The following is a 108,438-nucleotide window of genomic DNA, read 5'->3' on the forward strand; positions in this document are numbered from 1 at the left end:
AGAATTCAGTTATTTTAAGTAGGTCTATACAGGGTTTTTCAGTTATGCCTATTCTTTCTTCTTCCAATATGTTGGTGCTTATATGGCCAGCTGCCATACAGCTGATTTGGCAGCAATATTTGAGAAGACCTAAGACAACCTTCTGAAGGGAAGGCACTTGAGCAGCCTGTTTGCTTTGATAAAAGCTTCTAGCATCTTACCCAAATTTCTTGTAATCACTCACCAGGCAGCTGCACAGGCCACCTTTCACTTCTGAAGGTCTGTTACATGCCCACAATCACGTAATAAGATGACAAGAAGGGGTTGTAGACAGATGTAGAGACAATGCTGTTACGCTCAAGCACTGGTACCCTTTTCCCACCCACTATTCCATATCTTTAACTACCAAATCCACTCAGACTACAAAGGCAGCAATCTTTATTTTCTGACACATTAAATTCTCACACTTTATGGACTTTTTAAAAAACCTCAAAGCATAAAAGTATTTTAAAGATTTTCAAATGTAAGATCCTGATAAACAGAAAAAAGAGGGCAAATGACAAGAAAGATGATGTTCAAATCCCCATGCAGAAAATACTCTTCCCACCTTCCTTTGGCCTCTAACCTTTACTTTCTTGTAATAATCATGGTCTTCTGGGCCCTTCTGCACTGTAGCCTTGAATCCAGGCCACAGTGATTGTGCAAGCCAGAAGGGAAGTCCTGAAAAATGCTCACTGGAAAAAGCTGCCACTCATGTACATGGGAGTGGCTCATCAAGTCTCATCCAACCCTCAATTAAGTGACACTAATTTGCTTTGCACACAAACATAGCTTCCTGTAACAAGGCTCTTCTCACTGGAACCCTTTGGGGAGGGAATGGAAACATGGAAATCAGGCCCTGCACTACCTCAGTGGCTGTTTACCACATGGGGTAAGCGTATCTCACAGCCCACTACTCCATTTCCCAAACATGCACTACCACTATTCAATTCATACTAGCTGTAGGCTCAACCCACTGCTCCTCAAACTAGTTAACCCACCTAAGAGAGGGCAAAGTATTTGGGGGAATATTTTCTACCAGATGCAAAGCAGCACCTAAGTAAGGAGGCAGTCACACAACTGAGTGAATGCAAGCCCACTCCTCAGCAGCAGTAGGCCATTATACTGTCAGTTCCTCATGAAATGTCAGTCTAGGCTGCAAGTTTCTCAACTTGTTTGTGGCTCCCCATACTGAACATGTAGTTAGTACTTCAAACCTTACAGCACCAGGGTTTATTTGCCTTAGTGCTAACGGGAAAGTGGCATTTATTTCTCAAGAGGGATTTAACAGATGGAAAACAGCTCCAAGACCAAGAGATCCAAGTCAGAATTTAAGGCATTTATGATACATTCATCTAGACTCTAACAAGCTGCAGCTCACATTGCTGGCAGTAAGCGTAAGCTGGCACATTTTACGTTCAGACAGAACAAGGAGTAATGCCACACTGCAGCCAGAGCCTCTGAAACAAAAACACTGCTTATTCACCTCTGCCTTTTGCTAAGAGGCCTCTATCTCCTCGGTCTCCTTTTTTCTTCCCACCAAGTGAAACTTCACAACCCCTATGCAGGCAAGTTTCTGTACAACTCCACTCCCCAGCTACACTAATGGAAGTGTTTATCAAGAGTGCCACAGCAATACTATAGACCTTGGCCTTTCTGACAATAGCCCCCACCTTGCAACTGCAATCAATACTGTTACTCAACTACTAAGACATATTTAGAGACTGCTTCTCCAAGTAGTCTGGTTAGTGGCCTCCACAGGAGTGCAAGAAAGAAGTAGGTATTTATTGCAAGGTGAAACCACGAAAGAAAACAGAAGAGGAACCCTGACACACTACAAGGATAAACTTGAAATGTCAGGTGGGGTTGGGGATTACAGCCAGAGTGCTCAAATCAGTTGTTATTCTCATAGTAACTAGTGAGAGGCAAGTTAACAATACTTGCCTTTTCACAGGTATTAGAGTTAAACTGGCTGACAAAGAAATGGGAAGTTAAAATACAGGACAATGATTTCTCTTTCTTCTACTAGATGGGCAGGAAACCAGAAGTAAAAATCACTGCCAGCCTTTTAAAATAAGACTGTAGAAAATGTAAGTCTTGGAGGTCACCCTAGTGGTGCCATTAACACCAGCTTAAGGATGGTTTCAAATTAGGAGACTAAAACAAAATTAGAAATAAAAGGGGGAAACATCCAACCATTCTCCCACATCCCTACACTGGAGCTGCCTGCCCCACAAGGGGCTAGGGGAGGTAGCATTCCAGGCAGGCTTGACATCCATAATGTCCATATGCCCATCCAAGATGTTCTGGTGAGCAGATGGTTTATGAATTCCAAAGGAAACATTCTCAGTCACTTTCAAACTTGACGGAATTGACTTGGGTCGATATAGTGCCCCCACGGTAGCTGCCTCGTTTTTTCTTTGTTTTCTCATGGCGGAAAGATTTGCCTTTAGTGTATTTCAGGATATTGTTAGCTTTCTCACCCCAGTCACCAGCTGCTCCTTTCTGTGAGGGATGGAGGGGGAGAAAAAGAAATTCAAGTCAGTACCCAAGAGAGTGAAGGCAATGCTTTGCACTTGACTGCACCCAGCAAACCCCAGTACATTCACACTGGAGCTGATACCGCTCTCCCATGCGCCTCCTGGTGGAAAAAGTTCTCACCAAAACCACTCCCCAGAAGCACACCGAGGCAGCTCTGCAGACATGTACTTGCAGAGACCAAACGTTACCACTCTGGCACTACCTAGCCCTACCTTTGCTTCAAACGAGTTATCCGCCACACGGGCATCCACCTCAATCTCTTCTTCCCTTACGCGGCGGAATGGAGAGGACGGCTGTTGAGAAAGAAAACAAGACACAGTAGGCACATACAAACACACAATATTTCTTTAGCAACAACCTCCTTCCTTGCCCTGCAAATATGGAGCCCTCTTCACATCACCTCAATCTTTAAGTGTTTTTCAGATTCATGATTCTTTCCCTGCTTCAGATCAGGCAGCTCAGGACTGCTCCCGTGCAAGTATATCCAAACAGCTTTGGCCAGAATAATATTATGTTCTTATGTGCACTCCCTAGGGTTCTCTGGACAAAGTTTTAAGTGCTTGAGGAATAAAAATACAAATAATCCTGTGGGCCCAACCACCAAGAAAAACCCCAAACCAGCCTACTTGTTCAGAAGGCAGGGATGCCTCTTCAGCCAGTTGCTATAGTCCACCCTCACTCACCCGTTTCACCTTGGGAACTGTGTGTGGTGTTTTGGCTTTGATCTTTGCTTTTTTACTGTGTGGTGTCTCTGGCTCTGGAACATCCTCCCTCTTCTGTTTCTTCCCAATTGTGCCTGTCAGATGCACAGCAGTAAAACTTTAAAGGCATTGTTGGGAAAAGTAATGGCTTCTGTTCCCCAGAAAGCAAACCCAATGTTGACACAGGTGTGAGAACTGGTGTCTGCATTACTTCACCCAGAAAACAGACTGCTGTACCAGACACCAACAGAAATTCTGAGTCAGCAAGGATCTTCCCATCCTATTCTAATGGATAAAATTTTATGGAATAGGGTAGCTCTATATTAATGATTTTTTGATTTTTGAGAGAGTTCTGGTCAAAATTTGCCAGATTTTGGATCCATGCCACATGCACTTGCACATATCGCTAGTGCATCACTAGTTGTTTTCCTCCTGGAGGGTTAAAGATCGAGGTTGTGCACTGGGGCATCAACTGTGGTGTCCCACTCCACACAGACAAGGTCCTCCAGCAGTCTGCTTTGCTGTCACTGTATCTTGTGCATGCACAGATGGCAACTGGCAACAACTACACAGAAAAGTACTTCACATTACCACAAATTTCACTGCCAGCAGCTATGCAATACAGACAAAAAGGATGCCACCAAATTCAAAACTAGCCCTTCCGTCTTATTACTGCAGCAGATGGCATAATCTAGTAACACACAGAGATTAGACTAAGTACTGTTTCAGGAAGTCTTCCACTCATGCTTAGCTTAGTAACACTGCCTGACACACCCACTTCCCAATCTGACACACACAGACTCCCCAGACCGTCAGTAGTACCTCCATTGACTTTTCCAGTCTCTTCTTCAGAGCTGCTTTCACTGCTACTACTGCTGCCACCAGCTGGCTTAGACTTCATGTTGTTAGCAGCTGCTGCAGATGCTTTTGCTTTGGCCTTAGAACCATTCTGCACCCCTTTCACTGCCTTTTTAGGCTTCCCACCCTCTTCACTGGAACTATCTGATGAGCTGCTGCTACTACTAGAAGCAGCTGCCTTCTTCCCCACAGTTGCTTTTGCTGCTCCTGTAGATTTGGTGGCTGGTTTCCCTGCTGGCTTTTCTTCTTCACTACTTGAGCTATCAGAGTCAGATGTGTCTGCTTTGGGAGCTGGGGTAGAAGGTTTGGACAGTGGCTTAGCCACTTTGCCAGCTGGTTTAGCTGGAGGGCCTTTCTTCTTCTTCTCATCCTCAGAACTGCTGGAGCTGCTATCTGAATCAGAGCTACTTTGTGCTTTCTTTGTGGCAGCTGGTGACTTTTTTGCCGCAGGGGTTGCCGCTTTAGTTGAGGGCTTCACAGGAGCTGCCTTCTTGTCAGAACTATCAGAATCTAGAATGGAAAGAAAAAGCATTCAAGACTAAGTCCCATTCCTTCAATACAAGGCTAACATACAGCTTTAGTGTTGATACACAGTGCACTTCATTATCTGCTTGAAACAACACTGCAATGGGTATTCCTGTTCAACTGCAACCTCAGACCCTGCCTAGAAACACAGAGGTCTGAACAAGAACAACATGCACGTAGAAATTCTCCTTCTCTCCCACCCCAATACCTGAGCTGTCTGAGGAAGAACTGGAGTCTTTCTTTGCTTGTCCAGGCTTGACAACCACTTTTGCTGGTTTGGAAGCATTCTTTATCACAGGTTGTTTAGCTGGGAGCTTATTCCCTACCTTCTTTTTATCATCTTCAGAGCTAGAATCTAAAAAAAAAAATTCTTCAAGTTAATAGGCTTCATGTGCAAGTTACTTTAGTGGTAACATATATGTAACTTATGGGTAAGTGAAAAGCAAAATGGCTTGTGGCTCAAGGCTGAGCCATTAGGTAACTGGCAAGCATTCGATGAACACTTGAATGGTCGGGGACAGCATTTATCTTTCCATGCATCTTCTTTGTTGGGAGAAAGTGGAAACAAACAGTTTAAGTTCTTCACTAATGCATGCATGAGGAAGTAGATACTTGGAGAATAATGTAGGAGAAGAAGTACTGAATAAAGAACTGGAGAAAGTACCAGTATCATGAAACTTGGGAAGAAGAAACATTGAAAAAGAATCTATGTGGTAAGGATCAAAAAAACCATACCAAAAATTAAGAGATAAAGTTGACAAAGCATACAAAGTGAGGCGGCAGCAGCACAGTATCTCATTTTAGCTACTTTCTGCATCAGATGAGAAAGCAGCAGTTTGAAAACGGAGACTCTTGAGTACAAATACACCTTTGTATTGTGTTACATCAATTTGGAATACTGAACCTGATCTATTCCAGTATTTCTGAGCACTTTAGTAACGTCAGTCAAAAACTTGACAATTCTGAGAGAAACTACACAACAAAACCAGAAAACACAGAACTGCTGACACTCACTGGAGTATCACACAACCTAGTGCTAGGGCTAGCTGTCTGCAGACTGGCAGCTGCCACCCAGTCCCTGCCATGGCACCAGAGATGCTGAGGTATGCCACAGGAGCATCTTGAACTCAGAGGGAAATGTAGCACATAGGGAACTTACATGGGAAATACCAGGCCTCAAACCTGGTTGACAGGAGAGACAAAGCACACCGCCCCCATTTCTAGGGTCACATTAGGAGAAGGCAGGCATCTTCTAAGTCTATTTTCAACTTCATATGATGATTACATTTTTATTTCAGAAACTTCTCCAAACACAATGGAATAACAAACCCCAAAAATCTCAAGACATGGATGCTGAAGAAGAGTTTAACCATTAAACTCCTGGGAGAAACTTGATACACAGTTCCCCCCCCCTTCCCCTTTCCATCCAGCAATATGGGGACCTTTCTGCACTTGCCAATGGTCTTGTCTCATGGTCACACTCCATCCTGCATAGCAGGCTGCTGGTTCTCAATTTCACATCTTGCTAGTCAGGGAGACTCTGAAGCTTTTAAGCTCATACGCTAAGGCTCTTAGATGCACCACTACAGAGCAACTTGGCCAGTAAAAACATTAACACAAAAGAATCAGAACTTGATTTCTTGAATTACCTGAGTCACTGTCAGAACTGGATTCAGCCTTCTTGCTAGTCACAGCTTTCTTCTGGGGGACAGGGATTGTTTTAGCTACTACTGCTTTGCCTGCAAAAGCAAGTTTAAAACTAATAGGCCACATCAACACCAAACCTTTGTCCCAAGATCCAAACCTTTCCAGATGTGAAAAAGCTCCATTCTCAGTACACCACTCAGCCAGCCCACTGAAAGCCACACAAGAACTTATTCCCACTAAACTAGATTCTGATGACTTTTCAAACCAGCATGTGCAAATCCAACCTGACCACAGTTCAGATCCTCAAGTTGTACACAGTGTTGTTTGGGATGCCCTTCAAATTAATCAGAAGCTTCCAGAAGAGCAAACAGCAACACAGAACAAAGACTTCCTTTTTCAAGGAAGCCAAGACCTTGCAAAAACCTTGTTGGCACAATGTAGTACTTCCCTTGCAGCCTCTCCTCCTCACAACATACCTGCTTCTGCCTTTGAGGGCACCTGCTCTGCCTCATCACTACTGTCTGAAGAATCACTGCTCTCAGCCTTTTTTGCAGGAGCCTTAGCAAGGCCCTTCTTTGTCTGTGTTCCTTGAGGAGGTGGTACAGCACTGTACGGACCTATGTGAAGAGAAACACAGCATTCAGATGCCTGCATGATAATGTCAGCAGCACAAGATGTTTGCTGTAGTTAGAATAAAGCACTTCTGCTATTCACTTATTCGCCTTCTGTAGCTACCGTCCAATACTAGCTTATAATTTGAACCATTATACCCACCCCACTGCTACCCCCGTTTCTACTCTGTGTTTAACTCTCCTCTTCGCGTTCAGTTGACTCAACCATCTCTGCAGAACTTTTCTCTGCACTTTTAGAAGAACAGGAGCTTGTCAGAACAGGAGCTTTCTCAGAAAAAAAACATGTATGTCAATTTTTCATTGTTTTCATTTACTGCCTTCTCAAATCCTCTGGTTAGAGAGTCAGACTGACCTTGGCTGATTGACCCTCTACTCAGACCAGCTCTCTCCTGGAATCCTAAAGACAATATACTATACTGAACAGAGGCCCATTTAGCCCATCAGCTGGACTGCAACTGAATGGCCCTGGATACTTCACAAAAAACCCCAAATTAGTATTTTTTATTTACCAGACTTTGGCTTTTGTTTTGCAGGTGGCTTTTCATCATCTGAGCTGTCAGATGAGTCCTCACTACTGGAACTTTTCTTGGCACGTTTGGTTTTCCCTGGACATGCTTGAGCAGCTGCAGCTTTTGGCAGAGGTAATTTCTTCGGAACAGCCTTATCAAAATAAATACACATTAAAAAAGGAAATTGCAGAAATCTTGTGGGGACAACTAGATGTGGACCTTGTTTAGCTCCATACCTCACTGAAGAGCAAATTCTGAAGACAAAGGGAAAAAGATTAACAGAGATTCTCAAATGCAAATTTTAAGAAACACATGAGCGTCATTGTCTTTCTAGCTCCTCTGCTATTGTTTTCTGCCCCATGAGCCCCTAATGATGAGCTCCTCTGGACAAAGGGGCAGAGGACTGACTGAAATTTAGCAACTGCCATGTGATTAAAACCAACTATGATTATTTTTGTGTTGCAGGAAACGTTTTTAAACACTCACTAGTGGAAAACTCAAAGTTACAGATAGCTACACATGAAAGAGTCAGGCCAAAGCAACTTTATATAATGGAGACACAATATGGTTATGACACAAGATATTTTCCTGTAAAGGAAGGAGCAGAGAAAGTAGTAAGGAGGTATTAGGGAAGAAAGCAGTACACGGAGAGATGCTGGAACACATAATCCCACTGTATGAAGGAGAAGGAGATATAGGAGTTATGTTGAGCACAGCATCTGTGTAGTCTGTGCCTGCAAGACGGTAACACCCAGTCTTACTATACCTCTACACTGTTCATGAACCTTTTCATGATCTAATTTACCTTTTTTGGTGCAGCCTTTTCCTCATCCGAATCTTCACTGCTGCTGCTACTGCTTTCTGCTTTTCCATTGACAGCTTTGACAGCAGCCTGGGCAGATTTACTTCCTTTTGAGAGAATTAAAAAGGGACATTGCAAAACATGCTAAGGTAGACGACAGATAATTACATTGAGCAGTAAGTATCTTAGAGAAAAAAGAACCATGAAGCCTATAGGGCAGATTAAGGTAGTACAGCAAAACTGTGGGTTTATCCTACTGCAACCTTAGAGAAAGTTTCTGAAAACTGTCTCTTGTAGCTCAGGGGAAGTTCCAAAACCAAAGGCTATGTAAAGATCTTCCCTGCTTTTTGAGGGGAAGACAATGGTAAAAACAAAACTTAAACAGTTAAGATTGCTGACTACAGCTACCTATTCAAACAACACAGTGTTCAGAATCAGATGTTTTATTTGCACTCACTTCTACACCTCTATGTCAGAAGAGACTGGACTGGAGTGCAAATGGCAGTGAAAGCAGATTTTCAGACTATGTTAATACACATGTCTTTGCAGGTAGGTACAGTCCCTGGCACCCCTCCCCTGCTTTTTTGATTTTGCACTTTGCTCATGATATGCAATAAGCAGTACCTGACTTAGGTGTTGCTGGTTTTGGTGGTTGCTTCTTTGGTGCTCCTTCATCTGAGCTGCTTGAGTCAGAGCTGGAACTCTCTGCTTTCTTCTGAGGCTGGATTTTGGTTCCAGCTGGCTTCACCACAGGTTTTGCACCTTTCTAAACAACAGGAGGAAAAATTGATTAACTCTCATAGTTGTGAAAAGGTAACAAGGCTAGTAAGACGGACACGTACACAGAGTATAGAAACAGCTGTCTTTCACAGAGGTTACCATTTTGATTTGAAAACACTACTCTGCTTAGTGGTCAGAGTCTGAAAATCCTAGGATAAGAGTTTTGCTCTAGAAAACCTCCCAGAAATGCATTGGAACCCTCCTTTACACATCGGTCTTCAGTTCTGCCTCCTCAAAATGGGGCAGCTCTGAGGCCGGCACTGTTCTCTTCCTTCTACAATCACACTACCTTGAAGACTGAAAATACTGACTGGGCAACTCTAGCTGGTCTCCTCTAGTGTACAATGTTATCACTCTTCCTCCCCTGTCATCATTCTTCCTCCCCTGCACTTCAAGACCATGACTGCAGCAAGAAAAAGGAAAGAGAAGATTCTCTTTTTACATAAACACACATATATAAAGATCCAACTTACAGTAGCAACTGTAACTAAATCTTTCTTTGCAAAGGAAGTAAGCCCTGGCAGTCTTAGAATAAAAGCAAGGAACAGATTTGGATATGAAACAAAGTAGGTGCTGGACAGACTTATTTTTACGGGGACCAGTCCAAATGGCACTACAGAAATGTCTTTTTGCATTGTATCTGCAGCAGCCAGGGCACTTCATAGTTCAGGACAAGTGAGCCCAATTTCACACACAATTCTGTTGGTCAAATTTGCTATTATTTGTCACTGTCAAACGTGCATTAAAGAGGCTGGAAAGAAAAGCCAACCTTTGCTGGCTTCTTCTCCTCCTCTGAGTCTGAATCATCACTGGAGTCCTCACTGCTGCTCTCTGCCATCTTGGCTGCAGGAACTGCTTTTGCTTTGGGCACAGCTGGTGCTTTAGCTGCAAATAAGGGACAGCATACATTAATGACAAGTTAATTCTCAATTTTCATGTACCTATATCCTGCACTAGTGGGTATCAGGGCAAAATTATATATTAAGGTCATTAAACCACGACTGAAGTTCAAAACACTGACTTTGTTTCTTGAGCACTGTGTGGCAGACTGCTCCAAAATGGGTAAGCAGAAAGATAAAACCAATTCTAGACTTTATCTTTGTCACTCACAAATTTAAGAGCAGATGTTTATCACCAAAAGGGACAGCCCACAAAGAACACCCCCCCAAACTGAGACAGTATTAGCTGCCTCTGCACACCTTCCAGCTTAAAGAAACCTGCTAAACAAGTACAGACCAGTGCTTGCAAAGAGAACCCCTGCAATACCATGCTAAGGTTCCAAGCACCTACATGTGTTTTAGCCAAATCCACTTCCAAGTTACTGATTGCTTTTTAATAATGTGGAGCAAAAGAATTAATTTTGTCTCATGTTATATTTACAACTGTCCTTATCAAATAAAAATCAGATTTAAGTTCAAATTCAGCTTTAGGATGGCTCAAGTCGAAGACATATTTTCTTTCTGTGTCTCTCCCTCTCCCCATTTATTCCTTCCCTCCCACAAATCTACTGCTAGACACACACACAGTCTTGTGTACAGCGATTAAGGAAAGATATAAGAACAATTTCAGATAAAAGGGAAAAATACAGCTCACCACATAGCAAAGTGCAGTGGAGGGATGTATTTTATGAGAGCACAGTACAGGAGCTTGAGAGAAAAAAGTGTGGCAACCTCACACAAGCAGCAGGTGAGTACGGATGCCTGGCGTTTCTCTGGAATGGCTAAAACCTTGTATGGGACACAAACTCTGCTGTGCCTGAATTATAACAAGATAAAGAGATTACCCTTAGCTAGAATGAACATAACTTACAAGTCATGGGCGAAAGACCTGCAAAAACCCAGATCAATCAATACAAACCTAGTCCCTGAGCTGCTGCAAGACCTCAAAAGAGCTGCTGAAGTTGAGCTCTAAATGCACGTGAGAAGCCAATGCCAAACACAACCCCGGTCTGCACCAGGGCCGCTCACAAACCAACCTGGCTTCTTAGCGGGGGGTTTCTCATCCTCCTCGCTGGAGCTGTCACTGCTGCTGGCGGACGGCTTCCTCTTCGCCTGGCCACCGTTCGGGACCAGCTTTCTCTTCTGGGCCGCGGGAGACCTGCGGGCAGAGAGGCTGAGCGGGGCCCTGCGCGGCGCGGAACGGGCGGAGGGGCACCCGCGGCGGAGGGGACTTACCGCAGCCAGTAGGTGAAGATGTCCAGGAGGGAGGCCGAGTTGGGGTCCTGCTCCTTCTAAAGCGAAAGAGGCCGCGTCAGCCAGGGTCAGTCGGTCAATCGGTCAATCAGCCCCGTCCCCGCCCCGTCCCGTCCCGCTCCCCGCTCACCGCCGCCGCCTCCCTGGCGAAGGCGCGCGCGGCGCCCTGGCAGCCGCTCTCGCGCAGGAACGCGAGCACGAGGGGGAACAGGTCGCTGGGCACCGCGCGCCGCTCCGCCATGATGCCCACGCCGACACGTGCCGCGCGCGCGCACGCGCCAACGGCTGCGTGCCTGCGTACGTGCGTGCGTACGTGCGTGCGTGCGCGCGCGCGCGCGCCGCTGCCGCCCCCGTACCGCTGCCGCAGTGCCCGTGCCACGCCGCCTCGGAGCCCGGTGGTGGCGCGGGCGGGCTTCGGGACAGGGACACTCCCGTAGTGAGGGGATGGGGAAGGGCCCCCTCAGTGTCAGCGCCTGCATCAAGGCAACACGCAGTGCCGAACGGCTGCCTATGGTGCGAAGGCAGAAGGGGGGCTGGGAACCCGAGAGTGCCCACACGACTCTGGAAGAGGGAAGCCTTAGACTTAAATCCACTTAAGCCCCGCCAGTTTACTCCTACTTATAATCCGTTTTAAATCACTGAAAGGAGAATGCTGGGGAGCAGGAGTAAGGAGCTAGGGGAGTGCTGGGCAGCAGCAGTAAGGCTGCTCCAGGGAGGAGAACCAGCTGGGGGCTGTGGGCAGTCTCAGTGCTGCCGGAGCCCTCAGCAGCACAGCACAGCCCCACAGGGCAGGCAGGGCTAGGTGCTGATAACAGGATTCGCCGGTAGTCTCAGGAAAGACGAGCTAAGAAGCAGCTGAACTCATGGAGGAACGTACTGAATACTCAAATCTATACAGGAACAAATTGAGTTGGTAAAAGTAACACCGTCATCCTACAGCGACAAGCTGTAAGAGAGAGACAGAAAGGGAATTTGAGATAAGGCCACCTGCAATATAGACTTGAAGGGTTTCAAGGCTGGAGATAGGGCATGAAACACGTATAGCTCAAGTAAATGCTGAAGACCCAGGCCTGAGCTTAAGTGGAGTTTCTGGACCTATAGAAAAGGGGGGATGTGGAAGCCCTAGATGAGGCTGAGCATGACAAGCTTAGCTTAGAACCCTGATAAGGATGAGATTTTATTCACCTGTTGTATATTGCTGTGGCTTTAGCCACTTTTCCAGGAAAGTTTTTTTCTTGCAAAACTGAAGGGTTTGCTCTGATGGATGTAACTTTCTATTTCTGCCTTTGTTATGGATGGCACTTTCCTTGATTTTCTGCTATAAAGGTTGCTGAGGGCCAAGGAAGAAGAGAGTCCTGTGTTTAGTGTCTAGAATTAGGGCTGCCAGGGTCAACAAAGCAGTGGTAGGTAGGCAGTGTTTTGCTTTTTACATTCCCCCTACCTAGCCCTCTGCACTTAACTGTTTCCAAATATTGCTGTTCTGTGCTGTGTGGGTGTTCCGTCCCTCAGTGCCTAATGAGCACACGCAGTTGGGTGGGCTCTGTTCTCAGCAAAGCATGCCTGTTGCTGGTGTTTCTGGAAGGCCCCATGTTTGCACTCATGGGGAAGTAAAAGTCAGCTCTTGTGATATTTTGTAACATTCATTTTGTACAGGTGCTGTAGCCTGTGTTGCAGAAAAGAGGTGTTCAACTGAGGCTTGGTTAAATATGTTTACTTGTTTTTGAGATGCCTCTGACCTGCCCTGCCCCTGTTATGTATGGAATAGCATAGGGCTGTGTTGCAGAAAGAGAACTGTTTGTAGGAACTAATATTGCTTAGTTTTTGTAGTTTCCCTCTACAGTAACCTACAGCTGCAAGCTTCATCTGCAAAGCTCAGCAAACTTTTGTGCTTTTGCCTGCATTAGAAAGGAAGAGATGCAGCTTTCGCTGGTAAACTACTGTTACTTTAGTCCTGCTGTCTGAAGTAACTGTTGTGGGGAACCAGGGAAATTACTGACTGTGTTTGCTTCACTGGCTCATTCTGCTTCCTCTGGTTAATAAGTATCTCCCCCTCCTGCCTGGCCTTTGCCAGTTATGTCCATTCCCTGTGCTGCGTGGCAGCTTCTCTTCAAAGGTGTGTGGCTCTCTAGGTGTGTTCCCCTGTGTTGTGCCTGCAGCTGTCCAGATGACATGGCAGGGAAAGCCATTTTGCTTTTGTATTCCCCAAGGCAGTAGTAGGAAATCCCAGGATCTAAAAAGCAGGCAAATTCAACTGATTTATGTTGCTGCTTGTGAATTCCTTTGTTCCCGTCACCTACTCCCCTAAGTCTTTTCAGTCCTCTCCTTGGCTGCCATATCTCTTTTGCTAAGGCTGCAGGGAGAGTTATGCAAAGGATCTTTTTAATATTACGGTGACTAAACTGCCCCCAGGACTCGAGGTGAGGCTGCCCCAGTGCAGAGCAGAGCGGGACAATCCCCTCATTGCCTGGCTGGTGATGCTGTGCCTGATGCACCCCAGGACATGGTTGGCCCTCCTGGCTGCCAGGGCACTGCTGACTCACGTTCGACTTGCCATCAACCAGGACCAGCGGGTCCATTTCTGCAGCACTGCTTTCCAGCCTCTTATTCCCCAGCTCATCTCAGAAGAGAACATTTCCATGAGAGGTCTCTAGCCTTTCCACTCTTCGTGACCAAGAAAAAGTGAGGAGAGAGAGCATGGCTATTCAAACACTTACCGAATCCTTTCCTTGTTACCCCTTGTAAGTACCTAGCAAAAAAAAGTAGTGGCTCCAGAAAGAACAATTTAGTCCCTTTTGGACAGGGATAAGACAGACCCTTGAGAATAATGCTGCAAATGCAGCTGTGTTCATATGCTGCAGTGAACTGAAGTGAGGAAAGACTTGAACAGTCAATTTTGGGCAAGGTAAGATGAAATGTTCCCTCTATTTCCCTTTTTTTTTCTTAATTATTTCTTTAGGAGATTTCTAAGTGTTTCTTAGCCTAGTGTTCTAGGGTGTGAAGAGGCCTTTGCCTCGATTTGTCATCTGAGTTTTTAATTGGAGATTGCTGAAACAACATGCTAGCAGTTATTTTATTTAAGCTCATTTGTGGAGGCACATTAATTTCACTTTAGAGCCTTGGGAAGTTTAAATGCTAAAGTGGTTTCCTGTGGGCTCTGCATCGATTAAATAAAATGCAGAGTATCCTAAGTGGCACTGACAGACATGGAGAAGTCCTGTGGGTTCCCACAAAGCTGGAAGCTGACTCTGCTAACCCTCTCTGTGATACTGCCAGGCTTTAAAGAGAGAATTTAAAAGCTTATTTCATAAGAGCATGTTGAAATTCTCATCTAACATCAGAGAGATGATTTTGTTTTTAACTTTTTATATTGGAAGTTAGAAGATACACAGCTTAACAAGGGAAATAATGTGGAACAGTCATAAAGTCATACGTGTGCTGATCCATCTGTTTTAATAGTTCTTAATATATACTTGCTGTTCCATAATAGTAAAAGAATTTGCCTAGAGACTCTAGTTTTCAACTGGTTAACTTTTGTCTTTCACATAAATCCCAAATAAGTTCTGTATTTGCACACTTCTCCAGTGCCCGTGTGTTCTTTATTCTAGTGTGTATTTTGGGATGATTCCAACAGGAAAGTTACGGTTTCTTCTTTGCATACGGGGAATTTCTCATAAGGCTCTATCATCAGGAAGTGCTTTTTGTCCTAGTACTTCCCTATTGTGAGAGCAAAGACTTTGGTTTTGGAGGACAGGCAGTGGCAGAGTTTGTAAGCTTAAAGTAGGTTTTGAGTAAAGAAAGATTTGGAGGTAACAAGAGAATTTGGGGAACTTCTAAGATAGAGTTGATTAGTGTAAAATAGTTGGTTCCTTTCTGCTTGTAACCACCTCTCTTCTAACATTAGTGGTGACATTAAGCTGCATACAGAATGTCCACTGACTGCTTGGGAATGACTGCCTTGACTGGGAAGCCAGGTCGTAAGGGGTCTGCTTGTGCTGTGCTGAAGTGCATCAGTGAAAGATCTCGCCGGTACAAGCGTTTTTCTAAGTTTGCAAAGGAATAAGCTGAATAATTTAGGCAGAATCTGTTGCTTTGTCTTCAGTGACAAAATTACTAAGTTGAGTCCTACTCTCTGAACAATAACAGTGTCCTTCCACTGCTTATTGTCTCTGTACTCAAACGTGGGCATAGTCTTACGGAAACTGGTAAACCTCATTTGAAAGACAGCATCTTCTAGATGAAAACACAGAACATCAAGCTACTTCATTCTGTACTTGGCTTCCCCGTAGGAATTTTCCTTGCTCATAGAAGACACGACAAAACCTAAGTTAGGGATGAGTATAAAGCAGGTATCAGTTCTTTTCCAAAACTATTGCTCCAGGTTTCTCGAGACCACTGTATCACTGTAACACAACTTTTCCTCGTTATAGCGCTGTTTCCTCGGCCACCTATGGAAGACGTGATTGGGGCCAGCTGGAAAAGGCAGTTTCCCTGCTCGGAGAAGAGTTCCTCCGAGTACCGGGAAGGCGCCGCACGGCCGGGCAGGAGCAGCCCCGTGTCCGGCTCTGCAGGGGGCGCCGCGGGCGGGAGGCGGGGCCGGGAGGAGCCCGGAGCCGTGTCCTGTGCCGTGCCGGGGGCGAGGGAGCGGCCGCGGGGGGATGGACCGCGTTGCTGCGCCGCCGATGTGAGGGAAGGGGAGCGGCCCCTTCCCCGCCAGCCCCGGGCCATGGCGGCCCCCGGTAGGTGCCGCGGCTGTCGTCCCGGGAGCCGCGGGGAAGCGGCGGGGCTTCTCCGCCCGGTCGTGCTGCGCGGCGGCGGCGCCGGGGTGCGCTGCCCGCGCTCTGCCCCGCTGTGCTCCGGCGGGCCGGGGCTCTCCGCAGCTGCCCCGCGCCGAGGTGCCGGTAAGCGGAGCGTAGCGGAGCCCTGCCCGCTCCTCCTGCGGGGCGGTGCCGCGGCGCGGCTGTGCGCGCCCCTGGCGCTCCGCTGCTGGGGAAAGGGGAAGGGGGATCCGCTCTCCGAGTTTAGGGAACCCTGGCGCTCTTCAGAGCAACGGTGGCTCCTTTGTTCGTAGCCGGGCTGCAGCGCTTTCCAGCTTGCCTTGCCTCACTTGTTTGGAGCTCAGGGCAGCTGCTGGCAGAGCTCTCCTGCGTCTTAAATGCACTTCGGCTTGGCAGATCAGCGAGCTCTGAGGGAGGGTGTTCTGTAGAGTAATTTGCCCATATCCGCCTTAACTACTTGCATGTTTTTCTGTGATGTTTTATAAAGAAGTCAGTTCTTCCTAAATACGACTTTATACTTCAGCACCACTTCCTTTTGGGGGTATGACTTGGTGCCCCTTGCCAGAGTGGCACAAGATCACAAGTTGAGCTAGTTTGCCGTAACTGAAAATGTTTTAGCTAACATATGTGCAGGTTAAACTACCTAGACTAGAGCTGCAAATCAAGGGGAGAGAGGTTGAGACTGTATTGTGTAAGTCTTCCTAATGACCAATTTTCAAGTTCCTCTACTTGCAGAGAAGTGTATGGGTTTTATCTAAAAAAGGAAAAAACGTGCCATTCTCAGGGTGTGAAGTAACATTTGCGTTTCATTGACGCGTATCTCCTTGTGATGTAAAAATAAGCTAAACGGAGGCCTCGGGAGACTTGTGGGCAAAACTACTTTTCTCCTTATAAACAGAAGGTGATTTCACAGAGACCCTTAAAAATAGAACAACTTTACATTAATGTATCGTAATGCAAATCTCTTGTTCCTCTCTGTGAAGTTTGGTTTGCAGAAATTTTATCTACTTTGATTCTGCTATTTCCTCTTGCTTCTTTGCAGCATTTTATTTAAAGTGAAGGTTTTCTATTCCAGTCGAGGTAAGAAGTCTCACTAGAATGTTAATAATTATTGCATGTGATCACTATTACTTTGCATCCCATGAATGTAGAGAATGTGTTTATTTCATCATACATCACTTAAATACGTACACTTCAGATACTGAAATGTGGAAGGTGCTGAGGACTTCTCTTAGTGGCCCACCAGCAGTTTCTATCACCTTCTGGAAGTGCTCTCTCTTTTAAGAATTTATTAAGACACATTGAGTTGGGTTTCCTTTATACTATAGACAGTTGTCTTTCATGAAGTGTGAATTCCCATCTACCAAGGATTGGTTTTTTTGGACAGCAATATTTCTGTATCCTCCATAGATATGAATCCCAAAACACACTGGAACAGGTTATGTAATGTCTTTCTTATGAAGTCAGAATTGGAGGTGGATTTTTTCTAGCAGATGAAAATAAATTGCTTGCCACTGTGTATGATCATCTGAGTGGGAGTAAAGGATTTAGTCTCAGTTTTTCACCTGGTCTGTGGACAATGAGGAGTCATGATCTACTTATGAGAGGTATGTGAAAGGTGACACAGAAAAGCTGTGTATTATTAGAGGCCCTGAATATTCCTTATGGGACCCACAAGTATAATGGAAAACTTCATGATCTGTAAATTGAAAAAGGGTCAAACCTTTTGGCTTATGGAATGAAATAATAGATAATAACAGTTGATAATGTAAGATGTAGTCTTACCCGGAGCTAACATGCCAACTTCCCACAGTATTCTTTAGCTATTTTAGTGCTAATCAGAACCTTATGATCGGCCATAAACCACTATTGCGTGTTTGCTCTGAACTTGAAGATCATCACCTTATTACTTGCAGACGTAGTTTGGAGATGAGCCTGATTTGTTTGCTTCTTAGAGAGGGACTGTGAAGACATGACATGGTCATGCATACTTCTATTCTCTTGCCATGAGCGTAGGTGATTTTTATTGAATTGTTTCATCCTCTTCCATTCTGTGTGCAGTTTGTAAGCTAGGGAAAGCTTTGTATCATGTTGTTTGTGCTGTTTAATCTGTGGGGCTTGCACTTCAATTGTAGGTCTTGCCATTTCTGCGGTACTGGTTTGTAATCTCATCAGTTTGTTATCGTTCCTGTATAACGAAGTGTGCAGCTAAACACTGAAGAGGCAGTTACAGCTGTAAAGCAGTCCAAAGGTTATGGTTTATCAATGCAAACTGCAACAGAATTGCACCTTCATGATTTTCCATGAAATAAATAAACATGCCCTGCATTACTGTTAGTGCTGACATTTTGTAAACAGAGGCAAAAGTATTTTTAATACTCTAAGGAATCCAGTTACAAGGTATTGTTAAAATTTAAACTAGATCCCACCTGAAAGTGGGAAAGATAGTCTTGTGCCAGCCAACCATTTTTCTTCATCTTGCTATTGTATATAGTGTTCATATATTTCTTCCTTTAATTGAAGACTTCATTGTGTTTATTTTTCCAAAATGAACCTGTCAAAAGCATTGTTAAAGTGTTCATCTAAGGGCAGGGTTTAAGGAAATAAAATATTTGGTGTTCACCAAAGGATTTCCCTGTATGTATACAACAGGCAGAGTATACATCGTGTTTTGAACTGTGCTCTGTGAGTTTTTCTGATGTGTGAAGAATTGTGAAAAACCTCCCTGAAATGTTCTGTATTCCATTTATTACACTTTTCCCTGAGGACTGGGCAGTAGTTGGTGCTGCAAAAGGAGCTATTTGGTTAGACAAATAATAGCGTCATCCAGGAAGGATAGTCCTGTGTCATCCTTCTTTTAAAAGAGAATGTTGCAATTGAAGTTGTTTCTAGATTTTTCTGGGTTTTTTTGGAAATGGTCCTAATGCTGACTTAAGCTTATTTAGCTCTGCAAGACCCACTTCCAGTATTTTTGCTTATGAACATAGAGCATTACTTTAGCTCTACAAGTGGAGTCAGTAGTTTTATTTCCCGGTTCTCGTTTTAGGGGCATTGTTCCTTGGTTTCTTGTATACGTGTAAAAGGCTGTAGGAGCTGAGGTAAGAAGGCCTGAGGAGAGCTGGCACAGCTCTGTTAAGGGGAATGGTGCTCTTGTAGAGCAGTGCTAGCTAGGAAATCAATACCTTTCCTAAACACTAGTTGAAGTTTCTTCCTGCTGGATGCAAAGGTTGCATTGCTCTGGCAGGGAACTTGGAGTAAGTCTGTCAAGTTTGCATCCTTTATCTACATATTGGAGAAGGAAGGGATTCCTGGATACTTAGTGCCCCTGCAGTGCAGTGCATGTTTAAATTCAATGGGTCTTCCACCCTGTCTCTGAGCACAGCTGCTTCCTTTAATTGAAAGGCTGGAGAAGGGCCTGTTGTCTCACAGGTATAGCTGTGGAAGCTCTGTGCTTCTTAAAAGTGAATGATAGGATTAGGTGTTCCATTTTACAGAATGTTAAAATGCCCAGGAGGCCACTACTGATTTTTTCCAGAGGCTGGAGGTGGGACTGCTGCCAGAGAGCGCCAGGGTAGGACTTCAGGAGCTTTGGGCACACCTCAGAGAGTCATTGTGTGGTCTCCCCATCTGTTGAGGTTGGGCTCAGTGGGCCATGGTGCAGTGCATGGGCTCCATTCTCAGCAGACAATTGTGCTGTCCTTTCCCACTGTACTGCATGTAAATCAGTACAGGGCAGTGGAAGCAGAAGTCTGTGGTACATCTTTTCTAGAATAAAACTTGAATTCTGCTGTGTTTTCATGTTTTTGCTCATGTGATTCTGTTGTCTTTGCCAGGTGGTGGTCAGCCACCATCAGTGATATTTTGGCAATAGTGGTGTGCTCGCTGGTGTGAAAGCCATCATCTTTCACAGCAGTTCTGCACTCTCAGGATTTGAGTCCTGAGGACTCTGCTTTATGAATTTGTTGGACCGTCTCCTTTGGGAACGCTGTCTCCTACAAGCCTCCATCTGGGGTTCAGGAGCTGTATTCCCTCACAAATATGCAGCTGTCCTAGTGAATATGTCAGCACTGTACTGTCCGTGTTCTCCATAGCTAGGATATCATCCTTTCACTGCTAGAGACTTCCTTGTTTATGCAGGTAACTAACACTACTGGTCGAGCACCGAGAACATCTCCATTCTTTACTTCTCTACTGTATCACTTCTGCTAAACTATAGTTTAATGCTGCTAACTGTATAGTTTAGGGCTGCGGTCCCTCAGCCTAGACATTGTTTCAGCCTTAATTTCTTAATGAAGGTTCTGATGAAGGTGGTAGAACAAAGTCTTTAGAGGCCGTGCAATTTTGGTTGAATTTTTCTAAGGTGACTGCAAAACTGTCATCTTCAGTTCTGCTAAATTGACTCTGCAGATCCTCCTTTTGGATGCCAAATTTTAGGTATTGTTCTCTGCTTTAATTGGAAAAATTTGCCTTTGCTTGCTTCATGATGGAGATGGGTTGAAAATGTTGACATTTCTAAAGAGTCAAACTGGAATTAGAAGAAGACAATTTGTTAACAAGATTTGAAATGCTCAGCTCTGAAATTTAGCATGGGACCTGAGCTGTAAACCTCAATTTTGGGTAAACTTCTTCACAGGTAAATGGAAAAAATAAATTTAGACTTAAAAGTTTCCTTGAGATTGGTGGGAGAGCACTGCATCATGTCATACTGGTTAAATTTGCATCTGCTCTTCTTAGCAAGCTGGTAACATTTCTAAGTGCTTTTGCTCCAGAGCGCAGAAATGCATGAATCTGTAAGTAGAAGCTGTCTCTAGAGAATTACAGAAGAGGTCAACTTTGATGAGCATATTTTGGTCTGTGTTATGGCCACCACTATTGTATTAGTTCTTTCCCTCTGAAGAGTGTTTGTCATTCCAAAATTGTTGGGAAAACTTTCTGTGACAGTTTTGAGGAAGGACTCTAGCATGGCTTTGCGAAATGTCTGAAGCCTGAAAGACAGAGTGGCTGTGCTGTGAGCACTGGGGCTGATGTTCCCTTAGTTGCATGCATACTTTGCAGGCAGTTTGCTTTCTGCTGCAATGAGAGCAAATACCTAACACCACGGGGGGCCATAGTGACTTCCTGTAAGTATTGTGTGACCTCATTTAAATAAAGGACTTTGTTATTTTTGGTGTGCTGTTTGGTGTATGCTCCACTTGGGCATGTAATGATCTGCAGTTGTGTTGCAGAGATCTTATAATTGCCTAAAATTATTGTAACTTTGTGTGAAGGTGAACTCCCCTTTTCAAGCTAGTTTGCTTTGAAGGTCTGGTTTTTGTGGCTTTTTTTTTTCCTATCAGAATGTTTTAAATCTGTAAATCTATGTATAGTTTGTTTCACTTGAAACTACATAGGAAGTGCTCTTCTTTGTATAAAGCGTTTCTCTTTATATATAAAGAATGAAAAAACTACTTAAATTTAGTGGAGTAGATGCAAGTAGGAGTTCATTCACCCTTAGAATTGCTTTGTGGCTCAAAACAAACACCTCTCTTTGGATAGAACTACTGTTCTTTTGAAATGCTTTGTAGTTTCTGACAGGAATTATAGGGACAGTGCTCTGGGGTTTTTTGTTGCAAAGCTGTGGGTCAGTTCATGGTTTAAATTTAATCCTTTTCCCTGTGATCATCTTGCACCTGTACAGGAACCCCTGGAGAATATGATGTACTGATTGTGTATGCAAGTGACGCCACTGAATGGTGTCAGTACCTCCAGAACCTCTTCCTCTTTACTCGGCACATTCGAAAGCATCGGATTCTGAGCTACCAGCTGGAAGACAACTCCACCATCTCCCACGAGGAGCTGGACCTGTTCAGCCGAAGTCGGAGTATCATCCTTTTGCTTTCTGCTGAGCTGGTGCAGAGTTTTTATGTCCCTCACATCCTGCAGAGCCTTCAGGAAGCTTTATGGCCCCCGTGCAAAGTAGTCAAGCTGTTCTGTGGTGTTACAGACTGTGACGACTATTTGACCTTTTTCAAGGACTGGTCTCAGTGGCAAGAACTCACAAATGATGATGAGCCTGATGCTTACCTTGCAGCTGTCGAGAAGGCTATTTCAGAAGGTAAGACCATAGCGAGGAGTTTCTGGTTGGAGGAGGGAGATACATGATACTGTTTATTCTTATTTTAACACTGGTAATGTGCTTTACTTAAAGAGCAAACTAAAGCAAATTGTCCAAACCTTGTAAACTATAAAGTTACATAGGCAAATTTTTCTATGCCTGGTCAGTTGGTCCCTAATTCAGGAGAGATTACCAGCGACTCACAGAGAACTTCTGAATTTGAGGTTGTCTTGGATGCCGGGTTTTGACAGCAAATTGAAAATGAAAACTTTTTACATTTAAAATTCTGCCTGTAAATATTGTACTCTGCAGTTTATTGACCCCAATCAATGGAAAATTGTCTTTTAATTATTTAGTTTAAGGAAAAGAATTATCTTTTTCTTCAGACTTGTTTCTGTCATATCAGAACCAAAATAAGGTCTAATATGTATTCTCTAGCACTGGACCTAAAATCAAGGATGCAACCATACTGGCAACAGATCACTTTTCTACCTATGATGAAAAGGCAGAGATTAATTAAAGAATTGCACTGATGGCCTTAAAAATAACCTAACCAGTCTGAAAGTGATACCTTGTAATCGCAGAGGACTTACTAGCACAGAAGTATTAATGGCTGGAGACTACACAAGCCCAGTGTCCTGAGTTTTAATTGATTCCAAACTTCCCTAAACTTCAGAAGAGTGTGTAGAATTCCTTTTGTATAGTTTCTGTTGAAATGAAGGTGGAGAGCTCTGGGCAGTCATGCTGGTCCAGGTATTTTTATGACATTGCCATAGGTAGGGTTATAGTATTCTTTGTCAGCCTCAGCAAGACTGAAATCCTGTGTTTGCAACTTGGTTTAAGATTTATCTCTATTCTGTGGCATAAATGAGGCAGTGTGTCTAGTGTTGTGTGCATAAAGATGCCTTATACCAGGATAACAACTTCAGTAATCATGATGACAAATTTGTCACAGGAAAAATAAATTTTAAAAGTCATGATCTTGGCTGAAACAATTTCCCTGAAAAAGATTATGTAGGGATTATGCTGAAGGTGTCATTCTGAGGTAACCAGGTCACAAAAGGTATTTGTTAGTATGTTTTAAAAATCTTCATAAGCTGAAGTTTGCATCTCCCTTTCATGTACCTCTAAAGCATCTTGTTTTCCCAATGCTAGAGCTAAACCAAACCTAGAGCTAAAGTAGTCTGGCTCCTTTGCTTTCAGTCTGGAAGAAGACAGAAAACAGTGGCTGAACTTTTATACTCTGAAAAATAAAACTGAACGGAGACTAAATTAGCCTGTCTGACACTTTCTGTCAAAAGCAGAATTTAGTTACTGTTTTCCTCCAAACTTGGGTCTAGAACACGGAACCAATATTTTATTGATTTTTAGTATGCTGTTCAAAATTGGGGAGATTTAATAGTGTTAGTGGCGTTACTAAACGTACCTGAGGACTGTCAGAGTTATTTTAGGCCAGACTAGGGTAAATTCTAGTGTAGTTGGAGAGTATGTGAGAATACAAAGGAAAGTTGATTCTGATGTCTTTCCCCAGAGGCAGCTCTTGCCACTCATGCCTTCAGTCTTGCTGCATTCTGAGCAGCAATTTAGTGGGCTGCCTGGCTCTTTAGTTGGCTTGCTGCCAGACATCTACTGCAAAACTTCTTAGGGTAAGGCTCTAGAGTCTGACTTCTCACAGCTGGATGTAAAGTCCTTTTCCATCTGTGCTGCAAGTTAGCATGTGCTGAAACAAACTGTGCTTTGGCTTTATGTAGATGGTGTTTTGAAAGGAGTTTGTGCTTTGGATTTTTGTTGCTGTTTCTACATTACAAAAAAAATCAACTTATTTTCTGTTTTCTCACTTTAATAAGCATAAATTGATCTCAAACTCCATTGTATCTAGAAAACACTTGACTGAAAGAAAAAATTTAAAAACTAAGCTCATTTGCTGTGGAGTCTGCTGTAGCATGTTCCAGATAGTTTGGTATGCAAAGATGCAGAATTTCTGGACTTCTGTTACTGTAATGGCAGTCATAGCTGATGTGGCTGTCACCTGCATGCCATGTCAGGCTTTTGGTTTGTGCACATCAGAGCAGTTGCAAAGATGAGCCATGTGCTGTCACTCTGATTCTTGTGAAGGAAGAACCTGTTTAAGATGGGCTGCTTTCATGGCCAAAGTATTTGGATGAATGTATCAGATCCTACTTCTGCATGGGGAAAAAATGACTCTGTGACCTCTATTGTGTGATTCTACACAAGTTTTGTGAATGGCCTCAAATGCAAATGTTCTGATTTTTCCCCTGAAGACAGCCCCAGGTGCACGTAGTTCCTCTTTTGGGTGAAACTGTGAAAACTTTCTTCTTGACTGGTAAAAAAAAACCCTGCTGTATGGTTTGGTTGCAGCATGAGTGACTTAAAGTATTTGTGACAACAGACCTCTCCCACTGAGAAATACAGCCTCTGCTCTGGTCTTAGTTAAGTCAGAAGTTAAGTTTTCCTGATTAAGGCAGCCCTTAATTTTTACAGCACTTAGCAGAGAAAGTTCGTGACCATATTTGAGTTGGTTTGGGTCTGGGTGTCTTCCTCTGGGAAGTAATTGTCTTCGCATGCACTCACCTGTACTTCTAACAGCAGTGTCAGTACACACTGAAAAACTAGGCCTGATGCTAAAATGACTCAGCTTCAGTTCCTAATTGCTGAATCCTGAGCTAGTGAGGCAAATGGTACAGGATGCAGTCAGGGCAAATTCTTCTCCAGAGGCTGCACACTGGCCCTGTGCAGGCTGTGCTGTTCCCTCTAGCACAGCTGTTGGCTGCGGTTTGGTTAGGGCATCATGGGAACATGACATCCCCAGACATCACATGCTGAAACCTATTTTAATTTTTATTAGTTTAGTATGAATTCAGAAATGAGAAACACTCAGCCTTCTTGAAAACTGTGTGCTGATGCTAACTCTTGCTCTCTTGTAGATGGGGTATTTTTACTTCTTAAGTTTCTCAACTCTGGCAAACTACAGAGCACATAAAGGTTTGCGTTTGCAGGTACTCCTGTTATCTGTGGGGAAATTTTTCAGACTATGCAATAACTGTGCTAAGGGGATGGAAATCACAGAATTATTAAGGCTGGAAAAGATCTTCAAGATGGAGTCCACCTACTAACCTAACACTGCTAAGCCTACCACTAAACCATGTCCTTCAATACCACATCTACATGTTTTTTTGAACAGTTGCAGGGATGGTGATCCCACCACTTGCCTGGGCAGCCTGTTCTGATGCTTGACCACCCTTTCAGTGAAGAAATTTGTCATAGTATCCAATCTAAGCCTCCCCTGAAGCAACTTGAGGCTCTTTCATCTTGTCCCATTGCATGTTGCCTGGGAGATCAACCCCCACTAGTCTGCAGCCTCTCTCAGGTAGTTGTAGGAAGCAGTAAGTTCCCCCCTGAGTCTCATATTCTCTACATTAAACAGTCTTGCTCAGGATGTCTCTGTACACACCAGCTCAGGTTCAGCAGAGTATAGTCACTAGTCAGGGTGCAGTGACTAGCCTGCTACTTAACCTGCCTTGCCTGGCTTGTGATAGCTCTGCTGTGAGCATTGAGCAGCTGGGAGTCTGAGCCACACAGTCGGAGTCAGTGACCTTTCCTCATGTGTTCTCAAAAGCTCAGTTGACATTTCAACTGCTCCAGTTTATTTGTCCCTATCTATGTTGTTTTGAAGCATTTCAAATTTCCCTCTTTAAAAGTTGGCATTTCCGAAGCATTTACTAATTAATCAGTGGCTTTGATCTTTCTGTCCAAGCCGTCTCTTGTGGTTAAAAGCACAGGGAAGTCCACATCTGCCAGAGAAGTGCTAAGGAGATAACTGAATATGACAGCAGCTGTGAACTGTGCTGCTGAAGGACAAGTGCAACCTTGGCTGAGCAGAGCTCTTGTGCACTGGAACACACAAGAATGAAAGATGAGTAATGTCGGGGTCTCCTCCCCCTGCCATGTAGCCCTGGGAGAGGGGCCCTGAGGGCACAGACACCAGGGGCTCGCCCCGCTGTAGCAGAGTACCAACAAACTTTTTGTGAAATAAGAGGGTCAGAAGTCGGTGTAAAGAATTATATGGTGAAGGTGGAGTGCTGTGGACAGTTGGAAGGAAGATGAGAATTTTTTTTGAGCTTTGTAGATCAGGAAGAGCTGAAATGTTACTCCACCTACTGAGGGGCTCATTGAGAGATGCCAGAGACAAAGGCAATAAGCTTTTTTGAGAGGGAAATGGCATAAGAAGAACCACATAAGCTGTATAAGTCTTCCTCCTGTTCATGTCAGAGAATTTAATTAAATTCCTGGCTTTCTTCTGTTGCACTGATGAAACCACAAATGAAACTTGGGAGCATATCACAGAATCATTCAAGTTTGAAGGGACCTCTTGAGATCATCTAGTCTAAACTTTCTGCTCAAGCATGGTTGGATAAAGCAGGTTGCCCAAGACCATCTCCAGTTGGGTTTTGAATGTCTCTGCGGGTGGAGGCTCTGCAGGACTTCACAGCCTCTCTGAGCAATCTGTTGCAGTGTTTGACCACCCTCAAGACTAACAAAATGTTTTCTTGTATTCAGATGGAACTTCATGAATTTTAGTTTGTGGGCGTTGCCTCTTTTCCTGTCACTGGGCACTAAGGAAGAGTCTGGCTCCCTCTTTTTCATTTCCTCCTATCTTAGCAATATAAGATTCCCCTGAGTCTTCTTTTCTCCAGGCTGAAGAGTTCCAGCTCTTGCAGCCTTTCCTCTTATGAAAGATGCTGTGGTTCCTTAATCATCTTTATGGTCCTGTGCTGGGCTCAAGCTGTAAAGATAAAGCAACCTTGGAATAAGCTACTCAGAATTTAAGGTCATGTTGGACAGATGTTCTCAAGTGTTTCTCTACCCAGGTAGATGAAGTTGTAGTATGTGGGAGATTCCTTTCAGCTTTATGCTTCTGTAATTATTTGATTGCTTAGTTTTGCTAATAGCTGCCATTTAGGGCTAGGGACCTAAATTCACAATGTATTTTTAACTTTGGCAAGAACTGCCATGTGTTGTTTACTTTTGGGTCTCAGTGCTCTGTGGAGGAATATGTTCTGAGTAGTCCTATCTCCATTGCATCCAACATTTATTTCTGCCAGCTTACTGGAGTGGCCTTGAAGACATGAGGTGGTAGCATGCAGTTTTCTCTCTCTCCTCTCTGAAGGGGTAAAATTAAGTGAATTCTTAAAACTTGGATCAAGCAGTTAAAATAGTCTTTCCAGCTGCAGGATTGATGACTTGTTTGTCATCAAGGTGTTCCATGAAGTCCCAGTTTATTTACATAAAAAGCAATACTTCATGGGTTTTCTTTCATGGCAGTATAAAATTCAAGCATTGCTAGCATAGGTGCCTACTAGTTTTCTAAACAGAAACAATGAAATGATAGCCCAGAAATAGTAAAGGACAGAAACTGTTGTGGTTAAGAAGCTCCAGGCTATAATAGTCTTTATGCACCTTGTAAATACTAATCATATTTCTCTGTGGCTTGTGGTTCTGACAATCTCCTCACAGGTTGCTTTATGGTGATGTCTAAGACTAATTCTAGGTATCTGCTAATGAGAACTGCAAGGCTTTAAGACACTTACTTAAAGTAAGAGCCCCGTGGCCATCACTGATCACATTCAAGTCTGGAGCAGCTGAAGTAATTTCTGAAAAATCTTGGCAGAATTATGTGGTCATGCCAGAGATGCTTTACAGAGCAGGTCTGAAAAGATGTATGAAACAGAATTTAGGTTATTTCACAGACCTTTCTTGTGTGCTTAGTTGTTTTGCTTCCAGGGTTGTAAGATTTTCATGGCTGTTTGTTATTACCTCAGGAAACTTTTGCCATGTTTTTCAAAAGTGACTTGAGAATAACAGTGTAGCTTGAGTTTCTCAGGGGGAATTTCATCAGTGGCATAGGCTGACCTTAGCATGGAGTGCTGCAGAAGAGTGTCTGCCTCATTCTCCACCTTTCATCTGTCTGGATGATCGGGTGTGGCATTGAACTGCAAGGGTGATATTCCAAGAGAAATGATTTGAAGGAGAGGGAACGCGTGACTGCCCTTTCAGTAGTAATGTGGCCTTAGATCTACTGAAACCACTCATAGAACCACACCTTCAGTCAAACAGTGATGATCTGGTGGGGTGTTTCCAAACAGCTGCCCAACTCTTTGAGGTGGAGTTCTGCAGGATCCCCACTGCAACAGAGTTCCAGGTTTTTAGGCTTTTGTGGGGACCGTCTTTTCTGTCATGCAAGCGTTACGCATTGTGTTTAAATTGAAGCAAGGATGTACTGAATGAATCAGCAAGTTGGATGTCCATGTTTCTTACCTGTGGCTTCTCAGGAAGACTCGAATCAGTGATGAATATGTGATTCTTGGCACCCTTGAAAGTCATAAGAGGCATGTGTATGCCTTGTCAGTATGTGTTGTCTCTTTCTGCCAGTGGAAGTGAACTATTCCAGCCTCTCTTGCTTGAGATTTTGGTCATGTGCACAATGTCTGTTGTCTGGGTGGCTAGAACCCTGCTTCTTCCTCAATGTCTTCCCTGTCTCTGTCCTGTTCCGTGCACCCGAGCTGGTTTTTTAGGTTTATACACTTGATCCAGTCACAGATTGACCACTAGACCTGCAAGGCACTTAGCAAAACTTGACATAGTGAAATACACCTTGTTTCCTTGATGGAGGATGAGAAATAGTTCCTTGTGGTTTCAAGCTTTGCATGACATATGAAACATGACTATGCTCTTTGTAGAATTGAAAATCTGTTTGTAGGTGCTGTGCTGGTAGATGAGCTGCTTGGGGTGAGGAGTTTGGAGAGAAGGGGGAGATGTCCCATACGTTATTTGTTCTGTATGGACAATTTTACAAAGTCTTACATTTTCATGTGTTTTGTTCTCTCTTGCTGTTTTTCTGCACGCTTCTCTCCACTCAGTTGAAACGGGAAGTGTTGCTACAGTATAACCCAGTTCTGAGGGTTTATCACAAGATGTTTCCCTGATCAGCATTTATCTCGTTGGTAAAGCAGGGGCTCTAATGTTAGCATGATGAAAGATAACATTCCCTGCTTTCCCTGTACTTGTCAGTACTTTGTCTGCTTCTTGAAAGTGTAGCTGGAATTGCTCTGGGAGACTTAATGTCCTTGTTAGCACTTGGGAAAGGATACTGGCAAATTGCAAGCTTCAGGTAAAAGCAGCTCTCCTTGACGGTCTTCCCTCTTATTCCAGGCATAGTGAGATGAAAGTCTGAGGCCTTGTGAGAGCTAATTGTCTCAACTGGTTGATGGACAGAATGGGAGGTGTTTACAGATGTCAGCGAGGGGCTGGTCTGCACATGGAGAACTTGAGACAAGCTGTTGCCCAGTTGTGCCATTAGCATTAATATCCGTGTGACAGAGTGATCTGGACAGACTGCTGACTTCTTCCAGGCATTCACATGTCTTGTGGTGTAAGAGCTGACTTGTAAGAAACCGCAGCTGTCGGCTCCATGCCGATAGCCCACCAGCTTTGCCAGGAGGAAATGGATGACGGGGTGGAGCTGTGTGTGCTCTACAGCAGCAGGTCAAAATAACTGGCTGCTTCATATGAGTTTCTAAAGCTGCTAAAAGGCTCTTGAAGCACATGTCCATGCCTATATTTTCACTGGGCTTTTCCCTGGGGTGAGTTTCTGCAGGACAGCTGTGCAGGGAGCTCAGCAGGGCAGGCAAGAAGGGTGTGGGGCTGCTCTCTGCAGCTCAGCTGCTGGTGCATCCTGGAGGGGGGCATGTTCTTCAAGGGGAAATGTGGTTGGGTTTCTTGGACCACATCTCCTCCCCTTGCTGCTATTCTCACAAGTGTTTCGCAGGCTGTCAAGTGAGGCCTGAAGTAGCCTCTGTTTGAAGGGGAACAGAAAGGGAGAGCCTTTTATGACCACACGCTGTTGACCTACGGCACATGCTCATGGAGAAGCTTAATTCAGGTATTCACTTAACTTTAATGAGTCTGTTAATCTCCTCAGTGATGGCCTCTCTAGCCTGGGTATTATTGCAATGTTATAACTGCTGAATCTGTATATGCAAATGGATTGTCATTACTCAAGTATCTTAGTGAGTGGGAAACCTGATCTAACAATGCTTTAGAGCATGGATATTATCAAATGTAATGGGACGGTTTCCTCTTCCAGTGCTTGCATGTTCATGAGTCAGTCACTGGCACATGATTGGAACTTGCAAGATGAATCATAGGATCACTTCACCGCTTATGTGGGAATTTGGTACTTCGCAATTTCAGTATTTTCTGAATGAAGAAACAGATGAATAATTCATACCTGAAACTCTGAGTGCCTGTTCCTTCAGCTATTAATCCAATTACTGATTAATACTGCGTACTTCTTCCTGTATTACCTAACAGCTCTGTGCTCACATGACCTCCGGGCAGTCAACTCTGTTACAAGAATGCAGAAGTGCAATGCCAGAACTTCTTAAAAGCTCTAGTTATTCTTTATTTGCTAAATTGTTTCTAGTATCAAATAACACCATTAAAGCAGAGGGGCTGGGGGCTTGTTCTCTCCTTGCCTCCCTTCTTATCCTTGCTTACTTGTGTATGTTGTAGCTGAGATCCACAGCTTTGGTTTGATTTTTCTCTGAAGAGGACCACATGTTGGCCAAGTGAGGTAAAAATTACCACACTAATCGTTCCAAATTGCGTTGGGAATGAAGTCCTGATATTGGAAGTCAGGATATTGGCAAGTGTCCATTTGTGCGTATGTTGCAGGAACATCAGTGTGTTGCTGTGTTTTGGTCATCATTGGCTCTCTCATCTGCTGGGATCTTAGTCTTTCTGATTTAGTCATATTGGAAGTAACCAACAGAGGTTACAGAGACACTATTCTAGTAACAATTGCCTCTTCTCCCTAAAAGACAGGGCGTCTTGCTCTGCATATGCTGAATACTTGATGCAATAGCTATCATATAAGCGAAGGATGTGGGACCAGTGCTTTTTCTTCTGTATGCAGCAGGGCAGCCTGGCACTCCGAGGTGGGAGTAGTCCATGTTTCTCTACAAGAAGGGTTCCCAAAATGTGTCTGGTTCTTGCAGTTGATGACTTTGAACAGTATGAATTGAAATACTGAGTTAAGGACAATAATGTTAATTTTTTCTAATACTTGGTACTAGCCTGAAAATCCAGAAGACCACCTTCAGCCTTGTGTCAAAGCAGTTGCTTAGTTAAATCTTCAGATTTGGTGCAGTATTAAAATCTGTTTGCTAAATTACATGTACTGTTCTAGGTTTGTTTAAGAAATGTTGATATTAGTGGTCATGCCTTACTTGAACTTCAGAGCTGCAAAGTTTTGGCTCTCTTCTTTCCACAGCAAACATTGAAGCAGCAATCTGCTTGTACTCCTGTGAGTAGGCTTATTTGCTATGTGGAGAGATTCACATACTTAGTTAAGTGTGTGTGCACCACAATTTGTGGAAAAAAAATTCAGCTGAATGATTTGCTAAAGTTCTGTGGCTTAAAACTTGTCTCCTGAAAGCAAGGTTGATTTAATATAATTCCTAAAATCTCATTTATATTTATAGAAAATACTTTTTTAAAAAGTGTGTAACAAAGCACTACAAATATCCTAAGTTTAAGTCTTTGGTGGTAATAATAATAACACTGAAGAAGCCTAGATTAAAATTCCTGACTGACTTCTAGCTTCAGTTTGAAACTAGGAGGACATGAACCCCTAATGGTGGCCCACTTATAGTAACTTTGGCTCTCTTGATTTGTGGAAAATTGATGTACTTGGAGATTGGGGCATTCTGAGTGAAATCTGAATTCTTGGCAGCTTCACTGTAAGGGTGCCACAGGTTTGACAGCACAATTCATCACTTAGGTCTTTCTCATCAGGACTGAGGATTTTAAATAGAGTATTTCTTACTAATACAAGAACAATGACAGTCCAAGTCTAAGATTTTATCTGGAGAATAATTTGTAATACTCTTTAGAGATGTGTTTTATACTAAGTAGTAAACAACACATAAGTTTCAAAATGTTGTCTTAAATCCTTGACTGCTCCACAGTCTTACAAGGTTTGGAAAATTCTGGCCATGGGAGATAGTTTTAAGAAATCATGGTAGTCTTCTGACAAAATGGAGTCGGTGACTTTCACCCTATATTCTGGGAGATGGGGGGGGGGGGGGGGGGGGGTGGGTGGGTGTGTGGGAATGATGTAAACCATGTGAATCAAGAAGTAGAAACTAGCTAAAAAAGGGTTCTGTATTAAGTAGATACATAATTGTCTTTTGTTTCCTTTCTCTAGATAAGAACAGTATTTCCTGGCAGGGATAGGTAATCTGTTTTCATTCTGGCTAGGTTTTTTTTTTTCAGCCAGTGATATCAATTCAGTTTGTTTTCACTTCTATCAATATCCGTGCTGGTTTGGGGAAATGGGAGTGAGAATGTTGTTTTGTACACATGTATTGTAGGCTTACATGTCTTTATTCTGCTTTTGATTATGTTTAGGTAAAATGCTGTTACTTTTCAATGCAAAGGTTCTGGTACTTTTCAATTTCACTCTTGTATAGATACTGGAGCTTATGGTTCTTGCTCCAGGAACTGAACCCCTTCAGACTACTGCTTCATGTTTTATTGTTTGATGCAGTAATGAACTTGGAAGCTGGGGTAAGCAGGATTGAGAAAACTAAAGATGCTACTGAAGTGACAGAAAAATTGGTTTTCGTCTTTTACTTTAGGAAAGTAAGACTAAAGGCTGCTGTCCATCCTACAGTGTATCAAAGTGCTGCTTGAGTCAGATGAGTTCAGATGCTGATCATTCTTATATTACACATTCACATGCTAATTTTCCTATCTAACATCAGAGGGGACTATTCAGCTCAGCAAAGAGTGCCATTGTTGTTTATTCCATAAGCATATTCAGTGCTACTCTACTACTTCTATGTCTTTGTGAATTTCCCCCTCAAATCCTCCTAAGGGAAAAAAAGAGGAAACTAGTTTCCCTTTCTTCAACTAGATCCCCATTTCTGAGCATTACTTTGAGAGGAGTAGCAAGTTCCACCCCACTGCCTTCATGGCTGTTTTTCAGGATGGATAGACATTTTCAGCAAAGGGGAGTGATGTAACAGGACTCTGTATATTTTATTTTAGACTCAGGCTGTGACTCTGTGACTGATACAGAAACAGAAGACGAGAAGAATCCAGTTGACTCCCACAGACTTGCCATGAGTGAAGAACATGAATCATCCAGGAGCGCTGGGAACTGTCCAGTGGTGCAGCCCAACCGCATACAATGTGGGGTACTGTATGTCCACTCCTTGGGCTATGTTCTTACTGCTGGTGCAACCCATTGTGCTGCTTTATAACAGTCAGCTTTACAGGCCTGGAAATTAGTCCTGAATTCTTCTGTCACCTTCCTGCTCAGTCCCCTGTCCTCCATGTCTCTGTTTCATGGGCTTGGCTCCCTAGGCCCAGGAGTAGCTTGGTAACATGCAGTGCTTAGTGCTGTCTAGGCTGTGGTGTTACTTAATGACTGTCTCATTAACACAGCTGCTTGGCGTGGGTGCTGTGAGACGGGTTCACACTCTTCCCTTCCTCTGTTTTGGTAGCAAGTGGAGTAAGGTGACTGCAATGAACTGACTATCTCCACAGTCAGGATCCAGTCTAATATGACAGTTCTGGTGTATGCCTTGCAAGTGACTCTGAAAAGCTTGGATCATGGCTTCTTGTCTGAAAAACACCACTTTTTAGTATAGCATATCCTCAGATGGAAAGAGTCTAAGTTTCTTCCTTTTGTTTCTGTTTAGAATGTGACTGTGCTGCTTAAGGGAAGAGATGGATAGAGTTGAAACTGAGTAATTTTATAAATCTAGCCTTAATCGGTTTATAAATCTATCTAATAAATCTGGAGTTTTATCAGTTTAATACCTGTATTTATACTGGTGCAAGCTGTAACAGAAGCCACCTGCCCAGTTAGTCTGTGACTAGAAGATGCTCCTGAAAACAATTCAAAACTGTGAAAATTATAGATGGTAATTGATGTGTTAGTTGCAATGAGAACAAAATCCCTAGAAAATGGACTTAACCAAGTAAGTGTTTTTATGTTGTGAATCTGTGTGTTGTAATGCCTTTTGTCTTAGGTGCAGACAACGGTTTATATTATCATGAAATGTAAACTAGATGGTGAAATGAAAACGGAAGTTAAGTTTTCTCCAGAGAATGCATCCTCTGTGTGTGTGGTGGCTGAGATGGAGAATGAGTACACAATCTCTGTGAAGGCTCCAAGTAAGCTGGACTGAGATTTTTTTTGTTCCCCCCTTCTCCTTCCCCATTGCTTCCTTTCTGTCTCAACCTGCCTGTCCTGAGAAGTGCCAGAGGGATAAGGGTAAAGGTTGCAATGCAGAAAAACCTGAGTCTGGAAAATCTTGAACTTGCATTCTTACCCGCGATACTTTTGTGATGAGGAACTGAGGGAGACTGCTGCTTGTGGGCTCTGTTTTTCCCTCAGCAGCAGTAGGGTTGCAGGGTGGAAACACCTTGCTGGGAATTCTGAGAACAGATTGCACTTCGAACTTAGCTGTATGTTATGACCACCACCACATTAGCATTGCCAGGGCACCAAGAGAGAAGGTAAGTGCCAGTAAATAATTACATGACTATAATGGCATGTGCTTAATGTGTAATGATCTCTGTGATCAGAGCTGAAACTATTTATTCTGGCTTGCCTTTTAATTTAGATATGTTCTGTCACTCTAAATATTTACATTTACAAAACTGAAGGTTGTCTAAACTTTAGGTTCACTAAACTTTAAAAGCATGATTTCAGAGCCTTAAAGATTGATATTATTTTCCCAGCATTATTTTGTTTCATCTACTTTGGTCTGTCCACTTGAAGAGTCACTGTGCCATTCTCTCTGAGAATAGAGACTAATAGTCATTATAGCAACTCCCATAAAGTCAGTGAAGTGGGTTGATTTAAAGAAGGTGACCTCACCAACACATAAAGGCTTAATTTAATCTGCCTTAAGTCAAGACTTATGATATAAACACTGACCTGGAAACTAACTTGTAGTTTGAATTATAAACATGACCTTCACATTGATGGAGTGTACAATGTAAGCTCTGAAGTTTCTAAGAGTAAGAGAAATAATGTTTAATTCCTTTGTGTTATTAACTGTTTCATCATCTCCTGAGTAGTTAACAGGGAAAGACTAATTTCAGTGGGATTCAGAATATCTGTTTCAAAGAGAAAGTTCAGACTTACAAATGCACACTAGACATAACATCAAGAAGCTCCAAGGTGCAGGTAGAAGATAATCCTGTGCATGGGTAGAGTTGCAAAGCTCGAATTCCTTTTAATTGATTTTATTCAGAAACTAGTGAGGCTGACAGAGGTTGCAAAATCCCTAGTGACTTTGCTGATTTCTCTCCCCTTCTTCCCCAGTTCTTTGTATTTATGGTACTGCTGTATAGACAGCTCCAGAGAAGCCAGGGGTGGAGAGATGAGAGAGGCTTTCTAGTTTGAGGTGGAATACTTTTAACTGGTCCAGTCTACTGTTAGCAGAGAACCTAGCAGGTTATGTGCGTTGACATAGCTATAAAGAAGGTAGTTCCAAAGTACTTTCCTACCTAGTGTTCCAAGATCATGACTCTTTTCATGACTCTTCATGAATTCAATATAGCAGAAACTGTTTTGGTATTCATCTGGCGGTATATCCAAACTCCTCCTGTTCTCACAGTATGTCATGCAAACTTATGCCCATTGTTGGTTCTAATGATGATTTTTGCTTTTTCTTTTCAAAGATTTAACCTCTGGGATAGTGCCTCTGCAGATATATTCGGGGGACTTGGTGGTGGGAGAAGCAAGTGTCACTTACCATACTGACATGGAGGAAATCAGCAATCTGTTGGCTAATGCAGCCAACCCCGTACAGTTCATGTGCCAGGTAAGGACTTTAGCAAACAGCTGCTTTGGAAACCAGCTCTTTCAGAGGCTAGACAAGTGGGCATAATCAAAAGTGCTTGCCATGAAGTAGCTCTTCTGAAATGAAGAAATGCAAGGTTATTTAGGGATTTTCCCCTAACTCTAATATCCCCTTTTATTGAAAGCATGGATTTCTTTTCTGTCGCTGGAGCACATAGCTGGCTAAGGTGAGTCAAGTTATCAAACTAAGAAGAAAAAATGCAGTCAATCAACACTCACCTTGATGACTTCAAAAGATTGGAATGACAGAATTTGATATAACAGAAAGTACCATAAAAAAAATTGTTTTGGAATTTGTACCTAGGCATTATTAAAAAAGATGTAAATAGTAGCAAAGATTCATATTGTCTGGAGGAAGCAGAGTAACAAAATGATTAGTTGATTCTTAGCACTTACTTTTTCAATACAGCCACTCAGTTTTCCTATTCTGTTTTGCCCAAGTGGGGTACCTGAACCCTATTAGAGGGGTAAAGCTTGCACGAGGAAGTTTTCCGCTATGTTGCCCTGTTGCCTGCCTGCATGTTCCTGATCTGCCATGTAGTGGAGGCCTGCAGAGTAGCCTTGTTAGTCACCAGTATACCTGGGGAAGGGGAGACTGTGTTTCCCTCACTTTTTAGTTCAAGTTTTGGAGCAGTTGGTACTGGTTGATGCCTCTGCTTAGGGAACGTGCATGCTTCCCTGTGGCAAAGAACCAGTTCAAAAGCCAAACCCAGAGAGTGTACCAGAACAATTCAAAATGGACTAGTGCATACTTAAAGCAGGAGTGACATTTCATTGGAACAGTTTCAGAAGTGTATACCTGCCAAGAAAGCAGGAAGCAAGTTTTCTGTGCTTCCAGTTGCATGAGTGACTTTCTCATTGTGCTCTGTCTTGTGGAGTGTACGGTTCTCATCTGTTGAGCTTGATGATACTCTCTTTCTGCACCAGGAAGCTATCCAAGTTCTTTGCTTGACCTGAACATTTCTACCTTCTGTATTTATACCTACTGTTTTCTGACTGTGTTAAATAATAAGAACACCATGTAAATCTCACCTTAACTGAATCCCCAGACGCTACCAAACAAAATCACTTTCCATTTATCTGTAGGCCTTTAAAATTGTGCCATACAGCATAGAAGCCCTGGACAAACTGTTAACTGAGTCACTCAAGAAGAACATTCCTGCCAGTGGTCTACACCTGTTTGGAATCAACCAGCTGGAAGAAGAAGATATGACAGCAAGTAAGTTTAAAGACTTCTGGTTTATTTTTAAGTTTTGTTTGGATCAGTGGTTTTACCTTGAAGCACCTTAACACTGCAGTGTGTAGTACCTGCATAGGCTGTCTCAAAAATCTTGGATCTCAGCCAGAAAGTGAAATTCCTGATGATGTCTATAGAAAGGGGATTGCCATTTGAGTCAGGTGACCTTATTTTATTGCATCCATCATTCTTACTTCCCTGCACTGTGGCAGATGCTGCTATGTAGACAGCTTCAAACCAGAGTGAAGAGATGATGCTCCCCAAAAGTCTCCTAGGTTTTCTGCTTTGTTCTTCTGTCCCATGTTCCATTTCTCCATAGCCCAGTCCTTTCCCCCAAACCCCATAACTCTAAGGTACACAGTGGGCACTGAGCAGTTGGGTTGGTATGCAGTCTTTTTGTAATGATGATCTACGAAGTCCTTGCAAACCTGTGATCCTACATACATTTAAGCTATTACAGCACCATATTCCCCACTAAAGGTTATAGGACTTAAGTCTGGAGATGCACTAGATAATTCGTGCAGTTAGCTCAATTTTGAAGCCATATATATACATTTCAGGGTTTTCACAAGTGCTTTGGTCTGCGTGTTTGCCATGTCTGTTTCTCACCTACTGGCTCTGTTGCTACTAGAGAAAAACTTAGGTCCTAATGGGCTCCTGTTCTCACAGATCAGAGGGATGAGGAGTTGCCAACCCTGCTTCACTTCTCTGCAAGATACGGGCTGAAGAACCTTACTGCCTTGCTGCTTACGTGCCCTGGAGCGCTGCAGGCCTACAGTGTAGCCAACAAGTATGGCCACTATCCAAACACCATAGCAGAAAAGCATGGCTTTAAGGATCTCCGCCAATTCATTGATGAATATGTGGTAAGAGGAAGCAGAGCAGCATTTCTGCCTTGTTCCACACTGGGTGCAGGCTCTGGCGCTGAGCTTGGCACTCAGTGTTACTTCAGCAGGAGTGACGCGGTGATAAAGCGTGCAGTTTGTTGTGGTAGGGTGTAGACCACAGACGTCCAGCCACACTGAAAGCTTTCAGCTGGAGGGTTAGGTGTTTCTCTGGAGCCAGGGATGTTCCTGGAGCTTTTGCACACAGCAGAGTCTACCATGCTGGCTTCCTTTCATCCATCCATCTAATGAAGTTTCTGCAGGGATGTGGTTGGTGCCTCGTGTACTCTTCTAATTCTGAGATCCTGGGAAAACAGCCCCTTCATCCGGCTTACTTTAGGGAGTAATATGGGAACAGAATATGTTTGGGAAGATACAATCTGAGGTGCTCTCTTATTAGTTGTAGTACAGTCAGGATTCCTTACTAGGTCATTCACAGCTGATCTGTGTAGTCTGCCTGTTCCACTTGATACCTATTTCTCCCTGCATTGGTGTAGCTGTCCATTCCCTATTTGTTCTATCAGTGATCCCAAGTTGCAATTCATTTTCCTTTGAGCTAACCCCACCCCCAGAAAACAGCACTCTGACTTTTACACATTATGACATGGACCTGACTCCAGCTGCACCAAGCAATTGTTTCTGTACAGTACTTGTGTATGCATGGAGTTCATCCTTCTGTTTCAATTTGAGCTGTTTCTGGCCTGTATGCTTCAAAATAATAAGGAGCTCCTTGACTCAGATCACATGAATTCTATTTGCCTTTGATTTAGGTTGAAAAGTTGTGTTTAATTGTCCCTAACATTGTCTGAATGCTGGGTGATGGATCTGCCGGCTTTAGTGTGGTTCTAATGCCAGCTAATTATAGTAGTGTTTAAGCCTATTTAGGAGGCATGGGTAGTTCTTGTACTTGGGCCTTGCTTCTTGACATTATACATTAGAGCTAAATAAAAGTCATTCCATATTCTGAGATCAGGAGGGCTGCAGAAGGTGTAAATTGTGTGATCAAAATCTTTGCAAGTAAAGTAAGTCAGAGATGTGCAAGAAGTCCTTCCAACCTCTCACTGTTGTACACTGTAGTACTGTGCTCCTCCCATATTCTCTCCACCAGCACAGTGACAGAGCTGTGTTGAGTAGGTCCTCCTTCCTGACCGTCAAGTTGTCTGTGCAGCACAGTACCAAGCACACAAATCATCTGCACCAGTGTGACCACTGCAAGGTAGTGACCAGTATCACTAGTAGTATGGATATCTGAAAATCCCAGTAAACCCCTTTACTCACCTGATTTGCTTTCTGGCAAAGGTTCCTCTGCACATCTGTAAAGCATTGTATGAGCTACTGGCCTGACCCATTTTGACTGTGGAGGGGAGCATGTGTAGACAGCTTTGACACACATGCCCTGTGGATTGAGGGCCCATGAGTTGGCATTTGTGGATGGAAGAATATCTTGTGGTATTGCAACTGCTAAGACAGCTGTGCTTGTGACATAATTGGAACTTGGGAAGGAGGATGGGATGAAGCTTTACATTTTGCTCCCTTGTATGTGATTTGGTGGAGATCTGCCTTCCCCCCCTGCTTTTTGTTGCAAATATGTAAGAAAGGGTTCTGCTCTCCTGTGAATCAGAAGTTGCCTATATTACATGAGCTGCTGCCTGCTGTGAGGTTTCCTGTCAATGTCACAGAAAAGGGTCTGTGTACTCCCACTCTGAGTGTTACATGCTGCTGCTAATGCCAAGAAACTGAAACTGAGTCTACATCAAAGATAAAACTTTGCTATTTTGCAGGTGCTCTGCATGTGATAAGCTTTCTCCCTTATGGTTAGCTATGCTTGCCCCAAAATAGCCTTTGACAAGCATTTGTATTTTTAGAATGAGCTATGCTTATGTTCTGGAGGTTTGCAGACATTGGGTCGGACATGAAAGTGATGGGGTGAGAGGCTTTATTGGCTACTCAGAATGTGTCAGCACCCCTTGTTTGGCCTTTTTAACCTTTTATTACAACATAGATCTCGAACGTTTGTCCTAGACTGCTGTAGTGGGGATTTAAGTCATTTGAGAAACCTTAATTTCTGGGAATGAGCTGTCTTCAGCAGTTTTTTCCATCACTGATGAAAAAGTGAGGTATCTTTTGCTTGCTTTTATTCTCCAGGTTCTTTATTTAAATGAGACTTGAACTTTTTTTTTCTTGTCCTCCTTCCTCTTCAGGAAACTGCAGATATGCTAAAGAGTCACATTAAGGAAGAGCTGATGCAAGGCGAGGAGGATGAGTCTGTTTATGAGTCCATGGCTCATCTGTCCACTGATCTGTTAATGAAGTGTTCCTTGAATCCGGGCTCCGATGAAGAGCTTTATGAATCCATGGCTGGATTTGTCCCGGGTGCCGCAGAGGATCTTTGTATGTATATTCATAGAATTACAGAATCATAGGAAGGTTTCGGTCAGAAGGTACCTCTAAAGCTCACCTAGTCCAAGCCCTCTGCAATGGGCAGAGACATCTTTAGATTGGATTGCTCAGACCCCTGTCACTCTTACACACAGTAGCACCTCAGTTACAGCTTTTCTCCTCTCTCCACAAGGAAACTGTGCTGCAGTTCTAACATTGGCTGACTGATAAAGTTGCTGTATACCTTTTTTCAATTGCTAGTGTACAAGATCAAGAGCTGTTTCTTCAGTGTTTTGAGGACTCCCTGAACCCTGGGCAAATAAATTAACATATAGAAATGAGACTGGATTTTCTATCATGTCCCACTTTTTTCCTCCTGAGGACTGAGTACCTAGGAACATTGACACTGACAGAAAAGAACACTATGTAAGATGTGATTTTACTGACAACTGGGAAACTGAAAAACAAGAGCTGAGCTTTTAGCTCAACAACTTGAGAACAAAAGAAAGTGAACGTGTAGAAATATGTGTACCGAAAAGATTATACCTGAAAAACCATTATTTTAATCTGCTTGGTTTATTGCTAAAAATAAAGAGCTAATTCTGATAAATATACATATGTTTAACTTTTTCATTATTCCATTAATATTTAGTGAGGCCAATTGAAAATACCAAATTAAGTACCTATGTTAAGCAGTTGCTGTTCTTACTCACCTGTCTGTTTGGTCTGACTTCATCCCACTGATCTATTTTATGATTCCCATAGTGAGCAGAGAATCTAGCTTCTTATATTTTTAAGCTTCTTATATTTCATCCCACTGATCTATTTTATGATTCCCATAGTGAGCAGAGAATCTAGCTTCTTATATTTTAAGTACCTCCTTAAGGTACTTGAGAACTTCTACTGTTTCTGCAGTTTTTAAGTGTGCTGCCTCAGGGGAAAAGCTTTCTTTCTGAAACACTTGTGCTTATGGGCTATATTGGTCGTGAGCTGTTCTTCTCTTCTTTTAGATTAAATGGTACTATAACACACATTTTTGTTGGTTATGGAGTCCAGAAGACTGTGTTGGTTCTTTCCTTGAAATCATAAACTCTTTTCTGCTAAGGGTTGTTGGCCACTGCAGGGATAGTTTTGCTACCAAAACCGGGATTATTCTGCCTTCAGGTCGAGATAAGTGGTAAATCGGGTTGGACTTGTAAGGAACAAAGCTGATCTTGTTTGCAGTAATGAGAGTTTCTAAATGTTCGGTAGGTCTGCTTGTAATCAGTGCACCTCTGAATGGGCTTGACTGACTAAGTCTGTGGAGGGTTAAAAAACAAGCTCAACATCACTAAGCCAAACTTACCTTCTTCCAGGCCTGAAAATCCCAGATCTCCCAGAAACTATGCATGGAATTTTCTTTCGTGTATGCAAATTGAGCTCCCTGTAACTTAGCAGTTTTGAAGTGGACTCACAAAAGCCTCTCTTTCCTGCTTCTTCTGGAGTTCTAGTGTGTTGCTTATGCACACAAAGCTCTGCTGCCTTCCATTCAGGACTCTTTTATTGAAATTCTGTTTTCCTTACATGGTCTGTTAGTCTTTGCCTGAAGAATATTAACAGCTTGTCTGAACAGTGCTTAAAATTTACCTGTATCGTGACAGATAATTGGCACAGTTCTCGACACTTAGATTGGTTCTCTCAAAGTGAAGGTGTTTTGATATCATTTAGAATACCAGCCCACAGGCAGACCCCCACTGAAATTAGTGAGTGTGCTGGCTGGTTTACAGCTGCCATCACAAATAAAGGATTCAAGCTTTTGTACTGACTTGGAGGTTTGTGAGGCTGGCTCACTAGGAAATCATAATTAACTTCTATTGAGGTACTTTTTCTAGGAATTACCCCTATGTAGGTAGATATGGCTGTGGTGTAGAGGATAATACTGGGGCTATTTTAGGTGTAGCCATACTGTGGCAGTGTGCCCATTTATTGTGATCAAGATGTGCTTCCACCACGGTTTTTCAGAGACTGATCAAAGGAAGATTAGATATCATAGGGTCAATTTTTCTGGCAGGAACTTGTTTGAGAATAAGGTAACAGAGAACTGGAGCCACTGTAATGAGTTAAAAGTATTTTGTATTCTCAGATGTAACCCAAACCATCTAGTTTACATAGCAGTAATCTATGACATAGTAATAGATATGCCTCAACAATTCAGTTATATCAATAAGCGTCAACAATCCATTTATATCACTCTTGCTTTAATATCATTAGGAACACGGTTACCTAACATTTTATTTTAGTCTTAAGATTAGTTTTAGCATTACAATGAGGTTGATTTTCTTCTTCAAAATCAGAATTCTTCATGTCAAAACACTGAATTAAGAAAGTATCTTACTGTTTTTTGTCAGTCCTTTCTCAATCCTGAATTATCATCTGACCCTCTAAACACCTTCCAGATCCAAGTAATTAACTCAGCCAACTGTTTTGACTTTATTTCAATAAATAAAGCAAGCACTATCTTATGTGTCATGGGAAAATTGCCTTTAATGTCTTGTTTTGCCAAGTCACACGGTTTCCTCTCAGGAGCACTGTACAGAGGCCAAAACTTTCACCTGGCCAACACATTCTCAGTAATAGCCAAAACTCAGTGCCTGCTTGAAGCCTTGTCAGAACTTCAATAGCATTGTTAGGCACTCTCAAGTGTAAGCATCAGGCAGCTGGAAAAGATTTGTGCAGATTAGACTGAACATAGCAACTTAGAAGCCTTTTTTGAAGAAAATGTCTGGTCATTTGCCCAGCTTTTTTGATTGTCACCATAAACCAAAGGTCCAGTCAGAAATACCACACCAATGTATTATATCACATTATATCGTTCCATGTATTTCAGGATATAATTAACAGATTAATCTTTCTGGTTTTTTGTTTTTTTCAGATGTAGAGATGCTTCAGTCCAAACCAGATACTCCAGTTGCTGGAGATGAAGTTTCTGTAACTACAAAAGACTCAATGCTCCGCAAGTTTTTAGAAGGTGAGACCTATTTTGAGGGAAGGATGGCAGTAGCACATTTAAAACAATTAAATAGAACCTGAGATTTCTCCATGAACTCTTAAGGGTAGGAGATAGTCCACACTGTTTGCTTGTTTCAGACAAAGGACTAATTCTCTGTAGTACTTTGTAGACCATCACATATAGCTTTTGGAAACCATTGGTCTGTTTGATTTGTTCACTATTGAAGTATGTTAATTAACTGAAATTAATTAAATTAACTGTTCCTCAAGTTCTTAAAGAGAGTTAGGAGATTTTTCACTATTTCTTCAAAACAGATAGTACAGGCATAGTGGCAAACAGTTACATGCTACTAGATGTTAATGACTAGATAAAGTCCTGTTGTGAAGGTTTTTGGCACATGTAAGTCACTGTAACACTGGATGATTTTCGCTGTGAAATGGCCAGCTTGGTAAGAATGTGGTACATAATACATCTGGAGGGATCCAGTGTTCTGTGAAGTGGCCAGGTTGTTATTCTTACAAACTCTGCTCCACTGTAGGCGGTAGCATGGATGTGCCAGATTCTGAGGAAGGTGGTCATGAGCAGTATGGTGAAGATGTGTACTACTCGGTGGAACAAGACCCTTTTCCACAGGAAATGGCTAACAGACCTCCAGTTCCTGTTCCAAGACCAGAATCTAGCTCTCCACAGCCAGACAATGAGCTGTACATCTCCAAAAGTGAGTTGGTTACCAGTGAAAATGCAGACCAGTAAACTGTAGAATGGCATTGACATGGGCTGCAGTTGCCAAATAAATGCCAGGATCCCTGGATTATTTGACCCTGGAGTTAGTTACCTTTGGGATCCAATTCCATATCTGTTTTTCATCTTTTGCCTACTCTGAAAATGTGAGGATGTTATATCCCAAGATCTTGGCCTAAGCTTGCTCTTCATGAAAGCAGTACGATGACAGATGACCTCCAAATGGTATAAACAAATCCAACTAAATAGGAAAGACCCTGATATTATGAGGACACAATTAATCTAATACATTGAGACATTGCTGATATGTAATGATATCATTGATTCAACTGCATTTGTATAGGACATGATTTTATACCTCAATACCTCCCTCTGAGGTGGGGTTTTATTGAAACTGAAGAAGATTATTCCTCTTAGCTTATTAGGGAGCTTTGGAAATCTTGGTCATACATCACAAACATTCTCACAAGAACCACGATGACATGTGAGAGAGTAATTTAAGTGACTTCTCCTTCCCTCTGTGACAAGACTATGGGGAATTCATGTCCAGATTTCTGTTAGAGGTGGCTGAGCTAAATTCTTAGAGGTCAATAGAAGGGGAACTCTACCATACAAATCTTTGTTTTTTTCAATGGACTTAGAAGTGTAACAGAAGCTGTAATGCAGTGCAGAATTCTATATGCTTGCCATATTCATCCTTGCTATTTCTGTCTTCATGAGATGCATTTCAGTGTCTAAAGAAAGTTTCTTTTGCAGTTTTTGCACAGAAGGCTCAAAGACCTGAGAATATTTATGTCCCTAGAGGAAGGGTTAAAAAAGGTAAGTCAGATGTTCACCCTGAAAATCCTTTCAGTAATCCAAAAGCAGATCTGTTAAGGTAGCTTCATTTGTGTGGAATATGACTGAATAGACTGTTTTACAGAGCTCTGGGGATAATAGTCCTCTACGAATGACCCCAATCTTTTTGACCTTTTGTGACACTGGAAACTTTTATAAGTGTAGAGTGTGAAAGGAACACATCTCACGTCTTGGGAACTCTTCTTTATGTTAAAAATGAGTTAGAAAATGCCAGCATCAGTAGAATGAGTTTTCAGTTTCTGGACTTAAACTACACAGATTACCTAGAAAGAGTCCAGCTTTGTGACTGCTAACGTAGAAGCCCTGTTCTGTGAATTGCTGAGGAAGCAGGGCACTTTAAGGAATATGTTTTGTGCTCTTTAACTAAACGATGTTTTTTAAAGCAGAGCTTATCCCTGGGATATATTTGTGTACAAGGCTACCTCTCAGCTTGGCTTTTAGACTTGACAAATAGCAGGATGGCCTAAGAAGGACATACTTCTTAGGAAACACTCAGTCTGTAATACTTTTTTTAATATCTGCTGGATCAAGGGTGCTTGATCTCTTTGTATTCAGTGAGGAAGGCAGATGCCACAAGTTTAATAATAGTTTTGCTGGTGTTCTCTCTTCAGAGACAATAATCAGGCCTGTAAGGGACCTGTCTCAGTCAAGCATATATGATCCATTTGCTGGAATGAAAACCCCAGGCCAGCGGCAGCTGATTACATTACAGGAGCAAGTGAAAATGGGCATCCTCACTGTGGATGAAGCCGTACTTCATTTTAAGGAGTGGCAGCTGAATCAGAAAAAGAGATCAGAATCATTCCGGTTCCAGCAGGTACAGACTTACACTACTGTTTAAGAAATACAGCTGTGTCTCTAGGTATATATCACAAGCTGCTCAGTGTGGGTACATTTTTTTCCTGGTTGGAGAAGGAAGACTGCTAACATAGTCCCCCAGCTAGCAGAGTTCTCTCCTGCCATGGGGGAGCTGTTTCCAGTAAGCAGCAAGCAGGTAGCAGTTTTACAGATCTGTTTGTCTTGCAGTAATATTGTTAGTTTTTGAGGATCTGTATACAGGGAATTGGATCAAATCCAGTTGGCTAAGTCACCTTTCTAGAAGTCACCTAGCACCTACCTGCTGGCAGGGGACTCCTGCGATGACCATTTAACTTGTTGGTTTCTCATCCATTTCAGATCAGTGAAGACTCTGTGTCCCAGATGGTGTATTGGCTGTAAAGTCTTAGTTGGTAGATGATCTGGTTTCTCCCTGATTGTTTGCTGATGATTACAGGACTGTTCTAGCAGCAGTTATTAGTAAAAGCAGAGTGTTTGGGTGGCTTAACTGAATGATGGAGTCATTTTGTTGGCAGCAGTGACATAATGACTGGTGGAACTATCAGTCATAGTTTAAAATTTTCATTCTCAAGGTAGAGTGAGGCTCCCTCTTTAAAAGCCTGCTTCTTTTGGAGCCTCTTGTTCATGCTGTGGCAATCTGGTCTCCAGTGGGTAGTGTTGTTTTGAAAGCTGTCAGAACAGTGGCAAGGCTTTTCTCCTCCTGATTCTCAGTTGGAAAGGTACTCTCTACCCAGAAACAGTCAGAGGAGTCCCTTCTTGTGTCACTGAAGAACACAGTGCTACTTAAGTAAATTTACGTAGAAGAGATGAAGGTATCCTCTGTGCCCCATGCCATGAGCAGCTTTCAAAGTCTCTGCTCCAAATTTTGCTTCATGGTACAGCAGTTGTTTCATCTGCTTTTCTACCTATTTCTACATATTTCCCTGCTGAAAAAAGTTGTCTTTTTCCTCCCTACCATTTTGTACTGTAAGGTATAATATGCTGCCATACAATGGTGAAGAGACTTTGCTCCCAGTTACATTTCTTCATTGGGGATATCCTGAATTCTGAGTTGTCCTTCACACTCTGGGCTGCATGGCAGCCTCTTCTGTCCCTGCAGTCAGAATTTTGTTCATTAGTACGGAAAGGACTATGCAGTTGATTGTGGGTCTTGTTTCTGTGTCAGTGTCACAGTGCAAACAGAAAATACAGGGAGTTCTAAACCCAGTCTGCTGCTTTTCTGCAGTTGCCAGTGAGTACGTGAACTTGACCTGAACATACATTATGAACATCAGAAAAAACCTTGGCTTCTGAAAGGCACACATGGGTTTCTGAAAGGAATAGATTAAAAACCTTTTGATGTGGTTTGGACTTCAGCCAGGTCTAGCAAGCTTTGTTACAGCTTGACTGCAAAGTTAGCTAAAATACTATACTGGTTTTGTTAGAAAGCTGCTCATCTTCCTTTAGCCAAAACCCTGAAAAGAGTATCTTGTGATGTTTTTAGGAAAATCTGAAACGTCTACGAGACAGCATAACCAGGAGGCAAATGGAGAAGCAAAAAAAAGACAAAAGTGCAGGTAACAGTCTTTGATTCTGATATTCTCTGGTAATGAAGCAGCCAACCATATTAATAAGCTCTTCAGGCAGAAATGTGTCTGTGTGTATTGTGGTTCTGCGATATTTTAATATGCACATCCCTGTGCCAGTTGGCAAAAACATAGGGAAGTTGCTTTGCTGCTCACTTTCACAGCCAAGAAAAGGATGCCCACACCTGTGAGGTGCATCTTGATTCATTCATGTACAGTTATGATTGTCCTTATGCAACTGGGTTTAACTCTGTTCTTAAGTGCAAAACTGTCTCTTGGAGGCTGTAATTGCATAGACCTTTCTGAGCTGTTCATTTTCCTTTCCAGATTTGGAAATTACAGTACCCATTCGACATTCTCATAATACTTTGGGGAAACCAGAATGTGGAATATATGAATACGCCCCCAGGAAAAACGTTTTTCCGCTAAAAAAAGAGTTAAAACGAGGAGACTGGAAAACAGAAAGCACATCCAGCACAACAAGTAAGCAAGCTCTGAGTGTCACCTGGAAAGCTGGATGGAACACACTTACCCAGCCTGACCCTAGAGTCAGCCAGGTGACAGGACTTCTGTTCCTGAATCCTAGCACTGACAATACCACCCCAAACCTTGCATGCCTCAGGCCAGCTGTTCTCAAAACTGTAAAAGAAAGTCCAGGTGTGCATCAAGTGGTTTGGGCATCTTTTGATTGCATCTCTGCAGGAGGAGAACCTGAAAGCTGAGCAAAAGATTGCCTTGAGCCCTGTCAGGGAAGGCGTACCACCTGCCTTCAGTTCTTAAAAGTAGATGGCAGCTGCTCTCTTATTGGAAAGGATGCTCCTGTGCTGTGACTGCCAGCAGGCTGTGTGCTCTTCTGGCCTGAAGGGCAGTTATATTTCAGGCTGGAAACCAGTCTCTACATGCTGTTACTTCAACTGTTGTATGTAAAGGACAGCATTTTTCATTGGTAACTGTGGGACTTCTTGAGTGACTTGGGCAGTCTGCACATTTTTATTATCTTTGCTTTTCATCAGGTTTAATTTGTGCAAATCCCTGCATTCTTGCTCTTACTGCAGACTGAGCAATTCTTGGGGAACTCATTTAGAATCAGTTTGGTCCTTTGAAAGGAAACCTGAGCTCCTGTGACATTACTACTTTTGTAACTCTTGGGAAGATGCAGCTGGCATACATCCAGAACAGGTGCCATAGGTAGCTGGCTGAGCCAATAATTTGCATACAAGCAGATGTGAGAGAAGTGTTAACAAGTCTGCAGAGCTTGCTGTGTGCAGCTTGGAGCTCTTTCTCATGGTGTGATTATGAGAATGGACCCTACCACAGTATTTAGCACTCTTAAGTGCTGCTGTTTGTACCAGCTGATGAGACTTACCAAAGCTAGCAGGGAGGGACTGCATCTTAGGAGAAAACCTTTCTAGTCACCATTTCAGCATAGAGGTTTCTGAATATTAGTGTCCCAGTATTTCACAGCCCTACAGAATGTTATCTATTTATGACTGAAACCAGCCATAGCAGTTGGATATGTTTGTGAGTTGCCATCACCTTTGGAGATGGCATGACTAATTGCAAAAACAATCCCTACTCTGCGTCCATGGCAGTTAAATGGGTTTGCATAGATGGGTGCTGAAGGTTGTTTGAACAAACTTGTTTTTAGCTTGGAAATACACTAGGAAGCATTCCTGTGATGAGTAAGGATTGTTGTAAGAGGATGTAGTAAACAGCTATTTGGAACAGAAACTTCTTAAGCAGTCACTTACTCTAGGAATGAATATGACAGTGCTCATAGCCATCTACCTTCATGCAATTGTTAAGGATAGGGAAATGATAATTTAAATGTACATAAGTGTTGGGTGTGTAACCCTTGTGAAAATATTTGCCTGACTTGCCAGGTGATATTGGCATTGGATCTTTTCAGTTAGATTATGGTTGTGAGTATTTAACCAGAAGACTGGATAAAGAAAGATAAGGCAGAAATCTTCTAGAAAGCAAGCATAATTGAATGGTTTGGTCCTGTGGTTTGTGTTGTATGAAATGCTGCTGTTTGGATCCTGAACATACAGAAAAACCCAGTGAAAATAATTGAATCTAAACAAGCATTAATTATGTGTGTAAGAATTAAGCATGAGGTTAGAAAGACCCCTGAGTTAGGGATTTGCAGTTAAATCATCAGGGTTTAATAATCAGTTTTTCTCTTGCTTACTCGCTCCAGGTAGTGCAAGTAACCGCTCCAGCACTCGGAGCATATTGAGTGTCAGCAGTGGGATGGAAGGGGACAGTGAGGTAAGTTCTCACCTCTGCTACGTGCTGCTCTGCTGTCCTTAAGTACATGGCTTTGTTTTCATGCAAAAAAAAAAAGAAGCTCAGAGCTGGCATTGCATTTATAGAAATGCCAAAACGTAGCCACTTCTTTTGTAAAGCTACCAAGAACCAAATTCTGCTGTTCTGTAAACTCTTCTCTTCATTTTGTAGGACAGTGAAGTCCCAGAAACAGCAAGGAGCCGCAGCCCAGTTCCTCACCAAGTAGAGAGGCTTCCCTTCCCAGAAAGGCCTCCCAGAGTGCCTCCTCGAGGTGCAAGCAGGTAAAACTAAAATGCAAATCAAATGTGTGCTTTCAGTGAATCCATATGGAAACCTTGGACAGAATGGAAGGCAGTTAGCAAGGCAGAAAGTGAATGTGTTTTTGAACAAAGTCTACCAGACTGCTGTCTGTCAACACACACTGTTAGGAATTGTAAGATCATTGTTTCTCATCAGTAATATGTGGAGGAATCTGTTTTCCTAGTTGGTAATAAGGCTATTGCAGTGCTGTTGCTGTGATTCATGCACAGCAAGGGGCAGCACTAGTGAAGCACACCACGCTTGCCATAGTAAGACTGACCCAGGTGGAGTTGCATCCTGCCCTTGGCAGAGATTTAGTACCTGACCCTCCTGAGAATATCCTCCTGGAACATACAAAGTGTAGTGCAGGGGGAAGTTTCTTTTGGCATTCTCTTGGACATTTTTCTTTTTACAAAGTTCAGATCTCTCCAAAGCACATGTTTACACATGTTACTGGTCTTAGAGAAAGAACTGCACTGGTTTTATGAAAGGTGTTGAGGAGTTTTGCCTTGATTTGATCACAAACTGAAATAACTTGTAAACATTCCTTTAGTCCAACCAGTGCAAGTCTATGAAATCTATTCCCCAAAAAGTTCTCTTAGTATAGATATCAATAAAATTCTCCAACTGTTAAAGCAGTAATTGCCACTGTGTGGGTGCAGCAAGCTCTGTGTTGTTGGCTTGGCTTTGGCAAGGATATAGCTGGAATTTATCTGCAGTTAGTTTGAAAAAAGGCTTTGAATCTTTTGATCTCTTCCTATTGCATCTTCATTTCAGGAGAAAGCTACCATACTATCAAAGTTTTACTCCAGCCAACTATTACAGCATCTCTTTCCAGTAATAGTAGAACTACTGCAGCTGAGGAACAGAAGAAATAGCTTGGACAGGAACATTGCTCTGGCAACTTGGCATTTGCTCTGTTGCTGAATCAGACAGTCTGTTTTTCTTCTTGTATGACTATTGCTTGTACAGTATTCTTACGTGTGATGTTATTGCATGCAATGTGTTGTTCCAGAACTCTATTTGCTACTGCTTTTACATGTGTTTTCATTCTCTTTTTATAGGCCTGTAAGCTGTGAACGCTTTTATCCTCCACCTGTGCCCCCAAGAGGTCGCTGAATCTCTCAACATCTGTGGAATATGAGATTTTTTTCGGTTTATATATGTGTTTGTACAGAATTTTTTGGGCTGACTTAAATTATTTATAAGTGGGACCCAAATAATTTCATCCCCTTTATCCTCCCTGAAGCTCTGGTAACTTTTCCCATGATTTTCACTGGGACTTCTTGGCGTTCTATAACTTCTTTTGTTGGAAGAATTTTGGTGCTTTGGGGCTTCAAGAAAAGGTATCATCATTGGGAAGGACACTGATGTGTGTCTTGGGAGCCCTGCACCAACACGAAGTTGCCATTTGATCAAGAAAGCACACCTGTCCTTTTAGGAACTAAATCCTGATAAACATTGTTACCAAACCCCTCAATACAGTCTACCAGGGATTGACTGGAAAACATGCTTGTAAAAGTAAAGAAAATAAGATACTTGAAGAATGCTCATTACAGCAGGAGCGGGTGAATGTACTACTGCTTGGCATAACATTTTGGATACAGTTATACTGACCTTTCAGAAGGTGTAGCATCCCCCTCTAGCAATCATTAAACCATGGGCAGGATGAGAAATTGTCTGTGTTCACGAGTGTAGTTTGCATACAGCCTTGAAAATGCCTTTCCTTTTTCTGCTTCCTCCCGGAAGAGGACAGACAAGGTATTGTGTGTGCTGTATTTACCATGAAAATTCCCAAGATAGTTGGTAAGGGAACTTCTATATCACAAACCATCTGTACTTAAACCTTTTTCAGGGAGTGTGTGGGTATGGTGTTACAAAATCATGAGTGAGCTCTCAAATTAGAGAAGGAATTGGTGGCACTGCTGTGTTCTGTATCTCTTACATGTGGTCATTTATAGCAGCAATACAAAGGCATTTCACTTCGTACTCTGGAACAGTAGTTAAGTCTCCAGTTATCACTGCACACCCCTTACAAATATCAGCTGTGTTTCAGCTGGCTGCAGTGGAAGCACAGCCTGGGGGCTGGACTTTGCTTCATCTACTGTTCCTTTCTACCAGTGAATCTGCAACAGCTATGTCCAGCCTTTTCTCTGCTTGAGGGCTTACAACCTTCAGCAGGCTTCCTGGTATGGCTCTCTTCCAGGCCTTGAAATCTGTGCATATCCCAACCCTTGGGGGACAAGTTTAAGGCTCTGGTTGTCCCTGAGTGACTGAGATGGGAATTCTGCAAGATAACATTCAGAGTAGAGAATTAAACACTATTACCGACTTGGTTTTTAGGGATGAAGGAGGGGGAATGGCTTGAAAAGGACAGGGATACATCTGTATTAGGTGATCCCTCAGGTGTAGGTAGGACATGTAGAGCTTCTGTCTGAGCATGTCTGCTCTCCTTCATCTGTAGGAGGGCAGGTGACAGAGTTGCAGTTCCTTTCTCTTGCAGGGTGGTAAACCCACCCAATGTGTGAAGCTGCAGCAGTGACAGCAGCTGTGACTTGACCAGCACTGAATGAAGGTGGAGAAGCCCCTGCTTCCTTCAGGGATATAGGCATATGCTCTATGCATCTACCATCTATGCATTAAACTCACAGGGTTTGGGTGACTCCAAATGCAGTTCATATACATTCTCCTTTTGAGATGTCATCCCTCTGATGACAGAGGGATGCAGGTGTTGTGCTGGAGGCCTATAGATACAGAAATGTCCTTTCTGTTTTGTTTTTTTATTTTATTTTTTAAAGGAATCTCAGTGCTGTCTCCAGTAACTCTGGCACTATAGACTCTCAATGACAGTTTGCTTTTGTTCAGAGTAGCCAGGGGGATGGTGAAGGGAGAGCTGCCTTCCTGTGCTCTTCTTGGAATGAAACAAGGTTTCCAGCACTATTAGCTCAAATTGGAAGGAGGTTTTGGTGCTGAAATGAGGAAAATAGTAGCAAGGATGAGTGAAGAAATTAGGGGTAAAAGAGATAAACCAAAAGAAGAAATTCAGCAGCTTGATTTCTTCAGCTGTCACATGCTTTGGTTTGCACACAGCTCCCTGGTTTTGCTCCAAAATTCCCTCTCTTCTTGGTGCTGACTGCAGCTGTGTCCCAGATCTTGGAGCTGTGATGTAGTAAGAGGAATTTGTCTGCTTTCACATCTGCCAGGTACAGCATAAAGTAGATTTGTAGGATGTGGGTAAAACTGTTGTAAGGCAGGAAAGGAAGAGCAAAATACGTATCATGAAGATTTCCTTTCAACGCTGTTGGACTTAAGCAGCCCAGGAATCCATCTTTCCAAGCTAATTTTTAATTCTGCATCCCCTCCATGTTATAGCCAAATGTCCTCTATGGGGAGGGATTTATCTGAGCATTTGCCTTTGCAGAATCCTAATACTGTGGTTGTGAACTGGATTTTTATTGCTTGTGCTGTGGAGATGATTATATCTGAATTGCTGAAAAGTAGCTCGTAAGTAGCCTTTCTGTCCCTCTCCCATTTGAAGCTTAGATACTTCGTTACTCTGACCTGACTTATCATATGAAGCCAAATGCTGAGGCTCTGGTTTGGAGGAGAGGTGAGCTGGGAAAAGGGGAACTGAGCCATACTATAAATGTATTCTGTTCAAGCCCCTTCTGTACTGCTTAAGGGAGGGAAATTGAAGATGCAGCTGTAGTTTCAGGTGTTCCTGTCTCACTTCTGCTGGATTAGTGAGGGATCTCAGTGACCAACCATCACTGCAAGGCTGTCGCCCTATTGAGGAGAAAAGGAACAGCATTAAAATGGCTTTACTGTTAGAGGCAGGTAAACAATTAGGATGCAGGCATGACTTCCAAGTCTCTTACAGGTGATGCACCTACTTAGCCACTGAAGTGTGTGTTCCACTTTGGGTTGGATTCATCTAGTTGCTTTAAGCCTCTTGAATCTCAGTGTATGGACTCCCTGTATCTGTAATTTGTGCTGGTGAGCATGTGGTGTTGCTTCCATCCAGGATGAGAAGTGCCCTGAAACTGAAGATCAGAAGAGACCAGAGAAGAAAAGAGTGCATACAGATTGCTGGTTACTTAAGAATGTGCCTGGGAGGAAAAGTAGGAATGAACAGTGTTTCTGATGCATATTAGAGTTCAAGGACTGAACAGATAATAAAATTGCTGGTAAAAACTTAAGTGACCTGCCCAATTGTAGGGTCATCAACCAATCCACCAAACTCAGGTGGCAGCTGGCAGGCCTGGGGAAAGTGTTTGTTCTTTGTACAGCATGCCTTGCAAACCCTGCTGCAACAGATGGCTGTGGTTGGCCCTGTTGCTTACTGAGACACTTAAGTACTCAATAAACTGAAGATGCTGAAGCCTCCTCTCTCTGTCTCCCAAGGGTAAGCGACTGTTTTGGACTGAGATGCAATGACTAGGAAGAAACATATGGTGTTATCAAAACTGTCTAGGTTTTCTTTTTTTTAGTCTGTGTGTGTGTAATACAGGCATAGCTTTTGCATGGGTTTTGGCAAGTGTATCTCTCTACAGGGACCTCGCTTCTACTGAAATAGTGCATGTACTGTCTGGGAAAGGCTTCATTTAAATGTACTTTGTGAAATATGTTCAGGGGAGGTAGACAATGTGTAAAACCACAAAGGGAGAATAGCATAGGTATGGTGGTAACAGGGAAATCTGTTTTCTGCGTCATTCCTACAAAGCATGGGTGACATGTAACAGCATGGAGTTCCTGCCTTCTGCTCACATCATTTGTTGTCTGTGTGCTTATTTGTTGGCTCTCTTTATTTGAGAAGATGGTATAACTCCAACCCCCCTCTTTTTTAAGAATATATATGATAGCTTTTGAAATTTTTTACTATATTTGCTTAATTTAAAAGTTGTTTGATGAATCAGTGTTCAATACCATGAGCTTTTTGGATTGGGGGCTTTGTTTGTTTGGGTTTTTTTTTTACCGTGGACTTGTAGTTTGAGGTGGGTCCAAGTTTGGAGGCAGGTTTGTGGGCTTCGTCTTAGCCAGCACTGACAGAAACCTTATCCTGAGCGAGCTCCAGGTGTGGCTGTGGTGCCTCAGCGCTTGCCCTGGGCCCTGTGCTCCCGCTGCTTGTGTGAGGGGTGTGGAGAATGGGACTGTGTATTTCACAAAATTACAGAATTGATGAGCTTGGAAAAGACGTCTGAGAATGTCGAGTCCAACCTATGACTGAACACCACCGTGTCAACTAGACCATGGTACCAAGTGCCATGTCCACTCTTTCCTTAAACACCTCCAGGGCCAGTGACTCCACCACCTCCCGAGCAGCCCCTTCCATTGTTTGATCACCCCTTCCGCGAAGAAATTGCACCTGGTGTCCAAGCCTGAGGCCCTGTCCTCTTGTCCTGTCACTGGTGGGCTGGGAGAAGAGACCAACCTGCCTCGCTCCAGCCTCCTTTCAGGCAGTGGTAGAGTGTGATAAGGTCTTCCCTAAGCCTCCTCCTCTCCAGGCTCAAGAATCCGCAGCTCCCCATAGGCCTTGTGCTCCAGAGGGTATTTGTACAGAGCCCTGCGCCACGCTGTTCCCAAATACCTTTAGATTATTTTACCGATCAAAACGCAATATCAACTACACTTCCATCACGTAAGAACGGAGCTTCCCTGCGCTCCTGCTGGCCGTGCTGTGCCGAGGCCCGCGGGGCGCGGGCACCCCGGGTCCCGCCCGCCGCGCTCTGTGCCCGCCCGCAGGCCCGTCCTGGGCGCCGCCCAGCCGGCGGGGCTCCCGTAGCGCTCCCGTAGCGCCGCCGCGGTTCCGGCGGGCGGGCGGGTGACGTGGCGGGCGGGGCGGAAGTGGCGTCGGCGGCGGGCGCGGGCCGGTGCCGCGGCGGGGCCTGCTGGGGACGCCGAGGCCCGAGATGGCGGCGCCCGGGCTGCTCCTGCTGCTCCTGCCGCTCCTGCCGCTGCGCGCCCGCGCCGACGAGCACGAGCACACGGTGAGGCGGCGCCCGGCTTCCTCGGGAGCGGCGCTCGGGCGCGGCCCCCGTGCCGCGGCGGCGCGGAGAGCGCGGCTCGGTGGGCGGGAGGGACGGGGAGCGACGGGCCGCGGCCTCGGGGGGAGCGGGCGGCTCCCGCCCCGCGGGGCTCCCTCCGCGCCTGCTCCGCTGCTCGCGCTGTCCTGGCCGCGCGGGCCGGAGTCGGGCCCCGCGCTCTGGTTCGGCCGGAGGGGGACGCCGGAGCGCTCGGGGCAGGGCCGCCCCGTTCTCTGATCCGGTTTGCACATCCTTGTGCGGCCGGGCGCGGTGTCCCACCTTTTCCTGGAGCAGATAAACGCCCCGGTAGGTACGCGTGCTTTGTTTGGAGAGCGCTGTTTGCTCTGCCCTCCTCTCGGGAGGGTGTTTGCTCTTGCCTCAGAACACAAGCCCGAGCCGGAGCGCGGTTCTGACAGCCCCGCGGGACACGGGGTGACAGCCCGCCTCGGGGAGAGGCAGGGATAGCGTGGGAATGGTCTGGGGAGTGAGAGCAGGACGGGGACACTGCCACGGACCCGTAAGGAAGATGGGTGTATAAAATACTGCTGATTTGAGTGCTCACCTCGTGAGCGTATAGAATAGTTTTTCTAAAGTGCTTACAATATTACCACAAAAAAATTTCTAGGAAGTAAATACCAGTGCTTCGTCGGCTTCTGATCTTACATCAGAGTGTTGTTTCCTATGGCTTTCAGTGGGAGAAGGTGGAAGTTTGTGTGATAAGTTGAGATGTGATTTTGGAATGAGACTTTCATGAAAACCGTCTCTGTTTCCTGCAAGTGGAATTCGAGTGGGTTCAAATGTGGCTATGATTAAACACTGGGTCTGTCTGTCTGTCAGGACTTCTTTTGCTCTTGAGCAGCCTAGCTGGTAAACACTTGCTGAGTTTCTTATCATAGTTTTCTCTATGTGAGGTGTAGTAAAGCTTACCAAGTGCTCTTAATAAAACAGATAAATAGTGCTGATAGTTTTGGTGTAAGTGGTAGGTAATAAGTTGCCTCATTCCATGCAGTTTTGAGGATTTTAAAACTGGTTAGGATTGTGTTTGTTTTTTAAGAGGGAAAGGGAATTGCTGATGCTGCAGTTAATGACAGAAAAGTTAATCTAATATTGAGTACTTTCAAGAAACAAATATTCTTTGAACTAGTTTAGGTCCCAGTTTTGTTACTGAACCTATGCTTTAGAGTTAGGCTCCTGCTGAGGTGAGATGGTTTTCAGCATAGCACTGTGTTTATTTTAAGGGCTGGTTGGCTGGAGGGATTATTCACTGTTAAGTTAATATTGGTAATCTTCTAGGGAAAAAAAAAGCTGTCAGTTTTATTTTGTGAATTTATTTGGTTTTGAGCTCTCCCTTCAAAAGTGACTGCTGATGTTTTTTGGGTCTTCTGAATGATTGCCTAAACAGTTACCTGTGGAAATCACAAATTCCTTTTGAAGGCTTGTCATTTTTTTTCATCTAAGTACTCAACTCTGAGGGATTATAACTCTATTTTGGTTTAGTATTCTTGTTCACATAGCTTCCAGTTTATTAACATCATATGATAGGTTAGGAATAGTTGGTGTTGAAAGACAGTTACCTTTTTTTGGAAGGCTGTGTCCTTGCTTGAGTATTTTGATACTTCAGTCTTGTATGGGAGATTGGAGTGGAATAGTATGGAATAGTATGAATGAAACATGACCAGGGTTTTGTAGTAGTATACTGATTTTGAGATAAAGAACCTGAAGGAAATATTCCTTAAATACTGCATTTTAATGAATTTCAGTTTAAATATTATTGCCATTGGAAGGTTAATTTTCTTATAATAAAAGTGCTTTACTACATTTTGAAGACTCTGCTCACTTTTGGAGAAGTGGAAGGGAAATTTAGGATTTGATAATCTCAAACTAAATTTTTACTGACTTTAAGACTCGAGACCTGTTGGTAGGAATACACAACCTTATCCTTATCTTTATTCTTACCCTGCTGTTTCCTCAGTGTGCAGCTCCATGTGCGCAGACGCTCGGCCTGCCTGGGGGAAGGTGTGCTGGTGCATCCTGACACAGCTGTACAGGGTGTTACCAGTGCTGAGCATGCTGGACACACAGAAGTGCTGCCTTAAGCTGCTATAACATGGAATAGCGTGCAATATGTGTGCTATAATATGTATTGTGCTGCTATAACATGGAATAGTGTGCAATATGTGTGCTATAATATGTATTGTGCTGCTATAACATGGAATAGTGTGCAATATGTGTGCTGTAATATGTATTATATGTGTCCTTTATTTTATAATTGTGGACTTCTAAGCAAATACTATAAAAATAAGTTGTGAGAGGACTCTGCATGAAGCTCTAGGTCTGTACTATTGTTTCTGGAGATACGAGGTATGGATAGTGTCATTGAATCAACAGCTATATCCTTTATCTTAAGTTTGAATTAGTCTTTAAAAATCACATCTGCCTTTCTTTGGAGTATGAATAGTATGAATACAATTGTAAGATAAAGACATGGGAATTTAAGATCAATAGTAAGTGAAGAGAAATTTTAGACACAGCATTTAAAATCTCCATTGTCTAAAGACAGTACAGCAGCATAACTTCAGACCACAACAGAACTCAGGAACTAACTTTCCAGTTAGTTCTTGTCTGTTGATTCTTTAACTTATTTTCATGCTTCAGAGCATGTCATGTACTTGCTCATTGCCTGTATTCTAATAATTGCAACATTTTTTGAGTTGTCCTATTATTTGTGGAAGTGATAGTATCAATGTGGTACTGGTGGCCTTACCACAATGTATGCTGATCCTGCAGAAACAGGGCTGGGGGGGCTCCTGCCTGGCCTTTGCTTTCACATCTTCTGTTGCTAGACTTGTTGGAATTGATGATGAAATAGACAAACTGTAAAAGATTCTGAAATACCCCGTGGTTTTTGTTGCAGGAGAATGGTCTAGGGAGTAGGTAGCATTTTAATTTTAATGTTGCTTCAGTTTAATTGTCTGTGCTCTGTAAGCATGGAAATACATGAAAAATATTGAAAAAAACCCCAAACCCAGCCTATATTGTGTAGCAAAATTCCTAATTTATTATGGTGGAGAAAAGCATTTTTGCTTGACTTATACCCCTATGAAGTACATTAAAATCCTGAACATATCAGGCTTATTTAAAATTAGTATATTAGATCAGGAACTTTGTACAGTATATGAAAATTGTCAGTTAGAGAAACACTGTGCAAAACATTTCAGTGCATGTTAAATACTTATTTGCATATGAAGTTGTGTGCAGATGAGCAGCCTGATTCCTCTTTGAAGTTGTGTTTCCATTTTGAAGAGGTGAAATAAATGTCATGGAAGCAGGACGTGGTGAGCCTGAGCAATCTCGTGCATCTAGGAAGTGTAACAGTAAAAGTACTGCGTGTGCAGTAGATCAGCCTGTGCTGCCGGTACAGTTCTAGCCACATCTTGGTGAGGCCTACAATTCAGGGAGAAATGGAGAAGTGTTACTAGAAATAGCCTGCTGTGTCCAAAAGAGAGCATGAGGCTGAAATCCACAGTTTAATAAGGTTTGGATGTGAGCTGCAAACGTTGAGTATTATCACAGTGCTTGAAAGGTAGAATATCTGTAAGATACTGAGGACAACAAGCCTTAGATATTACTTACCAGGTGAGTCTTGCTTGCTGCCTCTTGTATTTCTTGTCCTGCTTCTACAGCTTTGCTTTGCCAGTGACAGATAATGTTAGTCTTCTTTTTTCCCCTGAAAGATGTGCATTGTGGAGAGCGTCATTCCAGATTTCTATTTGAGAAAAGGAGTAAAATTGCATATTTTCTGAAGGAACTGTCTTGATTTGAATTTATTTTGCTGAATCATCACATGAAATTTGGCAGTTGTAATCTTCTTTTTGTCTCCATCTCTTTTTTTGCAAAGTGTTTTCCTGGTTTAAAGAGGAATATCAATAACCTGACAGTCTCGTATCTTTTTCTGCAACCTTTGGTATACTGACTTAATCTAGCCTTACTTGTTTTGTAGAAGAAATAGTCTATTTTAGGGTTACCATGCTAATTTCTGCAGCTGTGCAAAGAAGACATAAAGTTGGTTTCCACACATGAGTGCCCTGTTGGGTAACAGGAAAGAAAGATGCCTGTGCTATACTGAAGGTAGTCTCAGTATTGCTATACTTGAATCGTTTCTAAGCTGTATAGATGTATGGAAATTGTCTTGGTATTAAGCCTCAAAGTGGTGCACACCCCCAGTTTTTCACTAGTTGTATTACATGGAAGAGATGCACTCCTGGCCAGGTCAGATTGCACAAGCTTCCTGCCAGCTAAGTGTCCTGCAGGAAACTAGAGTGGACCCATCAATACCAGCAACAAGGAAGAACTACAGATTGGTTGGACGTGATTTTGGCTTGTACAGACACATCCCTGCAGCCCAGTGCTCTGAACAGGCAGCGTGACCATATTGTGCTGCTTTGGAACAGATGTCCTCAGCTGTGATGAGGGTTGGGGATGGTACGTAGTTGCACTTGAGGTGCAGGTTGGTCCTCCACCACATGGTTGGCATTACAGAAAAAAGTTCCTGAAGGTTTATCTCCCCTCAATCAGACTGCAACAGCTATGTTACAGTAGGTAACTTGTGTCGATGCTGAGACTTTTCAGGCTGCATCTATAAATATATCATTATATATTCCATATAGTTACTGAAATTACTGAGCTGATATTAAACTTAGTGCAGAAAAATATCCAAAGCTTACAGACATTTTTTCATAAATTACAGCAAGTGAAACATAAATAAAATTGTGTTTTGTAGTCTTTTCTCACATGTGGAAGTACTGAACTATGTGAATTGTAGCACCATGACCAAGTTGTTAAATGTTTGTGTCTGTGAATATAATTAGGATATCTGAGCTATATGCAGTATATTATCCCTTCATAGGAACCAAAACCAGAAGAGCTTGCTGAGATCTACCAGAGTACAGATTGCAGTATCTTATTTGTTGACCGTCTTTGCCTTGTCATTTAATATGTTCATCTTGGCTTATTTTATGTTCTCTCTCTGGTAGCATGACCTTTTTGCTGAGAGGTGTATTATATGTAAGCCTTCTCAAAACCTAGTGGTCCTCATAAAGTGATGGTACAGCCTCCTACAAGATACTCTAGTGCTTTGTCTTGCCTAAATAAGTTTTCCTTTGTGTTGGCATTGTTATTTGTTGTAGATATTTTGATATTATGAAGGCACTAATGAAAAAGAAAACAAACCAAACAAAAACACCACTACCAAACCACCACAAACTTGAACTCTTTAATAGGGCTGTGTTCTTACTACCAAATTACCTTTCCACTAGGCTAAGAATGTAAGGATGAGATATGTCATGTCACAGAAATGTATTTAAATGTGGAAGCTCATCTTTATAACTGACAATGAGCAAAACCCAACATATGTAAGGAGAAGAAAATGTCCTTGAGTTTTTACTAGACACCACCCCCAAATTTAAGCTGAAGTTGCTTAAGTTGTTTTGCTTACTACAGCACTCTTGATTTGGGGAGGCCACCAGGTGCACCTGATGGATGGCAAACGGCTGTGCTAAGGACTGCTGAGTGTGTGGTGTAGCCTGGGCTGGCTGAGGTGGTGTGTTTGTTTATGTAGCAGTCCTGAACAGATTTATATCGTGCTCTTCTGGGGTGACTGTGAGAAAGGAGGAAGTAATAAATGCAGTGAATTCTTTACATTTGATCTGGCTCTTTTGCTCTCTAGAGCAGGCTGATGGCATCTTGGAGTCATTGTGGGAAAAACTTGTAAGCCCTGAAGAGGGACTAACACCATGCAGATAAGAGACGATTTGTTATTGCAGATGTTGTAATTACTATTTAGTTACATTGGTAGATCAGAAAATATAGCAAGATTTTGCATATTATGTTCTTAATCTGTTAGTTTCTGCCTCTTCTGTCACTTCTGGTATAGTTCCAAAAACGTGGGGGTCCCAGCTCAGTATGAAGCATGTCAGAAACAAGCAGCTAAGTAAAGCAGTGGTCAGTGCTTTCTTTATTCAGGCACTGTCAAAGATGTCACAGACCTAAGGATGTTGTCATATTCTATTACTGAAGGCTGAACAGAGACATAGGTCAACTCACATGTAAGCTGTTTGGTACAAGTAGTGCTAAAGTGGGCTCTTGACAAGTTAAGACCATTTTGAGAAAGGGCTGGAAATATGTTCTGCAGCTGTTAGAGGAAGAAACAGAAGACATGGTAGACGTAACAGGCTAGGAAGAGATACAGACCAGCTTGTCCCGTGCTCCCTTGGCAAGAGCTAGAGGCAGATTTGAAGTGCAGATTCCAGTGTCTGCTTCTGCAGCTGAGGGGGTTGGAACTGTGATTTTGCTTTCTTTCTGTTTTCTTTCCCAACTTTCTTTGGACAACTGTGCTGCACTGGTATAACCTTTTTGGTTGCTGGCAGAGAGCAGGAATGTTATTTTCTCTTACTGTGTTGTTTACTTTTTCTTTGATCTTTCTTAGATATTCTTTACCTGTCAAAAATGTTCTGAAGTGTGTACTTTGCAAAGGGGCAGGTTTGTGAAACTGATAAGTGTTTGGTCTCTGCTGCAGCTCAGAATGAAATTAGTAAGATATTTTAAGTTTCTTGTTGGAAATCACTCACATAAGAGGCTAGAATGACCCTTGTACATCTTTTGTAAACAAAAAAGATGAGCCTTTAATTGAGATGGCATGTTAGTTTAAAGGGATTAAATTATTTTCCAAAGCATGTTTGTTTAAATCCTTGAGTTAACTTTAAACACCTCATATGAAGAATTTTTTGCATTCTGCATGTACCTAATTATTTCTGCATTAACCTCTTGGTATGACTGTGGTTGTTCAGAATAAATGGAGTTGAAGAATCTTTGTTCATTTGTTAAAAAGGGAGATACAGTACCGTATTCAGTATTTCAGCTGTGCACTATGTAATAGTTGTATCTAATTAACTTTTTACTTTCTTTTCTTCTCCAAGATGTTCTGTGTCTGTATTTTGGTCTTATAATAGTACTTTATACTTCTGTACCTAAAAAAATTCAGGACCTATACAGTGATTTGCTTTCATATGGATATAGTTATAAGTAGGTAGGTTTTTTATGCATTAGAAGTTACATTGCTGTCCCTGTCCCTCTTGTTCTGTTGAAATTATAGGTGAAGAAGTTGTATTGGGTGAGAGGTTTTGTGTAGTAATCGGCAAATCTGATACCTCATCCAGATGCATACAGATGTAATGCAAGTTACTATTTCAGATCACATAATTTTCCTGAATTTATCAGTATTTGAATACTGATAGATTAATGACTTTAAGTACTTTTTTTGTTGTTCAGACATAATAAGGGCTTGAAAAAAAAGTACTGGCTCCTAGACAAGGAATATGTTTTCCTGGATAACAGTAGCTGTGGAAAGTGAAGAGTGAATGTTCCCAGAGAGAATTTCATGGCAGCCACCAGACTTCTTGCTGTTCTGTTTTTTCTCTGTGAGAATGTTAGAAATGCATCAAAATACAGTTCTTCTGTGTGTCTTTGGCTCTTGGCTACTGCAGGTATGCAACAGTTTAATTTTAGTGCTTCCTGTGAGGCATTGTGCTCTTCTGGGAATTTTGAATGCAATTTATATCCTTGCTAAAATGAAAGGGAGCTGCATTTTAGGAAAATACAGTATGTCTGTCAGTGTGGGTAGAATGCCTGACTTCTTTACGAAGATCTTGTTTAACAAAGACCTTAATTTGGTGTTTCCTTTCTTTCAGTTGAGATAAGCAGAGTTTTGCTTTTAATTGATCTATGTTTTCACAAAATTAGTAAAAGCTTATTTATTTTCAAGACTCATGCTTCTTTCCACTTCTGCTCATTGCATCTTCTATGTCTTTTTAAATCCCTCTCGTCTGATACTTCACTGATAGGCTCTAAGAAACTGTATGATCAATTTGGCTTTTTTTTCTAAGAAAGCAGGCTGAACATTTTATCCTAGAATCCCTGTCATGCAAAGACAAAAATGCTCAGCTGTCTTTAAGTGTAACTTTTGCCTGTGATTGATTAACTGCCCTTCTAGTTAATATGAATGAGAGCTTCTTGAACATTTTTATTCTGCTGGGCTTCTCATCTAACTCAATAACTTTATCTTTCAGTACCAAGATAAAGAGGAAGTTGTTCTATGGATGAATACTGTAGGACCCTACCACAATCGCCAAGAAACATACAAATACTTCTCTCTCCCCTTCTGTGTGGGATCAAAAAAAAGCATCAGCCATTACCATGAAACCCTAGGGGAAGCACTTCAAGGAGTTGAATTGGAGTTTAGTGGTCTTGACATCAAATTTAAAGGTAAGCAATTCAAAGTGCATTTAGTCACTTAAAAAAAATAACACAAACTCTTCAAACTTGATCTTTTAATGAGAAGAACTGAAATTTTGTTGCTGCTAGAAACTGAGTGTATTTTTTATTGTTGTTTGGTACACCCTGCAAGGTTGTGTACTACCATTAGCTTTTGAGTTTACAGTGAAATTTCCATCTATGTGCCCTTGAAGGAGTATGCTTGTAGCAGATGTGTGCTTCTGAAGTAACTGATATCATTTTACAAAGTAAAACTAAGTTTTCTGCGTATGAATGTTTAAATAGGTACTGGAATTAATATTCTAGAATTATCAATTCTGAAGATGTAATTTTTTCCTGTGATGTTGAATACTTGCAAATCTATATTTGAATACAATATTTGAATACAAATTGAATACCTGCAAATACTACCTTGCAAAGAGGTAGCAAGGGCTCAACATCTCAAAGTTCCACCTCAACACAAAGATGATTGTGTCCTTCTGGTTACTGTCTATTTCAAAATAACTTTGACAAATACCTTTATATATTGTCTCAAACTCATTATATGCCAGTCAGGATGGAGCAGGATGAAGCTGGTCTGTTTTTTTTTTTTCCTGTTGTTTCCTGTCCTCACCATCTTGCTGTAATGTTCCAGAGAAAACATTTAACTTCTTCCGCAAATATATTTCCTGATATTAAGGCCTGAGTCTTCTATTGCATAATTTCTCTGTGTGTGTCCTTTCAGATATCTGTGGCTAGTAATTGCAGAACTTCAAATATTTAACAGATTATTTTTGCCTCTTGAATTTTAACATTTATAAATTTAATTCAATTTGTGTTTCTGTGTATCTTTTTTTCCAGAACACTGCACTTCATTGCATCACTAGTGCTTAACTGGATGGACAACTTAAACATAGTATCTCATCTGAGCATTTACAGTCAGATGGGATTTAGCTTTTGTAAGCTGTAAAAGTTTTATCCAAAATTGGACGTATGCAAAATAAGAGACCTGATGATGTTTTTGGTAGCAGTAGGATAAGTTGAATAAAAGATTTTTAGAAAGTTTGTTAATACCTTAAATTCTTCATAATTTTTAAATTTGCATATAGGATAGCATTGCCACATTAAAGGAGTTTGGAGTTGAATCTTTCCTTTTAAGAAACGTACAGTATGTGTACAAACACTGGAACACAGTCCCCACTACTGGTTTGTAACACTTGCAGCATGCTGCAAATTTTACTCAATGTGGAAGAAATAGTTTCCTTGTCAAACTTCATAGAATGTCCTCAGAAACACAAAATGGAAAGAACAGTGAAGGCAACTGGCAGCAATTCAACACAGTGGTGAAGATTAATAAAACTTCTATTATCAGAATATGGTAAATGTTCGTTTCGACAGCCAATTCAATGTGTAATTTTTACTTCAAGTACCCCAACTTCACAAAGAGATTCTTTCATTCCTGTGACAAATGCACTCTCTAGGTGCAGCACCAAATTGAAAAGACTAGATGGTTTGTGAGCTGATGTTCACTGCTATGATGTAGCCAATGCACAGAATTTTTAAAAATTTAGTTATTGTTATTAACATCTTGAACCTTAGTATATATTGATAATCTGTATTGGACCTGCAGTGACTTGAACTCTCAACCAAAGTGGCTGCAGGTCAGATGTTTTTTATAAAGCAGATGATACATGGTAGCTGGTTGATTACTAAGTATGTGTATATGATGTGTGAAACTGTACGTGTACATGCATCTCTAGATTTTTCTCTTGCAGTCTTCTATCCTCTGGATAGAAGATGAAGACAATAATCTCTTTGCTGTTAACTGTCATCCAGCAGCTTCTGCATCAGGAGCTGTTTCAGTATTTCTAGCAGTGGTCCATGAAGTGAAATCTATGAATGGCAGTCAAGTCTATTTTACTATCCTTATTCTGCTGTTAAAAGTATTAAAATAGTCTTTTTTCCAAATTTCAGAGCAACAAGTATAAATTAATTGTAACAGTAATTATTAGTATTTAACATGAAAGTAGTATTTAATATGAAATTATGTAAAATTTGTGTAATCCAAATCCCCTTGATATACGGGTTTTTAAAGGAAAGAAGTAGAGCAGAGGATTGCAATGTGAGATTCATTTTTTTAGAGGCTTAAAAGCTGTCATGAACCCAGTACAATTTATATCCAATTTATGTGTTGTAAAATTTGGATTTTATAGACCAGTCCTTAAAGTTCAGCATTTGTATAGGCAATTATTTTCCAGTTTGATTATTGAAATGTGATGGTAGCTCACTTTTTGAGTTTTTCAGTGACATTTTAAAGGTAGACCTTGTTATTGCTGAAGTGGTGTTTGCTTTTTTCTTTTTTTTTTTTCTTGTAACTAGATTATATCAGTGAAATTGAAATAATTTTTTTTTAATGAATAAGTTTTATCTCAGTGTGATTGATGCATGCTTCAACTCTGCACCAGTGGTCCAGAAGTTGCTGCAATTAAATTGAAACAGGGCTGTTGGTGTTTTTGTGGGTGGTCTGGGTTTTTTGGTTGGTTTTTGTTTTCCTTTTTGTTAACAGACAGAGGCTTGGTTTGGTTCCAATAGATTCATGTGTTTTTAAGTAAAAGATACAGCTTCAAGGACTGTTGAGTATCTAAAATCTGCAGCTGAAATAATTAAGATAATAAGTTATAAACTTGCACAGATTTTCTTCATGAATATGTGAATCATATCTGAGTTAACAGGCATCTGTGCTTTTCTTTATGTGCATTTGGCATTATGCTAAGATTAACAGTTACAGGCATTTCTTTCTCTTTAAATGAGTATTTTATGAGTTTACAAAATTAAATTAGATTTGAACTTCATACTCTATGTTTTTATCCTCTGAAGTGAGTAAAGGGGAAATAACAATTGTTCTAATAAATTTGCTTCTGTAATAAAAAACAATTCCCTTCTCAACACTGTTTGACTGGACAGCAGTAGCAGGTAAAGGTTCATCGTATTCAAAGAATTGTTTAGGCTACAGCTGTTATTAGCTGAAGTACTAAACTGTGTAAGTAAAACTGGCAGTTGAATCAGTAGGCATTGCTTGTGTTTTTGAACTAGAATAAAGAAATTACGATTTTGCAGAAATGTGCCCTTCTGAGAGTGAAGGTTTCCACTTGAACTCTCATAGTGGTGACTGGTGGGGCAAATCTACAGTGTATTCAAGTCTCCCTGAAGTAGTGTTTCTTGTATTTAAGTGTGGCCTCTGAAAGGACACATGCAGTCATACAAGATAGCTGGATTTTCCTTCTGTTACAGTATGAGCAATGTTGTTCTTATATCACAGGTGTGAAGTCTGTATAAATACCTGTGTGAAGAAAGTAATGAATTATTAACATACACTTACATTGTAATATAAACTTTAAGTTTTCAGTTGACTTAATTATCTTGTCAAGCTAAATCTAGGATAGTAATGCTTTTTAATTAATATGACAAGTTTTTTACTCAAGTATTTGAGTGACATGTTCTGTTACACCTGAGACCTAGGAAATTATTAAATATATTGAACATTGGGATCACAGCAACTTCAATTTGAAAATTTTGGTGTTACCATACAGTGCCATTAGAGAAGATGAATTGAAAGAGGAACAGGATGTTTTAACAGAATTGCATTTTGCACTTCTTCAGAAATGTTACTAAATGACCGTATTTCTAATGGAGAATTCTTCGCCCAAACTTCATTCTGCAACGCCTCTAGAATATATGGCAGCCATCCAGGATGACATTTAGTGTTGTCAGATATAATGAAGTTTAATATGGTTCACATACTTGAATAAAACCCCATTGATCTGGCTGTTCATAGGAAATTTGAAATCTGGCTAAGCACACTTGCTTTTCTAATGAGTCATGCTTTCATGCTTTTAAAAAACTTCCTGAATGTGCTACTGATGTTACTGAAGCTTTATTACAAAGCAGATATTACCTCTTTGACATCCCTGATGCAGATGCAACACAAAACCTGCCTTTAACTTCAGTCTCCTCTTAGATACACACCCAGCCATAACTTGGATAAGAATTCTCTAACATAAAAAAACTTTAGATCTGGTAAAGCTGTAATGAAGTAGACATCGGGTTCCCCAGCCACCAAATGCTGTTCTAAGCTTCTTTCATTTAGTAATTTAACACAGTGGATTTAAGCTTGACCACCTAATCCTGTCCTGTAACTAAATGACAGCTTCAGCTGTCAGTGGCTGGAGAAAGGAGCACATGACTTCATTCACTTGTTTTAGGGGGAGGTGAGAGGAATTGTACAGTGCAGTATGGCTGAGGGTGACATAATAGTCCCTATGTAATGTCATGCCTGTGTTTTGCAAGAATTGAATGAGATTGTTTCTAATGATAACACTGGGGTTTTATGTGTGTGCCCTGGAGCAACTTGTAACAGAATTAATCCAGATTTGATTATACTATCTCTGTGATGTCTTCTGGTATTCTGAATGCTGGGAGTAAGATCTATAAAAATGGGTGAAGACAGGTTTTTTCGTGGCACAGTGCTATCTGCAGACTGGTGTCAATGCAGTCATTTCACTTCAAATGATATTTCAAAGTCTTTTTTTTTTTAACAGCAGCAAACCTCACTGTTTATATCCTAAAGCATTATATGCAGAATGGCTCATTTCAGTTAGTCAAACTGAAAAAATTCCACAGTCTGAAAGCCCCTGGAGTAATTTAGAGTAGGTTGCAGTCTAACCTACCTGTGCTGGTACCGCTGGGAGCCAGAGTCACCTAAAGCCAGCCTGCCCCCCCCATAACACTTATCCAAAACAGGCTTCTTGCTTTGGCACTGGGAAATGCTTTATTTAACAGCCTCTATCAGTTTCTCCTTTACCTGTGTTTTAATTCACGGCATATTTTCATTTGACCTGTGTGTTGAACAATCCTTTAAGTCAAAAAATGTAGTATTAGAAAGGTGTTATCCTTTATTTGAATATAGTATGACAGTGAAGTGCCAAATATTTTGGAAAGAATCCGTACTTAGCAACAAATCCAGAAAATAATGATTCTGGGGTTTGTGGGTTGGCTTCTTTTTTGTCCTTTTAATTAATGTCAAGACAATTAAAAAATCTGTTAAAATGAAAAAGTGCCAAGCAGAGGCATTTTGGGGGTGGGAGGAAACATAGTCCAAAAAGTATAGGATCCAGCTCAGTAGAGGTGTAAGTGCAAACTTGAATTTGTACGTCTGTTTCAGCTGTGGTGCCAACTTTAATGGCTTCCCTCTCTTGAATGTACCAGTATGGGCCCTGAAAATGTTGTCCATGCACTAAAAATCTTCTTGGTGCATTTGTTGACTTGAATGGTTTTGTTATTCTCTTTTTTTCTCCAGAAAAAAAGTTTTGTTGAGCAGATGTACTTGACGTATTTTGATTTTTGTTGTTATTAGAGAAATTATGTTTTGTGTTCTGTTTATCTAAATATTCTGCTTGCCTTTGCTTTTTCTGTGCAGGTGATTTGATTCTCCTTTTAAGCTTTATATTGTAGTTAGTGTATAGAAGAAAGTAAGCTGAATTTTGATACAGATTAGAGCTGTACTTAGGGCATAAATTAATTTTATCTACTAAAATGGGTCCTCAATTCCAGTGATGACAAAAAAGAGGAGAGGAGAAGATGGAATTCTTTACTTGTACTGTGTTTCACTATTTGTAGCGTGAAAACAATTACTAAGATGTAGATGAGGGAGCTTGTGTCTGAATCTGTTGCTCTCTGAAGTCCTGTAAATATGCCCTTTTGTCTTTCTTCACTTGAAAAGGAAACATTAGTGAAGGAAACTGGAATGCAAAAGAATGGCTGCTAACAGTATAACTTAGGAACTGTAGATGGGGAAGAATAGCTTTCTGGCTGAAGGAGGTGGGTTTTCAAATGCAGCCTCTTGTACATTCTTTGCATTAGTCCTATTTTTGTCGTCTCTCCTTTTTTTTTTTCCTATCTTTACTCTGATTGCTTTGTTTCTCCCTTAGTGGTAGTTTCTTCAAAATTGCTGAGAACTTTAAAAAGTTTTAAGGTTTTTTTACAAACACTATTCCTAGTCAGTGAGGCTGACTATACTAAAATAGAGAGATAATGTTGTAAACAATTTTAGGTATTTGTTAATAATTTCATACCTCTTGTTAAAGAGGTCTCATGATCTGTTCAGGTGAATCTGCCATCAGCTTTTGTACCTTAATTTAGTGTGGGTGAAGCAGCAAAAGGATACTGTGAAACCCTTCCTTATCCGATATGTTGGAAGCTTCTGCATGCAGCAGTGTAGATTTCTGTAAACAATCATGTATTTGCTTTAGTGGTTCCTTTTAAAGTGTCCTTTTTGGTTACCTACTTGAGGATAGCCAAGACAGCTTGGAGACTTCAGCAATGTCCATTCCCCCATTTGCATGGTTTGCCTTCACTTTGAGCTAGTTCATGAATAAATCTTTAATTGTGGTTTAATTTTTTGCAGATGATGTAATGCAGACTACTTACTGTGAAGTTGACTTGGACAAGGGAAGAAGAGATGCATTTGTGTATGCTATCAAAAATCACTATTGGTACCAGATGTATATTGATGACTTGCCAATATGGGGTGAGTGATATTATGCATTAATAACTGGATTACACCTACTCAAGTCCTGTTCTGGTGGGTTCCATGGAGTCATTTAATGACTAAGCTTCATTACAAGAATTTCACAAGAATATAAAACTTGCATGCAAGTCAAATTCACAAGAATAGGAAACGAAGTAATAGAGGACATAGTCTTAAGCTGCACCAGAGGAAGGTTAGGTTGAACATTAGGAAGAATTTCTTCACAGAAAGGGTGATTAGATATTGGAATGGGCTGCCCAGGGAGGTGGTGGAGTCACCATCCCTGAAGGTGTTTAAGGAAAGACTTCATGTGGCACTCACTGCCATGGTCCAGTTGACATGGTGGTGTTAGGTCATAGGTTGGACTCAGTGATCTCAGAGGTCTTTTCCAACCTAATCAATTCTGTGTGATTCTGTGTGGAATAAGTTGAAGGATTATTGCATTGAAAGAACAGTAGAACGGCTGTACTAGTGAATTACAAAAACAGTGAAAAGCTATTCTGTTTCTCAAGCCCTGATTAAATAACAGTAAGCTCTTAGGTTTAAACTTGTTCAAATGTTCAAGTGAGTGGTATTTAGATAGGTTACACATAAGGTTCGTGTTACTGTGATCCTGAATAACAGGTTTCATAAAATTATTTCAGAATTGAAAATTTATTTTGCTACTTTATTACTAATGCAAAAGCTGTTTGGTTTACTTTTATGGTAATTTAGTGGCTGTTAACAGTGTTGCTTTGTAGTCTGTGTTTATATGGAGTTTTATTTTACTTGTTCTTTTAAATTTCTCCTCTCCTCTTAGTTCTCAAAATTTCTTTTGCTGAATATTATTAATCTGGGCTAAGAAGTGCTTGTGTCTTGAATAAAAATGTGTGTATCTTTAGTGCCATTGTCTCCTAAGGTCTCTGTGTTTTGTTGCTCCCTCATAACCTGTGATCATATAACTAGTAAGGAGTGCTCTGCAGATTACACTTTGCACCGATAGCAATCAAACAAACTCCCCGAGGCCTAATCTCCCTGTCGGTAGATATAAACTGAAAGGAAATGAAAAACAGCCATGAAATGTTTTGGTAAGGTAAGGTCTTGGTTGCCTGTGTTCCATGAAAGAGGTAAACCTGCCCAAACTAAACAAAATGCCACAACACCTAGAAAAACGCAGTTCAAGTCATGTGAAAAAAGTTCTTTGATAGCTGGTATGAATATTGCTATCCATCATTCATTCGTTTTGACACAAAGGGTGCCTTTTTTTAGTCCTGTAATTTTAATTGGTTTTAGAAAATATCTGTCTGATGAACATGGCAGAAATATTAACACTTTATTTATTTATTTATTATCTATCTGGTCGCCAGGAAGGTCTGGGTTTTTTTGGTTTTGTTTTAATGTGTCTGTTTTCAAGAGATACCATTATCATGCCTGAGGAGAAGTACTTAGGTATTGATTTTGTTCTTTTCAGCTGATTTGCTTATTGTGTGTGATGGCTCTGTAGCAGGACTTGGAGTAGACCTGAATTACTTGGTGTGGCCTTTACTGTACTACTTGTGCACTTGCTGGTAGGCTGTTTAAAAGCATGCATGACTGACAGTTGTTGCTATAATATTTTTTATGGCTTTGGCCTTTCAGCAAAAGACCAATGAATTATTTTTCTAGACTAGTGACAGGTGTGTAGGCTTTGAATTGCCCAGGGATGATGGATGCTAAGCTGACTTTTTGGAATCCTATGTGACTAACAAGTCTTGGAGGCTTTCTTTTTTAGGATTGATTTTTCTGGTCATGTTTCATCATCTAAAATGCCAAAGAACAAACATACGTACTAAATCTCCTATACACTGACAAATTTTATGCTCTCAGCTAAAAATCTGTTTTCCTGTGATTTCAGTGTTTTTAATGTTCCCCAGTAGTATCCTTTTTATGCACAAGAAGTCAGCTAACAAACATGTAGAATCTGGGTATCATCTTTCTAAGACATTAAGAAGCTGGTTTTGACAGTTGAGAACCAGGATTTCAAGCTGTGCTACATAATAGCTGACTGCAGCATCATAAGTACTGCTAATATTATGTAAGGATATAACCTGACATCAGGTGTGAAAGCAAGCGATGCTGACAGTTTTGGTCTGTGTCTCCTGAGGGTTAGGTAAAACTAGCAGGACTGCAGATTGGTCAATCTTAGCCTGACTTTTATTCAAAAAAATTAATCAGCTCTTGGTAGGGGGCTGAGAAAGCAGTTGATGCACCTGAACCAATCAAAAGTGTTTATCTGTAAGTCTGAATGAATCTTTTGGACCTTTATGTTCCCAGAACAGTGGAGAAAACTGTGAATATAGCTGACCTGCAATAATTTTGGTTTTCCTGGGTCTCTGTCCAACAACAGAAATGTTTCAGGCTCTGAGGGCTGCTTAAAACTTAAAGCACTGAGACTTTTGCTGCTCACTGAACAGTTTTCATTTTAAGTATTTCTGTTTTGAATATGGCATGAATGATACCGTACACATGCCTCAGCCAGGTTGCTGGTGCCTTTCAGTGTGTTGTACAGACTTGTCTAGTACCACGTAATGTGGTGGCAGGTAGAGAGACTAAAGAAAGCAAGTATCTTTTGCTCGATTGTCTTTTTATAGCTGTAACTATTTCTAAATAGTTACTTAATGTCAGTAATTATAAAGAAGAAAACCATTAGGACTGTTTAAGATATGTGGGTGTAAGAACTTAAGTAGTTATGACAGCATCTCAGAAATACTCTGAATACTGAGAAGGGGTTTTTTGGTTTTATGAAGAAAGTGTCCAGAATTGGTTACCCTCAGTTTGCATTAAAAATAGCTTGTGCTGAGTGACTTTTTTTGTTACTGTGTGAGGGCTGTCATGTTGATCCACTTTATTTGGATTACCTATCTTGAGAACCTTACTAGCCAGCATGTATTGTATATACTGTATCACCCAATATCCTATTTTTTTCATTGTTGATTCACATCTTGTAGCTGGATTAAACCAAAATTTTGTTCCCTGAATGTAGATGGGTAGAGTCCTTTTTTAGTGCTACCAAAAGAAAGCTATCTCTGAAGAGTTTAAAAGAAAAGGATTCAGATGGTGCTAAGGCGTGCTGAGAATTCTAGGCAACTTCTCTTTAATTCTATTCTTAAAGCAGACCATTCACTTCTCTGGGCTCATCCAGATGTATTCACGGCACTCCTCCTGTCTCCTGGCAAACTTTAGTTAAGTTCATCCTTTATGTTCTTTATGGTTTTCCACCTTGCTAAGGCTCACTGGTATCATTAATTCTTAAAATCCTCCTGAGAAGTCCTCAAAATACCCTGTAAGGAGTACTCTATTTTCCGTAAAGACTAGGCATAAATTAACCTTCATTAACTGCTGATAATTGAGGGTAATGACATCAAACTGCTGTTTGATGGCTCTGGAAGGTTTATACTATTTTCTAACCTGAAAAAGGCAACCAGATCTTTTTAAGTGCCTCCAGAAAAAATTATTCCATTTTATATTTTTTCCTGAATTGCTGTCCCACAGTGGCACAAGAGATTAGCTTTGATTGTTCCAGGACATTCCCTAAGTATGTGGAGCACTGTGGTAGTTCATTCCTTCAGTGAGCACTGTGGTAGTTCATTCCTTCAGAACATCAAAATGTTCTTTAAGTAGTTTAGAGGTCTGTATTGTCATGGTTCTGGATACTACCATGGGAACACATGGCATGCCAGGCGCCAGGCTATATGGTGGAGGCACGAACTGGCACGTGTTTCATGTGGATGGCATATACAAGGCAATCCTGACATATGAGCATGAGTAAAAAACTTGACATAAAAAACACAGATGATGCACAAAGGGCTTTCCTTCATGTAGCTGGTGGTTTGTGATAGCCTGTTCCATATCCTTTGCCTAATTGTTGTCCCATTCGCTCCACCCTTGTATACCTTGAGTGCTGCTTTTATTGTGACTTTCTGTCCTATATATTTTGTATGTGATGTTTGATCTTGACATCGAAGATGACAACCTGTAGCCTGTGAACTTGTTGACTGTTAGATTTTTTCTATTTTCACTCAGCATAGTACAGTCTCGAGAATTCTTGTGTAGTAGATGAGACATTTTGCACTAACTTACTGAAAATTAATAACTTATTCATAGAATGATTTGCATGGTTTGAGTTGGAAGGGAAGATAAAGATCATCTTGTTCCAAACCCCTGCCTGGGCAGGGACACCTTCCACTAGATGAAGTTGCGCAGAGCTCCATCCAGCCTGGCCTTGAACATTTTCAGGGATGGGACAGCCACAACTTCTCTGGGCAGCCTGTTCCAGTGTCTCACCATTCTCACAGTAAAGAATTTCTTCCTAATATAAAACCACATTTTTGGCAAGCATTGGAAACTTGTGTGCAAACGAGAGCACAAAGCATGTGTTGGGAAGTCAACTAATGAGGATTACAGAGTGAAAGTAAAATTTTTAAGAGGAAGAAAACTGAGTGAACAAATAGGTGGAAGATGGAAAATTAGAGAGGTTTTGGCTAAGTTCTGTTAGGGAAGATGAATATGTATTTAGCTAGTTGTTTATCTGGTAAGAATTGCAAACAAAAGTAGAGGCACTATTGTTGGGTCTTCTGCAGTGTTTGTAGCTGCATGGTTTTTCTTTTAATGCCATTACAAAATGCTTCTTGCAGAGACCTGTGGATTGAAAGTGGAGTCCAGGTATTAGTGTTGAAAAGAAGAGCATAAGGTCTTCTGTGTTCTCTTTATTTATGTTGCTTTTTTAGCTGGCAAAACTTTTGTAATCCGTATTTTTTAAAAATAAATGCAAAATATCTGAAAAGCGTACCTGTAATAGATGCTTACACTTGTTTCCTATGCAGGGATTGTTGGAGAAGCAGATGAAAATGGAGAAGATTATTACCTTTGGACTTACAAAAAACTTGAAATTGGTTTCAATGGAAATAGAATTGTAGATGTCAATCTGACCAGTGAAGGGAAGGTGAAATTGGTACCAAACACAAAAATCCAGATGTCATATTCAGTAAGTAATTTGGTGATGCAGGTGTAATAAGAAATTCTACATGGTGAAATAACTCAGAAATAGGTACTTGTATACTGCAACATGTACTGATACTTCAGGCTATGTTAGAGGAAGATGCATCTTCCCTCTCTCAATTATTTTGTTCCGTTGCTGAAAAACCTTGATAGATTTATTAATAACAAATGTAAAATTATGATTTTTGGAATACTCCAAACAAACTGGAGCTTCTATAATGTGCAGCAAAGTGTTTTAGTTGGAAAGGAAGATATCCTGAAAGGATGGAGACTAGAGGTATAGAGGACCCTTGAGAAGGTACACATTGTCTTCATATTTGGACTTCTGATATTTGCATCATAGGTTTGAACTGGAATCTGAGCTACAATAAGAACCCACTGTAAGCCTTTATGCTTTGCAAGCAGTTAATATCAAAATTTACTTTGTTTTGCAATTCCAGTAGAAATTTCTTATTTATATAATATGATTAATAAGGTTTTAAGTTTCTGAAGCTCTTCTGCTATGATATTGAGTTGCTGTGATAAAAGGTAATTAATAAACAATCCTTGCTGGGTGAGACAACAAATTAAGTTTTTCAGCTTTCCCCTTTACATAGTTGATGTTACTTAAATCTGTGATGGTTCACTTGTCATGTTCACCACATTTGTATAGTGAAACCATTTCTTAATGCATTGCTTTTCTACCATGTGTTAGCAGTGGATGTCAGCATAGGATTTTATTTCAGAGGATATTCTTGCCACAATTACATTTGTGCTGAATAAGTTGTACAGTTTGAAGTGCAGATAACTAGGTTTTGTATGGACTTTTCAGAATTACATTTACACTGATCTCCCTATTTTTACTGCAAAATTGATAGTAGAAATTTCAGAATTTGCTATTTCAAATTCTACCAGCATTGTGAAGTCCATTTGCTCTAAATTTTAAGTTAGCACTGAGTAGCAGCCAGTAATGAAAATAACATAAGATATTCCCTTAAAATACTTTTTATGTACAAAGCTCAGGACTTCTATGTCCGATTCTGTTGGCACCACTGGGCAGTTGCTGGGCTGGCCTGTGTGTGGTGTTTAATTCACAGAGTGTCTCTGGTGGATTTGTTCTAAGCTGTGCTTCATAGTGGCAGATGCTCTAATGAGAAATGTATCTGCTTAAAACTGTTTTGAAAGCTATTAATGTTTTGAGCTACTAATCTTGAACAAGGTTGTAATTTGAACTGAAGAACATTAGTATCAAACCTCAAAGTAAGTACTGCTGGAGTCGTGGGGTTTTTATATTTCTCAGGACTGTGGTGAGTGATTAGGGTGTTCAATCTACATTTATATGCTTTCTTCTACACTCAATAAGAGAACAGCTTTTGAAAAGGATAGTTCCTTCTCGTGTATTATAGATATGTACAAGGGGACTGCATTTGTTTCAATTTCATTAAAAATCCTGGTATTTGTAATTTTTTGGCATGCTTTTGAAAGAGATTTTCAGTTAAGCTTGTATTTAGTTTCTAAAATTGTTTTAATTTTAATTTTTAAATGCAATCATGCAAAAATTCTCAAAAATACTTTGTGCTACCATATTAGTACCATATAGTTCATTAATGCAATTATGTTTTCCAAATCCAAAGCAGTCCTCTCTGCAGCTGGTGGAGAACTAACAGCAGTAATATGCTGTTATCCAGTGACAGTATGTTCATAAACACATACTTTTCCAAATTGTCTAGATTCATAGTAATGGTAAATAGAGAGAGAGAGAGAGATTCATTCTGTAGATTCTATAATCATGGAAAAGGTTTGTTGTATTTGACAAGTACAAGTTTGTATCTTTGGTTAGCCTCACAGAGACAGTGAGAACTGAGGCAGTGCAAGACTGATTCTTCCTTGTTCTTAAGTGTTAGCACAGACAAGATTAGATCCGTGAGGTGAGGTGGTTGATATTCATTCTATGTCTGACCTGTAGATGCCAGTCTTTAAGAACATCATTCCATTGTTTTTTGAAAACCTATTCATATTGAAGAAAACATCTAAAGTGGATGATTTTTAATATGTGCTCTGGGTTTCTGCATGTGAGTATAGCTAAAAATACTGTAAGGAGCTTTTCAAATATAAACTTTTCTCTCTTCAGGTGAAATGGAAGAAATCAGATGTGAAGTTTGAAGACCGATTTGACAAGTATCTTGACCCATCTTTCTTTCAGCACAGAGTATGTATTGTTCTAAGACAGCCTTACAAAATGTCCCTTTAAAATGATTGCTTTAGTTTAGATGTCATGCAATTTTTGGATTATGTCTTTGAACGTCTTTCCAGATTCTGGACCAATAAACCAGAGAGGTCTAGGGCTGTTGTTTAAGTAGTAGTGTTGCTGCTAAAATAGGATGGCTCCATTTTTTTAGAGTGCTTCAATAAATACGCAGGCAAGCTTAAAGCTTGCAGAAAATACAAGGCATTTCAAGAAAATCCGTTCAGGTGATCAGAAGCAATGAAACTTCAGGGACACAACTGTACAACTGTGTAAGCTGAATAAGTGCAGTTGGCCGCAGGTACACTTCTTTCTGAAGTAAATGTAAAGCAAAAAGCATTAGCCTAAACCAGTTGGTGCTATCAGTTGTGTTTAAATCTGTGGTTGTAATCTCCCTAAGGGTAATATACTGAGCTGTGCTACTTTCTGAAAGTAGAGATTTTGCATTCAGTTTGGAGCTCAGTGAAAACCAGAAGGATATGCTTTTGAGAGGAAAAATAATGCTGCTGCACATTTTGATCCTGTGCAAAGCAATAGTTCCTTTGGCTTTGCTACTTACCCTTCTCTAGGAAGGCAGCAGTACATTATATTGCCTTTTGTTTACCAAGGGAGCATGTACAGCCAGTTGTTCAAACTTTGCTGCTGCTTAACTAAGTTGTGGTAACTTCATCATGAGCAAGGCTGGCTATTAAAAAGGTTTATGTATGGTGTTTCACAGGCCAGTTTTAGTGTCACTTTCTAAAAATGTAGTGTTACATTTTTACCCTTACAATAGGGTTTATTGTTACTTAGCTAGTGGTGACAAGCTGTCTGTATAGGCAACAATTTATCCTTCTTGGAACAATTTGAAACGCATTTACACATTTAAGTTCTAAACCTTATTGGGTGTGTTTTCTTTTTGTAGATTCACTGGTTTTCAATTTTCAATTCTTTTATGATGGTGATCTTTCTGGTTGGCCTAGTGTCTATGATATTAATGAGAACTTTGCGAAAAGATTATGCAAGATACAGCAAGGAGGAAGAAATGGATGATATGGTAAGATCTTGCATTCATGCTTTAAAAGGTCTCTTTTTAAGGCTTATTGTTTTCTTGTCATACATTCATTGTGATAGCAGCTCTGGATGGCTTTCTTCAGTTGGACAGTAAATTGCCTTTTGTGTGTCTTGAAAGTGTTACTGGTTTTCTTTATAACATGCTTCTAGGTTGCAACCCAAAAATCTCTCTGTAGTCACTGTGTTAATGTTCATATCCAACCTTAGGATAAACTAGGACCATTCAGACTTTGTAGTAGAAGCCTGGTGTACTCCTAAGCACCTCAGAGGCTTTAGGGACAAGGAGGGATTCTGATAGATTTTATTGTGTCATACATTCAGGTAGTAATTTGTTGTTGTCTTCCTTAAGCATCTGAAAAGTAAACTTTCAGATTTGATGCATTCAGAAGAGAAGACGCACTTGAAGTTGCTTTATTACATCAGACCTTTTTTTATCTAGCTTGCGTGTTTGTCTTTAATTGTCATGACTAGACTTTAAATTTGTTGTTGTTGTTCCCAGGACAGAGATCTAGGTGATGAGTATGGGTGGAAGCAGGTCCATGGAGATGTGTTTAGACCATCCAGTCATCCTCTAATATTTTCATCGCTTATTGGTTCTGGCTGTCAAATTTTTGCTGTGTCTCTTATAGTCATTGTTGTTGCAATGATAGAAGATTTATACACAGAGTAAGTATAATTGTGTCATGTCTTCCATACATAAATGTTTAAGTGAACAAAATAATTACAAAAATTATTGTTCTAACTGGCCTGAAAAAAATGTTTGAGAGTCTTAAGTCATAATCTGTAGATCAGATGTAGTATTAAGTGCTCTTTTAATTTGTAATGAAACATTGTCCTGCTGTTATCACATTAGTTGGTCTCCTTTGATTTTCTCTTTTAGTGCTTGCTTTTTGAATGATTTATTATGAAACTAGTTTGTTGTTCTGCAGAATCACTAGTAGATAATATGGGAAATATATGTTAAAAGTTACATATTTCACTCCTGGTTTCATCCAGAGTAACAAGATCTAACTGTATTTCTGACACAATTTCCCCACCATGTCCTGTGAAAACTGAAGTAGGAGTGTGCTCTGTTGTGAATAGTTCTGTTTTCTGCTGGCAAGTCAGTATTAAGTCAGTCTTACCCACAAGTCTGCTTGGGAATGAAGATGTAATTCCTTAAGTTCTTTTGAACACATAGTGCTCAGCCTGTGTTGATGTAAAATCCCGAGCAACAGGTGGGCTGTAGTCCTGACTGGAAATAAATAATTTAAAATAAAGAAATAATACTCAAGTTTAAATTTAACACACTACTTGTAGTTCACCAGTTTTTTTTCCTTTACCTCTTAATCTGATGGAGATTTTTGGGTGACTGGATGGACTGCATCTGTTTCTGTAGTGATTTTATTTTGGGCATTGGAGGGAATTATTGGCTTGTGTTTTGGGGTTTTTTTGATTTTTTGCAAGTTATTTGTTTAAAGCAATGACTAAACTTTGACTGTGAATATCACTGTACCTTGATTTTAACAAGGTGTAATACTTCTAATGTGCCACTAGAGAGAACTCTTGCTTTTGAATTTAGCGGCCTTTTAATGGTGTGTTTAAAAAGCCACTCTATAGTACCAGAATGTTGGCATATTTTCATTTTTCATAGGGTATTATTCCCCTCCTTGTGCCTCATGGTTATATTTCTAGACAGGCTTACATACACACTTTTAAGAGTGCAGCATGTCAGCCCTTCAGAGGACAAAATGAAACCATTTCAGAATATATGTGCCCTGTAGGGAAGCTATAAGTTGGTAATGACAGTTGTAAAATGTGTCAGAACAGTAGTTTTTGAAAAGATATGTGCACTTAGTCTTTTATTGCAATAGGCCTTTCTGTCACTTTCAAAGTGGATTTAATTCTGGGTGTGTAGTGGAACAACTGACCAAATGTGGTGCAGACAATTCTTCCGTTTAGGAAAATAGCACCAAGTCTGATGTTTTTACTGGTAGCCTGGATTTATACAGTGACAGTGCCATTTCAGACTGTGCCTGCTCTTGGGGGTTTTGCATGTGTTTCTAAATTGTTTTAAGTTATGGGAAGTTTTTAAAAAACAAATGTTAGCAAAACAGTCCTTTAGTGTGTGTGACCAGCAGGTATATTTGCTTTGGTCACGCAGTCATGGAAGTTTAAGTGCTAGAGATTGCTTCTTTGAGTACAGCAGGCATCCAGGAATGGTTCCTCAGAGCCCAAAATGGCAGTAACTAGAATCTCTCAGAGCAACTAATTTGATGAAAGTACAGTAAGTTGGCTGAAAACCTACTGCTATTTGCTGTCGAAGAATAGCAGAGGGATGTGGAGAAACAACTCTATTAATGAATAAAATTTCTATCTTCCTATTCTTAGATATTATTTTTTTTAAATGTATTTGGAAATGGCTTCTTTGATTTAAAATTATTAGCTTTGCCTGTAAAGTTTCAGAAAAATTATGCCAAAATTAGTAGCCCAACATTTAATGGGGTGACATTTAAAAATTACTAAGCTCTTCTGATTGCACTACTCGATGCTGATTTGTGACTTCATTATAGTATTTATAGTTTCTAAATCTAATTTTCTGCCAGATGAACACTTTCGATCTTAAAAGTTAATTTCTGGGGGATGGCAGAAACATCATTCACAATCTTAGTATATTTTTGTTAATGCTGGCCTTTTGACATTTTATCTACAGTTGAATCTTACACTTAATGTATGTCATGTAAATAGTTATTTATGCACAAAGTACACACATCCAAATGTCAGAGTATATTTATCAGAGGTGAGATTCTGTACTCCAGTTAAAATAAATGCATGTTAGAAAAGAATGTAGTATGTCAAAATTCTCTTTCCCACATTGAATTAGACTTGGCCAAAAGCTTTGTATACAAACAGTTTTCATTCTTATGCAGATTTTACAGTTTAAGCACTTCTGAATTTTTGTATTACATAAAAATATTAAATAACTGCTTCTGCTTAAAATACACTATTTTTTTCTCTCTAATCATGTTTGGTTTTTTATTTCATTTACCAAAAACATCCCTTCTTGTAGGAGAGGATCAATGCTTAGTACAGCTATATTTGTTTATGCTGCAACATCGCCAGTGAATGGATATTTTGGAGGAAGCCTTTATGCTAGACAAGGAGGTAAATAGTTTTCATATTCCAGCATTTTCATTGCATTGTTAAATAGAGAAGTTATTATTTTCTGATTTGCACCAATAGAGTGTCCTCACGGAGTTAGATGGAATTCATTAAATTCTTAATAAATGGGAACTATCTTGAGTATATTTACCTTTCATGTTATCTACTCAGTACTGGCTACGCTTTCTAAAGAGGTAGCTGGAGTCTTAGGTTAATTTAAAAGAGCTAAAGAACTGTTAACAGTTGTGACTTCTGAATTGCTTGTTATACTCTTGTATATAATCTTTTGGCTCATGACATCCACAGAGTATAATAGCCTTTCCCTTTGTGTAACCTTAAACAGTTCGTGTCATCTTCTCCCAGTGACTCCTACATGGTCCTTTTCTGTATGTACTAGGGGGGTTATGTTAGGCTAACACAAAAAGGATGAGTATTATTATTTACTAGACCACTAATTGTGGATGGGGAAAACCGTTTATATCGTCTTTTAAAGAAGGATGTTCTACTTTCCAGTATATGCTCTACTTTATACTTAGCAAGTCAAAATGAGCATCAGTAGAGAGCAGAAGCCAAATAAAATTGACGGATTTGAACAGGCTGTCTTCAAATGCTCCCCACTATGCCTCTGAGTTATGACCAGTTAGATTCTTGCAGTGCACTAGCTTCATCCATTTCCCTATGCTGCAATAAAAGAATAATCAATACCTATTAGCTTCTAGAGTGCTTAAAAAAAATAATTCTGGTAAGTTCACAAAAGAAAATCTGCATCTTTTTAGCATGGTATACCTGTTAGTGTTAAATCTCAACTGCACTTTGAGTTTGGAGAGTAGAAGTTTATTTTCATGTGGCTTGTTTATAAACCTAGCAGTTTGTACAAAACCAGATCTAGTTAGAGAAGGGTTGCTGTGCTGAAGTGTACCTTGCTCTATGGTTGAGCCAGATTTGCCTTTTTTTTTTTACAGATCAAACATGTATCAAACCTTGAAATGCTGATTTTGTTGGCTCATGGTGAAAATACATAGGATTGTCTTGAAAAAAATTGCTATTTCTTTACTGTTTTTACTTACTGCATATTGATATCGTGGTATATAAATATAGACAGTATTTAAGAGCATAAAAAGTACAGGGATTACAGATAGGGAAAATTTTTAAGGTATTGCCCAAAAGGATTTCTTTGAGCTCCTCAGGGAGCTCTAAACTTAGTAATGACTACTAGCAAGTGTTGCTGTTCCCTTGATGCTTGGAGTTTAGAAATCACTTTCTTTCTACTTTTTCTGCTGTTGAAGATGTCAAGAGTCCAGTTTTCCTGTATGATAAATGCTGTGGTATTTTGCTTTATATCAGGGATAGCCAGTTCCTTAATGCATCCTGATGTGTGCAATTAGCTTGGTTGGATCAAGCCAACCCAGAGCAGGTGCTGTCTGGAAGCAGCTGTGGTGCTGAGTTGTCCTGGGAGCAGTGCTGAGCTCTCGTGTGCAGTTAGAGTGGGAGCAGGCTCTGCACAGGGCCAGCTCTGCTATCTCTGTCTCTTCTTATCTGCAGCTACATACCCCCTTAGGTTTCACACCCTGGGTTCTTTGGCCAGCTTAGTCAGCATATGCTGTTCTTCAGCTGAAACATTCTCATGCTGTATCCCTTTTCTTGTCTCTTTACCTGGCTTAATAAATTGATTAATGTGCTGCATCTTATGAGTTACCAGGAGTCAGATGAAACTTCGTTTGCCCTTGGCTCTTGTATTGATGTAGTATGTTGTTACTTACTTCTTTTGCCTTTTTGTGGGAGAAGTAGTCAAGCATCTAAATTCTGGAGTGCTTGCTAGTAAATTTTTAAAAAAATATGCTGTATCTTACCAGTTCCATTGGAATGTCCCTTGTTACAGGAAGGCGATGGATAAAGCAGATGTTCATTGGAGCCTTCCTTATTCCAGCAATGGTGTGTGGAACTGCCTTCTTCATCAACTTCATTGCCATCTATTACCATGCTTCAAGAGCTATACCCTTTGCAACCATGGTGAGTTGTTTTATTGGAGAATTTAAACTCCACTGTCGACACAGAAAAACGACATTTTTTTAAAATCTAAGTACAATTGTGAGTCATAGCTTTATCTAGTTAGAGATTTTTTGTGGGAGGGGGTTAAGGTGCTTCAAGTATAATTCATTTTAATGACAATAGCAACAGCTGCTGGATGCCAAAACCAGTCTTCTCTGTGCTTAAAATGACACTTCTGCTTTGTATTCAAGCTTAGTGTTTTAACAGTGTGGAAAGTCAGCAACTTGAATTTCCTTCTGCATGGCCAGTGCAAACTGTTTATAATATAAAATGAAATACAAAGGGATTCCAAGTGAAAGATACTTCCAAATCATTGCAATCAAGCAAAAAAATAAGAATAAATGATCAGGCAGCAATACAAGCTAAGACATTCTGAGCAGATCTGTCTTTACAAGAATGACTCACCCTTTTCACTTTGTTCAGTGTTATTTACTGTCCAGTTATGGTCTTGTGTCTGTATATTTACCCTATCACTTGAAAAACTATACTTGTTGTAGTACTTTTTCATTTAGTCGTGATGATGTTCTCTATTTGCTTTGTCTTTTGTCAGGATTTTGTTTGTGTTGGCCCCTTCCAAGCAACCTCAAATAATCCTGTGAATAAAATGTAGGAAATAATCACTTGCCACTTGGGCAAAATTTCTATTTGAGCTTATAAGGGCTACTGTTTTAAAGCAGAATTTTTTTTTTTAAATATACATCATAAAATTGCTTTTTCTAAGTTTGCGCAGTAGCACCATTAACTTAAAAGAATATCTTAGTACAGGAAGTCTTGTTTTGTTTTCAATAATACCTGTAGCAAATCTTGGAATTTAAACATTTTATAGAGATTTCTTCTTTGCATATCAGTTTTTGTGATATGTTAGGTTCAAATAATTTAGAGATATTCAAGTAGCCTTGGATTTCTTCTTAGTTTAAATCTACCACAAAATGAAGCTTAGTATCAGAAGTTTCTGTCTTGTATATTGTATTCTTTTGGTTATAATTGAATTCAGTATGTGACTGAAAATACTTCTAAAGAACACATTGTTAATGAATTAATGTGGTAGAGATTATAAATGGTAACAAGAAGAGAGACAATTCCCAGTTTCAGGCGAAGACTTTCAATAATTTTTCACTGATGGAGGAGTCATTCTATGTACATTGCTGGTTCTAGTCACCTCCTTATTAACAGTATTTTCAAAGTGTGCCTGAATACCAGCTTTTTACAGTGAATTCAATTGTATAAAACAGCTGAATGTAACATAAAGCTAAACATGTTTATAAACTCTTCACTTATTTTTTCTGGTTTTCTTCTTCAGGAAATTTGACTAAAATTCTATCTTTGAATATGTTTCTATTAGTTGGTCAGTGTTCCAAAGCAATATTGTGTTGTTTTTTCTTTCTTACACTAGCAGCTATATACAATACTGTCATAAAAGTTTACAGCATTGATCTTTGATATGTGCAAAGAGGCTGTTTTACTGCTAAGCAAGCAGTTATGGTATCACATTTCTCACTTGTATTCGCCTTTGTAGGCCAGGAATGCTGAGGGAAGGTGATTCCACCTGTGCTGTAGTTTGTCTTTTGAATTTGTTCAGCTGATTTGTATTTTAAGATCATGGGCAGGTGCATGCAAAAGCAAATGGCTATATAAATCTTCAGGGTTCACTTAATCAGGGTGTTAGGACTCTCTATACACAGTGGTTTTAATATTTGCAAGGTTTTATGAAAGTGTTTGAATCATTGTGACTGTGGCAATAAAACTTAAGTGGAGTTAGCAGGCAAGCAGGTTATGAATCAGAAACTTCATCAGAATGAGCAACGCTCTAATGACTTCAAATCAACAAGCTGGTTTGTGGAAGGAAATGGAAATTGCTTGCAATTACCATGTTATGCTTCAGATTGAAGTCCCCAGGATGCTCTCTGGCTTTATGGATGAGATCCCTTTGTGCCTTTCCACCTCTGTTTTCAATGTAAAGAAGCTTCCAGAATTGTCTGATGCAAACTTGTTGCTGCTGATTTCTTGGGAAAATAAAACCTCTGCCACCTAAATGTACTAGAACACAGAAATAACTTCCTTTACCCTGGTATGTCTTGAAACCACCCTCCTTGATTTAAATTGCTAGCGAGTATTGCCCCCTCATCTTGACTACTGTAAATCTGGAAAAAGCAGAAACCGAGTTGCTGAAAAAAGTCCCTTAGCTAAAAGGTTGTTAAGAGACTATTCTTAAATATGTCATCCTGTACTTTGCCAGTTTTGCATTGCCACTTCCCAGTGAAGTACTAAGTAGTCTCTGTGACTTAAATCTTCCCTCCAGGGAGATTTTCCTATGGAATTTAGGCAAAGGCAGCTGATAGAATCAAATTCAGGACATGCAAACTAACACCCAGTTGCTGCATCTTTCATCTACCTGGTATCTGCTCTTCTACACTTTGTCTTGAAGTCCTCTAATTGATTGGGCTCTTCAGGACCTTCATGCATCTCACTGTTGTTGTAGTCTGTTTTGAACTTCAAAATTTCATTCACCTTGTATAACTCATTCCTGATGTCTGGGATCTCCTTGAAGATGTGGCAGGGCCTGGGAAGATGCAAAGCTTATTTCTGAAATCAGTCTTCGCTCTTGGGACTCTGCCCTTAGCCATTTTAGATATACTTGCAAGCTGTCTTACCTGTGGAAGGACAAACCTTCTGCAGTGAAATACACCATGAGCATGAACAAAGGCTTTATCTCTTCCTTGGGATAGCTTTCAGCTGCCCTTCCCTTCGGCATGATATGAAGAATGTGACAGATTTTATTCAAATACGAGAGCTTTTTAAAACTTAATGCATTAAAGCTTTTAACTTCCAGAGCCTACGAAGGAGATATAAAATCTCTGCTTTTTTCACTCATCCCTTCACCGTTATAGAAATGCAGTGGGTACTGTTCAATTATTCATTCCTTTGGAGTCCAAATTTGATTTTTTGGTGTATTTGTTGATTATGTCCTCTTACTGGTGAACATAGAGTTCTGAAGTTGTTACAGATCTCGACTCAGTTTCTGTTGATGTTTATCAGTCTTTTTGGTGTATTTACCAATCATCTTTATATTTTTTGTGTTTGAATTATACGTAAAAAGTGGAGCATGGAAGCTTTAAGAAGAATTTTAAATAATGGTATGCAAAGTGACTTCTCCATAATATGTGTGAACAGTACGGTACTAGTTCTGTGCAGAAATACTGAGTAATACAGAATTTCTGTGGAGTACAGCATGATTGAATTTGAAGCGACCATTTTAATTCTGGCATTTCATAAGTTGTGAATGCTTACGTTGTTCTGTGAGTGATGCATAATTTAAAGATTTCCATTAAGGCTACTATGACTAATGTAATATTCTGACTGCAGAATCTATGCAGCTTCTATTAACTGTTTAAGATTTATCATTTCTGTTTTGTTTGAACAGTAGGTTCCTTTGTGGCTAATGTTTCCAGTGTGCATTTCTAATGATTTAATTAAATAAGTTTAAGCACACTGTATTTCTCTTGGGATTGAGACCCTAGTGTTTGCATCTTTTATACCTTGTTTGGAAAAGAAAAAAGTGTTTCCTCCAACAGATAGCTTAATCCAAGCTGCAGCTTTCCCTGACAGCTTTGAGTTGATATGAGTATTGATTGCCGCTGAGAAAAGAGGACCTAGTAGTGCCAAAGATTTTCATTCATTGAGCCAGATAAAGAAATACACCTGGCTAAAAATAGAAAAAAATCCTGTTACATACATTCAGCAGGGTGCTTCCTCAAATTGTTTGAAAGTGACTGTGCAACCCTTGGTCATATCCCTTAGTTTTGCTAAAAATAGACAGAGCTTAATTCTTCTGCCTACACTTTCAACAGTTCAATTTGTTACCTAGAGCAACACTCTAGATTAACAACTTAGTTGTAATAAAACTGGTAACACTTTATTTTGAAGCCTTTTGCTCTGTTCTTTTTCTTGTAATGTTTGGATGATGTGCAGAAAACGGTGGCATTATACAAATTTAGTAACCTCTGTATGGGAGGGTGTCTCATGACTGAGAATGCATTTTGGTAGCTGACAGGGAAGATCAAGCTGCTGCTTTGACAGTTAATTTTTACTGCTTTTCTTCCCTGTGCATTAAGCAGTCATGGCACCATAGCCTGCCAGTAGCTGTTTAATATTAGATATGCTCATAAAAATTTTAATTATCACCTTTGAATGAAGTTTAATCTACAGTTGTCAGAAAATATGAAACACATGGCACTAGGAAATAAATTATATCCCTCTTGACAATATTTCCTTTCAAATACGGAAAACTGAATTCTGCACATTCAGTCAAGGGCAGTAGAATATTCTTTCCCCATCAAAACAAAACAAAAAGGAGTTAGAATGCAGGCTTGGTGAGGTTGACAGTCTCTTCTATGGCAACTAAAACCTGCAAACTAAATCAGCTGCTGGTGTATAAATAAGATACTTTGTACAACAAAATTGCAACAGTCAAAATAAAACAAGCATTTTTTAATGTACAAAAGCTCACGTAATTTGTCTTGAGTAATATGGATTATAGAGAACCTGTGCTTGTTTCTTGATGAAAAAACAGGTTTGAAGACGTAATGTATTTGCCTCTTTTCATAATCTGTGTTTTATGAAGTAGTAATTAAAACAGTTCTCTGAATTTCTCATGGCTGATGTTACAGTAATAACTCTTAAAATGCTTGTAAAGACACAGCTTTCTTATCTCTGCTCATCACACAACTACTGTTATTGGGGTCTGCTTTTCTCAGTACATTGTCAGTGACTTTTGCAGGAGGGTAGAGCAGGTATGTGTGTTGATCTTGTCTTCATTTCTCCTTTCCATTTCTGATGGTGGAGGCCATTAAGTGTTTGAACTGCTTTTTCCGTTGTATTCTTACTCTTGGAAACCTTTTAGGCAGAAATCCTGTAACTTTATCTTTAAGACACTTGTTATCCCAGTACCCTGTGTTTGCTTCAGTTAGGATTTAGACTCTGTAGGTTTGGATATTGCCCAGCCTGCATCATTGCTGTCCTTGCTATCTGTGGCTATGGGCTCTACCTGTTTAGTTTGAGAGGAGGGGCGCTGTCTTCACCTCAGACATGAAATTAAGAGGTACATGCCTGAAAAACACCAGCTATCCCCAGTCATCTCTAGCATCCAGAGAAGGCTTATTATTGCCAAGAGTGAAGAAAGTTGTTTTACCAGTCATGAGTCTGAGCAGGTAGACTACCTGTGAGTCAGACAATGAGTGGAAAGCAAGAAAGAAGATGCTGCTGAGTTCAACGTGATGTGTACAACCAGTACTGGTTTTGTTGGTCGTCTTACTAAGACCACCAGGTTGCTGTCACCAGGAGGGTGGTCTTACCTCAGCAGAAAGAACAGCATTCACATCTTCATTTTGGACAACGTATCAGAGCCAGGTGGGAGTAGGAGGCATTCCTGAGCCTGTGCTATGGTTCATCCTTATTTGCTCAATTGGGTTTCCTTTGCACTGCAAAATTATCTCAGATAATTTTAGACTTCTGAAATGGCTCCAGGATAAAAGGAAAAAAATGTATTTCACTTTCAGGTGTCCTCAGAACACAGCATAGAATTAAGACAGGTGGCATTTCACTGTTTAACAAAATGCTGACTTTATCTAGTGCTGCTACAAGGTATCACTGAAGATGCTGGCTGTTCTGTTTGAAATCAGTTCATTTTTCAGCACAATGGATAACAGAATGTAAGATGTTATCAGTCATGCTTTGATCTGATAATGAAACCACAAGCACTCAGATTTTCTGATGGATGCCAATTATAGGTTTACTGGGGACAGCTTGACTGTACTTACTGAAATCATTATGCAAGGAACCTTGGTCTGTCTCAGATTGTTTTATGCAGATGAATATTTTAGATTTCAGAGCTACTGCTGAGTCAGTTTTCTGGATAACACAACAGCCAAGCCCTGCTGGATGAATTTGGGCCTTGTCCTTGCCCACCTGATTTTAAGGCATTCAGCTTTGCGGAGGGTGTCACTAGAATGAAATGCTACTGACAGCCTTTTTTCATCCAGGAGTTTGCCAGCTAATCAGTAATTAGGCCTGGATTTTCCTTGCTTGGTTCTGTGTCCAAGGTTATATTCTTTCTGTGTGGATTCTGTAAAATAGACATATTTTGCAAGATGGACAAATACAAGATGCTGAGTGTAGTTCCAGGTGAGCTTAGAGCCCAGGGCTGTTCCTGGGCAGTTTCTTTATGCAGTAAAGCAGTGAATTCTCTTTCTACCACTGTCCCCACTCCCCAATCAGGGGAGATTTCCAAGGTCAAGAAATTAAGCTACAGTCATCTTAAAACCTGCACTGTAAAAGACAGTTGTGTCTGTGTTGAGCAGTACCGATGCCCTTTCATGCTGCCTGGGTCTGAGCTTTCTGCCTCAGCCAGGTGTGAAACCTACCTGTCAGAACAACACCGCAGAGCCCCATGGACCACCCAACGCATCCGGATGGCCTTGCTGCAGGAAGCAGAGCACTCTCCTCTTGGAAATGGAAATGGTTTCATTATGTTCAGCTGAGAAATTCTTTGGATCCTATCCAAGCCTTAATTCTTGAACATCTCTTCTACCCACTGTACCTCAAACAAGCTGTGACTTTTTAGTGAGGATTTAATAAACGTAGTGCTCAAGATGATGTTCTTTGAGGTTTCTGATACTTTTTGACATTTTTCTCTGAAAATTCTCATCTGCTCATTCCTTTAGACTGAACAGTTTTCAAGGGCAGAACCTGTATCTGTTGAGCGCGTTGTATGCTTCTCCTGAAATTTATTCTTAGGCAACCTCAGTGTCCTACTTAAACATTATGCTTGCTTACCTGTGTTTTTTGAGTAATGGAAGGAGGATAAATGGGAGATACTAAATTAACTGTGTAAAAACTGCTATATTGTTATTATATTATTTATACTGCAAGTGTAAGTACAACATAGGGTCTCCTTATTTACCAGTGAAGCTTCCTATTTTAATGGCTCATGAAGTAATTGTTTAATAACCTCTCCTCAAAGATATACAGAGCAGTCTGGAAAGTGCTTCTGCTTGTTGACCCACCAGTTTGGTGTACCCCTCCTGTGAAGCATGAAGGCTTGTTCCATCCAACCCCAGGCAATGTTTTCCCTTCACATCTGACCTAAGCTAGCCAGTAATAGAAGAATAACCCACTGACTTTAGCCAAATATAGTCTTAAATTTGTGTGATTCACCTAATGCTGAGTTTGTATTGAGCTAATATCATTCTTTTCAGCCACTTGATGTAGATTTCTTAGATATAACATACATGAGCAGCTTTTATTTATCCTTAGAGTAACTGCTTCTTAAGCAAGTCAATGTGTGCTCGTAGACCTGCTCCTCTCTCCGTTGTTTTGCATTAATGTGCTGCCATGGACTTTGCATTTTGCTGGAGTGAAGACAAATGTACCTCCTTTGCTCAGGAGGCACCAGGGTGTACCCAGACCCTCAGGCTACAAAGCCATTAAAAGGCAGTATTTTCATATGTTTGCGTAGAAAAGGCCACAGGGTCAGTATTCAGAACTGTGGTGATTGCATTATGGGCAACTGCTCTGTCTTTAGTTATCAATATCAAAAAGTTACCAAACTGTCTAATGCTAATTCATTTTGTGCTAAAGATTTACGAGTAGAGAATGTCTTGCTTAACACTTGAAATTTTCCTATTTTGGAAGATGAATTATGTTGCCTTTAAGGAATAGAAAAAATGGAGCTGGATAAGTATAGTGGCAAAAAAAAGATTCATGGTAGATTTTTAGAGAGGCTGTTCCATTAGAAAGAGCTGTAACATTGGCTTGACCTTTCCAGCATTGTGCATAAACTTGATTTCTATATGTAAGTAGAGTCATTATGCTTCTAACTTGTGTATCTTTGCCTACCAGTGGTTGCTGGTTTCTTTGTCAGTCTATGTTCTTGATTTCCTGGTTGGTGCATAGTGGAAAAAATGGAACCCAAAATTGAATCAAAATTGGTAGCATTCTGACATGGTTTTGTGATTCTTATTGGGTTGATTGGTTGGTTGGTTGGTTTGTTTGGGGTTTGTTTGGGGCTTTTTGTTGGGTTTTTTGTTTTGCTTTGGGTTTTTTGTTTGTTTGGTTTGGGTTTTTTTGGTTGGTTGGTTTTGGTTTGGTTTTGTTTTTTTGATTGGATTAAAAATTTTGTACCCAACAGTTGTAATTTTGTGTGCAACTACCTAACTGTTAGATGTTAATCCCCAGAGCTAGCACTCTCTGCAAAACTGTAAAAGACGCTGACAACACTTTCTGTTATGAAGTACCATGAAGATTGCCTTTTATTTCTTGTGCAATGTATTGGGTATAATGATTAGATGGAAACAGTAAAGCAACCTGTAATGGTTCTGTTCTCTCAAGTGATGCATGAAAATACACTTAATGATGTTTATTAGAAAGTCTGTTAGGAAAAAAATGCTTCCATTTGATAAAATACACGTTGACTAATGCTTCTTAAGTAGGAGTATGATTCTACAGCAATAACTACTAAGGACTAATACTGGTTGATTATCTTCTACTGTTGTCTTAGAACTGTTTTTTTTTTATTACAACTCTAATTTTTTGCTTGCAGGTGGCAGTGTGCTGTATTTGTTTCTTTGTCATCCTTCCATTGAACCTCGTTGGGACGATTCTTGGCCGAAATCTGTCAGGACAGCCTAATTTTCCATGTCGTGTCAATGCAGTGCCTCGTCCTATACCAGAGAAGAAATGGTAAAGACGAGCATAAATGTTAACTAGAAATATTCACTTCAGTACATTTAAATTGGTGTTCTGGTGTTCAGTTTTAATGAAATAACTCCTTTTAATTTAAAGTGAGTCGTGCCTAGAAGAACTGCTCAACTGACATTTTCTTAATATGATTTTTCTTTTGAATTAAAACACCATGGTTAATAGTTGTAGCAGATTTTACATTCCTAGATCACAGATTCACATTTTGCCTGAAATGCTTTTTAGTCCCTATTTAAAGGGGGTGGTGCCAACTCAGTTCTTGTATAGGTATATTGACACTAAAACTTCTCCTCTTCAGTTAATGCCTCTTACAGGTTTAGGATTGAATGTGCCTTGGAGGCAGAACTGTTCTGATTAATGGTCTCCATACAGAAGCTGAGACATATTTGCAGGGTTATGGTGGGGAGAAGCTTGCAATGCTGTTCCCAATTCTGTGCTTTTGTTGATGGCACAGAGCCTAAAATATTGCAGGTATGTGGTTTGAATTGTGAAGAAGCCTTTATAATTTTTGAAGTGGATGTAAAGGGGTGCCTAGTCTCAAAAAGCATACTTAGGTTTTTGGAAAATTACGAATGCAATCACTTTTTCCTATTAATTTAATTCTGAGGTGGAAGCAGCAAGCTACGGAAATTAAAATATCCTCAGAGGATTTTTTGAATAGATTTTTCTTGCTTTCCCTATTCAGAGGAATGGAAGAGACAAAGTGAGAAGGGCACTGAAACATGTAAGCCTGTAATGTCCTAGTGGGTTGTGCAGCTCAGATGTTAAAATTTAATTTGTATTGTAACCTGTATCTTGTGAATCCGATGGATTTTTCTGGATCAGCATGACAGTTAAAGATACTTCTCTTGACGATGATGAAGTAACACACCATCAACTTAGACAAGTGTCCTATAAATAATACAAGAAGCTGCAAATTAAATCACTGGTTACTGGCTGGATTCAGCATCATTGCAAGTACCACAGAGAGGTCACCTTTTAGTGACAGTGTCTTCTACAGGTAGCTGGATATTCATTTTTAGCTAAATGTTCATGACTCAGTATAGCATTAAAAATGAACGCTGGTTCTTATTTATGTAACTGTTATCCTGTGAAATTTTCCTTGCACTTTTTGCTGTATTTGTAGCCATCAACAGCTACAGTGTGTTTTCACTGCCTTCATTCACAGCTGGTGGATGTCATAGGGCTTGATTGCTTAGGCTCTTTCTGTCAAGAAAGCTTCTTTCTGTGGCCTTAAGGCTGGTTAGATGACTAACCTAATGCCTGCAGGTAATAGGCATGAGCCTCGTGTTTTGTTTCAGCTTTCCCCAAGAATGACTTTTTCTTTTATCCATACACATGACATTTTTGAGGGAATCTTTCTAATCTACTGGTAAGAAACAGAAATGTTCTTTTTAGCATGCCTTTAAACAATGTTCTGTGCTATATTAATTATCTGGTCTTAATATGTTTATAAATGAAATATTTTAATTGTCCCTAAACTAATTCTACTATCTTTCAGGTTCATGGAGCCAGCTGTTATTGTTTGCCTAGGTGGAATCCTCCCTTTTGGATCAATTTTTATTGAAATGTGAGTACGTCAGCTGTTTCCCAGTTTGATTAAAAATTACAATTTACGTTACATTACAATATCATCTGCATATTTTGTTTACTCTCGTCAGGTATTTCATTTTTACTTCATTCTGGGCTTACAAGATCTACTACGTTTATGGCTTTATGATGCTGGTTCTGGTTATCCTCTGCATTGTGACAGTTTGTGTGACCATCGTTTGTACGTATTTCCTGCTAAACGCAGAGGATTACAGGTGGTAAGTGTTACAGTATTTTAATACTTAACCAGATTGTGAGACTTTTGTAATAGAAGAAGTGTTTCTTCAGTCTAGATGGGTCTTTTCCAAGTGCATTGTGCATCTTCTTGGGAAGCCTTTTGGCTAGTTGTGTGATGGACATGCATGTTTACTTTCAGGCAATGGACAAGCTTTCTTTCTGCGGCATCAACTGCGATTTATGTTTACATGTACTCCTTTTACTACTACTTTTTCAAGACAAAGTAAGTGATAGTTTTCTTGCTTGAATGTCAGGTTACTATATTGCCAAATAAGTTTTATTGATAAAAAATGGGGGAAATACCAAGCATAAATTTCTATCTTTCTTTTTCAGGATGTATGGCTTGTTTCAAACATCATTTTACTTTGGTTATATGGCAGTATTTAGCACAGCTTTGGGAATAATGTGTGGTAAGTTCCAGATATTTTGAGTTTTCTAACATTTTTTCAGACTCATATTTCTGACCTTAGCTCATAGTTTTGGTGGTAGAATATGTATGTCTGCAAGATCTGCTCAAAAAATCTTTAAGAAGAATCCAGAGAGTTTTCTGCTTATACTTGGTTCCTACCTTATATAGGAGATTCCTATGGATTGTGTCTTCTGATACGAAGATAATTTATGTACTGTGCAGAGAATTTCACCCTCAGTGCAAGTTTGAGAGACTCAGTATTTGGCAAGAAATCCTGGAAAATAAATTCCAAATAAAGTTGAGACCATGCTAGCATTTTGCTTTGGAATTTTTACTGTTGCCCAAGACAAGGAGCTAGGTGCACTCATTGAGCCATCAGTGATAGCACACTGATGACAGTACCATCTGTATCTTGTGGCATGTATATATGAGGGTGAGCAGAACAGAGGACTGCAAATTTGAAGATAACCTTTGAGAAATAAGTATTGCAATATTCACAGGTGAGGAGAGTGCAGGGTGTTCCTGGGTGCAGCTGGATTTCATTGCTTTTTAAGATGCTATTTTGACAGATGCTTAGAGAAAAACATAGTACATGTCAGGGAGGTCATCTGAGAAAGCCAAACACTTTTTCATGTGTTAACTTCATTATTTCCTTAATGACCTTCAGAAAGTGCTTCTTGATTCTTTTGCACTTTTCTATAATGCTGGGGTTTTTGTAAGTGATCTTAATTTAATACTTCTTTGTAGTGAATGAATAGTCCTATAACAAGTGGAAAGGTTTCTTAGAGTTATATTTGAGGCATGAGATGTCTTACAGAAACTTACTTCTGTAAAGTATACATTTCCTGGTATCTCAAGAGGGTGGGTAATACCACAATGCTTTATAAAAAGGGGAGGGAATTCATCACTTAACAGCTGAATACCTGTTCCCCTTTTCTCTCATACAATTTAGTCTTGCTTCATCAGGTTCTTGGCACATTACAAGACTTCCCTGCTGTTTTGGTAGTCTTGCAGCCGTTTTTTTTCTTTACTAGGCTTATACTTTTCAGCTCTAATGTTTTCTTTCTAAAGTGCTCAGGCCAGTATTGATTAAAATGTCTATGATGCAAAAGCCAAGCTTGTCCACCAGCTTCTGTAATCAAAATGTATTTTAAAACGTGAAAAAGAAAGATTGTCAAATGCTTACTTCTCATGGTGGGACACTATTTGATGGAACATTAGAGTAAAATCAAATTTTTCAATAACATAAAATATTTCAGCACACTAAACTTTATTTCCACAGCTCTATTGAGATTTCTTTCTGTCTTTCTAAGTATGTTGGAAGAGAAGCTGTGAGATTCCTTTTTACCGATAAGTCCCATTTTCAGCATGTGGAGTGGCAAAAAAAATCCCCTGTCAAAAAGCATTTGTGTAGGGAACTTGCAGCTATTGAGGTCTAACAAATACATTTGTGTTAAAGACTTGTGCAGTGTGTGTGCTACTGACTGTAGGTCTGTGAAAAGTGTGTGGAACTGTTCTTTGGAGGCTCACACCAGTGGGTGTATTGGGTATCACAGCTGGATGTGCGATGAACTAGTTAGGGCCCAGAGCAGCCACAGGGGAACTCTCTGTAGGCATGGATCATCCAGCTCGGAGTTTAATGCCCTTGACAATGCCTAGTGAACTCAGTACCACATGTAGTGGGATGCTTTGATCCACAAAGTTTGCTGCTCTCCGAGAGCATCTCAGGTCTGGGACTGGACATTAGGGAGCCCATGAGAATTTCCAAACCTTTTGAGCTTCCCTCTTAGTGGCAGAAAAGGTTAAGACTCATTTCCCAACTTAGTGGAAGGCTTAGAAGCTACATAACTTAGGCCTCTTGCAATACCACACTTCAGCATTCAGATAAGTATTCTAAGTATACTTAAAGAGCTTTTAAAAGAATTTGGTCCTTACAAAGTCACAACTGTAGTAATTGGTTATTGGTTTGAAGCAATAGATGGGAATTAATCTCTTTTTGCTTTGTGGTTGCTCTTCCTCAGTATTTGGATTTTTCTCTTTATTTAAAAGCTTATTGTTCTGCTGAAATATGCTTGCAGTCTATTTCTGCTAAACCTACGTAGGCCATAACCAGGTTATAAATATAATCTGGTAAGGTGTTTAATAAATAAATAAATAAATAATTTCCTTTTACTATGTTTTTTTTCATTCAAATGAGCCGGCTGCCCTGCATTTGAATCAGGAGGACATTCTTTAGTCCTCATCGCCCGGGGTTTCTGCCTCCCTGCTCCATGTTTTATTCAATGCCTGTGAAGTAGCCTTGAGGCTTAATCCCTGCCTTGGGTATTGGCCATTAGTGGCCTTCATGGATAAGGCTCCTCTCTGATTCAGAATAGGTTATGATTTGTTTATGGGGATGAGAGCTTGTGGTCTCTTTTGACTGCTGCTCTCTACTCCTCCCCCTCACTTCCATCTCATGCATTCTCTAGATCCCAAGTGAAACACAGTTAATGCTTTGTTCTCTCAAATCTCTGTGATACCTGGCATCACATCACTAGAGAAACTTTCAAAGAACGAGTTCTGGAATGTACCTCAGTTTAGCAACTGAAATCGGCATTGGATCTGCTGGCAGTGTTTGCTTTAACAGGAAGAACCTGGAGAGTCTTAAAGCAGGAGTTCAGTGCCATTATTTTGTTCGTTTACTTCATAAGACAGAAGATGAATTTCTTGACAAGCTGCAGAAGAGTCTGCATGTGCTTCTGTATGATGTCAAGCTCACATCACCTCTTCACAGCCTGTGCTTGGGTCTGTCCAAATGTTGCACTGGTCTCTCCTTGAACAGCCAGGCTTTCCTTCTGCTGCATTCTCAGCTTGCTTGCAAGCAGCAACCTGATCTTGTGTGTGCTGTACTTGTTTTAATAGGACTCTACTTTCCCCAAGTTAATAATGCAAATCCCTGGTTTGCTGGCCAGTGCAATAGTTGCCATGATATTTAACAACTTGGAATGCTGTGCTGTACAGAAGCTGAATCCAAAGGCTCTTTACCACTCCAAAAACATTGGAATGATTTATCATATTTGCCTTGTGCAGATTTCTTGATTAGGTATGAATATTGGGCTTTTGAGGGTCTAAAAATCAAAACTTTGTGACAGTTTAATGGCCGACTTCATAAATCATCCCATCAGTCTCCAGGATTCAAAGAACTCTTCAGGATCTGAATAATTCCGTAGTCAGCAATGCCAGCTGCAGGTCTGTACAGCCTTAATATGTAAAGGCAAAAATATCACTTGATATTTTTACTGGAAAGTTTGGCATAAAACTTCTAGCATTGGTTAGACTTTTATATTTAACATGTCTTCTGCAGTTCTGGTGCATCCTGGTTCACTACAGTACTTTGTTCTGAGCTTTTCCCTATTGATTCAAGGAAGGAAGAATATCTTTTCTCTTAAGAGTCTATTCTTTACTAAGCGTCCACGCATTTAATGTTAGGAATTCTCTGTAGTGATTTTCAGACCCTGACTTCTCTATCCATCCTGTATTTTATGACTGTGTTGGCAGTCAGACGGCAGTTGTCTAATTCTTGCTTGATTTTCAACTTCAAACATGACGATTAACCAAATTGACTTACTCTCATTTTGCTTGGAAGAGATGAAGACATTCCCTGCTGATATTGTAAGACCACAGTATTTACTGAGCCCAGCAAACCTGAGGTTCTGGGTTTCACCAGGTTGCTGAATCTCTTTCTGAGAAGAGGCCTTAGTCCAGTGCATTTCTTTAATTTTTCTAGATGTCCCTAATACTGCAGTATTTTGGATTCTGCATAAAATGTTGCCCCTATCAAAAACTCAGTGACTTGTTCTTTCATTACTGCTGTGACAATGCGTACTTTGCTCATGACACCTACTAATTTGAAAACCACAGGTTGCAATTTCTTTAACTACTAACTGCTACTTGTTAATGTCTTTGTACAGACCTCCTTGAAGTGTAAGACTCCTGGGATGGGGATCTATTATTATTTGTGCCTTGTGGGAGGGAAGAAACCATCTGCCAATAAAACACTCATCCAGAAGGCATGTAACTTATAATAAAAACCCACCCTCCCATCCACCTTCCCTGCAGAGTGGGTGATTGTATGTTTTTTACCCTCTGCTCAGAAAAAATGGACTTGGTTATTGGCAGCAGTAGGGGGGCTGCTATATTTATCAAGGCCAAGTGAGCATGGCCTCTTGGTAAGATGGCTTAATGGATTTAGATTGCTAGACAGGGGAAGTTGCTGCCAGCCATTCAGGGGAAGCATGGATAATTAGAGTTTGAGAACCAGTATTGCAGGTAAAGAAGTTTCTGTGTGCAGAGTATGTGCTTTATGTGACTTTCTCTGTTTAAGTGTGTGTGGTTTCTATCACTGGCTTGTTTTGATGATCAGCTCTCTAACATATTCAATGTTTCTGGCTTATTTTGCAGGAGCTATTGGTTACATGGGAACAAGTGCCTTTGTTCGTAAAATCTACACTAATGTGAAAATTGACTAAGGAAATAAGAAAATTGAACTATGGATCAGCTCCTGTTTTCCTGGGGATGAACTTGCACAGCAAAAAGCGCGAGAAGAGATTTGGGTTTTAACACTGGGCACCATATGGGTCTCCATTTTGTGGATGGCTTAAAGTAACATCTATTTCATTGATCCTAGGTTCTTACTGACTGCTTTCTCCAACTGTTCACAGCAAATGCTTGGATTATATACAGTAGGCATTACTACAGTACGTGGCTAATCTTTCCCCCCCAAAAAAACCAACATCTAAAAACAAAAAAACCTAGCTCATTAAAGATGAATAGACTAGCTCTCTTCAGTGAAGAGGACAAACAGTTTGTTTAAAGCATTTGTTCCATTCAATAAAAAGAGGGAAACTTGGCTGCTAAAACTACTTGATTAGTAGTCTTCCTGGTACTCAACATTTCTAAATTATGTAAAAATGCTGTTCCAGAAAGATTACTCTTCTGATTTTTACTGCCATTGCCAGGATAAGGAGGTAGGTTTTGTATTTTGAACTCCAGGTGCTTTTTGGTTTATTTGCAATATCAACTACCCTACACTCATTTGTTTAAAAAATAATTTAAAAATATATAAACCCCCCATATGCATGTAATATATCAGCTATTGTTCTAGTTGGACCAACTTCCCTGTATTTATCTTTAAAGTAATATCCAGCTACATCTTAAATCCATCCAAAGAAAATACAGTCTGAAGACGGGGTGTGTTCTCTGCAATGCAATTTACTGTACAGTTAGAAAGCAAAATGTTAAATGAAGAGGATTGTTTGTTTTTTAATAAACACACTGAGGTCTAGATTAAAACAAAACCAACATTTTAACTGAATGTCTAAAGTGATTTTCCTTTTTTCCAAGTTAGTCTTGCATATTTTTTTGGGGGGTTGGGTTGAATGAAGATTTTCCTTTAGACATCATACAAGGGGTAATAAGTGTATATAACATTAAATAATGTAACTTAGGTGTAGATCCCAAATGTATTTGGATGTACAGATTTACTACAGAGTACTTTTTCTGATGATTCGGTGTAAAAATGTGTGAATTCGGGTGGCTTTTTACATCTTGCCTGCCATTGCATGAAAAGTTGGGGTTTCTTCACAATGTGTGTATGTCATGCTTTTCTGTTCTATTTCTCAAGCTCTTACAGGAATTAAATTTGTAATTTAGAACATTTTAATTTTTGTTAATCCTATCTGAACACTTGTGTAACATCAAAAGCACAGTTGCTTTAGAGTGTTCAGAAAACTAAAATAAACTTTTCAGACAAAAATGTTTTGATTGTGAAAATAGATGAGTTTGCAATTGAGAATGTTTGAAAAGGCAACACTGCTGAGCGCCAGTTTCTGTATACAATATTAGTGTGGTTTTCATCTATCAAAGCCCCCTGCTTTGAATTCAGAATTTGCTTACAACTGTATTGTACAGTACAACTCCAAAATGAATGACCAACCCAAAAAGATTCTTCTTGGCTGTGGATAAGTGTTTTGTGATCCAGCCAGTGTACTGGGAAAAGTGGGGGTAAGCGTGGACTGAAATAAATGAGCAAATAAAGGTTAAGTCTTTCTAAGATGACTGTTAATTATGCACTGTATTTAGCTAGAAGTATCCTGAATGTTTTTGTGACAGATTTGAGAGCCACTGGGCTTGATTTTTTTCATGGTTTTTTTTTAGACATCTGCCATGTAGGGATGTTTTCATCAGTGTGGCTGTCTGAAATAGAGCACCTGCCAATGGAGAAGGAAACTTCCTGAATTTAAAAAATGAGCCAAGCATTTGTATTGATTAGCACTGTACTGTCTCTATATAAAAAGTACTGATAATGCAGTAGCCACAATGAGAAACATCTGTATTCTGGCAGGGTTGTGTTGGAGCTTGGGTGAACTGTACAGGTGGGTAATAGTGGGAAGCAGTGCATCCTGCTGCATATGGCTTCTGAAAAGTATTTGAGCTTTCAGCTCTGATGTCCCTGGCCAATTTTAATCAATCTGTCAGAAAATAATTAAGTTTTGTTTCAAGTGAATCATTGGTTTCTGTAGGTGAACACTCTGCTGCTCAACAGAATAATTTTTTTAAAGTTTTGAAGTACAGGCTGATTTTAATATGAGCTTATAAACTGGGTCAGTAGTTTGTCTTTGTTCCAAAACATGGAGACTTAAAGCAAAGAATGGATTTTGTACTAGTACTTGCTAGTGCATACAGCTGTGGGAAGCCCTCTTTTCATCCCTGTTCTTCTAAATCTGAAGTGAGAAGCCATTAGCTCCACACAATAAATACATTAAGTACTCTGCCAAGATAAAAGTTTTTTTAAAGGGAATGTTTTGATAATGGGTCTGCTTCTCTATTTAGAGCACTGCTATGTGATTAGTCTATCAGAAACTTCACTAAACCGTTTGTGAATTTCATTTAATCACTTTTTAATGCCACAGGATGGTGGGCTGCCTACTTGCTTTTTCTATCCTCTGGCATTACTGGCTTTTGCATATCCAGATAGGATTGTATATCTTCTAAAGTGACATTGAAAAGATAACTTACTGCACTGGCATTGCTTTTGTTCTGCAAGCAAGTTCCTCCAGAGAAGTACTATGTTTAAATAATTGACATTTTTATACAGCCACCCTAGCACGTAAGTTGGGAGTTTGCTTTGTTTTCCCCCTTTTGGTTTCTGAAGGGAGTGCAAAATGTGACCAGTTTTCAACAGCTTGTCTTTATGGTTGCTGTTTGGGGCAAGGCTGTTTGCCCCCCTTCCCCCTCCTTGCCCTCCTCCCCAAAAATGTGGGTACAGCTTGAACCATCTTGCTTAATAGAAATTGGAAGCTCTCTGCTTAGATGATGTAGTCCTTCCTCTTTTATGGAAGAAATAAAGATCTTACAGACAACACTCCTCTTACCATGGTTGTTTCTTAAGAGTTTCTGGTTCTTGAATTCATGCTTTTTGATAACTCTTCAGTTGGCTGCTCAGTGCTTCTCTTCCCACTTCTGGTACAGGGACCAGGGATTTGGGTAAATAGTTGCATAAGCAATAGCCAGTCTTGACCAAATGTTTTAGGTAAATACAATTGTAAATATTTTCAGTTGAGGCAGAGTGCACATAGAAAGTGCCTCTTGTAATTAATACATAAAAAGTGGTGAATGTTGGATTGGAGGAAATGGAGACTGCAAATAATCATTACATTATGCTCTTTTTGTTGTCTGAATGTTTTGAAGCCACAGTGTCTATTAATTCCTCTCCAGAATTACATTCCAAAGTGTGTAAAGGGCACACAAATTGGTTTTTGTAGGATAGTCCTAGGTGTATTTCTTTAACAAGTTTCAGGTTATAAAACAAACCCAGAACACTAACACTTTTTACACTTTTGGTACTAAAACAGTAAAATTGATAGCACGTTCTTATCACTATCTTTAATGCAGAGCTAAGACAAATGAGAAGGTTACATTTTGCTCTAGCTTCAACATCAGCATCTAGCCAAATTTGCCCCATGAGGTATATATACACAGCTTCACTGAAGACAGCAAAATTCTGTAATTGTGAGTGCTTCAGGAATTTCTCCACTGGAATGTGTCCGGAAAGCATCCGCTCAGGAAAAGACAAAGTCTCCTCTCCAGTCTGTGGACAAGTAAACTGAATAGTTGGAGCTGGAGTTTAGGGCTCCTGTTATCTTGAATGAATTCTTGACTGTACAGCTTGTGGTTCATTTCAAGTCTGTTGGAACTGTAGGTTGAAGAATTCCAGTTTTGGATCCCTTGGATCTTTTCCCGGTTAATGCACTACGGCAGAGCAGCCCTGCCATAGCTGTTAGCACTGCTGCCATCTAAAACGAGTATCTCATACCAGGTTTAACCCTGAAGTCACGAAAGCCTCTGCTGTTGTTGGACTTCTCTTGGAATAAAGCCACACCTGAAAATGTTGGAGCAGTGTGTTTATGGCTTGCATTCTTCAGGAGCATCATATCTCATGAAAAAAACAAAAAGTTTTGGTGCCATTTGTTTTCCAAAGCCTGTCAAGGGAATATTTTCATTCTGCTAAATGGCTTCAGTGAGAAAATTCTCAAAACTTGCAGAGGAGACATCTGCATGTGCATTCTACAAGTAGTGTGCTTTTATCCAGGAGTGCTTTTTCAGTTCAGGAAAGTGACTTTTACAGTATTTACTTTCATTCAGTGGTTCTGAAATTTTTCCTCCAATTTTGGGGTTTTGGCTTGTGTGGGGAAACTGTAAAGATGGTGAGAGGACCCATTAATCTGGAAGGCTTTGTGTAGTTCAGGAAATTCAAGCAGTTCTTGGAGAGAATCACTTTAAAGGGCAGAAATTAATTTGGAAAAGGATAAGAAAATGGCTTTTTTATCTGGTGGACTAACCTATTTGAAAGGCAGACCTTGGAAGAGATATGCTGTTAACAATGTCATTGCCCCCAGCCCTGCACCAGTTACAGTGTTTCTATTTTCATCAGTGTATGCCACAGTGCAAGGCTTTTGCAAAAAACCAAGGACTCATCTGCTGTGAACAAGGGGGCGATATTGCCTGGTACCAGCATTTTTGGCTTTTTGATACGTTGATTTTCTCACCAGCTCTTAATACAATAGAGAACAACTAGTCAAATCTCTGGAGGTTCTACCATGCTGAGGCTTGTTTTGTTACAAAAACCAAACCCATTTGAACTTTGCTTCCGTTCTAGATACATCTCTGCCAGGACCATGGGCTTGGAGCATTCCAGAACATACCTACACAAGCTTATAGTCATCCTTCAGCTGACATCGGGTGACTACAGCATTCCAGAAAACACATGCATTTGTAGAATTGGGACTTCATGTCCAATTAACGAAACACCTAATTTTACAGAACTGTTATTTTAGTGCTCTCCTAATATTGTGAGGTGTGCTTACCCACGTGATGCAGTGGTTACCTAGATAGATTCCAGTTCACCAAAGCCTAGACCTAAGTCCTATAAATGAAATGCTGGATCTGGGTGAGGAAGGCCAGTCTCCAGCAGTTCTGTGTAACAGGCTGCCCGACCTAGAAAAACATGCTACCGTTAGACACCACACAGTGATTTTTTTTTTTTCTGAGCCCTGTGTGTCACAAGCTTTTATTTGGTTTCTGAAATGTTTTGAGAGCTGTAGTAACTGCTTCTGAGAAGCTTCCAAACAGGGCTGAGAACATCATGCGAGACTGAATTCAAGGAAGCTTTTGTGGCTACTCATTTTCATTTTCCAAAGGTTTTTATCAGGAATTTCAGACTTAAAGCACTAAGCAAGGCACTGTGGTTTTCTGTGCTACTAGACATGTAATTCTCCTTTAGATTTCATTTTATGCTGTTTCTTCATTCTGAATCACTTTTCTTATCACTTTATTGGGCTGAGAAAAGTGGGTTATGTAATTAACTTAGTGTGAGGCTTTTCTTGCTCTGCTACACAGGAGTAACTGCAAGAATAGGGTGGAAATTTTCTCTTTATTTTCTTACAATGTCTGGCCAGACATTAGCAGGTGAATAGTGAATATTACCTACTGTTTACTTTAAAAAGGTGTGACAGTTTTACAGTGTCAGGCACCCATTTACTTGCAAAAATTGGAGACATGTATAATAAAATGTTGAAGAAATACTATTAGGTTACTTAAGTTCTGCGTTTGGATTCTGCAGAATCATTTTTAGTAATTTTAATTGGTTAGCTGAAAGCTGATTTTTGTTGAGAATTTTTTTCTGATTATCTCACTACCAGAAAGGGATCAAACACCCACCTTTGTCTGAAGCTGAAATTAACATAATTGTTAATGATGTGTATAGTAAAATAAATAATGAAAAAGGAAATCACTGTTCCTGGTTTTAGTGATCTAAAGAGTGACTTGTAAGATCAACCTATTTTAAAGTATTGCTTACCTAAGAAGAGGAAATACCTGCATGTTCTCTGTGTGGTTTGGATGAAGAGGTTACTATAGTTAAATCTCTATACAGAAATCCTGTGCAGAAGCTGTAACTGGGGAAATTCTCTAAGGCAATTTTTAATGGAGCGATGTCTCTGTTTTTCTGAGAGATTCATTAAATTCTACACACTTGTCAAACAGCCTTAACTCAGGTTGCATATGTTCCAGCCTCTGTAAAGGCTGCCTGCCTGTGAACAGGCAAGTGCAACTATCCTGTCTTCATCCCATAACAGAGGATTGGAGAAATGTTTATACTTTTCCCAGATTTATTCCTCTGCATAAAGAGAAGAAAAAAAGAAAAAGACAGTACTTTTCCTATGGCAAAAAGTACTTTGGAAAAACCAGTGGATTCAGCTCTTCAAATTTTGAACAGGCAGATGCTTTTCCAAAGATGTTCCCATGCCCTTCTTCTTAACCTTGCAGCAGAGATCATCAAAACCACCAGCTTTGCTCAATGCTTTCCAAGCACAACTGACTCCTATGTGAACCCTGAAAATGGATTTTAAGTAAAGTAATGAAACATCAGTTTGACATGCCTCAGTTTGGGAACCAGTGGTCAAGCCAAAATTCATGCTCCCAGATATGACAGATTTCTCTCCCTGCCTCCCACAGCTTGCCCCTGTACAACTCAAAATTACCCCAGAAGTATCTTGGTTTTTCTCACATAGTTCAATGACTGCATTATTGATGGGAAAAAGGTTTGGTGCTTTTTTATTTGGGATGACTTAAAATCCTGCCTGCTGCTACTTTGGTGAACAAAAAGGAATTTTCCAACCATGGCTTACTTCTAGTTTTTCTAAGTGTCACTGCCTGTTATGACAAGACTGTTGTTAATTATACACTGAGTTGTTAATGCACAGGTGAATGTGCCTGTGACTGGAGTGAGCTCTGTACAGTGGATTTCAGAATCCCTGGAACACATTTAAGCACATATGTGTCAGCATCTTAAAAGATTCCTTTCAGGTAGCAACTCATTTAACCTTATGGGAGGTACTTCCTGGGTGGTAATGCAATAAACTTGACAAAAAATTACCCACCCCCAATCTACTGCACAAGAAACTAAAATGGGTGGTGGAAAGAAGAGAGAGCAGGGGTTGTTATTTATCACCTGGATGTTTTCCATGGCTGGTCAGGAAAGAAGGGATGTCCCAAGAGTGGGCAAGTCTATGAGTGATAAGGGAGTCGAGAGCAATAGACTGCTAGATAAAACCGGACAGAGAAAAAAGGAGATGGGGAAGTGAATCAGCTTCATCAGGGTGGGAAGCCTGTAATGGTGCTAAGAGTCAATGAGCCTCTGCTAGAAGGGGATGAAGCTAAGGGAGGGTGAGGTTCTGCAGAGGGCCCCATGGTGCCTATAGGCAGTGACGCAGTTCATTGGGCTACACCTGCAGCAGGGGTTCTTTCCTACCATAAAAAGAAGCAATGAAAGAAGTTTAAGGAGAAGTGAGGGGTACTGGAAATGCAGAGGGAAGAAGAAGGAGAATGCTCTGGGTTCAGAGAGTCATGCCCCATCTCTCCAGGACTCCATCTGCCCTTGTACTGGTGATGCAAATACCTTGGTGTGCTTGGTTTTTTGTAAACTTGGCAGCAGCTGTGGACTCAGCAGTGGGACAGGCTCCAAGGGAGTGGTGCCTCAGTCACTTTGTTAGAATATTTGGTGGACCCCAAGTGTTGGCAAGAGAGAAGAAGCAGGTCTTGTGGAAGACCTAAAAAACTTTGTGTTTTGGCCTCAGGACATATTGTGTGCAGGGATATTCCATCAGCACTAAGTAGCTCACATAGCTTTGCTCATGGATGCTATTCAGAAAGAGCTGTGTGCATTCTTGCTCAGCGAGGCTTGAAAGGACAGTGGATTTTGTCTGCATGTGTTGGGCAGAAGAGGGTTCTGCAAAGGAAAAGACTGCCTTTGACAGCAATGGATATGGATTGTTTTCTTTCTAGATAGTTAACTGTTGGTGTCATGAGTTGCACTGCTGATGTGAGACTTCACTGACTGTTTTACCAGCTCAGATGAAAACTCACAGGGCTTTCTGTGTTCCTTAATTGCACTGATGTGGCCCTGCCAGTCGAGATGACACGAGCTGATTTCCTAAACCCCAGGTAGCAGTCATTGCTCTGGGTACACTGCTTTGGCTGCCAGTTGCAAAGTGCCATGGTTGTTATGAGAACTATTTCTATAAGGTTTGAGCAGTTCTCATGTTAGGGACTTCCAGAGTTCCCAGTAGTAGGGCCACATTATTTTTTGTGTGTGGATAATAGTGATAGACTCCTCTGAACTCCCTCACAGGCTCACTCTAATTGCACAATTAAGGATCCACATTTTAATTTACTCTCTTCCTCCTACAAAGCTGTAGGATGTCCTCTTTCTGTGTCCATCCATGTCTATAATAGAGGTTCTGTGTGCAGAAGAGGTTGGGCTCCCCACTGTAAACTGTCATGCTGGAAGAGGTTAACAAGCATTTTCCATGTGGTCAAAAGACTGTTCTT

General features: G+C 40.6%; 3 protein-coding genes across 7 annotated transcripts; 2 read left to right on the plus strand and 1 right to left on the minus strand.

Annotated features, from left to right (window-relative positions):
• Positions 1-400: 400 nt before the first annotated feature.
• NOLC1 (nucleolar and coiled-body phosphoprotein 1) lies at positions 401-11,480 on the minus strand. Of its 2 annotated transcripts, XM_048311664.1 has the most exons (14): positions 11,336-11,480; positions 11,188-11,243; positions 10,989-11,110; positions 9,783-9,898; positions 8,858-8,999; positions 8,237-8,340; positions 7,432-7,582; positions 6,767-6,907; positions 6,293-6,382; positions 4,852-4,998; positions 4,083-4,628; positions 3,243-3,355; positions 2,772-2,852; positions 401-2,523 (listed from the first exon to the last, which is right to left on the minus strand). In XM_048311664.1, exons 1-14 carry the CDS (start codon positions 11,444-11,446, stop codon positions 2,365-2,367), a joined length of 2,079 nt encoding a protein of 692 aa, XP_048167621.1. In that variant the 5' UTR covers positions 11,447-11,480; the 3' UTR covers positions 401-2,364. The 2 variants fall into 2 exon arrangements, with proteins under 2 accessions (XP_048167621.1, XP_048167622.1); XM_048311665.1 differs by lacking the exon at positions 3,243-3,355 and having other exon boundaries at positions 2,442-2,523.
• Positions 11,481-15,811: 4,331 nt separating this feature from the next.
• On the plus strand, positions 15,812-54,503 carry PIK3AP1 (phosphoinositide-3-kinase adaptor protein 1). 2 transcript variants are annotated; one of them, XM_048310443.1, is made up of 17 exons: positions 15,812-15,941; positions 21,658-22,074; positions 33,208-33,356; positions 34,197-34,341; positions 35,860-36,002; positions 37,127-37,259; positions 37,947-38,143; positions 40,363-40,552; positions 43,452-43,547; positions 44,068-44,247; positions 45,027-45,089; positions 45,740-45,945; positions 47,449-47,521; positions 47,858-48,013; positions 49,734-49,804; positions 49,994-50,103; positions 51,187-54,503. In XM_048310443.1, exons 1-17 carry the CDS (start codon positions 15,929-15,931, stop codon positions 51,239-51,241), a joined length of 2,397 nt encoding a protein of 798 aa, XP_048166400.1. In that variant the 5' UTR covers positions 15,812-15,928; the 3' UTR covers positions 51,242-54,503. The 2 variants fall into 2 exon arrangements, with proteins under 2 accessions (XP_048166400.1, XP_048166399.1); XM_048310442.1 differs by lacking the exon at positions 15,812-15,941 and adding an exon at positions 17,495-17,587.
• A 1,468-nt stretch (positions 54,504-55,971) lies between these two features.
• On the plus strand, positions 55,972-102,913 carry TM9SF3 (transmembrane 9 superfamily member 3). Of its 3 annotated transcripts, none has more exons than XM_048310445.1 (15): positions 55,972-56,109; positions 64,269-64,464; positions 70,916-71,038; positions 75,880-76,040; positions 78,165-78,242; positions 79,183-79,314; positions 79,831-79,997; positions 82,381-82,475; positions 84,352-84,482; positions 93,118-93,257; positions 94,777-94,845; positions 94,937-95,083; positions 95,242-95,325; positions 95,436-95,512; positions 99,952-102,913. In XM_048310445.1, the coding sequence occupies exons 1-15, from the start codon at positions 56,032-56,034 to the stop codon at positions 100,017-100,019; spliced, it is 1,746 nt and encodes a 581-aa protein (XP_048166402.1). In that variant the 5' UTR covers positions 55,972-56,031; the 3' UTR covers positions 100,020-102,913. The 3 variants fall into 3 exon arrangements, with proteins under 3 accessions (XP_048166402.1, XP_048166403.1, XP_048166401.1); XM_048310446.1 differs by lacking the exon at positions 55,972-56,109 and adding an exon at positions 56,433-56,455; XM_048310444.1 differs by lacking the exon at positions 55,972-56,109 and adding an exon at positions 63,572-63,686.
• Positions 102,914-108,438: the final 5,525 nt, after the last annotated feature.

This window comes from Corvus hawaiiensis, chromosome 8 (assembly GCF_020740725.1).
Source record: "Corvus hawaiiensis isolate bCorHaw1 chromosome 8, bCorHaw1.pri.cur, whole genome shotgun sequence".
In the NCBI taxonomy this organism is placed as follows: Eukaryota; Metazoa; Chordata; class Aves; order Passeriformes; family Corvidae; genus Corvus; species Corvus hawaiiensis.

Bases quoted from the DNA above. Each gene is read 5' to 3' on its own strand.
- NOLC1 (XM_048311664.1), bottom strand. From the start codon at position 11,446: ATGGCGGAGCGGCGCGCGGTGCCCAGCGACCTGTTCCCCCTCGTGCTC. The intron at 9,899-10,988 runs GTTGGTTTGTGA...CCTTATTTGCAG, and splicing joins ACCCCCCGCTAAGAAGCCAG to CTAAAGCACCAGCTGTGCCC. The intron at 6,383-6,766 runs GTATGTTGTGAG...TTGCTTTTGCAG, and splicing joins GCCCTCAAAGGCAGAAGCAG to GCAAAGCAGTAGTAGCTAAA.
- PIK3AP1 (XM_048310442.1), top strand. From the start codon at position 17,560: ATGAGGAGTCATGATCTACTTATGAGAG. The intron at 17,588-21,657 runs GTATGTGAAAGG...GCACCTGTACAG, and splicing joins TCATGATCTACTTATGAGAG to GAACCCCTGGAGAATATGAT. The intron at 45,090-45,739 runs GTAAGTCAGATG...TTCTCTCTTCAG, and splicing joins TAGAGGAAGGGTTAAAAAAG to AGACAATAATCAGGCCTGTA.
- TM9SF3 (XM_048310445.1), top strand. From the start codon at position 56,032: ATGGCGGCGCCCGGGCTGCTCCTGCTGCTCCTGCCGCTCCTGCCGCTG. The intron at 79,315-79,830 runs GTAAGATCTTGC...TGTTGTTCCCAG, and splicing joins AGGAAGAAATGGATGATATG to GACAGAGATCTAGGTGATGA. The intron at 84,483-93,117 runs GTGAGTTGTTTT...TTTTGCTTGCAG, and splicing joins CTATACCCTTTGCAACCATG to GTGGCAGTGTGCTGTATTTG.